This window comes from Rhineura floridana, chromosome 13 (assembly GCF_030035675.1).
Source record: "Rhineura floridana isolate rRhiFlo1 chromosome 13, rRhiFlo1.hap2, whole genome shotgun sequence".
Classification (NCBI taxonomy): Eukaryota; Metazoa; Chordata; class Lepidosauria; order Squamata; family Rhineuridae; genus Rhineura; species Rhineura floridana.
The window spans coordinates 39,997,139-40,116,570 of NC_084492.1; the positions used below are offsets into that span (position 1 = coordinate 39,997,139).

Here is a 119,432-nt window from a genome sequence, read left to right on the forward strand (position 1 = left end):
TGGCTGTGGTGGGTCTGCTGTGCTGGGGGGTTGTTGGAGGGCTGGAGAGGTCACTTTGCAAGACTTTTGCAGCAAAACTGGCAGAGGCTCTCTTGGCATCTTAAAGACTGATTTACGATGGCAGGAGCTCTTGCAGACTACCAGAGCCTGTTTTACCTAATGCACCAAATAATCCCCCTAAGGATTAGGACCTAACCCGATGCAGGAAGGGTCTTGCCATCATAACCCTGAATTGTCTTTAAGGCTCTCTTGGTTTTAAGGCTCCTTTTTCCTCCCTGGCCCTCTGGCCTGCTTGCTGTTTCTCCGTTGCCCTGGGCCACCAGCGAGGGCAGCTGAGCCACCTCAGTGGAAATCTCATCTTTTATTCAGGTCCCTGCATGGAAAATGGGTGTGCGAGCAAAGAACTCGAGCCTCCCCCAGAGTCCGCATGTGGAGGGAGAACCTGCCAGTCCTCCGCCCTGTTGCCTCTTGGCCCCTGGGCTGCCATTAGCCTCTGCACGAGCCCCCTGCACGGGGCTGGGAGCGTCTGCCTTCCAGTGAAGATGCCCAGGGTCGGCTGCCGGGAAGCAAGGTCTCTCCAGAGGTGTGACTGGCGAGGGCAACAAAAGCCTCCCGTCTGGGGGGGATTGGAGAGGGGGCTTTCTTGCAGAGCATTCAGGGGTGTCTCAGCTGAGCCACTGGATCCTCCCGCCTCCCCCCCCCGCTTTTTAAAGCCCTTGATATTGGACCAGGCCAGAGGGGGAGGGGGGTTTGCGTGCCTGCAGCCGCCTCTGCCCCTGGAAAGCTCCCCTCCCGGGTCTGGTTTCCCCCTTTCTGTTTGAAAACTTCCTTGTCCCGACCTTCTCCCTCTTTGCAGCCTCTGCTTGCCCCAGGCGGGACGGGCCGGGCCGCGGGCGTGGGCTCCGTCGGGGCTGCGAGGTGTAGGTGGCACCTCCGGGGGGGGGGCAGGTCTTGTTCTGCCCCAGGTCGCTCCTCCCCCTTTGGCGCGTGGGGACTCCCCCTCCCCGTCGGGGCTGGGCTCGGCGCCGGCTGCCTCCTCCGCCTTAAAAGCGCAGCACCAGGCTGAGCAGGCGGGAGGGCCGGGGTGGAAGCCGCGGCACGGTGAGTCGGCCTGCCGGGCAGGGGTGGGGTGCTGATTTTAGGGGGGGGGGCGCACCGTCCAGGTTGAGGCCCCTTGCCCTTGTGGGGGAGAAACGCTCTGCACGTGCTCCGCGGTAGGCTCGCTCCGCAGCCGAACCGAGTCGAGCCGGCGGGGGGGGGGGAGAGAAGTGTTATCCGAACGGAGGTCCCAGCGCTTCAGGCTGGGCCTGGATGGGCGGGGGGGGGATGCGCCAGTTACCGGCTCCAGGGAGCTTCTCCAGCGCTTCCAGCCGCCTCGTCGGGCGTGCCGTCTGCGGGGCCGAAGAGCAGGCACAGGTCTGAGAACGGCTCTCTCCCCGCTGCGCCCAGAGAGACGCCGTCCACCCGGCCGAACCCTGAAGCGTCCTCTGCGGGGGGGGGGGGGCTTTGCGCAGGTGTGTGTGTGTCTTCCTCCCCCGCTGGGCTGCAGGGAGCCGCCTGCCTGCCTGCCTACCTGCCTGGGCTCAGCTCCTGCCCCGGCGCAAAGAGGGCGGATTTGGAGGGCGCCCCGTCGACCGCTCCTAGCGCGGAAGGTGCTGCGAACGTGCCGCTTCTCGTTCTCTCTCTGCCCAGGATGCAGCAGCCAAGAGCGGGCTGAGGCGACGGGGACTAAGGAGGATGCCTCGGAGTTCAGGATGGGAGGAGGCAGGGAGCTCTGGGGGTGAGCCCCCGTGCCAGAGGCCGCCTGGGCATGTGCCCGCCCGGCGCCGGCTTTGGCGCCGACGGCCGTCCTGCCTCGTGGGAAGCCGCGCTCTGCAAGGACCTGCAGGAGGCTCTGGGACTCGATCCGCAAAGCCCTTCCTGGAGACGGAGCTCCGGAGCCGAGCTGGGAAAGAGCCTTTCCCGGGCTCCTCTGGGAAGCGCCTGGCGAGGCCACATTTGGAACACGGCGCTCAGTCCTGGTCGTCTCACCTCGAAGAGGATGTTGTGGAGCAGGACATGGCTCAGAAGGGCGAGCGACATGATCCAGGGAATGGAGCGACTCCCCCAAGAGGAGGAAAGGGGGCCCCATTCGGGGCTTTTTAGTGCAGAGAAAAGGAGCGCCAGAGGCGACCTGATAGTATAAAATGACGCCTGGCCTGGAGACAGTGGCTAGAGGAAAGTTTGTCTTCCTCTCCTAACAGTAGATCGAACTCGTGCACATCCGAAGGAGCGGAATGCGGAGAGTTGCAGAACAAAGGGCTTTTTACACAGCACAGAGTTAAACTCTGGCATTGGCTCCCACGTGGGGAGGCAGTGATGGCCACCAACTTGGATGGATTTAGAAGAGGGTTAGGCAAATTCATGGAGAAGAAGGCTCTCCATGGCTACTAGTCAGGATGGCTATGCTCTGCCTTTGCAGTGGGAGGCAGCCTGCTTCTGAGTACCGGTTGCTGGGAACCCGCCAGAGGGGAGAGCGCTCTTGCACGCAGGGCCTGCTTGCTTATGGCGTCTGCCTGTCCCTCTGAGAACAGGATGCTGGACTAGGTGGGCCTCTGGCCTGATCCAGGCGGCGCTCTAAGGCAGCCTTCCCCAACTGGGTGCCCTCCAAATGTGGCGGATCTCCATCTCCCATCAGCCCCAGCCAGCATGGCCAATGGTCGGGGGTGATGGGAGTCTGAGTCCAACAGCATCCAGAGGGCCACAAGTTACCCCCCTGCAGATGCATTAAGCTGTGCCCTTCCAGATGTTGGGCTACAGCTGCCATCACCCTGGCCTTTCCGTTTGGGGAAAACTGGAAATGCCTGAGTGAGACCATCTGAAAATAGTGCTGTTGGCTTCCTGCAATAATATTGTTTGATTAAATTATAAGGTTTGAAGTGTTGTTCCAGGATTGTTTGTTGCTATTTTTAGTGTGCCAGCTGTAAACTGCCCTGGGATCCCAATTAAACATCAGGTAAAAATACAGTCAATCAGATTACCCCTGACTGCTGGCCATAGCAGCTGAGGGAGAGGGCAGTAGCCCAGTGGTAGAGCATTGGCTTTGCATGGAGGGGGGGCCTGTTGGTGGTCCCACACACCCCTGACGTTTGGCTGGTCTTTACCAGGGTCTGAGCTTTTTGTGTGGCTGACCCTGCCCTGTGGAATTCCTTGCCAATAGAAGTGTGGCAGGAATAAACCCCGCTCGGTTTTCAATATCTTCCAAAAATCTTATTCAGACAGGCCTTTCAAACCTGAGATTCTTTGCCAGCCAGCTCTTAGTGATATGTTTGGCACTTTAATTTGCTTTTACTGCATGTTTTAGTTTGCATACTGACATTTTAGATGAAAGTGCAGTTTATAAGTTTGCAAGTAAGTAAATAATTAAGTATAGCCCAGTTTTTTCTTACATTCCTCTGAGTGGTACACCAGCAACTTCCCAGCATCCCAGCGCAGCTTTTAAATGCTCTGAAAAGCAGGTGTGGGGAAACCTCTAGACGTTGTTAAGACTCCTAACTCCCCTCATCTCTGACCACTGGCCATGCTAGCTGGGGCTGATGGGACTTGGAGTCCAACAACCTGAGAGCCAGAGTGGTATATTGGTTAGAGTGCTGGACTAGAATCGGTGAACAGGGTTCAAATCTCCACTCAGACATGAAGCTCGCTAAGTGACTTTAGGCCAGTCACTGTCTTCTCAGCCTAACCTACCTCACAGGGTTGTTGTGAAAATAAAATTGAGTGAGGGGAGCATGCATGCTACCTTGAGCTCCATGGAGGGAAGATGGGATATAAATGTAATAACATAATGATACAGCCTCTGGCAGGACACAAGTTTTCCACACACACACCGTAAAAGACCTAGTGAGAGTTCTTGCTGCTGCTGCCACCTGAGTCTGACCTGACTTCTCCTCCCTCTCCTCTGCAGATGCCAGTGAGCCTCTCCACAGCCCTGCGTGTTTTTGGGACCAGCCTCTTTGCTGTGGTGGTGCTGGGGGGCATACTTGCTGCCTACGTCACAGGCTACCAGTTCATCCACACCGAGAAGCACTACCTCTCCTTTGGGCTCTATGGTGCCATCCTGGGCCTCCACCTCTTCATCCAGAGCCTCTTTGCCTTCCTGGAGCACCGGCAGATGCGCCTGGAGGGCCGCCCCCTGAAGCTGAAGGCCTCGGTGGCCCTGTGCATCGCTGCCTACCAGGAGGACCCCGACTACCTGCGCAAATGCCTGCGCTCCGTCCAGCGCATCTCCTTCCCCAATCTCAAGGTCGTGATGGTGGTGGATGGCAATGGGGAGGACGATGCGTACATGCTGGACATCTTCAATGAGGTGATGGGCTCCGACCAGACAGGCTCCTTCGTCTGGAAGAGCAACTTCCATGCCCAGGCAAAGGGCGAGACGGATAGTGGTCAGCGCAACGCCATGCGGCACATCCAGAGCCTTGTCCAGCACAGCACCCACACCTGCATCATGCAGAAGTGGGGAGGGAAGCGCGAGGTGATGTACACGGCCTTCCGTGCCCTTGGAGACTCCGTTGACTACGTGCAGGTGGGTGCTTGGGGGCAGAGTCCTGCTCTGAGCCCCTGCCAGCCCCTTGAACCGCCTCCTCCTGTAGCGTCTTCCTGGTCACCTGCATCCTGCAGCACAGCCCTTCTCAAAAAGCATGAAGAGAAAAAAGGCATACAGCACCTTGCAAACAGCAGGGAAATACATGCAAAATGATTTGGGGAGAGAGGGTTGGGGGTCCTTGGCCCTCACAATACACACAGCCCTATGGGCAACTCTCCACACACCCTGGTACAGAGGTGCTCTGAACTTGAGAGGGAAGCAGGGGCACTAGGGGCTCTTTCTGGGCTTCATCTCAGAGCCAGGACAGGCAGAAGCAGGTTGCATCCCCTCCTCTTAGCTCAGCAGCAGAGCCTCTGCGTTGCATGCAGGAGGTTCCAGGCTCACTCCCTGGCAGCATCTCTGGTAGGGCTGGGAGGCAAGGACTCCCTGTCTGAAGCCCTGCAGACCTCCTGCCAGGCATACTCAGCTGGATGGACCATCTTGGTTTCAGGCAACTTCCTAAGTTCTTAAGCCCGTTAATGAGAATCATGAGGACTGGAATCTTGCTTTTTTTTTTTTTAAAGGAAGAGTCACAAGTCAGTGGCATTGTACCTGCTCTGCATGCAGAAGGTCCCGGGTTCAATCCCTGGCATCTCCATGTGGAGCTGGGAATGTCCCGTCTGAAACCCTGGGAAGCTGCTGTTAGTCAGAGTGGACAAATATTGAGCCAGATGTACCAAAGCAGCTTTCTGTGTTCCAAGTGCAGAGGCTTCTCCCCTGCTGGCAAACCACAGGTTGGGGTCCTGTTTTGAATGCTCCTCCCCATAAAAAAACATTCTTTACATTTGCATCCCACCTTCCTCCCATTATGGAACCCATGGTGGTTCTCAAACCATCTCTCATCCAGGCACTGACCAGACCCCAGACCACTTCAGTGACATGATCACCTCGTGTGCCGTCCAACCATCCTGGGGGACTTCCTAGCAAATAGAAGACTGGAGGATGATGGAGAGAGATTGCACCTCGTCCTTCACAGACGCTCTGCTTCTCCATTTGCAGGGGGCTTTTAACTTAGCGGAGCACTCGAAGCAGGACCTGCAGGTGGAAGTGTCTCAGTCCGTTCTTTCACCTCTTTCTGCAGTCTGCGCCGACCATCTCTCGGCTCCCTGTGCAAGGGACAAGGAAGATTCAGGATAGGCCCAGATCGCGGCTCTCATTTTGGGATTTGCTTCTGTGCTTTCCCTCAGTGCCTCCCAGCAGTGCAGGATTCTCCAGCTGGGGCCAGTCTCCTTCTCTTTTCTGCACTGCTGCCAAACAGGTAGCAGCTGCCATCTCAGCACAGGAAGCTGCCCTCAATATTGTCCACACTGACTGGCAGTGCCTCTACAGGTGTCCCAGCCCGACCCGGAGATCCCGGGGACTGAACTTGGGACCTTTTGCAAGACAAGGCAGATGCTCTGCCACTGAGCTAGGGACCTTCCCCATACACGCCCTGGGGTAGGAATGCCCTGTGATCCTTCTTTCTGCCTGCGTGTTGGTTAAAGAAGGGACCTGCCTGCGTACAGCACAGCCCTGTGGCCTTCAGAGTCTCTTATGGCAAGGGAGACATGCGTCCTCTTAATCTGTGCTCTTTGCGACATTCTCCTTTCTGCCACTTTAGGTCTGTGTTTACCTGAAGCCTGCACTTTTGAAGAGGCTACCCAGGAGGCTTTGTGTCACTTCTCTGTCGTGCACTCACACTTATATTTCATCATCATCATCACCATTATTTAAACTTAATGGACATCATCTCAAAGTGATGAATAATCTAAAGATAATGTACATTAAATATAAACCGACTTCCAATGTACAGAGATTAAACCACAATAAAAAATACTTGTGGGTGGTATGCAATGCTAGTCCTATTGTAAACCCATTGAAGTTAATGAACAGTACGACTTTAGGTTCCTTCATTTCAGTGGGTCTACTCTGAGTAGGACTTTGTTGAATACAATCAGTCAAATGCACCTGCACTTTTGAGTACATTCCTCATTCTCTTCTGCCCGACCCCCCCCCCCGGGAGGATCACATTCAGGAAAGCTACAGGCGTTCTCCTCCACTCTGCACGCCAGAGTACAAATGTTCCTTTTCTCTCTGGGAAAGTGTAGGGCAGTCTCCCCCCACAGCAGCAACATGCAAACTTGTTCAGGAGGAGGGCCATGCATTCCACTTGAAAAGGGAATCCATACATACTCTTGCTCTCTGCACGTGAGCAGTCCAATATTTGTCAGACAGAATCAACTGTTTGTGTGAATGTGCCTTCCTAAAGGGAGGAAGGAGGGTGTCGTGATGGGGCGTCTTTGTTTCCTGGCAGGTGTGCGACTCTGACACGGTTCTTGACCCAGCCTGTACGGTGGAGATGCTGCGCATCTTGGAGGAAGACCCTCGCGTCGGTGGAGTTGGCGGAGATGTCCAGGTGCGGACCTGATGGTGTGTGACAGCGCAGAGTGTCTGGGTTAGAGAATGCAGGGGGGAAGCCCCTTTGCGCAGCCTTCCAAGCTGGTGCCTTCCTCTCCCATCAGCACCAGTATCAGATAGCTTTGCTCGCTGGGGCTGATGGGAGTTGCGATCCAAAATAGCTGAGGAAAGGGGGACCCCACACCCCAAAATGGGGCAAGCCCTGGATCAGTTTGATGCTAGGACTGCTTGCTTAACTGCAGTAGAGAATATTAGGACAGGAGCCAGCATGCCTATAGGAAGGACAGGGGTGGAGAGCCCATGTGTTCAGCAGAGTTGCCCTCTTTTCCCCCAGATCCTGAACAAATACGACTCGTGGATTTCCTTCTTGAGCAGCGTGCGCTACTGGATGGCGTTCAACGTGGAGCGGGCCTGCCAGTCCTATTTCGGCTGCGTCCAGTGCATCAGCGGGCCCCTGGGCATGTACCGCAACTCCTTGTTGCAGCAGTTCTTGGAGGACTGGTACAATCAGACATTCCTGGGCAGCAAGTGCAGCTTTGGGGACGACCGGCACCTCACCAACCGCATCTTGAGCCTGGGCTACCGGACTAAGTACACGGCCCGCTCCAAGTGCCTGACCGAGACACCCACCAGATACCTCCGCTGGCTCAACCAGCAAACGCGCTGGAGCAAGTCCTACTTCCGGGAGTGGCTCTACAACGCCCTCTGGTTCCACAAGCACCACCTCTGGATGACCTACGAGTCGGTGGTGACCGGCTTCTTCCCCTTCTTCCTCATCGCCACCGTCATCCAGCTCTTCTACCGCGGCCGTGTCTGGAACATCCTCCTCTTCCTGCTGACGGTGCAGCTGGTGGGCGTCATCAAGGCCACCTACGCCTGCTTCCTGCGCGGCAATGCCGAGATGATCTTCATGTCGCTCTACTCCCTGCTGTACATGTCCAGCCTCCTGCCAGCCAAGCTGTTTGCCATTGCCACCATCACCAAGTCGGGCTGGGGAACCTCCGGGCGCAAGACCATTGTGGTCAACTTCATTGGCCTCGTCCCGGTCTCTGCCTGGGTGGCGGTGCTGTTGGGCGGGCTGGCCTACACAGCCTACTGCCAGGATCTCTTCACGGACACGGAGCTGGCCTTCCTCATCTCAGGAGCCATCCTGTATGCCTGCTACTGGGTGGCCCTGCTCGCCCTCTACCTGGCCATCGTGGCTCGGCGCTGCAACAAGCCACAGGAAGAGTACAGCCTGGCGTTCGCAGAGGTGTGATGATGGGGGGTGGGTGGAGGGAGGTGCAATAATAGCAAAGGACCGGCAGCATTCCCCTGCCTTGTTGTGGGGCTGAGAGAGGGCTGGCCCCGCCCTGCTCGGGACATGATCCTGCCGAGAACCATCCATGCAGGAAGCAAGCTGGCCGGCGCAGGAATCTGAAATGCTTAGCTGGGGAAGGAAGCCAGAGTTCCGTCCTGGAGCCTCAGAGTGGATCCTGCTGGGCTGGCTCCTGGATCTTGCCTCTGCAGAAACACCGCCAGCTTCTGGGACAGTTTCCACTGCTATGCAAACAACACTTCCCAACATGGCAAGGACGTCCTTCTTCGTAGCCAGTTCAGGATACAGATGTCCTTGTGGCTGATGGGGGGGGGGTTTACAGGGAGCAATAACCTTCTCCCAGAGACGTATTGGTGAAGGGGCCCTTCTGGGCCCAGCTGAGGCACCACCTTTAGGTTTCCCTCTTCCCTAGGGAGAATTCATAAGGGTCATTCTCTTTTCATGTGATAGGTAACTGGGACTCAAGCCACCAACATCAAGGGCTGCCCTCCAAGCAGAGGCCCTGCAGAGGCAGGGTGAGGGGGCAGAGCACCTGTCCCTTCCAAGAGCTGCCCCTTGCCTTCAGCCACTGTAGCTGGGGGGAGGCTTACCTAGGGGGAGAGGCTGGCAGTGTGAAAGGCCACCTTTGACCCATGGCAGGAACATCCTGGTGGCCCAAGACAGGGTTGTGCAAACTGCCTGTTTCTGCAAAAAGAAAATACTTGACAGTTCCTCAAGCTCAGATTGGCCCGATGCGGCAGCACCGATGCCTGACCCAAATTTGACAAAACCGATTGCAGATCTGGAGGGTCAAATGTCTTGTGCTCACTCTGGATTTTTGAGGCATGTCCATCTGTTGCTCCCTGCACCTGCCTAAACAGTCCGACCCTGGGTTGTAGACGTCTCCTCTCTAGACCAGGGGGAAGGAACCTGCTGTGGCCCTCAGACGTTCTTGGGCTCCCAATTCCTCATCAGCGCCAGCCAGCCTGGCCAACAGTCGAGGATGATGGCCTTTCCCTCTCTCTGCTGTAGACCAACCTTCCTACTGCTGGTGCCCTTCAGATGTTTTGGAACACCGCTCCTGTCATCCTGATCATTGACCTTGCTGGCTGGAGCTGATGGGCATCAGAGTCCCATCAATATCTGGAGGGCACCAGGTTGGGGAAGGATTCTCTAGACAGTGTTTTGTTATGCTTGGGTGGGCGCAGGGCTCTTTCCCTGCTGCCAGTGTGCCCTGATGAGGAAAGGGAGCTAAAAAGTGTTCAGGTTCTTTCCAAGCTAAAATAATATTAATGCTGTGAACAGAGATGTCAGATTGGGCCTTTGCCTCCCTGCCCATCTCTCTCTCTCTCTCTCTCTCTCTCTCTCTCTGGGCACCTGCTCAGCCTGGGCCTCCTAACCTCCTGGTGCTTCTCCTACAGACTTTTCCTTCTCTTCTGGTGCTATGCCAGCGTGGCCACTCTCCATTTCCAACTCAGAGAAATGGTTAGGGGCGAGAAAGAAACCGAGGACAGTGGTGCTGCTTTGGGAATCCACTGCCACCCAATCTAACAGCCATTTCTTGGTTCACAATCTGCATCTCTACTCAGCCCTTAAAACTCCTTCAAATCTCTCCCCTGGCAAGAAAGTGCCTGTATTGAACAAAAGCAGGGGTTGTCCCAGCTACAGTGGCAACAAACTCTCTGCTGCTTTTATGACAAAGCTGCCTTCACCCTTCCTGGCCTGTTGTTGAGCTAACCAGGCAGAGCAGGGATGAAGTGTTTGGACACTCGCTGTTGCAAATCCAGAGTTTTCTATCTGCTTCCAGCGTGGGCAAATGCACAGATTTTCTGTAATTGTAGTTGTGCAGAATGTGGAGGCCCAGAAATCTCTGGATTCCCTACTTTCTTTTGTTTTTTTGCTAAAAGAAAAAAAAACATGCTTGCAAAACTTACAGAAAATATGTGAGCAATATTTGCAAAACATCTCAGTGGTGTTCGAGTGGGGCTGCTTTCTGAGTTTGTCTTGTTCCTCTGCTGCTTTGGCTTCCACTTTGCTTCTTGAAAAAAATAGGATTCCAAATTCTGCCAAGAGTTTAAATAACAGAGGTACCAAGTAAGGCATGTACCTTTAGGTTTATGCAAACTAAGGATAGCTATATTTGCATGTTCAATTGACATAATTTGGTTTGCTTCCAAAAATTAATCTCAGGATTATCAGTGCTCCAAAGTTGGGTCCTTCCTGCTTCTCAGAAGCACTGGATATCCTGGAGCCTGTTATCTGCGTTCCATGTGAAACTAACTGGCATGCTCAACCCCAGCTCGTTGTAAGAGTCTTCCAGTTGCCTTCAGTTTGTGCTTGCAGTGAGGGCATGTATGGGCTGCACATGTATGACTTAAGAGTAGTCACATGATGCTGTCCCACCAATGACTTTGCCTCACAACATTCCCTGGACCCCACAGGACGGTGTAGGCAGGCAAGGATTGCATGTGAATCTGGTAGGTGAGCAAGGAGCAGAGTGAATTCTGATTAGAGCAGATGTACTTATTGCCACCTTTCACCTCCAAACAACAGAGGGTGGTTATACGCATGCAGCCATACTCTGGCCAGGTTCCCACTACTGCCTTTTCCTTTGCCAAGGAAGGGAGCTAAATAATCTGTATTAAGGAATCCATAATTCTGCAACCAGAAGAGTCCAGTGTTGTAACTGGAATATGTGTTACAAAACTGGAGGACTCGCATGTTTCACTAAAGGTATGCAATTTGGGTTTTGGGGGGATGCGGTGGGCACAGATGCTTTTATTGAGCTGGACTTTGGTTTTTCAAAATCCAAAATTGGCCCATCAACAATGAGGGCTAGACACTTGCTCTATACAAAACCAAACATCTTCTCAGGATTCCACAAGACTTCTGTGCAAAAGTCATAGTCTCTGCTGGGGCACCTGCTCAATTTGGGGGCCTTGGTGGTGTTTAGGAGCCTGTCCCAACGCCCATCTGCCTGTACCCATTTCTTTCCCAGGCTAGCAAGCAAGCCAAGATCAACCTTGACCTGTTACTGGGGCGCCCATTCCAACTTCCAAGCTCTCCCTCCAGTTCAGCGCTGCCCCTCCTTCCTTTCTGCCTGTTCCATGCAAGGCCTGAAGGCCGCCTGAGTTTGCACCTGAAATTCCTGCCTCTGCTGTCATGTTGCTTCACGGGAAGCAGCAGCCCATATCATGGGTCAGAGGGGTTGGGAAAAGGGCCTGTGTGTGTGGCTGGGAGATGGAGAAAAGTGGTACAGGCGCTGAGGAAGAACTAAGGGCTGGTCTCCACCTGCAGTATAATTCTGTGTGCCTGAGCTATGACCTAAGGGTTTATTGCCCGGCTGTTTCCCAGGGCCCCCACCAGCTGCAAAAAGGGAAAGGTTCTAAGCAATGTCTTTGGCCGCTGGGGAAAAGGGGTGCATGGTACTCCCTGGCAATAAGGAATTGGCTATTTTGCCAGCTAGGAGAACTTGCAGCTCACACTAGAGAAGCCATGAGAAACAACAAGTGCTTATTCTGTAATCTGCCCACTGGCCAATGCCTTGCCTGCAAAGGGCTGCCAAATCAGACTGCTGTGTGGCCAGGGCTGGTCAGGGTCAGAGTGCATGAGCATCTGAGAGCCCTTCAAGCCTGCGTCCAAGCAGACTCTAGCAAAAGACAGAAAGCTGCTCCTTGCCCCTCTTTTAGCTGTGCGTTCTTCCCAATTGTGAATGTCCAGAAATGCTGCTTCCTGCTACTGCTGTCTTCTGCAGCCTGTGCTGGTCCCAGGCACGAGAGCAGAAGGGGGGTGCGGTGTCAGGCTTTATTCCCCATCACGTCCCTGCTCTGAGGCTGCCTCGTTTTTCTACGTTGATCCCTTTCAAGTTTCTCTTATTTAAAATGAAATTTGTAGAATTTTTTTGTACTCTTTGGTAACAACACTAGTTGACTGCTTAAAGTTATTTGGAAACTTATTTATTTTTATCTGCATTTTCATATTTTTTAAAAAAAACATCCGAAGTTTGGGTTTTTTTTACTATGATGAGTTTGTTACAATAAAAATAATACCTTGTAAACAAGATGGTTAAAGGTTTATTTGGGGCCTCACTAGTGCCTCCCTTGCACTCTACAAAGGCAGACAGTACAATTTTGCATGACTGCAAAAGGGAGGGTATGGGGTGGTGGTGAGACTCCGCAGGAGCTTGGGGGCAAATAATTGGATTTACCTGGCTCAAATCTCTGCAGGAAATTTCAGCCCGTTTTCCCTCCCTGTCTGCCAACGAGGAGAAGGCAAGCACCAAGAAATGGGTTCCCCCCCCCTGCCCTCAAAGGAAGGAGCAAAAAGGCAGATCAGAAGGTAGTTGTGTGCCCAGTGGCTGGAGGAAAGGAGCCCAGTTCAGCTCTGCTTCCCATTACTTGCATGCTTAATAGCAAGCAAGCTAACCACAGTTCATTCTCCATAGGCTCTTTAGCATTCAGCAGGAGCTGGGCTCCTGCCTGGCACTCAGGAGGCAAAAGACAATGCGAGCAGCCCAAGAGTACTAAGCTCCCTGAAGGATGGAATCAGGAAGGACTGAGGGAGATGCAGGGCCCACAGCGAGTTTGTGGCTGGAGAATAAGGTTGGTGGGAGATGGCTGCCTGCCGGGGTTCCCCTTTAGTTGGCCTTTGCCAACCTGCCCTGGCTGGGGCTGACTAGAGTTGTAGGCCAGCCACCTCTGCAGAGCACCAGGTTGGAGAAGGCTGCATTAGGTCACCAGCTCCCGGGAATGGATCTAAGCAGAAACCTGGAGTGGAGCCTCCCTCCCTGGGATGAAATCTAGCATCATTATCCAGAGGTCCTTGCTTTTGCCGGTCTCTTCCAGAGATGCAGGAATTTAGGGCCTCATCCTGACAGGTCTTTGCATCTGAGTAAAGCTGTTGGGCTCCCCCTTGGGAGAAGGCGCTTATTTGGGCACTCCAGGCATGGGTGCTGGCCTTCTCCCCCCCAAGAGATCCTGGTGTTAGTCCCTGAAGCCCGGTCTCCGAGATAGCCTCCTCCCAGGGGCTGGGAGTGTCCTCGCCACAGGCTGCATAACTCTGGGCTGAAAAGGCCCCCGAAGTGGGCCGGATCTGTCCCTTCTGGCAGAGGAACCGGGCACAGTGCCCAGGGGATGAAGCGCCCTCACGCCTTCTTGGCCACGTTGGTGATGATGGGCTTCGGGCGGGTTTTGAAGAGCAGCTTCTTTCTGATGAGGGCAGTGACCCAGAAGTGGGCTCCGGAGCTCAACTCGCCGCCAGCCGCCGGCTTGGTCAGGACGGCGAAGGGCTTCTCCAGCCGCACCACCTTCCCGTAGAGGATGTGATGCCCAACGATAAGCACGGGGACTCCCTGGGGAGGAGAGAGTGGAGGAGGTTTCTGGCTCTGCAGAGAGAAAGGGACCGACCCTGGCATTCCCTCCTCTCCCCGCCCCCCTAGGCCACCTCCTCACCTCCTTGGTGTAATGCAAGTCCCCCAGGAGCCGCCCGGCCAGGCCAGCCCCAGAGCGCGATTCCAGCTCGCCTTGGAGCTCCACCAGCACCCATTCCGCCAGGCCGCCGCCAGCCCCGGCACTGCAAGCAAAAGACCGGCGACGGGAGGGGGTTATAACCTGTAAGAAACGCGCCCTTCGCACAAAAGAGGCGACCCAAGCACAGCCCAACCGAGGACCTGCGCCGCAGCCCCGGAGCAAAGGATCCCGCCCGCCTCGCTCTTTCCTGCGCAGCCAGGAGCCGAGGCAGACTCACCGGGCCACGACCAGCTGCACCATCGCCCCCGACGGCTCCCCTGCAGAAACAAGGAGCAAGGGGGCGTGTGTGAGAGGAGGCGGCCAGTCCGGGTCTCCTTCTTTCCCGCAAGCGGCTTCCCTCCTCGGCGGCGGCGCAGGGAAGGAGCTGCCCAGCGTTGCGCTGCGCGCCCCCCGACGGCCACCTGCGGGAGAGCGCGGCGGGCTGAATCGCCTTCCCTGGCTCCACTCGCAGGGGGACGCGCCCAGCCCACCGCCGCTTGCTCCTCGGAGGCCGGGAGGCGCGCGGGGGATTGGGCCTCGGCTGGCCCCTCCAGATGTCCCCAGGAACCCAGACTCGTTTGAGGGGCTAGAACTCTGCACTTGCTCAGAGGCACCCTTCTCCAGCCCGGCAGGCGGGGGCTCACGAAACTCCGCGCCCCAGCGCAGACGCGCTCTGCACGTGCTCAAGGGCCCGCTCGCCGCTTTTGCTGTGCGCTCTCGCTCTCTCTTTCTCACCCAGAATCGCCGAGGAATGTATTGGATCGGATCGGACCTCCCGCCTGCACGGAACCCCCGGAAGTCCAGCCCCTCGCTCCTCCCCGTCACCGCTTCCGCTTCCGGGCCGAGGGGGCGGCGCGCACGTGGCAGCGAACTATCTCGCTCCTCTCTTTCCAGGGTGCTACTGACTGCCTGTCTGCGTGGTGGCCATGGGCGAGTTCGAAGTGCACCGCGCGCGGCTATTCTCCTTCGTGCCGGCCGGGATCCGGAGCGTGGCCGCCGCCGCCCATCCTTTTTGCCACCGCCTGGCCGTGGGCCGCCTCGACGGCTCGCTCGAGATCTACGATCTGCAGGCCAACAGCTTCCAGGAGAAGGTGACAGAAGGCAGGGCGGTAGCTGGCCCTCAGGGGTAGACTGCTCCTGCACGGGGGGGGAGGTTCCATCTGACGCCTCCATGTGGTTACCTGGCCCTCCCTTAAAGGCACCTAAGCTAGTGGGTGTCTCTACATCCCGTGGCCGTGAGTTCCACAAGCTAATTCTGCACGCTGTGAAGTCCCCATAACTAATCCAGCCACAGCTGAGTTCCCAAGGAGAGGGGAGAGCCCTTAGGCCATTTGCTGAGGCTAGGAACTGGGGCTACATGTCCAGCCCCAAGATTTTTTTTCACACTGGGGAATGCAGCCATCTGCTGGGGATTCTGTAATGCTGCTTGCCAGGTCTTTCCAGGCTTTGCCTCTGGAACCACCCTGGGCTCCTGGAGGAAAGGCGAGATATAAATCAGATAATTAAATAAATAAACCATAGGGTGCTTCTGTTTATGGGGTCCTCAGCTGCAAGGCTGTCCTGCCTGAGTGCAGCACAAGCTCCTCCTGTTGGTCAGCCTTGTGCTATTTCCTCCCAGCAAGCATCTGTGTATGCATTATCTTTTGGCAGGGATGTGTGTGTCCCACAGTTCTTCCTTACCTGTTGGCTTTTCTCCAGATCGTTGCAGGCCATAAGACGAGGATTGCAGAGGCTCTCTGCTGGGCAGCGGGAGACCGTCTGTTTGGCGCAGGCCTCAATGGGGACATTGTGGAATATGACTTGGAGAAGCTGAATGTCAAATATTCGCTGGATGCCTTTGGGGGTCCCATCTGGAGCATGGTGGCTGATCCAACTGGTGCTCAGTTGGCGGTAGGTCCATAGCAGGGAGTGCAGCTTGAAAATGTGGCAATGAAGCCTACGTTAGCAAGAGAAGAACCCACGTGTGTGGGGGGGGGAGCACTCACTGAGTTAGGATGATAAGGCTGTGTGTGTATGAAATTAACAAATGTGTGGATTATACAAAACTGATAGTGATAGCCAACTTCTCAGAAGATGAGGATGCACTCTGAAATGATCTTGATAGAGTGGAATACTAGGGACACATGCAAAGGTCTGTATTTAGTTTTTGAAAAATGCTCACCGCAATAATACACGTAAAAAGGGTCTTGGAAGTGTAGTCTAGCACAGACTGAATGTGAGTCCCATGTGTGGCGTGGCTGTAGAAGACGTGAATGCAGTTTTAGGCTGTGTTACGAGGACCATAGTTTCAAATAGCTCCACTTTATTTTGTACTCATCTGACTTCATCTGGTAAACTGTGACCAGTTCTGGGCAACACAGTTTCTAAAGGATGCAGGCAAATCAGAATGGGTTGAGAAGGGAGTGGCAAAGATGGGTCAGAAGTATGGAAAACAGACCCTAGAGCTGCATCTCAGTAGTAAGCCATCTGTTTTGCATGCAGAACCTTCCAGGTTCAGTCCACACCATCTCCAGGTAGGGCTGGGAAGGAAGGAAGAACTCCCTGTCTGAAAGTATGGAGAGCTGCTGCCAGTCAGTGTAGACAGCACTGAAGTAAATAGATCAGTGATCTGATACGGATAAGGGAACTTTCAATGTCCTTTAAGCCCTTTATTCAAAATCATGAGGACTGGAATCTTGCTTTATTTTTAAAGGGCCACAAATCAGTGGCAGTGTATCTGCTCCTGTATGCAGAAGGTCCCAGGTTCAATCCCCACCGTCTCGAGGTAGGGTGAGGAATTTTCCCTGCCTGAAATCCTGGAGAGCAGCTGCCAGTCAGTGTAGACAATACTGAGCTCGATGGGCCAATGGTCTGACTCTATCTAAGGCAGCTTCTGCATTCATATGAGGAAAGGGCGAAGGGACATGGTGTGTTTAGAGAGGAGGAGATGGAATGGGGGCACGGCAGTGCTCTTCAGATCCCTGAGTGGCTGTCATTATGTCAAAGGGAGCAACAAAAAGTGGCTAGCATGTAAAACCAGGGGAATATGAGGAAGAAAAACTAAAATACTAGAAACAAGTGTTTATTTGTAATCCAAGCCCAACACTTTTCAGCCTAAATATACAGGGCTGAAACGCGTTGGGCTTGGATTACAAATACACACTTATTTTTCTAGCATTTTGGTTTTCCTTTCTCATATTCCCATTGTGTCAAAGAGGCCAACGCGTCATTCTCTGCTGCCCCAGAGGGCAGGACTAGCTCAACGTTGCCGGAGGGAAGATATCAGTGGAGTTCGAGGAGCAACTTCTGGACAGGAAAAGCTGTTTGACAATGGGACCAGTTTCCTAGAGGGGTGGCTGGACTCTCCGTATCCATTAGGGGTATTCTAGCTCTGGACATCCTACATCTAGCAGGGAGCTGGATTCGATGGGCCGCAAGTTCTGTGCATTTCATTCTCCGCTTGATGTCCTGCTTGCCGAGGCTCAAAATCTTTTCGCCGCCCATTGAGTGGTGAGGTGCCTCTTCGGCCTCAGACTAGCAGCTGTTTCTGCGCTTGTGTCAGTTTGGTTGGTCGGAGCTGGAATTACTGGGCAGAGCACCGGCCTCTGACTCTGGACAGGCTGATGCTGTGGCCCTCTCTCTCTCTCTCTCTCGTGCATGCAGGTTGGTTGCGATGATGGATCTGTTAAGCTCTTCCACATCTTGCCAGACAGAATCCAGTTTGAGAGGCAGTTGGACCGGCAGAAAGGTGGGTGGCGGTTGGGCGTGGCTGTGTGGAAGGCAGTGGGGGACTTTCTGTTGCTCGTGGAGGGGAGGCTCTTCAGGATGTAAGGAGCGAGGGCCGTGTCTCCGTGGCAGAACACCTGCTTTGCATGCAGAATGTCCCGGGTTCAATCCGCAGCATTTCCAGGCAGGTCTGTGAGAGATCCCCCTGCCTGAAACCCTGACGAGCCCCTGCCAGCCAGTGTACACAATACTCGGCTAGGTAGACTAATGGTCTGACTCAACATAGGCCAGCTTCCTGTGTTCCATTGAGTCTGACCCTGACCAACCATCTGGGCTACTTCCTGACTTTGTGGGGGGACCTTAAAAGGGGACAGTGAGGAGCTGGAGGTGTGGGGCAAAGCCACAACCATGGTGCTTATTCTGTGCGTCCTTTTCCTGTTCGTAGCAAGCTCAACTCAGGGCTGATATTTTTGGCTTGGATGTTCCACATTCTGACCTGATATTTAGAGGGCTTTGCTGGCGCAGTTGTGGTCATTGTGGGCTCTGGAGCCACTGAAGGGCTCCTGTTCCACAGTCAGGATTTCTATGCTGATCAAACTTAGTGCTGATTTGGAAGGGGCATCCAACACGTACTTGGGCTCATCCCTAAAGTTACATGCTGTAGTAAGGAGCTGGTGAAAGGGTTGTCCTGGCAGGTCTTGAATCTGAGACTCTGCTCGTCTGCCCCACCTTTCCCCACAGGCCGCATCATGTCCCTTTCTTGGCATCCGTCTGGGACCAAGATTGCAGCTGGTTCCATTGACCTCATCCGCATCTTTGATGTGAAATCAGGTGAGTTCTGGAGCTTGGCAGGCTTTCATGCCTTATGCCAGGCCCTTGCGAAGCTGTGGCCAAGAGTACAGGGCAGGTGGATCAGCTCGTCTGAACTCGAGTCTGGTGGCAGAGCAGTCGCTTTGCAACCAAAAGGTGCCAGGTTCAGTTTGTGGCATCTTCACTTAAAAGCGGACCAGGCCCTTCTCTGCCAATCAGAACAGACAATATTGGGCTAAGCAAATGAATTATTGTCAGCCTGTTGTGCATCCAGATTAACTGGCCGGGTATAAGGCAGGTTCCAGTGTACCCATAGCATAGGGATTGTTGACTCTCTTGGGCCTGTGGGTGCATTTACAAACTGGAGAAACTGTTATGGGCACTACGCGCACGCACACATGCGCTGTAACCTATTCTGTTGGCTTCCACAGAATGCTTCTTTCAAACCTACTTTCAGCAGGGGGAGGAGGACCTTGCAAGCACCAGGGAAGACCTCTGTAGACAAATGTGTGCCCACAGGTGCCATGTTGGTGACCCTTCATAGCAGCAAGCGGGTTTTCCTCAAGCCCTATAGAGGCCTGCTTGGTTGGGGTGACTTTTAGCAGCCCATGCTAAGCAGAACGCTGAGGGTGTCGGGTGCCTCCCTTGCAGGCCACGCTGTCCAACGGATTCTCGTGGATCGGCTCCAGCAAGGCTTCCACAAACGGAGGTGCGTGGTGGTGTGGGGCGTGGTCTTCCTGTCAGACGGCACAATTGTCAGTGTGGACTCTGCTGGGAAGGTGCAATTCTGGGACTCGGAGATGGGAACGCTGCTGCGGATGCACCTAGTCAGCAAGTCAGCCGTGCTTTGCATTGCTGCATCTGAGGTGAGTCCTTGTTGGACCCAGAGCTGCAGGATTTTTTTTGGGGGGGGGAGCAGACAGGAAGGAATGAGAAGTCACTGATGTGGCAGAACAGGAGAGATGAAATTAAACTGATTCCGCAAAATAATTTTTAAAAACTGTCATCAGGCACGCAGCGTAAATGAGATTCAGGAATTGCAACCCAAGCCAAACCTGCTTACTCCTATGTAAGGCCCCATCTGCACTGTAAACAGACTTCCCTCAAAGAATCCTGGGAACTGTAGTTTGTAAAGGATGCTGAGAGTTGTTAGGAGCGCCCTATTCCCCTCACACACCTACAGTTCTCAAATCCATCTCTCTTCCCAAGGAGCTCTGGGAATTATAGCTCTGCAAGAAAAATAGGGGTCTCCTAACAACTGTCAGCATCCTTGACAAACTACACTTCCCAGGATGCTTGGGAGAGGGAGGAGTCATGAAGGTTTAAAGTGGCATCACAGTGTTTAAAAAGTATAGTGTGCGTGGGGCCGAAGACTGTTATGTGGATCCAGCCAGACAGCAAGACTTAATCTGTCTCTAGCTGGGGTATTCATTGTGTCATCAGTCCTCATTTGAGGGCAGCTCACTCTTGAGCAGCCATCGCCAACCTGGCGCTGATGGGAGTTGTAGTCCAACAAATCTGAAGGGCACCAGGTTTGCAAAGGCTGCTCTTGAACCTTATGGCCATTTGATGCTGTGACATTAACTAGCAGAAATTACTTTAAAACAAGACAGTTGGTGGCTGTTGGGTGTGGCATGCACCAGCACTTTGCACACCCTTCAGCGCCTCTAGAAACTAGAGACTGGGGACTGGGGGGGTGCATGACAGGGGAGGGAAATGACATCTTTCTGTTGTTAGTTGGTGCTTAACCAGGATACCCAGTTGGCCAGTGTAGTTGGCCAGGAGGCGGAGCTAGGCAGATCTTTGGTCTGACCCAGGATGGCAGTCCTTGGTCTGTGTGTTGTGGCTTCAGCCTGTCATTAATTCACTGTTGTTTTATGAGTAATCGCAGGGGGCTCTGCACAGAGACTGCAGCTGGCATCTGCTAGACCTGCTCTGTGTCACTGATGCCGCCCTCCGGGCAAACCTTGGCTTACCTGGTTTTCTCCACAGGCAGAAGACAGTATCGTGGTCGGCACAGCGGAGGGGATGGTGCATCAGTTCCAGTTGCTGCCTGTTACGCTGGACAGTGCTGAGCACCATTGGGTGCGGACGAGGCCGTTTCAGTACCACACCCATGATGTGCGGACAATAGCTCATACTGCCACAACATTCATCTCTGGAGGTATAGTGTGCTGCAGAGCTTGTGTGTGAGATTGCTCAGTGGCGAAGTTCCTGCTTTGCATGCAGACGGCCCTGGGTGCATCCCTGGCATAAAAAAGGATCAGGTGGGTAGCAAGGGATGGGAAAGGCCTCCCTCTGGCAGTCTGGAGCCTTGGGCAGACACACTGGCACTGCCAGTCAGAGTCAACAACACTGGTCTAGTGGACACATTATTATTTCAGTTTATATCCCGTCCTTCTTTCCGAAGGAGTCCGGGGCAGCAAACGCATAAATAATTTTAAAAAAACCCAGTTAAAAAGCATTCTCTCAGCCACTGGTCTTGGGGTTGCCAGGAGCAGAGTCTTTCAGCCATCAAAGGCCTGGGCAAGCAGGAATGTTTCTCAATTCCTCCTGAAAGGGAGGCAGGCGTACCTCACCAGGGAGGGCATTCCACAAACGGAGCCACCACCGTAAAGGTCCCATCATGGTCAACGCCAACTGGGCAGTCTGATCTGGTGCATGTTCTTGCTGCCAGTAGAGGGCGATGTGGACCGTTGCGAATTGGCCTGGTTCAGCCTCCATTTGCCTTCCCGTTCAGGTCTGGATGGGCAACTCGTGATCCGGCCATTCATGGAGAAGGTGGATTCCAAAAGCTACATAGCTACCACCCAGAAAGTCACCTTTCCTCATGTGAGTAACAGGATCGGTGCCTGCAGTCAAGCATTGCTTGCTGTTTCTACACTTGCATCATCATCGCCTCTCCTTGCCTGCAGTGGTCCAGCTCCTTAGAAGGACACAGGAGCAGCTGATTCAGGCTCAGCGCACCCCTCACCTGTGGCTTCTCTCCCCCTTGCAGAGGCGCCTTGTCTCCTGTGCCAGGACAGCTCGCCTCCTCCTCTTCCAATACCCCCAACACCTAGAACTTTGGAGACTGGGAGCCACCAGTGCTACAGGTGAGAATGAGTGATGCTTTCAAAGCCCTGCTGGTCAGGTGTGTGGATGGAGCCCCTAGAGGAGATGTGTTCATGGGACACCTGGGCCCACCCTTGCACCATGTGGAGCAGCAAGCCACCTTCCACGGCAGGCGCAGCAAGCATCAAAGGCCCTGGGGAAGTCTGACTCCCCCCCCCCCTTACTGGGAAATCCCAGCGAGGCTTGATGTACAGAGATGTTGTTGGTTCTCTTTCTAGGAAAGGCTGGTCAAGTCCTGCCCGTCTCCTGCCCCCCAGAACACCTGCTCCAACTCAAGACCAAGGTGAGGGAGCTTTGATTTCTTTTCCCTCAAATGGACCCACAGTCTGGAGAGGGACTTTGTGTGTTTCAGGTTCCAAACATGCCTCCTTAGGGCTTGGGTTGGGCAAGAACGATTCAAAATATCTCCACTTTAAAAATGGGCAGTTTTATGTGGAGTTCTCCTGCACCTGCTTAACTGTGATTGTTTCAAAGCCAGCGGTCTCCCAGCACGTTGATTTTGCAGAGTCTCTAGAGATGGTGGGTTCCATGTTTTTTTTGGGGGGGTTAGGGGGGTGGCCACAGACACACACTCATTTCTTCTTAGTCCCCCTCCCCTTTCTGAGCAGCCCAGCTCAGCTCCTCACTTCATCCAGATTTCTTTCCAGGGCCCTGAGCATATTGCCAGCAGCTGTGTCTCTCCCTGTGGTGCCTGGATCGCCTACTCCACGGCCTCCAGGTTCTATCTGCACCGGGTCCAGCTCAGCAACAACCACATTGCCATCAAGAAGGTGGGTGAGAATTCTGCGCGGTGGGGAGTCTGGCCTGGGTGTCTTGGGCTGGGAGATACGAGGCCCAGGGGTCGTCCAGGGACGCTGAACGTCCAGAGATTCAGGCAGGCGAAAGAACGGACTACTTCACACAACACAGATTCAGTTGGTGGAGTCTGCTATCCCTGGATGTAGGGATGGGCACCAACTTGGATGGCATGAAAAGGGGACCAGACAAATTCATGTAGGATAACGGCTATCAGTGGCTACTAGCCATGATGAGTGTACACTGTCCCTAGTAATGGAGGCAGTATGGCAGTTTCTGGGGTGCACACGAGGGGAGCGTGCTGTTGCTTCCCGGAAGAGACCTCTGGCTGGCCATTGTGAGAACAGGAAGCTGGGCTAGACGGCTCCCTTTGGCCTGACCCAGCCGCTGCAAAAGGGCTCTTCTGATGTCCTTGTATGATCTTTAGTCAATGGAAGGAACAGGAAGCGCTTTTCTGGCCTCCCACTGAGCCTCCTTTGGGGAAAGGTTGTGGGGAGAGGGTGAAGCGAGACCCCAGGGCAACACTGGCTGCACTGACCCTACCTGCCTCCCCAAAGGTCCCTCAGATTCCAAAGCTGGTTCACTCAGCCCACCACCTCCTTTTCTCCACGGACTCCACCAGGCTCTTTGTGGCATCCGATCGAGGCTCTGTGCACGTCCTCAAACTCTTGCAGTCAGGGGGCTGCAAACACCTGCACACCCTCCGCCCTGACTCAGGTGAGATTGTCTGCTGGGGGCGGGGGCAAGGGTGTTGTGTTTAGTGCTTGCTATAGCTGCAAATGCATTGTTTTTAAAGGGACAGCAGTCTCTTTTGAAAAGCAGAAGTTATAAATGTCTGCATAGAGACAGAAATAGTTGTACCCTGGTGCCTACTGTCTCTTCATTTGCACCCCTTCCTGCAGAGACACCAGAAGCTGCATGCCTGCTGGCAGCCAGTGTCAATGGCAAGTGGTTGGCTGCAGCAAGCGGCGACCGGACAGTCAGCGTCTACAACTTAGAAGGTGCCAAGGTGAGCCCAGCAACGCCCGTAGTGGTGAGAGGCTGATCCTGCTGATGAATCTGGTTGTGCTCGGATTGAAAAGATTCCGGGTTCCTTGGGTGGTTGAGAGTCCTCGGAGCCTTCCGGGCTCCTACTTTGCAGAGATGCAGCCACAGCTGGTGGGAACTGGCCTGGGTTGCTTGGCTGAGAAGGCATGGCAAATCCTCTCCATCTCTCCCTTGGCCAGGCTCATTGTGTGGTGCCAGCGTATGACTGCCCGGTGACTGCTCTGGCCATTCATCCGACCACCAACAACATGGTCATCGCCCACTCAGACCAGCAGGTAAGATCCTCACCGCCGGCTCCTCCTCCTCACGGAGGCACCAAGAGCCCACCCCTCCGAGAGAGAGAGTGAGAGGATGAAGGGTTTGCTCCACCTGCCTGCACAGGAGTTTTGTTCCTGCCCTGTCAGTCAGTCCCAGTTGCCCATCGGGGAGAAGCTGGGAATTGCCCTCCTGGTGCAAGAGACGGTCCTTGAAGTGAGCTACTAATGTAGGCGCTGCCAGCTTGTGTGCTATGGGTCCCAGGCAGGTGGAACGTCTCGTTCCCATTGAAGGAGTTACTGTCTATTTATTGCTATGCTTATGGCCTACCCTTCACCAAATGCTCCCATGCCAGGTTATAAAAATATCACAGTTACTAGGGGGACTTTGCCCCTGCAGGCCTTGTGCACCCCCCAGGTCCTCCCAAACCACTCCCCTAGGCACTCTGCTTGCCATTGCTGCCAGGCATTGGCACCCACCAGCTGCCATGGGCCCACCCATGCTCTTCTCCCCTTCCTGCATCACTTCCCTGCCCCCCCTCTGACAAATGCCATCGCCATGCAGTGCACCGTGGCTGCCATTTCCACCCGCACACAATGCTCTGAGAATACTTACCAGTCTCCCTCCCACCCCCTCGGCCTGGAGGAAAGAGAGGCCTCACGGTAGTGATACCAAGGCCCCCCATGAAGCGGGTCCGCAGGTTGGCTGGGACACTGCTGCCCATGCACTCTCTCACTGCCCACTCGGTCTCACCCTTACCCTTGCGCCCAGCATGGCTCAATCATGCTGCAGTTGGCAGTTGCACCTGTCTGTGGCGAAGCGAACTGCAGCGTGACAGGGTAGAGGCTTATGGTATTATGTATACAGAAAAATACAGGTTACATTAAAGTCATAAAATAAAACCACAAAAAAGCAACGACAGAATAACAGACCTGCAGTTCACACGAATGCAGGAGGAGGGAAGTGCCGAAGGCCTCTTGGGTAAAAAGTTTTGACTTGACCAATCATTGAAATCACACAGTGATGTGGCAAGATGTGCCTCAGAGGGGAGGTCACTGCACACTCTGGGAGCCACCACAGGGAAGGCCCTCTCACACACTGCTACCCCTTAAACCCAACTCTTAACCCCCAGGGGCCATGAGAATACTGCAGTCACCTGTATATCAGCCTGTTGAGAGGTCAAGGAGACCAACAAGGTTGCAGACTCCCCTCTCAACCAGCCAGGGCAAGCAAGGGCATTTCGGTGCCATATCTGGGCCTAAAGCTGGACTAAGTGGGTCCAGACAACAATTATTTGCAGCTTTACAACAAACCTCAGGTCTTGACTGAAGATGAGCTACAGCCTGGGATGTGTCTATTCCATGCAAGTGCAGAGTTCTGCATCCCAAGGTGACGGGGGAGATCCACTTTCATTTTTCTATATGTTTCCACTCCATAAAGTTGGGATGTTTGGTCTCTAGGATAACCTTTGCCAACCTGGTGCCCTTCGGATGTTTCGGACTACAACTCCCATCAGCCCCATCCAGCACAAGCGTGTTCCCATCAGTCCCAGCATCCTATGGCCATGCTGCCTGGGGCTGGTGGGAATTGTAGTCCAAAACTTTTGGAGGGCACCTGGTTGGCAAAGGCTGATACCCTGCAGTGTGGGGCTGAGCCCCTGCTGAGCCAGAGCCACTTCAGCCCTCTCCAGCTCGTCTCCCTTTTCCCAGGTGTTCGAGTTCAGCATCGTAAACAAAGAATACACTCCCTGGAGCCGGAAGCTGCAACAGTTTGGGCTGCCCAAGGACTGGCTGGAGCGGGACACGCCCATCACCAACATCGCCTTCAACCCCAGGCAGGGCTCCCACATCCTGCTCCATGACACATACATGTTTTGCATCCTGGATACGTCCCTGGTGAGTCAGTGTCCAGAGGAAGGTGGCACCAGACCATGGCAATTTGCCATGCGAGATGCAAAGCACCGGTTTCTGTCTTGAGTCCCACCAGTGACAGACAGGCAGACATGTGCTTAAGTGCGTGCATACGCACATACTGTTCCTAGGCCTAGTTTGCAAGGCTACTGGGCTAGGCATGGCAGGCAGAAAGTCCCATTATCAAAGGATCTGGTGGCTGGTGAGCAGACGTTCTGCACCACAGTTTGACACTGACAGCTGGAAACATGTCCAGAGGAGGATGGCAGAGATGGGAAGAAAGTCCCATGAGGAAAGGGTAGATGATTTGGCTATGTTTTGTCTGGAGAAGAGAAGGTTCTCCATGCAAAGCAGGTGCTGTGCCACGGAGCTGTGGGGCCTCCCTGTTCCATATATAGTACGATAAGAACCATCTTCCGGTATTTGAAGGGCTGTCACGCAGATGATTGAGAAAAGTGGTTTTCCATTGCTGCGCTAGGCAAGACTCAAATCGATGGGTTCAGATTACAAGAAAGAGGATTTGGGTCACACCCACACCATGCATTTAAAGCACATGGCTTCTCCCAAAGAATCCTGGTAACCTCTCAGAGCTACAGTTCCCAGCAGCCATAACAGTTCCCAGGATTATTTGGGGGAAGCCATGTGCTTTAAATGCATGCTGTGGGTGTGATCTTTGACTATATAACAGGAAGAACTTCCTAGCAATAAGAGCTGTTTGAGACTGCATCCAGGCGGTGGGGGGGGGAAGCTCCTTCATTAGAAGTCTTCAGGCAGATGGCCACCTGTTGAGAATGCCAAAGTAGCAGCTTTCTTGCATCACCAGGGAGTTGGACTGGATGACCTTTTGAGTTCCCTTCCAACTCATGATTCTGTGTGCCTGAAAACCTGCATAGCTGCTGCCAGTCAGAGCAGACAGTACTGGGCCAAGTGGACCAGCAATCAAACTTAGAATAAGGGAAGCCTCACGTGTTTGCGTGTCATACGTTCATCTGAGTTCTGGGTCAGGGATGGCGCGTCTGTCCCGAGCTCGGCAATTTTCGTCCCGGCAGAGAACATAGCAACAGTTTGAAGGCAAATAGCTCCGGTGCTTGTTCTCCACCTTTTTGTGAAATGGAATATGATTGGAAACGTCTACGAGGCTGACGGCCACAGCTTCTCCATGCCCTTTGGAACTGTGCACTGAGGTTATTCTGTGTCTTTCCTCTCTGGGGACGGGCTGTAGCCCAGTGGCAGAGCACCTGCCTTGGTGCAGAGAGACCCTAGCCTGAAATACTGCAGTGTCACTGCCAGTCAGGGTCAGCTAGATGGAGCAGTGCTCTGAGTCAGTCTAAGGCAGCTCTTTAGGTTCCTACCTGTTTTCTTTCCAGCCCCTGGCTGAGAGCTCTGCCGTCTTGCACAACCAGCTCCCGCTCTCAAAGGCAGCTCGACGTGACCACAGTTCCGCCTTCAATATCTGCTGGAAGTATCAGGTGGGTGGGCATCTGCACCGTCCTCGAGACCAAGGGGAGGCGAGAGGAAGTGCTGCCCCGTGCAGCGCCCGACTCAGAGATGTAATTTGCTACCCTAAAGTCTGGGCCTGGCTGAGGTGGCTTTGAACGTGGGCTGGGCAAGCCCACAGAGAAAAGTTTGGGGGCTCACCACCAATGCCCTGATGTGCATGTAGTGCCCTGGCTGGCCAACCCCAGCCTGGCCAGGAGCATCGTGCGTGCAGTCAGGCAGCCATATTCGAACATCAGGAGACCCCTGCTGAATCAGGCCAAGGGCCCATCTAGGCCAGGGTGCCTGTGGGAAGCCTGAAGGCAAGGCCTGAGTGCAGCATGTTGGACTTTCCCCACTTGGGGGAGAAGTCTCACTGCCTGTTAGCCGTGATGGCTGAAAGGACTACCACGGCTGGTTGCTACTGAACGCCAGGGGCCAGGGAGTAACACGGACCAGAGCAGAGGGCTGCCTGCTTCATGCCCTCCTCTGCTTGTGGGCTTAGGCATTTGGCTGACCATTGTGGGGAAGAGCCTGCTGGTAGAGTGGCTGGCTCCACATGGCCTGATCCTGTGGCCAGGCTCTCCATTAGGTGGGTGAGACTGCCCTGGGATGTCTGAACCTCTTGAGACCTGGGTGTCGAGTGAGAAGTGCCTCTCAGGGCAACTGATGTTTTGACCCCTGAAGATGATTGCACGTCTCCAGCTCTCCACGCAGCGTGTGTTGGGATTGGTGGGCCCAAGATGGAGGTCCAACTCCGCCCAATGGTCGCTAGTTGCCAACCCCTGCCTATTCTGACCTTTCTTTTTTCTCCCCCATCCCCCGCAGCCTCTGCTGTTTGTGGACCTGTTGGATGAGAATTGCTTGGTGGTGGTTGAGCGGTCTCTGGCAGACATCAAGGCACAGCTGCCCCCACCTGTCTATCAGAAGAAGTTTGGCACGTAAAGGCGTCTCTCCCGCTGTGGCCTTTCTGTGCAAGGCCAGGAAAAGCACAAAAACCTGCAGAACTCCAGGGTTGCCCTCCCAAGTGCCATCGGCCCAGGAAGCAGGAGCTCAGATGGGCTGAAGGCCTCCCTCCTCCTCCTCCTTTCCAAAGCAGGTGAATGAGCGGAGAGAGGTCTTGGGAACGCGACACACTCCCTGGCCACCCCCTTCCTCCTCCTCCTCCTCCTCTGGGCCCTTGAATTTGCTCTCTCCCTCCGCAGTGTTGGTTTGTTATCAGGTTGCTGCTGCTATTGCAGAGGAGGACTCTGGCTTTGACCTTGGAATCTAGGCTGGAATGAATGCTGTCAATGATTAACCTCCAAGATACCGGCAAAGACTCAGCTGCCATCTCCTTTGAATCCAAATGGCTGGCAGTGAACAGGGCAGCACAGGCGGCTATGGAGGATGCCTTTGTTTGAATCTCTTCCTTTGAATAATAAGAGTAATTGGCATTATTTGTGCAGTGCTTTTGACTCTCCAGAGTGCTTCACCTGCATTACACAACAGGCCCTGGAAGGTGGGTCAGTATCATTGCAGATGGGTGGCCGAGGGTGAGAGAGAGTGTGTCAGCTCACCAGAGGCTGACCTAGCTACCCCTATGGCAGAAGCAAGGTTGGCACCGGGGGCTTGCTGACTTTTGTCACTCAGCCTCTTGACTGCTGCGCTGGCTAAGCAAGTATCAGTGGAGTGTCTCAGCAGGCATCCTCCTCAGCCTAGTACTGCCATGCACCCGGCTCTGCTTGCAGCAAATTCTAGATCTCTCCCGGACCAGGCAAAATGGTTTCAGCCCCATCAAGCAGGGGCTGTGAACTCAGCTGGCGAGGGAGAACAACAAGGCTTCTCCTGGCCTTGAGTTCTGTTCTGTGTTCCTCCAAAAGCGGGGGGGAAGGGGCCCTGACGTCTGAAGTTTCCAGAATTCCCAAGGGGGTGAGAAGGAAGCAGCGACAGAGCTACAGCAATGTGTTTTGCGTTCTAGGGTGGGAGTGAGAAGACAGCGTGCTTCTGAATGGCAGTTGCTAGAGTATTTCGTTTGCTGCCTTGGCTACCGGCCACCATGGCTACTGGGGGTGAGGAGGAAGGGGGGACATGCAGTTGAGCGAAGCAGCTTGACTGATAGCCTGCTGTGTCCTTTGCTGTAATTGATGTGATCAAAATAAATCTGACTGAAGATGGGCCTGAATCTCTTACATTGTCTCACTCTTCCCCCTCCTGTTTTCCTTCAGGTTCTTTCCCAGGTGCCAAATGATTGCCATGCAGTCATGGCACTGCAGTTGTTGCCTAGATTTCTGTGGGCATAGTTGCATCTGAGGCTGTGTTTTCTTTTAAAGGAAAAAAACCAATAATAATCCTGTGGCCGTTTTCAATAAAACACCTTCTTCATTACATATGGAGTTGTTTGATCTTGCAATCCAACAGCATTACAATTTAAAATGAAGTCTTTTAAATAAAGATGCTTTCATAAAGCTCTTTTTTCAAATTGAATAGTGATGAGGAAGAAAGCTTTTTAAGTTAATAGTCACAGGTACAATAAAAATGACCTATTGGAGCAACTCCTATAATTAAATTTCAAAAATTGTTTACAGACTGTTGTGCTTGACTCTCCCAAAAACAACCCTTTTGAGGCAGGTCAGTATTGTTCCCATTTTACAGATAGGTGACTTGAAATTAATAAAACTGAACTTGGTGGCAGCCCTTTAGTCAGTCTGGCATAGGGTGCCCCTTCAACCCAGACAGGCCTATGCAAAGGCCACATTTTTGCCTGAGATAAGCATTTTGCTTAAAGAGACATTGCTTAGTTTCTATACGCTTTGGAAGCCACACCTTGTTATCCCATCAGTGTCAGGGTGGACTTATTTTATGTGGCACCCTCAATGTGCTTGGGAGTTTTACAGGACAGGTCCCTTTCCCAAGGAGTTTACAATTTAAAACTCGAGTGGGAAAGCGGAGGAAAGTATAAAGGGGGGGGGAATATGTGGTCAGTACAGTTACATGTACAGGTGTACTTAGGGTTTGCTTACAGCAGCCTTCGCTCACCTGGTGCCTTCCAGATGCGTTGGACTCCAACTCCCATCAGCCAGCTGGAGGGTACCTGGTGGGCGAAGTCTGGCTTACAGGCTTAGTAGTAGTAGGCAGGAAATGGGGATCAGCAGGGTTGTGCCAAAGGCTTTGCGGAGAGGGGCTGTGTAAAGGAAGTGAGTTGAACACCATACAGGAGTTCTGGGAAGCAGCTCCAGGTTGGGGGGAGGAAGATGCAGCCATTTCTAGGAGCACGAGAACTGGGTGCTGGAGCAAGAAGCTGCGGAAAGAGGCAGCTGACAGTAGACATGCTGAAGGCTACTTTGTCCCATCGTATGGTCCAGGGGCAAGTGCCGATCCCAAACATGCCTGTGGGCTCCAAGGAAGCTCTGCTTCACGCCGTTGCCTTTCACAAATCTGCAGAGTCGCTTTCTGACTTAAGAATTGGCTCGGTTTGTCGCATCCAGACTTGAAAGAGGGTGTGTGAGGGCAGGCAGCTTGTCTTTAACTTGTAGGCAAGGCAGAAGATTTGGCTGTTCCTGCAATGGACATCCTATCAGTTCCCCCTCACAGCTGGAGTGGCAAGGAGTTTATTCCTTAACAGAGATGTCCTCAGGAGTCCAGGATCACTGCCGATTACGTCTGATCATGTCGGAAATAGTCTTCCACTGCCCAGCAGCATCAAGCAGGACTTTGGGCCTCGCAAGGCCTCCGCTCCCTTTGTGGGAACCTACTGTCAAATTAACATCAAGCACTTGGGGCTGCAGTTTGAACTAAATCAATCATTTATTATTACGGTCAAAGACCAGCACTATAAAATATTAAAACAATAAAATGATAAAACTTATCAATATTATACAGAGAAGGAATCAAACAGCAGCCGCGTGAGATAACATGGCACTAATATTGTTGAATAAATATTCTCAGCCGGCTGGAAATTTTCGCTCCAGGTCTGCCTTGTTGGGCCTGTGCGACAAGGCTTCCTAAACCCTCTTCTAATCCAGGCTGCCTTTTCCTCCAGCGTAAAGAAGTGGTGCCGAGAGTGAGAGCTGAAATAGTTCTGAAAGAAAAGCCTTCTGCCCTGCAAAGCGCAGTGGAGCAGGAGAGACTCCCCCTGTGCCTTTGATGAGCAGCTTGAAGGGAGGAACCCAGGCTGGCCTTCCCTACTTGGGTCCATTTTGGACTACAACTCCTGGACTTGCTGGGAGTTGTAGTCCAAAGCCGCTGCAGGGGACAAGGAGTCAGGAAGGCCTGCCATGGGCTTCATCCCTCTTCTGTGTTCTGTGGGCTCAGCCCAGGCCCTGTTTTAATCCACGCAGGCTCCTTGTGATCTCGGGATTCTGCTGTTCATGGTTAGGGCTAGTCCTTCTGTTGTTTTGTTGTTACTGGGGCCGTTGATGTGGAAGCGGGTTCCTGTGCCTTCCGTGTTCCATCATGTTGGGTGTACCTTTATGTGCCATACTGAAAGAAAGCAGAACAAATGCCCTAAAAGCAGCTTCAGTGATGCAAGTCTGACAGGTGAATTACACATCCGGGAATGGAAGTGCTGTTAGTGGCACGTGAGAAAACAGCCTTGGCAGGCACACAGCCTGATCCAGCTTGGCGCTGGGTGGCTGGAGGGAGCTGCACCTTTTGCCCTTGAGTGGAAGGAGGCTGCAAGCTTAACCCTGTCGGATCAGGTGAGGGGAAACTTTGGGCCCTCCAGATGTTGCTGAACTCTACGCCCATCATCCCTAGCCACTGGCCCTGCTTGCTGGGGCTGATGGGAACTGGAGTTCAGCCACAGTTGGAGGGCCAAAGGTTCCCCACCCCTACTGTAGATACCTCCTCATGGTACTGGTGTCAGAACCCTTTGAGTCCCTTTGCAGTTGCCCTTTGTTGTTGTTATGTGCCTTCAAGTCGATTACGACTTATGGCGACCCTATGAATCAGTGACCTCCAAGAGCATCTGTCATGAACCACCCTGTTCAGATCTTGTATGTTCAGGTCTGTGGCTTCCTTAATGGAATTAATCCATCTCTTGTTTGGCCTTCCTCTTTTTCTACTCCCTGCTGTTCTTCCCAGCATTATTGTCTTTTCTAGAGAATCAGGTCTTCTCATGATGTGTCCAAAGTATGATAATCTCAGTTTCATCATTTTAGCTTCTAGTGACAGTTCTGGTTTAATTTGTTCTAACACCCAATTATTGGTCTTTTTCGCAGTCCATGGTATTTGCAAAGCTCTCCTCCAACACCACATTTCAAATGAGTTGAAATTGCTCTCTCAAGTCCTTATGACTTGCTTTAAAAAAACAAAACAAAAAAACTTTTAACTTTTAAATATTTTTATTCCTAATTTTCATCAACCCTCCCCACAAAAATAATGGTTAGTTTCTGTGTACAGCATTGTCTGAATTCCAGGGGTAGCCATCGTGTAGCCCTCCACACTGGACTACACGGCAATCATTCCTGATTATTGGCCCCGCTGGCCTGGGGCTGATGGGATTTGTGCTCCAACAACATTTGGAGGGCATCGCGTTGGCTACCCCTGTACTACATGCTCACCAGTAGCAACTCCCTTCACTTTTGCAGCCCTGCAGGAGCCTCTGAGGACAGAACCTGGGATCCTCTGCACGCACAGCAAGGACTCTGCCACTGAGGTACAGCTTCCCACGCGGCAGGGTAACCACGGAGTGGGAAAAAACTCGCTGCACCTGCAGAGGGCGGGCATTGCAAACTGAAGGGGGGCGAGAGAGAAATCCCACCTGTTTGCACGGTCTTGCTCACGACGTCCCGGATTAGCTACTTCGCATGAATAAATCCGGAGTAACCAACCCAGCTGTGCGCTCCGCCGCCTGGCCCCACCTACTCCCCGCGCGAGCCACATGGGCGGAGACAAGCGAGGAGCGCGCCTATCCCGGCGACGTGGTTTGCGCCTGGTCCACGCCCCCGTTTCCCCGTGACTCGGAATCAGCATAGACTTCAAAGAGCAAGGAACAGAGGCCCCGACTTCCGGGTCTTTTACGCTAGGGTTTAACATAAGAACATAAGAAGAGCCTGCTGGATCAGGCCAGTGGCCCATTTAATCCAGCATCCTGTTCTCACAGTGGCCAACCAGGTGCCTGGGGGAAGCCCGCAAGCAGGACCCGAGTGCAAAAACACTCTCCCCTCCTAAGGCTTCCGGCAACTGGTTTTCAGAAGCAGGTTTTTTCTCCTTCTCGTCTTTCCAGGTCGGAAATGCCAGCCCTGGAGAAAGCCCGGACTTTGGCGCAGCTGCCAGGGCTGAACTCTCCCGGGTTTCCACTCGGGAGTCGATGGAAGCAGCAACGCAGGAGCCCTTTTGAACTCCTTTTTTTATTGTTTTTTTGTTTTTATTGCTTCTGCGTGCAATTCGGCGCTGGGTCTGGAGGGTGAAGGCCTTTGGCCGGAAACCCCAACCAGCCTTGGGACCGCCTCGAGCCTGCAAATATCAGCACTGGACTACACCGCAGGACTGTCGTCGGCCGCTGTCCCCAAACTGCAATCCGGGGCGATGAAGATATCGATATGGTGCTGCGGGTGAAAGAGGGCTGCGTTTGCATTCGTATGGCGGCGCCGGTAGGACTGTTTGTTTCCAAGACTAGAAAAAAAAGGAGAAACCCCACTAAGGAAGCAGCCTTTTGCGTTTTGGCGAGGACGGGACACGCGGCTTGTCCTAAGATGAGAACCCCCCGGATCGTTCCCATAGGTTTTTTAATGGATGTTTGCGTACGTGGAGGTTGTCACTCTAACTTTTCATTTGTCTCGGTTTCATGTGCTGGGGGGAGGGGCGTCCACCACCCCACCAATCCGCTCCAACGCAGCGGCTCTCGGCCCGCCTGGCCACGCCCTTTTGGGCTGGCAGGGCGTGGCCTCCCGGGGTTCCTCTCCTCCTTATAGGGGGCGGGCGGCAAGCGCGCGCGGCCCATTCTGTTCCCTGCTGCTTTTCCAGCGGCTGCTGCTCCGGAGTGACTCCGGTTCGGCCATGGCTGTGTGGACGCGCGCCTGCAAGGCGGGGCTGGTGGAGGTGCTGGTGCGCGAGCGCTGGGTGCGGGCGCTGGCCGAGCTGAGCGGGGAGGCGCTGGCGCTCAGCTCCGACGCGGAGCCCGTCAACGGGCTGCCCAACGGCACCGAGTGGGGAAGCCCTGTCGCCGCTGCCGCCTCCAGAGCGCGGAGCCCAGCGGGCAGCCCGGGCGGCCGGAGCGCGGCAGGCGGGACCGGCAGCCCGGAGATGCCCCACTTGGCAGCAGCCGGCCACCCGCCTTCTCCCGGGCGGCCCTTCTCCCCTCCGCCGGCGATGCCCGGCGGCGGTGGCGGCTCGTCGTGTTCCTCACCTCGCGACGCGGCCCCGGGCTCCCCTCCGAGCGGGGTGCGCCGCGTGCGGGTGGTGAAGGCGGAGGCGGGCGGGCTGGGCATCAGCATCAAGGGCGGCCGCGAGAACCGCATGCCCGTCCTCATCTCGCGCATCTTTCCGGGGCTGGCGGCCGAGCGCTGCGGCGCCCTCCGCCTGGGCGACGCCATACTCTCCGTCAACGGCATCGACCTCCGGGACGCCACCCACGACCAGGCCGTGCAGGCGCTCAAGCGGGCCGGCAGAGAGGTCCTCCTCGAAGGTAAGCGGAAGGGGGGAAGGGGCGAGCCGCCCGAGTGTGTGGATATGGTAAGGGCTCTGCACGTGCTCAGAGGCACCGCCGCCCTCTCCTTGCTGGCACCCGCGGGCTGATATCCCACACGTATAAAGGGAGCAGTGTGCGGTCAGCCTTCGAAGCGCGCTGGAGGAAGCGGCTCTAGCGCTTACTTAGCTGGGCTGTTGGAAGGCACAATCGCTCCTCCTACCGTGCGCTGAGCTCCGAAGTGGAAAGAAGGGGCTCTGAAAAAGTGGTGTGAACCCTCCTCCAGCCTGGGCTGAGTCCTGGTCTGGACGGGAAGGGCCACCTTTTCCTGGGGATCCCTCCCCGCCGACACCCTGGCGCTGGAGAGGGAGCAGGATGTTTTCTGCTCCTCCTCTCCCCCAAACTGGCATCGCTGCCTCATTTGGCACGGCGCTCCTTCGCCTATGGCTCGGGCCGGGCATGCATCCCTTTGCCTGGCAATGTGGCCTCCCTTCCCCTGCCCGCTGCCCCCGGCGCCTGCGGCGGAGCGAGCGCGCTTCGGTGGGGCTGACCTGCCAGCAGGTGTTTTCTCCGGACGGGCTGGGCTGGGCTGGACTTCTTCGGGGCTGCTCCTCCGCGGCCTCTCGCTTTCGTATTCCTGCGCGCAGCCTCTGGCCCGAGGCAGGGAAACCGTTTGCAGGGCTGGTTCTGCAGGAGACGGGAGGGTGGAGTCGCTTTGCCAGCGCTTGGGCTCGGCTGTGTGTGGTCCGCCGCTTTTCTGACTCTTTGGTTAGGAACAAAAACAAACACCCCACCCTTGTATTCTGGTCCCCAGTTTTTTCTTCTTTTCAGCCCTTGACGCGGGTACATTAATCCTGATTGGAGGAGGTTTGGATTAGGGTGGCCCAAAGGTCAGCCTCCCCTGGAAACTGGGAGGGCAGAGTGGTGGAAGCGCGCAGTGGAAAGCTCCAGGCTGACCGTTTAACTAGTGAAGTACTGGACACCTATTTCTAAAGCATGAACTTTAATATAGCAACAACAAAAAGTACATTGATACCTAAATTGCAAAAATAATTTGCCTAGCTGTAATTCTGAATGATTGAACTTTTAAAGAAATTCTAGTGAATTGTAACTATGATGTTTATGTAACAACTGTAAAAACTGGAAACAAAGCTATCTGTGGAGAGACTGAAAGAACTGGGCATGTTTAGCCCTGAGAAGAGAAGACGGAGGGGAGATATGATAGCACTCTTACAGTACTTGAAAGGTTGTCCCACAGAGGAGGGCCAGGATCTCTTGATCATCCCAGAGTGCAGGACATGGAATAATTCATGGAGGACAGGGCTATCAATGGCTACTAGCCGTAATGGCTGTGCTGTGCCACCCTAGTCAGAGGCAGCATACTTCTGAAAACCAGTTGCCGGAAGCCTCAGGAGGGGAGAGTGTTCTTGCCCTCGGGTCCTGCTTGCGGGCTTCCCCCAGGCACCTGGTTGGCCACTGTGAGGATGCTGGACTAGATGGGCCACTGGCCTGATCCAGCAGGCTCTTCTTATGTTCTTATGTTTAATAATGGGCTCAAGTTATGGGAAGCCAGATTTCGGCTGAACATCAGGAAACACTTCCTAACTGTTAGAGCGGTACGACAATGGAACCAATGACCGAGGCAGGTGGTGGGCTCTCCAACACTGGAGGCCTTCAAGAGGCACCTGGACAGCCACCTCTCAGGGATGCTTTAAGTTGAATTCCTGCAATGTGTACAGGGTTGGACTCAATGGCCTTGTAGACCCCTTCCAACTCTACTACTCTGTGATTCTGTGTAAGATTTCTATACATGTGAATTATTCACCCAAAAGATTTTATGCTAGCTCACCAGTGTCATGGTTATACAAAATTTTAAAGACAGCAATAATGCAAAATAATACTTAAAATTTTTTTTTTCAAGTCACTTGCACTTAATGGGCTAGCGGTCACTTCTTCAAGCATTGTCATTATTGTGGCTTTCATGGGATCCTTGGCAGTATCTGGCCATTCAACTGACCTGTGCTCTGAGCTCTGTAACGTTGGGTGGTGGAAGTAACAAATGGCTGAGGTTCCTGGGAGTGCAAGGCTGCTGGGGAAGAGAGGAGACTTTCAGGTGGACATTAGCTAGTCAAGCCCTGCAAGAGGCTGGCTTGGAATACAGTTGCAGTTGGAAGCGCCTGTCTTTAGTCATCTTAGCTGACTGCCTTGTCAGCAACGATAGGCTGCCATTTGTGTGCCTTTTTAATGTGATGCTTCAGTTAATTTTACCTCTGGTAAAGCTTTTTCCGGGGGTGGTAGCTCTTGAGGAAGTCAGTGGGCTGGACATAACCATGAAAACCTGGGGATATTTTTAAAGTGTGCCTTTAATCATCACACAGCTTTAGTGGGAAGAAGAAATGACAGCAGAGGCACCCTCTTTAAGCGAGGTGTGATTCTGCCACTTGGAATGTGTATTTTGGGAATGTGAAGGGGAGGGGGTTGGCTTGTGCCAGGCGGCATCAGCCATGGGAGGTCCTGGTGCCACTTTCTGTGCCAGGGTAAACAGGCGTGTTTTTGACTGCTCTGCTCTTTCATGGCTGGCCCTTCATCAAGGAGCAGCTGCTGGGAGAGTCGGTTGCTCACAAGCTTTAGGTCTTTGCAGAGGGGGTCAGAGTGTGGTGCTTTTTTCCTGTCACCATTCCTTGTACATCTGTGCCTTTCATTTCACCAGTGGCAGGGACCTCAGGCCCCACTGCGGAGGGCAGAGTGTACAGCGTGCTTGCTGGTAGCATGGGTTGCATTGCAAAGGTTACTGGAATTGGGTGCCTGCCTAGGGCTAGGCGAAGCCAGTTTCAAATCCCTCTCAGGCCTAAAGCTCTCTGGGTTACTCTGAGCCAGTCACTACCTTAGCCTAACTTACATTACTGGGTTGTCAAGGGGGCGGGCAGGCCATGTATGTCCCTTTGGAGAAGCAGGGCCTTCTGTGTTCTGGGACCACAGATGTGGAACACCCTTTCCACAGAGATCCAGCCACCCCCTATGCTAACTGTTTTTAAGTGTCAGATTAAGACACATGATTTCCCTCCCCACCCTCTTCCTAGGCTTATGTCTTTGGCTGATGTAAGAGAAAGAGCGCTGCTGGAATTGTCTGAATTTTTGATGTCTTGATGTTTTGTTTTGATACTTATTTTATATTGTTGGTTTAATGGTTCTTTTGTTGGTTTTCTGTATTTTAATACGAACGACCCTTTGGTTGAAGGACAAAATACATTAATAATTATGATAATAAAGAAATCTAGTGATCAAGCATTGAGATTTCAGATTCAAACAAGCAACCAAGGTTTTGGGTAGCCCAACTGGCGCAGCCAATCTCCAAAGCAGCTTGCATTTCTTGGCCCTGGTGGGCTTACCTCCAGCGGTCAGGGAAGCTCTGAGTGCTCTGTCCATCCCCATTAAGGTGCTTGTGCATGTGTGACCTGCAAAGGTTATGTTCAGACCTCTTTTCCTGGCTCCGTCTCCTACAGATATTCACACTCCATGTTGGTCCTTGGCACTTGTACAGCACCAAGGAGCCCCGTTCTAGAGCCCTGGGGTGGGGCAAGAGTGTTCCTTGCATTGTGGACAGGAAAGTGTATTGTCCCCTTGTGCACAACCGTTACAGCCAATTTTCAGAACTGTTGCTCTTGAGCTGTAGACCGCAAAGGCCAGTCAACCAGAAAACCTCAAACCAGATTCTAGGCAGCAAAATCTGTCACTGACTTGAAGCAAGCTTTCACATTGCATTGGCAGCTATTGCTCTTCAGGTACAAACGCACTGACTGTGAACTACACAGCCCTGTTTGTGTGCAACGCTAAGCCAGGCCATGGGTTAGCATGAATGAGCTGACAGAGGAGACTATTGGTGCTTTGGTTTTGCTGCTGTGCTGAGCTATGGTTTGGCTTAGTGTGCCATCAGAACCTGGGCTTGTAGTTTAGCTTTCTCCAGGCCAACCACAAACTGAAACCCAGGTGTTGGGTTTACACCTTGTGGTTTGTCTGAGGGAGCTGACACGCAAGCTCAGGTTTGGACACCACAGTATGGCTTAGTATTAAGTGCAAACCAAGCCTCCTTCATCCATCCTCACCCTCTGTAGCTGAGTCATGTTTTTATTTTCTTTTAACAGCTGCGGTAGTCATTTTAGATCATAAACCCCTTGAAGAACAACAGGTTCCTGCCTCTTGTACTTGGTTAAGACGCCATGTAGACTGACACTGCAATAACGTTGGTGGTGACGCTTCTCTGCAAGGAGCACGGCTTCTGATCAGGGTGAAAGGAGATCAGAGCTCTCGTCTCAGTCCACAGCTCCGCTGGGCTTCAGCGGCTTTCTGTGTTTCTGCTGTCCAGACTCTTGCTTAATTCCAAGAAATTCTTACTCTGCCATTTCCATTTTCTCAGCTTAAGGGTGTGTAGGCTTGGAACAAGCTGTGCTTCTTCCAGAGACACCCCATGCTGTAGGTTTCTTCCCCCCCCCCCCCGGAACATGCAAAAGCAGGAATTTGTGGGAAATGTTCCGAAGGCTTCTCTGCGCAGAGGCTCTTTTTTGTTGTTTGTCTTTAACCTCATTTGAATTAACACCCCTCAGGCTAAAACTAAATTGGGGGAAGAAGAGGAAGAGCTGTGGCAATCTTAAATCTTACCCAAAATGGTGACACACAAAAGCCGTCTGGTTGCAAACGGCTGAGAGAGACTAAGGCAGAGATCCTAAAGGCGGGGGGGGGGGGTGCAGCTACAACCAACCCAAGACCACAAACTTATTAACCCTTTCCTCCTGTCGCAACCCAGGGCCGGTGTCAGTGTCCATCCACATGAAAACAGATTTGTGCTGCTTTCCATCAGTGACACTTTCCAGCCAGCTTTGGAGAGGGTCTTGGGGCTGGGGACCCCTTTCCAGCCTGGAAGCCACATTTCCTGCAAACAGCACCCTGAAATCTGCCTTTTTCCTATTCTGAATTTTCTCCAGGGCCTTTTCTGTAGGGCTGCTCCGTTCTCATTAACTTTCTGCTTAATTAGGTTTCAGGAGTGCAACTCCATGCGCTCTGGTCTTGGAGGCTTTCCCTCCAGGGTGCCTCAGTAGTTGTCCTGCTATTCTTCCAAACCCTAAATTCAGCCACTCCCTTCAGGCTACTTTAAGTTCCTAGCTCTTAATCTCTGGTGATATTTACATATTTTGCCTTCTGGCAGTGAATAATCAAGTTTTACTTTTTACAGTATTCCCAAGTTTTTCCAGGGGTGGGGGCAATAAAACTCTTCTGCTATTTCAGCCCCAATATACTTCACAATGGACTTTTTTTGCTGGTGCTGGAGGAGTCGGTCAGCTGTTCTACAGCTATTTCCTGAAACTATTGGTCTTGAGTCTCTGGAGCCTTTGCTCTGGCGTGGAGCCTTACGCTTTGGTGAAGAAGGGAATGTTTAACTTTGTGACCTTCTTGGAGAGCAAGTGCGCTGGTGGGTCCACATCTGGTGACCATCTGTGTAGCTCATCTTAACCGCTGAGGCAGCATTGCTAGACCTGCTTTCTCTGCAGATTGGACTGTGCGCAGAGGACTCCTTCCCCTGCCCCCAGTCCAGGTTCTCTGGCTTGCATTCAGCCACCCATTCTCATCGAGGAGAGGAGCAGATTAAAGGCGGAGGGGAGATGTGTAATCCCAGGCTAAGCCTTCCGCCTGCCTCCAGGAGGCTAATATGAAACGCTTAGTCTCCCTGCCGTGGCCCTCTCCAGCCTTGCGCTGCCTGCTAAGAGAGCCAGGGGCGTTGCTGAAGCTCAGGTTCACCAGATCAGCCTCCCTGCCCTCCTTGACTCTTGCTTTTTGACATACTGCCTCCTGCAGTTGGCTTGCCTCTGTTGCCAGAGTCCAGCCTGCATCTTGCTGCCTGCCTGGATGGGCTGGGGAGGGGGCTGCCAAGAGAGATAGCAAGGGGAAGCCCGCAGCTGCAGGCACGAGCCGAGTGATTTAGCAGCATGCGCAGGACATGGTGCCCTCCTTAGCTAAGATCTTTCCACTGTCTTTGCCCGCTTTGCGCCCTGAGGCTTCACAGTATCACACTCTGGAGAGGCAGCAGGTATGTGACTGGAGCTTGGGTGCAGAGGTGCCTTCAGAAATTGTGGTGCTTGATGGAGGGGGCTGGATTAGGATGGCCCACAACTGAGGTCATTGGGCATCCTTTTCACACTGGTCCCCCTAACTGGGAGGCTGCCAAAAGCAAAGGTTAGGCACTGGGATGTAGGACGTTGGCATGCAAATCAGAGGTAAGCTAGGAGATAGAGATGGCTGGGATTCTTGATGCTCTGGATCTTCCGTTTTAAAAATTACTACTTTCCTGTGTCAGTGTTCCCCACCCCAGCTGTTTGGGGGTCTGCTGGGACAAAATGCAGGCCTGTTATAGGTACATATCATGTCTCCTCATTGCCAGAGGAGCTAAGAGCTGCTTATGGCCCGGGGCAGGGAGGTGCTATCCTGATCTCAGAAAAAAACATGGGTCAGGAGGAAGGTTCAACATCCCTTGCAGCCGCATTAAAGTGTAAAGCATCATAATTAAACATAGGAGAAGTCCGTGCTGGACTTTCCTGCAACACTCCTGTTTTGGCCCTGGGGGGCGGGCAGCCTCTGTGAATCATGCTGCTTGCCAGTATTTTATTTAAAAAATGTGGTGCATCGGCTTGGGGTGCAAGGGGGGTGCAAGAAGCTATTAGAGCCATACGACAATGGAACCGATTACCTTGAGAGGTAGTGGGCTGTCCAACACTGGAGACATTCAAGAGGCAGCTAGGCAGCCATCTGTCGGGAATGCTTTGATTTGGATTCCTGCATTGAGCAGGGGGTTGGACTCAATGGCCTTGTAGGCCCCTTCCAACTCTACAATTCTACGATTCTATGATAAGAGAAGCAGAAGGGGCTTGGAGGTTCCAAGTGTGGCCTGTGGCCTCCCCCTTAAAATAACTTGCCTCTGCCTTGCATTAGGAAGGCACTGAGGGGGCCCTCGGCAGGTCTGCAGGCCACGCTAAGCAAGCTGGCATCACCCAGCAGGTTGAGAGCAAGTGCCAGCACAAAGGGGAGGCAGCTGGGCAAACTCTTCGCCTCCCTGTTGCAAAGACAGTGGGAAAGTCTATGCCAGAGCCAAAGCCCTCAGCCTCAAAACAAAGGCAATGATTCTGCCTCACGGGCTCCGAATGTTGCCATGGCCTGTTTTCCGTTAGCAGCGTGCATTGTCTATTATGCCCAGACAGGCCTGGAAAAAGCGTGGCGTGCTCAGCGGCTGTTTAATGGGCCTTTCATGAGCTGTGCTGGAAAAAGAGTTGGGAGTGAATGAGACATTTATAGCTCCTTTCAATTGCTACTAACTGGACGTAAACAGTTGTGTTGTCTCTTGCTGTTTGTTTTCCCTCGTTTTAATTCGTTGCGAGGAGTTGGGTGTTCCTGGACTGAAAAACGTTTTATAACTTTCCGTACGTGTATTTGATGCTACGATTTGGCAATGGGCTTGTCTGCTATTCGACTTAAGAGCAAGCTTTCCAGAGCAGGCAAGTCTGCAGCTGGTTCAGTGGCTTTTTTGGCTTAAAATCTTCCAGCTGAATCTGCCGCTGCAAGGCGTTGCAGGATGAGAGCCGCTCCGTCACACACCCTTGCTGAAGCCAGAGCTCCTCAGGAGCCTGTGCCCTTAAACTTTTGCTCTGCATTCTTCCCTTTTAGGGCTAAAAACATCTTTGGTCTTGGCATCGGCATGACTGTTTAGAACTGAGAGCACTTAAACATCTGGGCTTTTTAGAGCCTCTCTGAAGGCAAGAAGAGAAGCCCTCTCCTCTCCACTGGGACACAGGTTGCCTTCCATGAAACCTTGCAAGCTCCAGTTGCTAAACAATATGTTGGGTGGGGGGGATGCATGAAGCACCCCACTTTTTGGCTACTTCATGGGTCTGTCATTTGAACAAACCAGTTCAGCATTTGTGCATGATGCCTTTTATAAGGCTTCTAGACTGGCCTGGTAGCATCAACCATAGACATTTGCCTCTACCCATAGCAGACTGACTGACAACTTTTGAAGGACTGGGCCTGGCACCTGTTATATCGACTATGGACGTTATAGAATCCTCCCACACTTCATTCTACAATGTGTTTAATTAACTTTCCAGAGCAGCCTTGCTCAACCTGGTGTGCTCGAGATGTTTTGGACTACAACTCCCATCATCCCAGCCAACACAACTGATGGGAGTTGTAGTCCAAAACATCTCGAGGGCACCAAGTTGGGGAAGGCTGCTCTGCAGAATTCCCTTCCCTCTTGGCCTGGGAAGGAATTCGGTTGGCGCTGGAAAGCATTTCACTAGTAGATTGTTCAGATGGTGCTTGCAGCTAGAGAAGAGAAGAGAGGATTGCAGCGATGGCAGTACCAGACATTTCGTCTCGGTACTTTGTGGCGTTCTGCTTGGCCTTGATCAAGGTATTATCCTACGGAGGTTTCAAGTGAGGACAAATGGGAGTCATCAACATGCTCAGTGCCCTCCATCTATATACCAGGTTGGGGCGTGATTGGCAGATAAGAGAAATCTATCTGCTGGGAGTGTTTGGTGTGAATTCACACATAGGCTGAAAGCCAAAGTGATTAGGAGTGCTTGTCTTTTGTGGGAAAGGAAGGACAGGCCAGAAAAAGGGTGATATTTCCTTTCTGCCAGGAATTTAACAGTCACAACCTGGTCCTTGTGTATTCCGGGGAAAATGCAGGGTCTGCCTTTGGGAGGAAAGAGCCTTTGGGCAGGCATGGGGGTTGTTCAAGACAAGATGTCTTTGACTACAGCTTCCATCAGTATGTTACAGCCATGCTGGCTGGGGCTAGGAGCTGCACTCTGAAACGTCTCCAGGTTGGGAGACCTGCCTAGAGGAGTGAACCTGGGGAGGGCTAGCTATTTCTCCACAGCACCTTTCTGGGGAGAGGCTGCAGTGGCATGGGGAAGCACATGCAGAGGGGCCAGGTTGCACCCCCACCACCTGCAGACGAAAGGGAGCAGGTGACGGGGCAGACGCCCTGGAGGCTGCTGCCAGTCAGAGTAGGCAAGACTGTGTGGGGTGATCAAATATCCTGACCCTGGCATAAGGCAGCTCTGTGCATTCTGCCTCAGCAGAGCCAGCAATAGTGTCAAGCTGTTTCCCTCCAGCATGTGTTGGGATTTTGGATGTTCGGAAGGGGAGAATTTGGGGCAGCAGCCCAACAGTCTTGCGCGGCGTTGCTGAGCGGAGAGACGGAGCCACTTGCTTCCGCCGTGGGGGTCAGCCAGACTTCTGGCGCTCATGCTTATTCAGGCTGCAAGCTGATCCCAGCTATGTGCAGCTTGTTCTCTCGTACTTTTAAGAGGGGTCATTTTACGTTTGCAAAGGAAAACGAAGGTGGCATTTCCTTTTGCCAGATTTGTACTGGAGGCCCATCAAAAAGTGCTGTGATGTGTGGGAAGGGGCAAGACGTGGCCTTCCGAGGTGTTGCCCCAGCCAATTTTGAGCAGCATCTCAGTGACTGGTTTCCTGCTTGTGTTACCTGTGTCCATAGAGACTCTGGAGGACACAAGTGGCTGAGTAAAGCAGATACCTTTCTTCACTGAAGGATTTTTTTTAAACAGACTTCTTGCCTGCCAGGAAATAATTTATTTTTATAGATAATTAAAGGGGGGGGCAGGGCATTGGCTCAGTGGCAGGAGGCCCCCTGTTCAGTCCCCTGCGTCTCCAGGTAGGGCTGCCTGAGTCCCTGGAGAGCACTGCCACTCAGGGTAGACAGAACTGAGCTAGACGGAGCAAAGGTCCGACTCAGTAGCGGGGACCTTCTTCTGCCCTCTGTTGCTTTTCTTTTCATGATATATTTCATTATATATTTTCCAACTCTGGCTTCCCATTTGTAGAACTTCGTTGTCTTACTCATCTTATCACTGTAAAAAATTAAGAATAGTCAGGTTTAGAGAGTTTTCTTCAACTCTTGTTTAATGCACAGAGCCTGTTTATTATGTCCCACAGGCACTCTTCTTCAAAAGATGTTAACGTTCTTAAATGAGATTTGTTTGCATTAAGATCCCAGAGGGAAGTCCTGTCTCCCATTATGCAGCTATTTTCAGATCAATTTCCACAGAATGTTTGTACTTTCTTTATTAGAGGACAAAAATGTGTACTGTATATCTCATACAGAGTGGCTCAGTTTGTTCTAGCAGCGAAGAGGTTGCATTCTTGTTACTTGGAAAATTTAGAACTTTTAATATGATTGTTTTAACAGTTGTAATGATGTTATTATGCTGATAATATGTTTTTACTTGTATATTGGATGTTTTTATGTTGTGCACCGCCCAGAGAGCTACGGCTATTGGGCGGTATAGAAATATAATTAATAAATAAAATAAATAATAAATATTAAGTGGGATATTTATCTTATATTTATTTCTTCTAGTATTTTAAATGAGTTTAATAATATTGTAAAGGTCTATGGCCAATCTACAGTAAAAGACTCGCACTGTTAGTTCTGTGCAGTGCCTTAAGAGCACACATTTTGATGCACATGTGAAAGTTGATGTTTAGATGCTTTCGGTGGCTTTAGTGGTTGCTAACACTCAGTGCTTCAAGATTCACAGTATCGCAATCTGGAATCCTTTTCAAAATATCTACTTTCTACAGGAGTACGTCATGAGCTTCTCTTTTTTTGGGGGGGGGAATCAGTGCTGTTGGTCCTTTTCTTCCTCCCCCCGCCAGGATCCCCTTTTTATAGTTTAATGCAACCTCCCGCAACCTGATGGGACTACAACTCCCATCAGCCCCAGCCAGTGCAGTCACACAGGATTAGGCAATGCAGCTGTGCTAACTGGGGCTGATGGGAGTTGTAGTCTGGAATATCTGGTTTCATGGCACTGTTCTTGCAAGGAGGGGGCAGCGTGTGGACCCCTTTTCCTGTGCAGGGTCCATTCCAGGGTGCCTCTATCCAGCATGGAGACAGGGCAGAGCAGCGGGAGGGGGCAGGAAGTTCTCGTTTATTAGCATGAAGGGACTGGTCTGAGTGCTGCAGGCAAATGGTTTCTGCTGTCCACTCTGTGGCCTTGAAAAGACGCGCTTGTTCTCCTCCCTTATTTGGGAGAAGCTTTGGGATCAGGGCCAGCTGGGCCAAGAAATCTCTGCTAAAGCAGCCTGCGGAGAGTGCCAGGAGAGCCCTAGTTGGAAAACGCCGGGTGCAGGAGCAGGTGCTGCCCTTTCGCTGGGCTCGGGGTGAGTGGTGTCAGGCTTGTGATGCGCCTGCCTTTGCCAACCTGTTGGCCAGGTCTGACGGGAGGGGTAGTTCCAAACACCCAGGGCACTAGGTTGGCAAAGGCTGCTCTAGAATGTGACCCAGGGGAGGGCTTTCTCTCCCCCCCCCCCCGAGTCTCCCTTGCTGCTTTCTCTGGAGAGGCCTCCTGCCAGCACTGTCTTTGAGCAGGGCAGTGTTGCACAGCAGCTGTCCCAAAGGCCGTGCATAGGACCCCCTGAGGGCCCCCCTCCGTGGCTCTTTCTACATGGAAGGGGCATGCTCTAGTTGTGATGCTGGACTGCAGAGACATGTGGAAGTATCTGTGAAATTGCTCTGCAGAGACCCCTGTTGGGATGATGCTGAGGTGGGGAGTAGGTGTCCTGTGCCCCCCCCTTTATTGTGCTGTGCTGGCTCGGGCTGGTGGGCACCAGGCTATGGGGAAGATTGGATTTTGGGGGCTCTTTCTGTCAGCATCATGTGCCCAACTACGTGGGCAAGCTGGGGAACCTGGCCTATGTACTTGGAATGGACATGGTAGATCTGTTACAGCGGGAGAAGGGGATCTGGCCAACTCTTGTAGCCCAAGCCAGGCCGTAGCTCAGTGGTAGGATGCCCCAGGTTCAGCTTCCAACACCTCCAGTTTAAAAGGGATTGGGTGGCAGGCACCAGAGATGACCCTTATCTGCCTGGACCCTTGCAGAGCTGCTTCCAAATGGAGCAGTCAGAACTGGCCTTGATGAGCAAACCTTGAAAATGAAATGGACTGCCTTCAAGTCGATCCCGACTTATGGCGACCCTATGAATAGGGATTTCATGGTAAGTGGTATTCAGAGTGGGTTTCCCATTGCCTCCGTCTGAGGCTAGTCCTCCCCAGCTGGCTAGGGCCTCTTCAGCTTGCCAGGGCCTGCTCAGCTTGCCACAGCTGCACAAGCCAGCCCCTTCCTTGTCCCAACTGCCAGCTGGGGGGCAACTGGGCTGCTTGGGACTCTGCAGCTTGCCCATGGCTGCACAGGTGGCAGGGCACACAACCCCTGAGCCACTTACGGTGGGGTGATCTTTGGCTGGCCCTTGACGCCCAGGAGACACGAGTGGGGATTTGAACTCACAGACTCTGGATTCCCAGCCAGGCTTTCCTCCCCACTGAGCTATACCAGCTGCTTAGAGCAAACCTTATCTAAGTGGCTTCCTTTGTTAAAAAGAGCAGAAATCCAAGCAAAGCTTGTCCAGAATTGGGTAATCACAGTGTACTATATAATGGAGAGTTAGTGGTTTCTGGGAAGCAGCTGCTGAAAGCTTTGTGGCTGTGGTGAGCAGCCCAGATTTTGACCTGGGGAGGGTGGCTAGAAGTTCCTCCACCAGCGCGGCTGCTTGCCTGATAAGATAGCCAGATGGCCTGCAAAGGGTTGGTCCATCCTGACCCCAAATCCCAGCAAGTCGGGGGGGGGGAGAATTGATGGTCTTGAACAGGAGGAGATGAGAGAGGGAGGCCAGGCACCACTCATTCTCATGGATGGTAGAAGACGTTCCCTTCTTTTTCAGCTTCTAACTAAAAACGTTGTTATGTGCCTTCAAGTCGATTATGATGTATGGCGACCTTATGAATCAGCGACCTCCAGTAGCATCTGTCATGAACCACCCTGTTCAGATCTTGTAAGTTCAGGTCTGTGGCTCCCTTTATGGAGTCAATCCATCTCTTGTTTGGCCTTCCTCTTTTTCTACTCCCTTTTGTATTTCCTAGCAACTACAAACATACATGGCCTGATTTTTCAAGCTGCCTTGGGTTTCTGATCCTGCTTCGGCTGGAGCAGGCCACTCAGCCGGCTGCTCTGGAGATGCACGCTGCCGGTTGAAGAGGCAGCCAGCAACGCCTGATCTTAAGAGCAGCCTTCTCCAACCTGGTGCCCTCCAGATGCTTTGGACTATTAGGTTCCATCAGCTCCAACACCATGCTGGCTGCAGCTGCTGGGAGTTGCAGTCCAAAACAAAGGGAGGGCAGCAGGTTGGTGGAGGCTGCTCTGGAATGGCGCACTGGATGCCTTTGGTTTGGGCTTGAGGTGTCCTCTCGAGGGCTCTGCTCTCCCCAGTAATGAACTACTGCCTCCTCCTCCCTTTGGCAAGCGAGCAGATAGTTTGAAAGAGCGCCATCGCTCAGCTGCGTTGTGTTTCTTTCTTAGCAGATGACACATGACCAGTGTTGAACTTCACTTTGGATTTCCAGAGGGGAAGCTGCAAACCCTCCCCCAAAAGCGGCTGCCTCAGCGAATTGTGTTGCTAAATCTCACTGGACAGAATTATGCACAGCAGGGGGGAGACCATTTTCAGCCCCTGTTTGTTGTGGGGCGGTCTGGGCCAGCCTTTGGTAAAGACCCCAGGACCTTGGCCCACAGCCTGAAAGCACCAGCTTGTCTCTGTGGCACGCTTATGCCCAGACGTTGAGGCTCCCTGTGGCTTTTAGTTTTGCTTCTCAGGGCTCGGCGCTCCCTGCCTTGTTCTTGAGGAAAGGGCACATCCTCACGAGCAGGGACTGGCAGCACGGAGCCTCCTTGCTGTAACCCTCTCCTGAAAGCAACAGGGCAAAGCATGTGCACCGTGCTGGGTTGGTGCTTGCCTTCCTCTGGCTAGAACATGACACGTGACCCTTGCAGAGCAGGTAGGAAGCCTCATCCGCAACTCAGCACAAATGCCTCTTAATTAACAAAGGCTGCACAAGTCTGTCTTTGGGGGGGGGGCAACAGAGATGCTCAGAAATGACCCACCACAAGGAGGGGATATCTCAGATGCATCAGGTATCCTGGAAAGCAACAGGCAGACCCAGTAAAGCCACCTGGTATTCAGAGAGATTTGTTTCCAGAACAGTTCAAGCATTGCATAGCTCTTCTGCGTCAGGCTGGTGCTGTTGTGGGTTTCAGAGGGGATCTAAAGTGCCTCCCCTGGCAACACTGCACAATCTCCCGTTGGCTTTTGCATTAAGCTTGAAGCACAGCAGCTGCTCCGTGGGGTGGTGGGTCGCCTAAGAACCCAGTGCGAGCAAGTGTCGTGCAAGTGGTTAGAGTATTGGACTTGATGCAGCAGGGGAGGACCTTGATTTGGATCTCTGTAGGGGCTGGAAGCCTAAGTGGGTGACCTTGGGCCAGTCGCATGCACTCCAGCCTAGCCTACCTCACATGATTGTTGGCATAAAGGAGGTGGACTAGCCCCATCCACGCATGTTGCCCTGAGCTCTTATAAATCTAAGGAAGACATAACTCTGGAATAGAGGGACCTTCCACCTGTTTGTCTTATTCCCCACATCCTCACCAACATGGGAGTTTCCCAAATGGGCCCTTGAGGGTTTGGAGAGCACTGGGCTTTGTCAGGCCAAAGACGAGCCTTTCTCATCCCTTCCGTGTTGCCAGTGAGAGTTTTCCTGTGACTCATCCTGTTCCATCTGTGCATCTTTTCCTGTGGAATAAATGTGTTTGCAACTTTTCCTAAGGAGCCTGTAGACAAAATAGCAAAAGGAAATGGACCTCTCAAAAAGCCAGCCAGCCAGCCTCAGCTGAGCACCCTCAATTGGCCGGGTGACAGTGTCCCAGTTGTGGGATGCTGCGCTGCTTCCCTGTCCTTTCCATTGGTGTATTTTGTGGATGATGATCAGAGTGAACCTCATCCCTGCTGCTGTGGGGAGCCCTCTGCGCCGCTCTCCATGTAGGCTAACGCATCTGCCCTCTGTTTTCTTTTTGCTCCTAGTGAAGCACATGCGGGAAGCCACTCCTTACATCAAGAAGCTGTCGCTTGTGTCAGACCTGCCTTGGGACGGGGTAGCTCCTCAGTCGCCCAGCCTTAGTGGCAGCGAAGATTCCGGCTCCCCAAAGCACCACAGCCCTGCCAAGGACCGTAAGGTGATCCCCTTGAAGATGTGTTACGTTGCGAGGAACCTGTGCATGCCAGATCTGGAGAACAGGTGAGCCAAAATGATGGAGGGAGGCATCTCAGGTTGCAACAGGGCGGTGTGTGTGTTTGATGTTTTCCTTTGCTTTTTTTGTTTTCATGGAGGACTAGCAGCATGAGTTGGAAGACACCCAGAAGCCCTTCACTCCCCAGGCCCTGTGCCTGCAGGACCACCTGTGTGGTTTGGCAGCTGTGGAAGAGGGGTGCTTGCGGTAGCAGGGGACAGCTCTGGCTTTCTTGCCATCCCACACTGCTGAGCACCACAGCCATACTCTGAGAACGGGGGGGGGGCTGAGGAGTGTGCTCCTGCCTCTCTTTTTGACAAGAAAAATGCGTGTGCTATGCTGCTCAGAATGGGTTGTGCAGATTTCCAGAAACGTTGCGTGTTCTGGTTTCTGTTTTACAAGCCAGGAGGGCTGCGTACTTGTGGGACGGGGAAGGGGGGAGCAGGTTGGGCTGCCAGATTTCCATGGAGGAGATGCCCCTGTGTGGCTTTGGTAGTGGGGGCCAGCAAGGAGATCTTGAGGTTGGCACAGCTTCTCTTCAGTGGCAGGAAAGGCTCCACTCCTGCGCCATCAGGCAATCCTGTCCCGGTCGGGGGGCTGCCTTGGATTCTTAGCCTGCCAGGGTAGAAAGCAAACCAGGCAGGAAGGTCTGTGGTAATTAGGAAAGCTTCGCCTCTCCACAGAGGAAGAGTGGCCCTGGGCCAGCGACTTCACTGGGGAGATGGCAGTGCCAGTGGCTGCCAGGCTGGAAAAGAGCCCTCCTGTTCCAGGGTGTGTGCCTCTGATTGGCAGATGCCGTCGTGCCCCCCTGATGGGTTCCCAGAGGCCTCTGGCTGGTTGCTGGGGGGGGGGGCAGAGTGGTGGCCTGGAGGAGCCTTGAGCCTGAGCTCACATTACTTACCTCAAGCTGTCCCAGCTTGTCGCTGCTGACGGTTCAGGCTGTGCTTGCTTTGGGCGTTGGCAGGATGCAGCCCTAATCTGCATGCTGGCTTCCTTCCAGGGAGGGGGGATGAAATTTGGGCCAGAGCCACACAGGGACAAACTGTGGAGGAAGTGTCAGCTCATCCTCTCCTTCCTTTGCTGCGTGTTGAGTTTCAGCTGGCTGGGACAGCTCTTGCAGCTGGAGAGCGGGCCGAGCGGAGGGGGGAAGGGAGATTGCAGGCTCCTGATTCATTTGCCCGTCGAGTTGCAGGAAACTCCTGGCCCTTGGCCTCCTTGCCAAAGACCTCCACGCTGTGCCACTTCCCTAACTCCCTCTGAGGCCGGCCGGCCTGCCTTCCAGGTCCCCTCTGCGCCCTTTTTGCAGTCCAGAAAAAGATCTGTGCCGACTGCAGGTTGTCTTCAGAGTGGTAAAGGAAACCCTGCTCAGGACAGACCCAGGAAGCCAGATGACATTTCTCCCTCTGCGGGGAAGGCTGCTATTACATTTCTGCAAACCTCTCCACCCCTGCACCACCACAAGTTGCTCACCTGGAGGTTCTTATTTTTGTTCCTTTATTGCCAGAGTCAGCTGAAAAGGCGGTCAAGGTCTTTGGGTGATTTAAAGTGGATGGAAAAATGTTTCTGATTCCCTTTTTTAACAGCAACAAAAAAGGATTTTTCTCTTGTGAAGTAGGCTGATAAACCAATGAGAGGTTGAAAAACTGGAGGGAGGGGAAGAGGGTTTTTGTGTGTGTGAAAGGGCTGTGAGCTCAGTTGTGTTCTGGAAAGCAAGAAGCAAATTGTGGGTTTGCTCCCAGTGCCCCCCCCCTTTGTTAAACCTCAGTGTGGGCCCCATCCTTCTGTTGCTGCCACTGTTCAGCGCCTGGTTGTTATAGGTGGGCCTCCAGATCCTTGTAAAATCCACAGTAGATGTCTTGTTTGTTTCCCCACTTTTCAGGCCAGGAGGACATTCACTTTAGCTCACAAAAGAACCTTAAGATGAGAAGAAAGCAATACATAAAAGAAGAAATTTGTTTTATTTTGTTTCTGTGAGCTGACTTGCTGGCGTGCATGTGTGTGTTTCAGCCCTAAAATACAAAATTTAAATGCAAAGCGTCAAATACATTTCACTGGGATGTGCAGAATTCACGGCCGATTAGCACTTGGAGTGATGGTGTTGCAGCTCAATCTTTAGGCTCCGCAGAATTGGCCCTAATTATTGTATATCAGCCTTTCCCAAACTGGTGTCCTCCAGAAGTTGCTGGACTATTCAGGCCCGGCAGGCCCACACATTCTTCTGTGCCATATTGTACTTCTGCACCCTCTGCTGGGGCGCGCCACACCTTCCTGCTCTTGATGCTGGTTAAAAGGCAGCATTAGTTGAAGCCTACAGCCCCTTGGCTCAGGAAGAGGGCAAAGGCGGCTCAGAACAGCAGCTCACCGACTGCTCAGAAAGAAGAGATTCAGCAGTGTTTGGGCCCAAGGGTGATGGGGGAAAGCAGGTTTCCAGGGCTTTGTTGTTATGTGCCTTCAAGTCGACTACGACTTATGGCTACCCTATGAATCAGTGACCTCCAAGAGCATCTGTCATGAACCACCGTTCAGATCTTCTAAGTTCAGGTCTGTGGCTTCGTTTATGGAATCAATCCATCTCTTGTTTGGCCTTCCTCTTTTTCTACTCCCTTCTGTTCTTCCCAGCATTATTGTCTTTTCTAGTGAATCATGTCTTCTCGTTATGTGTCCAAAGTAGGATAACCTCAGTTTCATCATTTTAGCTCCTAGTGACAGTTCTGGTTTAATTTGTTCTGACACCCAATTATTTGACTTTTTCTCGGTCCATGGTACCCGCAAAGCTTTCCTCCAAGACCACATTTCAAATGAGTTGATTTTTCTCTTATCCACTTTTTTCACTGTTCAATTTTCACATCCATACATGGAGATCGGGAATACCATGGTCTGAATGATCCTGACTTTAGTGTGCAGTGATACATCTTTGCATTTGAGGACCTTTCCTAGTGCTCTCATAGCTGCTAGGGCTGGGGTTCCAGAAATACTTCCTTGGGGACAATAGCCTTCCTGCTGCTGTTACCTGATGGCGGTGAAGTGCTGTAAAAGGAGGCAGGTGGCAGCTTGCAGCACCTACCTGTATGGAAACCTTCCTCAACAGTTTCTGCCTGACATGAGTCTCTGCCAGCTGGGCAGGTTGCTTCCTGTTGGTGCTTGAGCCTTGGCCAGATGTGGGCAGCACTTCACACTGAGCAGCCGGTCAAAACTCTCGGGTTCCACGAAGAGGCTCTTCTGCAAAGCAGCCAGCCACTCTGCAGACTCTGGGCCGCTTGGATGTTCCCTGGGGGTACAAAAAACCAACTTGATTCAGAGCCTCCAGCCTTGGAGCGAGGCTCGTCTCTGACACTCCTACAGCATGGTCCTGGCTTACCTCAGATCTGCCTGACAGATGACAACCGCGTTGTGCTGGCTGTGAGGAGAGGAGGGCACTGCAGGACGGGTGGCAGGCAGAACAGAAGAGCAGCTCCTTTTTAACTGGAGAGTTATGTGGCGCCTGTGGCCTTCCTTCAGATGGGCTACAACTCCCTGCCCATTGGGCATGCTGGCTGAGGCTGTTGGGAGCTGTATTCTCACTGCATCTAGAGAAAGGCCGTAGCTTCTCAATCCTGATATTTGTTCCTCTTGAGGTGTGCACAGTAAAGTAGTTTAAGCTGCAAGGCCTGCAGACCAAGGATGTGTTTTCTGCACCAAGAAAGGCTGGATTCTGTGGGCTGAATAATCAGTGATTCACTTTTGAATGGATTCACTTTTTCCTGGAGGGGGGGGTTGTGTGTGAACCACATTAAACTGTCATTGCGCACACCCCAATCTCTGAGGGGTTCAAGCGCTTACCCAGGTTCGGTTTCCTTGGAGTGAAGGTGACTGGAGACTGTGGTGTCTTTAGGATATATGATTTTATTTACATATGTAAACAATCTGAGCATAAGGCAGAAGGTGCTCACAGCGTCAACATGCCAACAGATCTTGCTTCTCAATTAGGTTTCTAGGGGAGTCCCCAAAACTATAGCTTGGGATGCAGCAAAGAGAGTAAGCCCCTCTCTCTCTCTTTCCAGCTCCTAGATCAGACTAACTCAAAAACACACAGGCCCTGGGATGAGGGGGGAGGGCTCACTATTGGGGTCCCCCTCTCATCTCCCTGCTTGGTCTGGGGAGATGTTTTCAGGGGCCAGGTCAGAGAGCAGAGAGATTCTTCTCCAGCCATGTCACAGGTTTAGCAGAACTGGCTCACCGGTTTGGTTTCTTTGCCTGTCAAGACACAGGTCAGCTGCAGGGTGGAGGCTGCCTCTAAAGGGTCTGCCAAGAGGAGGGCAGAGCAACTGTCAAGCGAAAGTAGCATAAAGCTTTTTTAAAAACATGTTTTTAAAGTTGTTTTGTTTTAATGTATTTTAAGGTCCTTTTTAATGCTTTAAAGTGTTTTAGTGCTCTTGTTTGCCGCCCTGGTCTCCTGGGAGGAAGGGCGGGATATTAATTAATTAATTAATTAAGGTCTCAGATGCTTTCTGGGAAAAGGTGCATGTGGGGGGATGGACCAAGAGTGATGCCAGGTGCCTGTGCTCTTCAGTATCTGTCAGTGCAGACGGGTGTGCACCTTGGGATGGGCCAGGGCAGGATGATTGCCCTCAAGAACAGCAGGCGGAGTGTGGAGGAAGCCCACACTCCACCTAATTCTGTTGTCAGGAGAAACCAGCCTGCTGCCTCCTCGCCAGGATGTGGCTTCTTCGCCGTGCTTCAGCAAGCATGAAGTAGCCCCTTTTATTTATTTATTTATTTATTTATTTATATCCCACCCTTCCTCCCAGTAGCAGCCCAGATTGGCAAATCACTAAAAACATTTTAAAATAATAGATTACAGACTCTAAAATACAAAATCTTTAAAAACATGTTTTTAAAAGCTTTGAAAAAAATTTTTTAAGTTTAAAAACATCTTAAAAAGCAATTCCAACACAGACGCAGACTGGGATAGGTCTCAACTTAAAAGGCTTGTTGAAAGAGGAAGGTTTTCAAAAGGCTCCGAAAAGATAACCAAGATGGTGCCTGTCTAATATTTCAAAGGGAGGGAATTCCACAGGGAGCCCAGCCCGTTTCTCCTGGTGCTCTTCCCACCTTCTTCCACCCTTCCTTCCTGCACAGGCTGATAGAGCTGCACTCGCCTGACAGCCGGAACACCCTCATCCTCCGCTGCAAGGACACAGCCACGGCACACTCCTGGTTCATGGCAATCCACACCAACATCACGGCGCTCCTCCCGCACGTCCTGGCTGAGCTCAATGCCATGCTGGCTGCCGGCAACACTCCAGGGAGCGGCAGGGAAGTCAAGCACGTTGCGTGGCTGGCGGAGCAGGTGAGCGGGAGGGGAGGGGCCAAGGCAGGGCATGGCGTGCCTGCGATCGGTGGCTGCTTGGCTCAGTGCAGTAGAGGGTAGAAAGCTCTTTGGGAGGGATATTGATGGCTCGGCTTGCCAGCTGGTGAGGGAAAGTGCACTCTCCGACGCAGCTTACTGTCAGTGCTTCTTGTGACTGGAAAGAGTCTTCTCCCTGCCCAGCACGAGGCCAGAGTCCTGGGCTGAGCCGATTCGCTCTTCGTCCTGCAATGAGCTTTAGAAAATGCTTTGCCCTGGGGGTGGGAAGACTCTTTGCCTCTGGTGGGAAAATTCCCATCCTGTATTCAGGCAGCGCTGGATGTTTCTCTTTCTGCTGACAAGGGCCTGGAAGCTGCTGTGCTCTGGCCCGCTTGTCTTGGCGTGGCTGCATTTGTTCAGCTACAATATTGTGTGTGTGCTGTTTCCCCTGATAGGCTTGCTAACCCATGCGAGACCATCTGTGTCAGCTCTTTGCATAGTAGGTGGGCCCAGTGCTGCCCTGGTCCCTCGGAGGCTCTAGGGTTGCCTTTGCCAACTTGGTGTCCTCCCAATGCTTTGGATTCCCATCTCCCATCAGCCCCAGCCAGCATCGCCATTCTCTAGTGAGCCCCGTGATTATACAGCTCTGCTGGCCGGTGGGAGTTTGTCATCGGGAGATTTGGAGTGAGGTGTCACCAATATGTGGGTGACACCCAGCTCTGTCTCTCTGTTCCATCTGAATCAGGAGAAGCAGGAGAGGTGTTAAGGGAGGTGGTGATGGGCTGGATATGGGTCATAAACTGAGGCTGGATCCTGAAAAGACAGAATATGTCCAGAGTTCTCATGTCCAGGAGGTGGGGAGACGGCCTGTCCTGGATGGGATTGTGCTCCCCTGGAAGGATCAGGTCCACAGCTTGGGGATACTCCTGGATTCAAACTTGTTGCTGGAGGCTCAGGTGGCCTCGGTGGCCAGGAATGGCTTTTTCCATCTCCAGCTGGTTCACCAGCTCTGGCCCCTTTTGGACGGAGTCAACTTGGCCCACTGTACTCCATGACTTGGTAACTTCCAGGCTGGATTATTGCAATGCGCTCTATGTGGGACTGCCCTTGAAGACAACGTGGAAACGTCAACTGGTCCAAAATGCAGCAAAATGTCTGCTTCCCACAGGGCTGCAAAGCTGGTCTGCAAAGCTTCCCCTCATCCTGCTCACAGCGTGCCTTGGCAGCTTCTTGCAGGAGGACTCCCCCGTATACGCGTCCCGTGCCCCGAATTGCTTGCTGTGGCTGTGGAGGCTGCCTCCTGACAGGCTTCTTTCTCTTGGCTCCCTGCAGGCCCGGCTGGACGGAGGCCGACAGCAGTGGTGCCCAGCCCTCTTGGCCATGACGGAGAAGGACTTGCTGCTCTATGACAGCATGCCATGGACAAGAGATGCCTGGGCATCCCCCTGCCACAGCTACCCGCTTGTGGCCACCAGGTACTGTGTGTGTGTCGGGGGGCAGAATCATGTGAAACGGTAAGGGGGAGGTTGTGGGGCAGCTAGTCCGTAAACTGGGGTTCCCTTGAGGGAGGAAGCTTAGATGCCCATGGGGGGGGGACTCCAAACAGCCTTGGAAACAAATGCACAAAACTTACTGGCTGACCAAAGTTTGCTTCTCTGCCTTCTCCTGCTTTTGTTTTGATTGTGGCTCATTGACAACCTAGAAATGGGGGGGTGAGAGAAGGAGCAGTGTGGGGGGGGCGTGGTATTTTCTGCCTTAGAGATTCCCATTGGTTGCCTGGGGACATCTTGGGTTTTGTGACTGGGCAAGTGGCTGTTCGTAATCCTAGACTTGAGGGCAGAATCTCCCTGGGGTGCGTCCAATATTAGGCTCAGAGTAGACCCAGTGAAATTAATGGCATGAACCAGAAATGCTTAGAGCCTCTAGGCTGGTTTTGGATGGCTTAAATTAAGTTGATGTTACACAGACTTAACTGGGTGTTTTTGAATGGGCTGTGAGTAGCTGTGGCAACTTCTGCAACTCTCAATAAGTTTACGGGACTGAAGCAAACTGGCATATATTTGTTCCCTTCCGAAGTTTCATTTGGCAATGCTTATGTGTCGTCACAATCATGAGGTCTAGGAACTTGCTAAAAAACAAAACAAAAACACAGTGTCCGATACAACTGTGAAGTTGCTGCATTTGTATGCTGACCAGAGACATGCCAGGGTTTTAGCTGACCCAGTAAAACTCGGGCAAGACAGATGCAAGGGTTGGGAACTAGAGCTTGGGCATGATTAGGAAAAAGCTGCAGCAACCAGAGCACCTGCTGGTAGTGGCCCAGGTGCAAGGCTGGTTTAGATTCCAGCCTGCCCCATCCAGAGGGCTTGGAGAGTACTTAGTCACAAGCTCACACCACGACAGTGGCTAAATGCCCACCAAGCAAAGACTTCACGCGTTGGCACGTGGCCCAAATAATGTGACTTTACAGGTCTCCCAAAAAGTTCTGAGGGTCAGAACCTGGAGCTCTTGGCAGTCCTGGCATTATTGAGACCGGCAGGTTTTTGCCTGAGACCAACTCCGTTCTGTGCCGTGCTGCCAAGCTGTTGAAAGGCCCAAATTGTGTGTGCACACCAAAAATGTTGGTGGGGGTAGATTTGGAGAGACTGATTGCTTTCCCCTTTTGCTGTTAGGATGGGCTAGCTGAGACCAAAGCCCGGCAGCTCTGGGTCTTGCTGGAGGGTTGGGGTCGATGGGGGCAGGGAAAGCTGCTAGCTTGCAGACGGCTCTCCCTGTTCCTGTCATTGCAGCAGCAGGAGCACTGGTCATGTTCCCACTTCCCGTTGGAAGCCTCCCCTCCGAGCCCCAAAGGGGTGTGGCTGCTGGCGGCAGAAGTTCCTGCAGGCTTGCAGCAGCTGGATTCGCTTAGGGTCCCTCCCAAACATCTCTGTAGCCAAAATCTGCTGGAAAAGACATTCTCTAGCCTGAGCCATGGGAGCGTAGTGCCTGCCCTGTCCACCAGTGCCCACATGCCAGGTTTCCCTGCTGTGCCCGGTTTGCAGCTACCTGATGCAAGCGGCAGGTGGGTTTCCAGATTACTTTCCAGATCATTTGAGAGGGGGGCCCTTGGGGAGCCTTTTAGGTGAAATAGGGGCCTCCATGAGACAATGGAACGTTTCTGCAGTGCCAAATGAGGGAATCCATCACCTCCTGGGCATATTCAGACCCTCAAGAGCTGCAGGTGCCTCAGCTAGCGGTTTCTGCAGCCCCTCCTTGCTCAGAGGAACCCACCGTCCTCCCTGCCGGTGGGGTTGCTGCTTCCTCTTGTTGACCCTTCCTCCCCCTCCTCCTCCTTCCACAGGCTGGTGCACTCTGGCTCAGGCCATAGATCGCCCTGCATGGGATCAGACCTCACGTTTGCCACGCGGACGGGCTGCCGCCAGGGCATTGCAATGCACATCTTCCGCGTCGAGACCCACCGGGACCTCTCTTCCTGGACCAGAATCCTGGTGCAAGGCTGCCATGCCGCTGCAGAGCTGGTCAAGGAGGTCTCTTTAGGTAGGCCACCAGACGTCCTGTCTCTCTGAAGCGTAGCTGGGGGTCCCTGCCTGAACTGCTGGGGGAAAGGCCTGGCCCATTCATGGCCTTGGGCAGGAAGTGAATGCGTTCCTCTTAGAGGGCAGGCCTTAAAGCAGGTGGAGCACCCACACTTGCTTGGCTGTTGCTTAAGCTGAACAGGAGAGGAGCGGGGGAAGAACGATCTGCCTCTGCCAAGCTCTGCTTTTGCCCTTGAAGGGTGCATTTTCTCAGGCAAAACTCACATCCAGGCTGAAATGCGCTCATTCAGGTTTTGTTATGTGCCTTCAAGTCTATTACGACTTATGGCGACCCTATGAATCGGGGACCTCCAATAGCATCTGTTGTGAACCACCCTGTTCAGATCTTGCAAGTTCGGGTCAATGGCTTCCTTTATGGAATCAATCCATCTCTTGTTTGGCCTTCCTCTTTTTCTACTCCCTTCTGTTTTTCCCAGCATTATGGTCTTTTCTAGTGAATCATGTCTTTTCATGATGTGTCCAAAGTAGGATAACCTCAGTTTCATCATTTTAGCTTCTAGTGACACATTCAGGTGTTGGTGCCAGTAAAAATGTCAGAAGAGTCCTGCAGAAGGATCAGGCCGAAGGGGGCCCAACTAGGCCAGTATCCTGTTCTCGCAGTGGCCAACCAGATGCCCTAACAGGAAGCAGGACCCAAGCGCAATAAAACACTCTCCCCACTTAGGATTCCCAGCAACTGGTGTTTACAGATATACTGCCTCCAAGAGTGGAGGTAGAACAGGGCCATCATGGCTAGCAACAGGGATAGCGTAGCCTTGGTAAAGGCTAGTGGTTGGAATGGCTGGTTGGTAGAAGTCCGACTGATGGCAGAATGATTGAATCATAGAATCATAGAATAGTAGGGTTGGAAGGGGCCTATAAGGCCATCGAGTCCAATCCCTGCTCAATGCAGGAATCCAAATGAAAGCATTCCTGACAGATTGGTGTGTGTGTGTGTTGTCACTTGGGGGGTGGGAGCAAGGTGTGCATTGTGATGCTGGTAAGTTAATCTGATCCCTCCGGGCTGGTTGGCTCAACCCCACTTATGCAAGATGCAGACACCTGTAACTTGATCTGCCGGCAGGAAGCTGAGCACCTGGGGAAGAGGAGCTTTTGTTCCTGGTGCTTTGAAAAGGTCCCAGCCTGTGGTCTGAAGGCACATGAGGCCAGCTCCCTGCTGAAGCTAAGCAGGGTCAGGTGTGGCCAGTACCTGGATGGGAGACTGTTTGGAACCATATGGAAGCCCCCTTGTCTTTCTATCATGAAAAGAAAGGCAGGGTGGAAATGAAATAAAGAAATAATAAATAAAAACCAGGCTTTGGCCTGCAAGCAGCTGAAGGAGAAAGATATCCCAGAGTCAACGCATGGCTCTTCAGGAAAAAAAGCTCCCAGAGCCGATTCCTGTGTTTCGGGCTCCCTCTAGAGTCCAGAAGAGAATGGCACCAACTTTGCCCAGGCAGCGTTCTTGTTGCAGCTGTCCTGGCTGCAACGTGCGGAGTCCTCCGTGAGCCTTTCACCAGCTCTGTGTCCTCCAGGTGGGCTGACTGGGGCAGATGGGAGTTTATGTCGAAAACATTTGGAGGGCACCAGCTCGGGTTGAAAGGCTGTCCTACATTATTTGGTTTTGTATCAGGGAAGCGCCTGGAACTTTGCCTTCCATTCAAAGGTAGCTGTTTTTAGGATCATGCAGCAAGCTTTACTGCCAGATGCAGTTTGTCCAGTTTAGAGACTTGTTCACAAGGCATTTTTAAGTAATAGTTGTGTGTCCAAATGGACACCCAGTCCTAACATTTGGACACCCAGTAGGCAAAAATTGACACACTAGATTTAATCAGTGAACCAATAACACAAATTCAGATTGGAAGCCACTGAAACACTGACTACTAGAGGTATGAAATTTTAGTGAAACTGAATAGAAACAGTAGAACATAGGGGAGCAATACACAATCATTCATAGGGTTATTACAAACCACCAGTCTTTCTGGAAAACTTCGTAACAAAATCTCTCTCCCTTGCATGCTGTGCTGTCGGGTTCTCTGTATCTTTTCCCTTAAGAATTCTGCTACGGCAGATCACAAGCAGCAGTTTTTAATTCTGCTTTGCTTTTGTTGTTCATGTATTTACTGGTGAGTGGGCAGACTAGTAAGAATGTTGCTAGGCTAGGAACTTGTGTAAATGCATTTGCCAGGCTGCATTCACTCTGTTTTTATTTTTTGTTAATTTTGACCTACATTTGCCTCAGTCCAAATGTTAGGGTTTGTACATGGTAGAGAGGCTTCGACATGTGCAACAAGCCATTTGAATGGGAAAAAAAAATGGACGCCCAGTAACAGTTCCTTTAAAAATCCCCTGCTTGTTGGCTTGCTGCAATTGCAAATGGTCCGTGACCCTTGGCCCCTCCTGGGGTGCCAGTGAAATGACACAGCTTTTTTGACATGTACCAAGCTGACCTTCATTTTTGCAAGGAATGCAAGGAAAGACTGGTGGACATCTGTGGCCCTCCAGATGTTGCTGAACTCCGTCCAATCTGCCTCAGCTACCAGCATGGCCAGGGACGATCAGAGTGGCAGTCCAGCACATCTGGAGGGCCACAGATGTTTCCCACCCTGGCATACATGATTAGGAGAGAGGCCTGAATCATCTTTGGGTTGGTTTTCCTGAACTAGTTTAACATTTATTTTCTTTCTATTTTAAGCATGTATAAACTGCTTAATATTTTAAACATCTCTAAGTGGTCTACAATATAAATCATAACCCGTATAATAAAACAAAAATGCAGCCTAAAACCAATAAAACAGCAGTAAAAAACATGTAAAAGCATAAAATATTCAGGGGATTCATTGTGAATGGCATTTGTGAGCTTGATGGGTGAGAAGGAATTCTTATTCAGTCAATTCAATTTTTCTTGATGCATGAAGTCTCCAGGCGACTTGCAGCATTTAAAAACATATAAACCATGACATAAAATCAGAGCCTGGGTGACGCAAACCAAGACAAGCCTGCTGTCGTCTTCTGCCTTCTATCTGAATGACAGCCTTGAGTAAAATCCAAAGCTGTTCTCTTTTCTTTTTCTGGGGACAAGGGCATCCCAAGGGTGTAAAACCCTCACAGCAAGAACTGGGCTGGCCAGCCAGCGTGCCATGTCCCTGACATTCTTCTGTGCTTTGTCACCATGAAGCTGGTGTTCCTTTTTCTTCCTGTGCACAGATAATGTTCCATGGAGTCCCTGGTGCTTCCTGGCAAAAGAAGGAAGATTCCAGCAGCCCTAGCTTGAAAAAAAGCACTTCACAAATTATCCAAAATTCCCGTGGCGGGGGGAGCCGTGTTGTGCCAGGGGATGGATGGAACTGCACATGTTCAGACTCGCCTTTAGTTAAAGCAGAGTTTCCCGAGGGGCTGAGTTCACAGAGCAATTGTGATACTTGGGAAAGCGCTTTATCCTAAGCAGCTCCATAGGCCTCCCTACCCAGTGCTGTCTACACTCAGGGCCAGGGCCCTTCTGTACTCAGACCAAGTGCTCAAGTGCTAATCTGTGGCTGGAGACTCATGGAACACCCAGGCACAGGCCTGAGTAGGGCCCAGATCGTCTTGCCTCGCCTTGGCATGACTAGCAGATCCTCCTCCCACACCTCCCTGCAGCCATCAGATGAGCATCAGCACCAATCAAGTCTTACCTTGCGCATCAGTGTGAAAACAGGTTGTGCAGCTGCGTGAAGCAGAGGCTGTTTCATCTAGGTCTAGCACAGCAAACCTTTTGACCCTGATGGTGGCTTTGATAGAAGGACTTAAGGAAGAAACTCAGCTTATGTGTGTTTATTTTTCAAGGATGGGGAGGGATGCAGCAGCAGCTTGCCATAGAAGGATGTGGGCCTATCTGCTCCCAGTGGCCATTTGTCTGACATTCGTCTGCTTGTGGCCTAGGATGTGTCTTGAACGGCCAAGAGGTCCGCCTCATGATCCACTATGAAAATGGCTTCGCTGTTTCCAGGGAAGAGGCAGGCTCTCCCAGCGTCCTTTATCGATACCCTTTTGAGAGGCTGAAAATGTCTGCGGATGACGGCATCAGGAACCTCTACTTGGATTTTGGGGGTCCGGAGGGGGAGTTGGTGAGTAGGGGGATCGGGCCTGGGCTGGTTTAAGGGCAAGGAATTTGAATGGGCTGCACTGATACATTTCCGGGTTCATATTTGGGAGACTGACAGAGCTACTTCTGTTGGTAGAAGAGCTATATTTACAGTTGTAGCCTGCAGTGTACCATGAAATCAAAGCTGGTTTCACCAAAAACAGATCACACGAGGCCCTCAGTTTAGCATCAAATGTATAATGAAGGGCTTCAAGAAGCAAAAAGAGTTAAAAAGAATTAATTGCCCCAATGCACTAAGGGTGATCAGTTCATGTATTGGATGTGGATTGATTTTATGTTGTTGTTGAACAGCATGTGCTGCTGTTGTTAAATTGTGCAATATATAATATTCTTTTAGCTATTTTTGTATATGTTTATATGTTTTCATTCTATTGTCAGTTGCTTCAGTATGCCTCACGGGAAGTGATTCATACATGAAAAAGTAGTAGTAGTAATAATAATAGAATTAAAAATAACAACAATGGACAGTGTTCACCTACGTTTCTTCTCCCACAGTCACTGGAGCTGCACTCCTGCCCCAAGCCCATCGTTTTTGTGCTGCACACATTCTTGTCCGCCAAAGTGACTCGCCTGGGGCTGCTGGTGTAGGAGCCGAGGGCCGCCAGAGGTCACCAGGCAGTGGTGATGGCGCGGCAGCAGCCGGAGCACAGAAGGAGCGGCACAAAAGACCCGCCTCAGAGATCTCCTCTGGCATCGGTGCCTTGACCAGGACTTGTGATTGGCAGCTGCGTTGCGGACACAAGGCCGTGGAAGAGCTTTGGCTGAACACTGCGGCTCTTGCAGGGACTGCCTTCCCGGGGTGAAGCAGCTGAAGGAGGGAGAGGTGGCCGTGGGGGTAGGATGAAGGGGAATACAGCAGCCAGGGAGGCTGCATGAGCATTCCCCCTGCCTGCCTGCCTGGAGTTCAGCACTGCTCTGAAAACCCCACAGTCATCTTGGCAGCTGGCAGTTGTGGATCATGCCCCACAGGGAGGTGGGAGGTGACCCTGCCTGGCCAATAGAGCAGCTCTTCACCTGGGGTATCATGAAGCCATTTCTCTCATATCACTTATACCAAGTGTGCCTTTTGGTGGAGGAAGGAAGAAGGGGGCAGGCACCAACAGTCATGGCGGCAGGGAGACCAGCTAAACGCTGGGCTGTGTGCCTGGCTCTGCTGTGCTGGAAGTGCTGTATGTCAGGCCGCGGGGGGGCTGCACCCTCTGCAGGCAGGTCTCGGGAGAGGGGCTGGCCTGGCAGTTGTGCAAGGAGGAGTGCAGGGCCACAAGACTCTCCCTTTTTATTATAATTCTCAAGGAGGGGCTTAACTTAGTTCTGGGTTCCTGGCTCAGGTCAAACAGTGACATTTTGGGGTGAACTGAGAGCACTGTGTTCCTTCAGCGGGGGCGGGGGGCATGAGAACCCTTCTTGCCCGCAATGCATGCAAATTGCAACCAAGGCTTGGGTGCTGTGATCTCTGGAAAACTCTGTGCTTTGGCGCGGGAAAGAGCTGACCTCCAGAGGGGAAGGTGCAGCACAGGTGTTGAAACCAAAGCTGAGCAAAGAGGCCTGTCGGGAGGGCTCCCGTCTCAGCCTTTTTAGGGTCCTGAGTTCACTTGATGTTTCAGGGGTGGAATGTCTTAAACAAGCAGCCGTGGTGCTCAGGCCTGACTGCAAAACCTCTGGCAGGGCTGCCTTATCACTTACTTTCTCAGGAATACTTCCTGGGGAACTGAGATGCCATCTACGGAGCAGCCTTTTAACCAATAGGATTGTGAGGGCCTGCTCTCTAGAGGTAAGCTGTACTGGCATCCTTTCCCACTCCGCTGAGAGGGCAGCGTCTGCACAGCATACCTAAGTGGGTTTAAACCCCACGGCTGCCTCTTGGAACCACAAGAATTCTAGGACTGTGATGGGGTGGGGGTCCCCTAAGCGTTCTGCATTCCCCAGAGGGAATGTTCATACATCAAGGGTGGGGGAGTCCGTGACTTTCTAGAGCAGCCTTTCCAACCTTTGGGTGCCCAGATGATGTTGGACTACAACTCCCATCAGCCCCAGCCAGCGTGGCTAATGGTCAGAAATAATGGTAATTGTAGTCCAGTAACATCTGAAGACCCAAACGTTGGGAAAGGCTGTTCTAGAGCACAGCAGTACAGGTTGGAGGCAGAAGGTGCAAATGTGTGTGTGTGGGATATTGGGGGCAGTCAGAGCTGCTCCTTCCAGCTCAGGGCTAGGGCCATGCTGGCAGGGGCTAGTGTGGGGCACAGGTTCCCCACCTCTGGTCTATACCATGCAAGGCTGGGTCTGGAGGCCCTCCTTGGCACCCTCCCCACCCTCCCCTCAGTGTGTTTGCCTCAGAGCTGAAGACCTTTTTAGCTAAGTTCTGGTAGCGTGCTGTCTTCCGGGTGTTGATGGACTCCATCTCCCATCAATCCCAGCCACCATAGCCAATGGCAAGGCATGATGGGAGCTGCAGTCTACCAACCCTGGCTTAAAGTGAGAGTCCCTTTTCCCCTCCTGCCTCTCCACCCCACGTTTTTCTCTCGGGGTAGAGGGTTTTGGAGAAGGGCACTTCATGACGTTTTGAAACGGAGCATCATAGCCTTTAAAAAGGAAGCCCTGTTCAGACCCCATTTGTGGTTTGCCAGATTCCACCAGGCAGTGGTCACACACAAGCTGTGCTTTGCTATCACAAGGGCCAGCAACTTCATTTTTTAAATTGGTGGAATCACAAAACACGCCTGCTTGTGGGAGTGAGGAAGAGGAGAAGTGTTAGGACAGAGGTGTAGGGGAGGGCAAAGGAGTGTTCTTTGGATCCTTCACCAAGTGGGACTGAGCTGAAACCTTGCTGTGACTGCCTAGGAGTTCAGAGTGGTCATTTGCTCTATTTGATAACACAGCAGCCTTTTACCAAAGTCCTGGACAGTGGGGGGTGGGGGAGAGTGGAAAGGAAAGTCCTCTTTCCCTGTTCCTGAGGATTCCTGGGGCTTTTGGAGACAGGAGGGGGCAGAGACTTCCTGTGCTCCAAAAAGAGCTCTCTTAGCCATGGGGGGAGGCAGCAGAGGGATGTCCCAAAGGCACAAGGCATGCTTGGTGCATCGTATGACCACGGACCAAATTTTGCAAAGAGGAGGGGCCAGCTGTGTTTGACCAGCTGGTTCTTTTGAGAAGGTGAGGCAGCTGGGGGATGGAGGTAGCATCCTCAGGTTTGGGAGTAGCCGAGGGGGGAGTAATTGGGGAAGAGTAAATGATAACAGTAAGGGTGTGTGTTGGGGGGGGGTCTCTTGTATAAAGAGTGCTTAGTCACAGCAGGGCAGCTTCTGCAACCAAACGTCCTGAGTCCCAACTGAATATATAGCATAGAGTGGTGAACTTGGCTTTTTAGTAGAATGTGGCAAGATGCGCTGTGGCCCGGTGGTAAAAGGAAAGAGGCAAAGGAAAGTGGTCTAGCATTACAAGGGGGGTTTGGAGACTGCAGGGGCTATAAGCAAGGACTAGAATCCCTGTCTAAGGCCTCTGCCCCTTTCTTCTACACACCTTCAGGTGTCTCAAGGCTTGAAACTTCTTAATGGAGCTTTATAATTAAGCAGGCATCTGTTCTAATGTGGTCCCACAGAACGGTGGAAATAGTGCATATATTTATGTATGCATGCTTTATCAGTGGAGGACGTGGTCCGTGCCAGCTTCAGCATTGCACAAGTGTTGCGTTTGAAAACCCAGAAGAGTTCAGCTCTGCTCTGTCACCCTTTCTGTTCGCTGAAGGATAATTGCAAGCGAGAGCTGGGTCACTTGTAAGGCTCCTTCTCTGTGGTGGTGTAAGCAGCAAAACAGTTGAGAGACAGTTATTGCCCATGCATGTAAAAGGTGTACTTTGACCTTCCAAAACACACTTGAGCTTTTCAGGCTTCCCATTCAGTGTGATTCTGGTGGTTGCCAATGGCTAGCACTTGTGCATTGTACAAACACCAGCAGAGCAACTGTTGTGACACACAGGACCAGGCACTGCTTTGTGTGTTTTGACTTCTCAGACAAGAGTTGCATATTCTGGCTGGCCTTAGTAGAACTCTTTTAAATAGTGCTTGGGGATCACAGTGATGGGGGACCACCTTACTGCAAAACAAGATGGGCTTTCAAAAATAAAATGATTAAAAGCCCAGATAACTATGGCTTGCAGTTTGGTAGTCAGGTTCCCACTCTGAACACTTTAATAGAACTTTCCCTCAAAGTTGTGTAACATTCAGATTTTTCCACAGGTATGTGGGGGGGGGGACATGCTAGCTTGTTCAATGGTTTTGACCCTGAACAGTGAGCAATAGAGATGCCTGGCCCATCTAGCCTTTGCCTTTGTTGCCTGGCCTGTCTTCGCTGTGCAGCCCATTAGCCTTGGAGCAGGGAACACACTGTCCCATTCTCCGTGGAGTTGCATCCCGGTGATTCTTGCAAGATTAATGTTTTCAGTTAACAATTTATTTCCCCAACCATCAACAATCCCATGTACTGTCTGGTTTCCTTAGTTCTCTAGCTGGGATTTCCCAGTTGCTATTAGACATGAGTCAGGAGTTTACAACTTGGGTAAATGCAACTTAAAGGCCCAAAGTGCCAAAGATGAGACTTTTTGAAGAAATATGCACAGAAACCACTACAAAATAAATGTGTTTATCTTGTGTAAGCTCTGTGTGTGTGTGTGTGTGTGCGTGTGTGTGTGTGTGTGCGTGCGCCCACACACGCTCTAACCTTGAATATTCAAGCACAGTCAGTAATACTGCCACAATCAACCTAAAATGTACAACCAACTTTATTTTTGTATTCTTTGTAAATGGTATTTGTACAAGAACAATGTCTTTTTTCTGAGGTTTTTAATCTTAAATGTTGGAGTCCCCAGGTTACCAAATCCACATAAATCAGGCTGTGATATTTGGACAGTTTATGGTCTTCACAAGCAAAGGAATAGTGCATGTGCTCTCTAGCAAATACATGGACACTCTCCAGCCTTTGAGCTGCAGGTTAACTGTGTAGTATAGTACATTACAATGGAAAGGTGACTAAGGGTGAGTGTCACCTTTGTGTTGTGTATAATAAAGGTGTAAATGCTTTTAGTCTTAATTCACTGGCTTGTGTTTTTTGGGGGAAATGCTTTTCAAAATCGGGGCAAGGGAGTCGCTCTAGGTTCGTTGCTGTGGAATATACGTTGCTGCTCACCAAATCCATGTTAGTGAGTTGGATTTGGGATTAATGAAGGGGGGGGAAGCGTAATGGGTAAGGTCACAGACACAGATAAAGAGACAGGCTGTGAAGGGGGCGGAACATTATAGAATCACCTCTTCTAATTAAAAAAAATACAACTTACACTTAATCTATCCCTCCAGAGCCTTGCAGTATTAAGAATATAAGAGTCCTGCTGGATCAGACTGAAAGAATCATCTAGTTCAGCATCCTGTTCCCACAGTGGCCAAGATGCCTCTGGGAAGCCCGTGAGAAGGACCTGAGTGCCACAGCACTCTCCCCACTTGTGAATCCCAGTAAATGGTATTCAGATGGCAGAACATAGCCATCAGGGTTCGTAGCCATGGATAGCGTTATCATCCATGAATTTGAAATGAAATGAATTTGTTTAACCACCTTTTAATACAGCCATTCAGCTGTCACTTGGGGATCCAATTCCACAGTTTTACTGTGCGCTGTGAGAAGTACATTCTTTTGTTTGTCCTCAGTCTCCCAACAGTCAGCTTCATTGGACTGACGCCATTGGATTTTAGTATTATGAGAGATGTAGAAAAGCTTCTCTCTATTCACTTTCTCCACACTATGCATAATTTTATTACACTTCTATCAAACACTGGCAAGGGGGTTGTCAACGTCTGCCTTCTACTAAGCATCTGCTTGCCTGAAAAAGCAACAGAAGAGGTCACATAGTTCAGTGGTAAGTATTTGTCCTTCCCAGGTGTGATCCTTGGCATCTTCAGGTACTGCTGGGGACATTCTGTGTCTGAATCCCTGGAGAGCTGATGCCTGCCTGTGCAGACAGCATTGATCTGGGTGGCCATTGGTCTGACCTGGTATAAGGCAGCTTCCTAAAGGCCTCAGAACAGGTCTGGGGAACCTGCGGTTGTCCAGATGTTGTTAGCCTCCAGTGGCTGCCATCTTGAATTGCAATTCTAAAAACGTCATTAGGGCAAATACCTTTTGCGAAGCCAAAAAAAAAAATTACCAAAGTGCAACTGTAACATTTTAAAGTGTCACACACTTTGTTGTTTTTACTGCAATGGGCTAACAGAGCCCTGCTACTCTGCAAAGTATGGCTTGTATCCAACAGTTTTGGTCACTGAAATTAATGGACCTAGATTAGTCATGTCTGAGTACAACTAGCACTGGATACAGGCCTTTTTACTGGTGTGTCCTATGAAAGAGTGGTGATTTTTAAACAAGAGTATTTTTACCTAATTTTAAACAAGAGTATTTTTTATCTAAATCTTGTTTCCTGTTGACCTAACACAAATTAACAAGAGGTCCCCAAGAGAATACAATAATAACCAGGTAGTTCCCCCCCCCCGAATTCCACCCTTGAGGGGAGATGTTTTGCTCGCCAAGACCTTTGCTCCAATCTTGACATTCAGAACTCAGGAAAAGCTCCACATGGTGGCCTGTCTTGTCGGCCTTGAAAGTGGGGTGTAGTGATCAGAGTGCTGGACCGGGGCCTGGGAGACCAGGGTCCAAACCCTCTCGGCCATGACGCTCACTTGGGTGACCTTGGGGGCCAGTCACTATCACTCAGCCTAGCCTACCTCACAGGGTTGTTGTGAGGGTGAGACCCATGTTTGTATGCTTCCTTGGAGGAAAGGTGGAATATAAATGTAATAATAAATAACCCTGATGCCTCAGAATGAATGGGTGGGAGATGAAACGCGGAGTTCAGGCGGAGTTTCTAGGAGAGAAAAATAAAATTTTCTTCCATTTGTTCTTTTGCTTTATTAACACGTTTGCTTGACTTTGGAACTTACTGCGATGTTAAAAGGGGTTTTCGTTTGTATTTATTGTTTGTTGTTGGGAGCTCGGCAAAATCGTTTTTAAAAAGAGCTTTAATAGTGCGGAGGACGATGGCGGCGGCGGCGGCGGCGGCAGCGGAGGGGATCAGCCTCCCTCTTTATTTCCCGCCCCCCGAATGGCGTCGTCGTCGTCCTCCTCGCCAAGCGAGCCGCGGTCTTTCTCCTCGCAGCCGCCGTTGCTGTTCCCGGCGCGGCCTGCAGGCGGCAGAACCGAAGCCGGCCCGGCTCTCCTCAGCGGAGTTCCCGGGGGCAGCCGCCGCCTCAGACCAGCGCGGAGGAAGCCCCGCTGACGACGAGAACGCAGCAGCAGCAGCAGCAGCAGCAGCAGCCCCGCCGGCGGGAGGAGATGCGATGACAACGTCCGCCCTGCAGGTACCGGCCGCGCCGCATCCCGTTCAGCCCCGGGCAGCCGGCCTACGCCAGGCCCGTGCTTTGCGGCCTACTGGGGCGGGGAGGCGCTCGCGGCCGCCCGAGGGGTTCCCGCGGCAGAGCCCTCGAGGAAGGCGGCCCTCCCTCCCTCGGTCAGAGCCCCGGCCGCCTTCCCCGCCCCGCTTCCAAAATGGCCCCTGTTCTGGTAACGAGGTGGGGACCCTCCCCAAAGCCGTCTTCCATTCGGAGCGGGGAGGAAATAGAAAGGGGGTCCTTTGCTGATTAAATGTAACTATTTGGGGGTTTGTTTTGCGAGCCGACGTTGAGAAGGGAGAGTGGGGGGCCCGCCCGGCATCTTAATGGAGGGGAGGGGGCTCCGGGGTCGCTCATCTCCAGCCCGGAGCCTCGAACCGGGGCGGGCTGGGCGCTTCCCTCCGCCAGTCGAGTCGCTCCGGGGCCAGAGACATGCCCGCAAAGGGTTGTAGGCAGCATAGGCTTACTCAGAGTAGACCCGTGGAAGTGGCTGGAGACCTATAGCTTTCAACGGGTCTGCTCTTGCGTATAGCTTGGATATACGTGCATATAGGCATTGTGCTCTCACAAACCATCAAGTCGTGGGCACGCTTTGATGCCTGGTTCTTTAAATGTTTTCAATTCAATTTATTGTGTGGACACAGACCCAATAAGGCAAATCATCAGATAAAATAAAACAGTCTATAAAACAGTTAAAATATACAATAAAGTATAAATATGACTTTAAAATGGAACAGTACAGTTTGAAAAAGAGGACCATCTTACGTATTCTTTGAACTGAAAAAAGGAGTTTATCTACTAGCTCTGTGGTCAACTTGTTGGTATCAGCCGAAAGATGTTTCAAATACCAGTCCAAAGACCTACCAGGAAAATTTTCCATAATAGGACCAAGGAATCTAGTACGATCTTACCTATAAAAATTACAAGCATTAATCTACATTAATTGCTATTTGCCTCATCTGTAACGCTGCGGTCCAGGGTGTTTCCAGGATGCTTCCCATCAACAGACCTCGCGCTGCCTAGAGGTGTAGGGGAGGTGCTGTTGCAGAGAGATCAGCGCCCTCTTTGGTTAGCTCATTCTGGGGTTACCTGGAGGAGGCTGCACTTTTCTGTCATCTTACAGCATCTGTGGTGGACCTGTAGAGTCCTCAGGCACAGCCTGTCCAAAGCAGCTCACAAGACTAGCTTGGGCTCTTTTGTGGTCTGGGTGGTTTTGCTTCCTACATGACATATTTGGGGGCAGGGGTGACAGTCCATAAGGTGAGTCCAGTGTATGAGAGATCCATGCCCTACACCCAACCTCCCCATGCCCCCCCATAACGCTGGGAGTGCACCCACCCTGCTTCCTCAGGCAGCCTGCTTTTGGCCCGGGCACAGCCAATTCCTGCCCAAACTCATTTGGGGTAGAGCAGCCTGTAAACTAAAAGCAGCAGAAGAGACTGGCCTGCTCCTTCTGAATTGTGTCCTGCCCAACAGCATCCAGCTGGCAGATGGTTCCTGCTGCCTGTCTCTTTTGTATGAGAATCTGTTGCTTTGTGGTGGAACTTGGACTTGGAACTTGGGTCCAGGGTCCAGGCAGCCAATTTTGTTAGCTTGGTTTCTTAAGGTCTCTCCCCTTTAATCAAAGCCCTTAAAAGCCCAGATCTTCCATCTCCATCCCTCTCAGTAGCTTGCTTTCTAATCCTCATGGTGGTTAAATCACAGACAACAGTTTGTGCAGCTGAAGGCAAGGGCCTGCTCACCAGAATAGAAAGCATGCATGGACAAAGGTGCATGCTTCTCAATTCCAGGATCTCTTCCACCCATTTAAAGAGATGCTTAGTCTCATCTGCACCATTTTCACCTGTGGCCTGGTCAAACCACAAAAAAAATTCCAGTTTCTTAGGGCTAATACCAGACTTGTAGCTTCTTGGGAGACTCAGTGCTGTGGATTTTTCTAGCTGTTCTTCTGGTATCTCTCCCCGAAACCTGAGCCAAGTGTTTTCTTTCCAGAAAGCCATTGATTTGGTCACAAAAGCCACTGAGGAGGATAAAGCAAAGAACTATGAAGAGGCCCTGCGGCTCTACCAGCATGCGGTGGAGTACTTCTTGCATGCCATCAAGTGTGAGTCTGACTGGGGAGGGGAAGGGGTGCTTAGTGGCACCTTTTCATGTGGCACTGGGCAGGCAGCCGTGTCAATGAAACGGAGGCCCTCCTCAGAGCAGCAACCTCCTTTGCTCTGCCTGCTGAGAAGTTGGCAGGGAGTGGAGGGAATCAGGCTGGCAGCCTCCCTGCTCAGGGCTCTTTGGCTGTCGCCCAGACATGGGGTGGTGACAGTAGGAACACAGGTGAAGTGATGTGGAGAACGTAGGTAGAGTTAAGGTTTCCTCCCTCTCTGATAATACTAGAGAGAGCTCAGGGGTCACTCCAAAGACGCTGACAGGCAGGAGATTCAGGAGAGGCAAGAGGACTGACTTCTTCATACAGTGTATAAGCAAGATTTAGAATTCTCTGCCACAATGTTTGGTGATGCCCACTGGTGTAGATGGCTTTAAATGAAGGTTAGACAATCCCATGGAAGAGGAAGAGAGGTGGGCAAATGGCTGTCATGTATTGGCTATTTGTCAAAAGCTTGCACTGGCTGTCCATACACTGCCAGACTAGGTTTAAGGTTCTTGTGTTAATGAACAAGGCCCTTAAGAACGTGGATCCAGGATAGCTCAGGGATCGCCTGGATCCCTTATTATCTCTGCTTGATCGCTGAGGTCTTTGGGAGAGTCGCTGCTAGTGGTCCCCTATAGCTCATATCCACCAAGAACTGTGCATTCAGTATTGTGGTCCTAATTTTATGAACTCCCAGTTGAGGTCAGGCAGGCCCTGTGGAACTTCCAGCTCCTACTGGAAACTTTTTTTTATTCCAGCAGGCATTTTAACTGAATTCTGGTTTTATAGTTTTAACTCATTTTTAGTTTTTATTGTATCGAGTCTCTCGTAGACCACTTAGAGATGATTGTAATTAAGTGGCATATAAATTATCAAAATTATATAAAATAAAATTTTGATCAAACTGTTGAACCTCCATGGACAGAAGCAGTATGGTACTACCTAATACGAGTCCCTGTGGGCAGCAGTAGGGGAGGACTGTTACCTTCAAGACCTGCTTGTGGGCTTCTTCCCAGAGGCGTCTGGCTGGCTATGGTGGGAAAGCAGGATGTTGGACTAGATGGGCCTTTCCTGGGTGTGACCCAGCAGGACTCCTTCAGTCTCTCAGCTGGCTGCCCCACAGCTGAGCCTGGAAAATGTTGCCGCAGGGAGCCTTAGGTAGGGTGGGACTGGGCAGCCCAGGGTCTCTTCCTCTGCTTGGCTTGAGAGCAGCCACTCTTCCATGTACCCCACCTGTTGCCCTTCTAGATGATGCTCACAGTGACAAGGCCAAGGAAAGCATCCGGGCAAAGTGCGCACAATATCTGGACCGGGCGGAGAAGCTGAAGGACTATTTGCGGAACAAGGAGAAGCAGAGCAAGAAGCCTGTCAAAGAAGCCCAGAATGACAGCAAAGGGTACGGGGCCAGGGGTGGGGGATGTCATGGAGGCAGGGCTCACCCAGCCTTGCTCTCTTGTCTCTGCTTCCTCATTGCTTTAAACCCAAGCGGTGTGTGTCTCTCTATGCAAGCGCAGAGGAATCAGGTGCGACAGGAGGTCGATAAATGTGTGAACGAGGCCTGCCGACGTGCTCAGGGGTTCAGTGTCCTGCCTTGCTTTGCCCCCAGAAGCAGCATAAATTATTCCAATCAGGCAAATATACTGGAACCTGCAATGTTCCTGTAATTGTAGGGTAAAGCATCTGAGTCTTATTTTTTGCATTTAAAAAGGGGCAAAATTTAAACTACATCCAGGAGAAGCAATCTGTTTTAGTCAACAGAAGTGGGGGGTGGGGGTGGCAATGGGATCAGTTCATCAACCCCAAAGGAAAATCAGCTCCAGCTTTGAAATCCACCAAACCATCCGTTCCTTAATCTCAACAACCTCCCTGGAGTGGCGTGGAGCAGCTCTGCTCTGTGGACATCCTGCTTCATTCCAGTCCCTCCATGGATTGGGCTGGAGGCAGCACTGATGGGTGAGAAGGAGAGGATGTGGGGGTTCTTTGACTTCATGCGTAGCTGAGGCCAGACCCGTAGATTGCAGCCACTGGGAGAGACCTGGGCGCCCCTCTGTCTCTTTGTCACTGAGCTTCTGTGTTGCCCACCCTCTCCTCCGCATGCAAACCTGTAAACGAGAGCCAGTTGGAGCAGAACTGCTGTCCCTCCTGCTGGTGGGGCTGCTCCTTGCTCCAGTGGCACTCTCTGCCCCGTGTCATCGAGTGTCTCCCTCTGCAGGAGCGACAGCGACAGCGAGGGCGACAATCCTGAGAAGAAGAAGCTGCAAGAACAGCTGATGGGTAAGCCGGCCTTGAGCGGCCCCGATCCCTGTGTCTGCTGCTGGCCCCCTCAAGCCACGTGCCGCTTGCTGAAGGCAGACTTGTGGCGCTGGGGGCCCTTGTGCTCTGCTCCTGAGCAGGCAGCTCGATGGACTCTGTTGGGCAAACTGCTTTCCCCTTCCAGGTGCCATCGTGATGGAGAAGCCCAACGTGCGATGGAATGACGTGGCTGGGCTGGAGGGGGCCAAGGAGGCCCTCAAGGAAGCAGTCATCCTGCCCATCAAATTCCCTCACTTATTCACAGGTGAGGGTCCGGGTGTCCCCTTTGCTGTCCCTGAGCGTGCTAGATGTTGGGCAGGGTGGGTGAGGCCATCTCCTCTTTCTTTGCCCCAGGTAAGCGCACTCCGTGGCGAGGGATCCTCCTCTTTGGTCCTCCTGGCACTGGGAAATCTTACCTGGCCAAGGCTGTAGCCACCGAGGCAAGCAACTCCACCTTCTTCTCCATCTCCTCTTCAGACTTGATGTCCAAGTGGCTAGGAGAGAGCGAAAAGTGAGTGGCAAAGAGCCCCGGGCACGGGGAGGCAGCAGCAGACAGAAGCAGCTCTCTTGCTTGAGGAGGGGCCTGGTGTGTTGTGGAGGGGGGAGGGATGTTCCTGTTGGTGTAGGACAGGGGTCCCCCCCCCGATGTTCATGGACAGGCTGGGCTGATGGGAGCTGGAGTCCAAAAACATGGGAGGGGGGCACCGCTGTTTCCCTGCCCCTGAAGCAAGAAGAGAGAGGTGGGGGTTAGAACTGTGCAGAAGGGGTCCCCATGGAAGGCTGCAACCTGCCCCTTTTACCACAGCGGCTTGGATGCTGGTCTGCTGTTATGTATGTGTGAGTGGCTGTTGGTAGCCCTCCCCTGAGCTTCCTGCTCTGCCTTGCTTCCCCCTTAGGCTGGTGAAGAACCTCTTTGAGCTGGCCAGGCAGCATAAGCCTTCCATCATCTTCATTGACGAGGTGGACTCCTTGTGCGGCTCCCGCAATGAGAATGAAAGCGAGGCGGCCCGCAGGATCAAGACAGAGTTCCTGGTGCAGATGCAGGGTGGGTTCTTTGGGCTGCCAGCGGGGCAGGGGAGGCGCTGTCATGGGGAGCCCCTTGCACGTTGCTCCCTCTGAGCCAGCAGTCAGGGCAGGGAAGCCTGTGAAATGCATTACTGCCTTCTCCAGGATGAAGTGACTGTGGTTTTCTTCCTGGACAGGTGTTGGGAATAACAACGACGGCACGTTGGTCTTGGGTGCCACAAACATTCCCTGGGTGCTGGATGCTGCCATTCGGCGGAGGTGGGTGATAGAGGTGCTCTTGCTGGTTTCAGTCTACCAACTGGGTGCTCCTGCTGCCCAAGTGGACAGTCCTGTGGCCTCCAAAACAGCAAGACGTTCCTATTAGACCGGAACAGAGGCATTTGTTTGCATTTTTTTTCGTTTAAAAACTCTTCTGTCCTGCTTTGTTAATTGTAATTTTTGCAGGGCTTACAACGTAACTAAACCAGTAATTAGCCAGTGTGATGTAGTAGTATCAGACTGGGACCTGGGAGACCAGGATTCAAATCAGCCATGAAGCTCACTGGGTGACCTTGGCCTCTCAGCCTAACCTACCTCACAGGGTTGTTGCAAGGATAAAATCGGGGGGGGGGGAGAGAACTGTGTTTGTATGCCACCTTGTGTTTGAAGGAAAGGTGGGATATACATATTAAAATAAATAAAGCTATATTACATTTCTGTCCTGTCTTTCCCATTTTATCCCCACGATGATCCTGCGAGGTAGGTTAGACTGCAAGGGAGTGACTGGCCCAGGGGTACGCAAGGAGCGTCATGACTGAACAGGAATGTGACTCTAGGTCAAACCTCATCATCACACTTTCAGCAAAACAAGACACAAAGAAACCACCCAGATTTCAGACAGCAGTGTTAAAATAAAAAAAGAAAGGATCAAAGGGTCCTAACCATTTTAAATCATGTGCAAATAATTATGTTTTCAGCTGGCACCTGACAGCCATCCATTAGGGGCCAGCAGGGAGGAGTTGTCCCTTGCAGATGTGGGGAAGAGAAGGGGATCAGTGGCCCCCACACACACTTTGGAGGCTGGCTGTCGCATGTGTGCCTGTATTTGTACACAGGTTTGAGAAACGGATTTACATCCCGCTTCCTGAGGAGCCAGCCAGGGCCCAGATGTTTAAGCTGCACCTTGGCAACACGCCGCACAGCCTGATGGAAGCCAACATCCATGAGTTGGCCCAGAAAACAGACGGCTATTCAGGGGCCGACATCAGCATCATTGTGCGCGACGCTCTCATGCAGCCTGTCCGCAAAGTGCAGTCGGCCACACACTTCAAGAAGGTAAAGGTGGCATTTCCTATGGGGGCTGTGCCAGGGCAGGCCCCTCCCACTCTTGCTTGAAGGAAAGGGGGCAGCGGCAGCTGCCATTTCCTCTGGGCTCCCAGCTGCTCCCACCCTCTTTCCCTGTCAGTACCAGGAGGGGCTGCTTTTAGCAGAGGAGGAGGGTGGCCCTGTCCGGCCTGGCTCACTCTGTGCGTGTCCATTGGGAAGGAGGCATCCAGACATGACTTGTCTCTGCCTGCCACCCAAAACGGAGGGTTGTGTGATACTCTTTCCTAGCCCTGGGCAGGCAGGCAGAGGATGCTCCTCCCCAGTTCCTTCCCTGCCTCAGAGCAGCTTGACCTGCCTCTCCGTGTTTGTCCTCCTTGACCCGTACTGGCACTTACTATATTTTGTGGAGATCCTGCTGCTCCTTTCGAGAGTACCCAAAGGGCTTACGAGAGGCTGCCCGGCATCTGCTCAGCCTTAATCATGTCACAACTGAATGGCTTTTTGAGAGGATTAAAGAAAACCTCCTTGGCCAGGCAAGAGACTTTTGATTTTCCAAATGCTGGGGATTCAGGAATGCTGTCTTGAGTCTCCTGCCTGTTCCTTTCAAGCAGAGTGACCAACCTATTTGCAGGGCGACTGGAGGCCTCTCTCCTTTTCCTATACCTGCTTTAGCTTTGTGTTGCTTCTGTGCCTCCCGGGACCTAAGAATTGAGAGTCCACCTTGCCTCCCCCCCTCCAAAACTACCCATCGACACACTGTCTGTGTCCTTGTTGCAGGTCCGTGGACCATCCCGCACCAGTCCTGGCATGGTGGTAGATGATCTGCTGACCCCTTGTTCCCCGGGAGATCCTGGTGCTATTGAAATGACGTGGATGGAGGTACCTGGGGACAAGCTTCTGGAGCCTGTTGTCTGCATGGTGAGTGACTCAGATGCCCTGGCTCCTTCCTGCGCTCATCCCCTCCTCTCCCAGGGCTTGCTTGACTGCATATTGATACAAACGCCAATGTGCCCCTTGCTGGTGGCATCCAAGGAGGGCATATGATAGGTGAGGGCTTACATTTATTTAGTTCCAGCTTACGGTGCAGCAAAACTTTACGCTTTAAGCCCATAATTCTTAGTTGTCTTTGTTTGGAGCCACTGACCACCTTAGTTCTTCTTCTCTCCCTTGGCTTGCTCTACTGCGCTCATGTCTTGCGCAGCTGCATACCCAAATTTCTCACATGAATGAATGTGCAGTTGCTGGACTCTTCCAAATGAGTGGCACTGGCAGAGAAGGCAGGAGGCAAGGCAGAGCAGGACACCCACAATGCCCCTGCCCAGCTCTGTGTGGCAGCTGCAGGTGTGGAGGAAGCACGATGCCCACTTCTGGCCCAGCTGCTTGTGAGGCGTTTCCACTCCCAAGACTTTTGAGGGTTTTCTGGCTGAGACACATGATCAGCCCTTCCTGAACGTTCTCTTCTGTTTCTGCAGTCGGACATGCTGCGCTCGCTGGCCACCACCCGCCCCACTGTGAATGCAGAGGATCTCCTGAAGGTGAAGAAGTTCACGGAAGACTTTGGCCAAGAGGGTTAATGTTGTGCCCTGGGGGAACAGCGGTGATGGGCATTTTACCACAGAAGCGTGTGTACGCCCTTTGTGCTGAGAGTGGATTGTGCCAAGCAGAGATTAGCATCCAGCTTTGCCCTGCCTCTGTCTGCGCGTGGGGCACCTGTTTGGCCGGGGAAGGGAGAGGAAGAGGTGACATGACCTCCGTTGCTACTGTGGGAGATGGACGCAAAGGGGACAAGGCTGAGCCCAGCCCGCTGGCCTTTCCCAGCAAGACATCCCTCCCTTCGTGGCTGCTCTTTTGTTTTTTTTCTTTGGCTTGGCTTGTTTATATACAAATAAAAGCAATCCGAAACCACCACCATCCTGCCCCCCTTTTTCCCGAGATGCCATCCAGCTCATGTGGTGACAACACCTGGTGCCACCCCAAAGAGAACTGAACTGGCTTTGCTGAAGCTGAAATCCTGCACTTCCAGGCTTGAGCTGGACTTTGAAGAAAGTGGCCTTCCTCTTGCGCCATGGAACTGGCAAGGAGCTATTCCAGGGAGAAGCTCTCTCTGGCCTCCGTGCAGCCTGGCCAAGCGCTGGCCTGCGGCGTGGCCTAAGGTGCGGCCTCTGAAAACATGCCCGGCCCCCCAGGATATGCCCTGCTGCAAAACTCAGTGCTCTTCAGCCCTGTAACGTGCCTGTATAGCACAGAAAAAGCAGAAAGGTCGCCCATCAGGAGAGGGCTGCAGCTGTGCTCTTAGCTGCTCCAAGCCCCACGGCCTCTTCCAGGCACTGTGGCTCCATCCTGGTGGTCCTTAGAAGGGATGATGTCTGTCCTCTGCCAGCTGCAGCAGAAGACGTGGAGTGGCTGGGCAGCTGTTGATCCATGGATGTGGGGGGTCCTGCAAAGGAGATGGACAAGTGTCCCCTCTTTGGAGCTGTGGAAAATCTGCCCACCCTCCCCCTGGTGTGTCTCGGCTGCAAGCGGGTGCTATAACCTGTTTAAATCCATGCCATGGAGAGGCAAGGAAGGACTCACCATTTAGACCTCACTAGGGGGGGTGGTCTTCACGGCACAGAGGGAGAGGGCTGGGCAAGGCTTTCCTGTAGGCACCTATTTACAGCCAGGGTTTTAGCTTCCCTGGGGGTAACTGCTGATTCTTAGTTGCGCAACAAATCCGCCTCTCTCCCTGCCACTAAAGCTCCTGTCCCACACTTGAGTTTTCTTTTGCCTTAGTACTACTGAGGAAGGCCTGGGAGTGTGTGTGTGGGGGGGTGCTGTTTTAATCCTCTGGAAACTTGGTGAGTAGCAGGGAGAATCTCTTCACTGTCAAGGGGTTGAACAGTCTGTTTGCTGCCTGACCCCTTTGCTTGTCACATGTACATAATTTTGGGTTGATTCTAGTGTGGGGAGAGGGGACAGTTTATGGAAGAATAAAGTCTTGAAAATGAGGGTTTGGAACTATTAGCCTTTTTTAAATTCTGTTGACTTCTGACAGACACCATAAAATTGTACAGTTTGCTTATCTCTGTTGTCTGAAGACCTTCCTCTTTCAACAAGGCTTTTAAGTAGAGACCTTTTCCCAGTTTGTGTCTGTGTTGGAATTATTTTTAGGGTTTTTTAAAAAGATGTTTTAAAGATTTTTTTTTAAGATTTTTTTGAAGATGTTTTTAGTTTTTGTTTGCTGTCTTGGGCTCCTTCTAGGAGGAGGGGAAGGATATAAATTAAAGAAATGTCAGCAAGGGAAGCACCTGGGCACACATTTGCAGGTGGAAGATTCCTCTGGAAGAAAAAAATAAAGTGACAAGTTTCTTCACAGGCTAAGAAAGAAAAGGCTGCCGCTTTCTTCTGCTTTTCTTTCATCCGCATCCCTATACCCCGGAAGTGCTGAGGGGCAAAGGCCAAGAGACCTGGGGAAGTGCAGTGCCAAGATAAGCAAAGGCTGCTACCTCAGACTTGGGTGTGCAGCAGAGAACTGTTTAATCTGGCGGATGGAGAATCATTCTGCCAACCCCCATTCAACAACATGAGCAGACAGTATAGGTGAGAAGGTTGTTAATGCCTTTATTGTAATAAAGTTTTAATCAATGTCTTTGGTGCCTTCAAGACGAGCCTTTAACTAGACTGTACCCCACCACTGTGGTCTCTCTCCATGATAGCGCAGGAGCTGGGTTAGGCTATTTAGCATGGCTCAACTTTGCTTTTCCTTTTTGAGCTTCACCCTCAAAATGAACTGCTGGGGGAAGAGGCACTATTAGCAGATTGCCAAGCTGATTAGCACCCTGAGCGAGGCAGCGGCGGCGGCAGCAGCAACGTCCAGTATCTGTGACTGGACATGGGCATTTTCCCGTTTAGAGTGACCGTCGTATGCACGGGTCGAGAGGCGCCCTGCAGCATCCCTTGCAATGGGCTGCTCTCTTAGTATCCCCAAATCTCCCCTCCCCCCCCAGTATGAAAAATGAGAACACTACAAAGAGCACAAACATAAATGAAGCTCACCCCCACAGGAAAAATCAATCCTTTCTACAACTGTTGCTTTCGCAGGTCTGGACATTCTTAGAAGCTGCAGGCAGAGAAAAAGGCGTCTCCTTCCCCCTGAGGGGTTTACTCATTAAGCTCAGCCCAGTGCAGATTTGCAAAAGTCCTGCTATCCATCTTGTCAACATACAACACTCCCTGCAGATGGTCCATCTCATGCTGGATGATGCGAGCTGCCCAGCCGCTTGCTGCCCACCTCATCTGCTCTCCGGCTTCGTTCAGGCCTGCGGGGGGAAAGAGGAGTCCTAGTGAGAAATGCGGCTCTTGACTTATGCTCCCATCGAAGGAAGGTGTGTCTGACTGAACCTGTCCTACTCTGCAGGGCCAACAGCAGTTCAGAACCCTGACCGGCAGCCAGAGAATATCTACCCTGCCCTTTGCTGGCACTTACTGGAATCAGCTGTGCCTCTTCAGTCTCGAAAATATTACAAGAGTGAGGAATGATTCCACAGCAGGAAAAGAGATGAGCAAGAGAAACTGTCCCCCCCACACACTACAAAGCAAAAGCTCACCCCATCCTCCCCGTGCAGATATTGCCACTTGCTCTCGTCCCCGCTCATAACAAAGAAGCAACGTGTGAGAGTGTCTGTGCCTGAATGCTGGAAAAGCTTTGACATGAGAAAATAATGTGCATTTGGACAGGCACAGTGGGACATACCATGAGTCTGCTCTTGGCTGCTTTGCCAGCTACACTCACACAACCGCGATGCACAATAAAGAGTTCCCCTTGTGATAGCAACACTTCCTTAGACCAGAGTTCTAGACAGAGAGCCAAGCTCCCTACAGACCAGCACGTGCCCCAGCTCCAGATCAGTCACTCCGCATCCAAGCTAGGAACCTTTAGTTAAAGAGCCAAGGAACAAACAATACTAGCTCACCGGAAACTTGCACAGCCTGGTATCTGGCGACGCAAGCAGAGAACCCGCTGATGCTCCGACAGCCCTCAGGAAAGGAGATCAGCTGGGAGTCAAGCACCCTCATGGTTGGGTTCACAACCACATGCAGAGGGAAGGGGGCCATTTGGCAGGCCTGGCGCATGTTGGGGACATGTTCCTGGAACAGCTTCTCTGGGAACTCAGCCACAAAGATCTGGAGTGGCACTCCTACTTGGGGTGCACTGAGGGCCACACATTGTTCTTTCCTCATCACACGGACCAGAGTCTGGATGAGGGTTTGCACCTCCCTGCTGGCAATCTGCGACGGCTCCACGGGGGCAGCAAGGGAGCGCAGGACTGGGTCCCCCACTTGGCACACATGACTGTAGGGTGGTGTGGGCGGCTTCAGGACTTTGCGCCGCAGATACTGCCAGTAGCTACGCTGCTTCTCTGCCTGAAAGGAGGAAGTACGGCCACAACTTCTGCAGGGCAAGGGAGCCAGAAAGGCCCTGCGCCAGTGGAGGCTGTTCAGTATCCAGGCCAGGCCCGGCCTCAGCCTACAAACTGACATGACTGTGCTTCAGCCACAAGGCCATCTGCCCAAACAATAAATAAAATAATGAAAAGCACAGATATCTGTAAAACAAGATGCAAGCAGTCCCAAGGGTTACTGCCGGCAAGAGTCAAGCGTCTTAAGGGTGCATTAACCAAGGACACCGGGAGGGGAATAGTAAAGCAGCTATTTCGCATACCGAAAGTCCCAGGTTCGATCTTTGGTGTCTCCAGGTAGGGCTGGGACTGCTGCCCCATCTGAAACGCCGGACAGCGGCTGCCAGTCAGTGTAGACACTGCTAAGCTAGATGGACCAAGGGTCTGAAGGGAGTTTCCTATGTCCCCGTGACTCTCCGCAGATGGATGTAAAGCGCCGGGGTTCTCTTTGCAAAAGTAGCACAGACAGTTCCCAAGATTCTGCCAAAACTCCCAGCGCGCACCTGCAGCGGCAAAACGAGGGGCCAGAATGGAAAACACCCCTTCCGACCAACCTTTTGGGCTGCTTTCGTTGATAGGATGCACGGCTCCCTCCCCCTCCAAGAGCCCCTGAGGGGTGGCGCTGTGCTGAGGGAGAAGGACAACTAGTCCAAGGGCACCCAGGAAGCGTCATGGGGCTGAGCGAAGACTTTCGGACTCGGCTCTCCCCGACCCTTCGCTGTTGCTTTTCTGCTTGCAGGGAGGCCCGTGCGCACTCGTTTCGACGTACAGAGGAGGGTTTCAAAGTGCGCCTCGCCCTCCCCCACTCCCGCTCGGCTTGCGGCCCCGAGCCCTACCTGCCTCCCGATGCGACCGCTCTCCTTCCCGGCCGGACCCGGCACGTGGAGCGCGGAAACGGAAGCGCCCTGGGATGCTGGGAAACGCAGTCCTTTGCCAGATCGGCGCGCCCCCTAGCGGCAGGAGGCGGCCTCGCAGAAGAGGGCTTTTGGCCCTAAGTGGGGCTTGCTGCGCTTCTAGCTCCCCTCCAACGCCCTCCCAATCCAGGTACCTGCTGGCTTTTTCTTATTTCCCCAGCAAGTTCCTTCAGCCGACCAAAACTGTTGTAGGCCCAGCTGAGACTTAACCTAATGAAGGCTGCCTGACAGCTGCTGGCTGCCTCAAGGCTCTTTGGGCACCTGCACTCTCTTGGACTCCTAGCCCCTGCCCGCTATCTACCCTTCTCTCTCTCCCTACGCTATTGCCCATTTTCCTCAACGTCCACCCTCCCCCCCAGGAAAATTATGGAGAACTCAACAGCTTGCTCAATATTTTGTGACATTTTAGTTTTCCCAAATAAAGGTACTGGTGTGTTTTTTAACTCCTTACGCTCAAGACAAACCAGGAAACATTTCCTTCAAAATTTCCATCATCAGGCTTCCACAGCGGGCCAGCCTAGTCTTTGCCCATGGGAAGCCTTGGCCCATGAGTGTCCCAATTGGAGGTCGGCCATTATCAAAGGTGCTATGGACTTTGAAGAAGCACGAGTACAGGGCGAAAGGGACAAATGAGCTAATCGGAGGACACGTCAAGCGAATCCTCATCGTGACCATCTTCCATCTGGAAACCTATGTCCTCGCTGTGGGAGGCTGTGTGGATCCAGAATTGGCCACCACAGTCACTTACGGACCCACCGCTAAAGACCTTACCCTGGATGACAATCTTACTCTGCCACGAGTGATTGCCAATGAAATGAATGAATGAATGAATGCCCCATCAGGTGACATCTTCCTGTAGCACCAGCCAAAGTATTCACCCTCTTCCAAAGGGCCAGCTGCAACTCTTAAGCAGCAGGTAAGGTGCACTGCAATTCCTGGATGCAGCCAGCAAGTTGACCAGACCAAAGTAGAAAGTCAATCGGAGCCTGAGAGCTTGAGGAAAAAATCTTGTTAGAGAGAACAGACACATTTCATTCTGCAGTTTAAGTCTCCAGGCAATTTCAGAGGAGGAGGAGGATCATGACAGTGATGACAACACAGGTGCATTTTTACTTATCAGGGAGACACCGAATAAGCCAGCATGGATTGACATCTAAAGCAACAAGCCTGTGAAGCTACAAGGGCCCCCTCATTTCACATTACTGCACAATGAGGTACAATGCCACACAGAATCAAACAAGCAATCAAGTTTATTCAGACCCTGATTTGCCTTCGCCAATGTTCCCTCTTCCCAGTGTCCACACCCAACTTCCGTCCTTCCCATCAGAGCAATGACTGCCCAGCCCAACCTCGTCCTTGCAATGGGCAAAGGAAGTGCGGAGGAGCACAGCCAGAAGTCAAGAAGTGCCACCTGCTCACGGCAGGAGTGAGTCTCTCTCTCCACACAGCAGGCAAAAACCAGGGAGGACTATTCTGCAGCTGGAGGAGCGCTTGGCTGCTGTGCATCCCCAGATGCCATGCTGCTCTCTTCTGCTTCTGGCACGGGGACTGGGGTGCTGGGGTCTGCTTCCTGCGTGGAGGCAGGCAGCTCCAAGTCCAGTGAAGGAGGCGCTGGGCTGTTTGGGGCTAGCCCTTTCTCCTCAGCAGTCTCTTTCTCAGGCAGGACTGAGGCCAAGAGCTCCTGGATTGCCTGCTCATCCACTCTGCCAAGGCGGCCGTATTTGTGCAGCTGAGTTGGGGGAACACCTAGCAGAAAAATAAATAGGGAGATGTGAAAACTAGAAGCCAAACTCTTGCAGCAACCCTAAGCTGTCAGAGAACATTCCTACCCCAGTTCTGACCTCTGTCCCCCTTCCCGAGGGGGCCTTAGGCCACTGAGCACAGATTTCAACAGCTTTCAAGCTAACAGGGCCACCAATATGCTATTCACAAAGCCATAATTAGGAACCACATCCAGGCACAAGAGGCATCAGGCTCAGCCCCTAGGCACCTCCTTCCAGGGCTTCCAAAGGAGCACAAGCAGCCGTACCCAGAGTCTGTGCAATTTGGGCTGGGGGGAAGAGGAGCTGGAGGCAGCGGTTGAGGTAGGGCACCAAGTCTTCTTGAAAGGTTGTGCAGAAGTGAATGAAAAGCTCTTGCTCTCGGCTGCTGAAAGCCACTGCCTCAGCCCGGTGGAAGACTAGAATTGTCTTTGTCACCTACAACGAAGAAAAAAAAGGAATCAGGAATCCTTTGGCTTGCACACCAAGTAGAGGGCAGGAACTGCACCTTCACTTAAGAGTGCCACCCTCATCAGCTGGACAAGAAGTACCCATGAAATCAAAGCCCAGCTAATCAGTCTAGGACACATACATAGCAGCTGTGTGATAGATATCATGCACAGCTCCACAGACCAGGGGTTGTTAACCTTTGTTCTGTCGAGGGCCACATTCCTTTGGGAGTAATCTGTCAGGAGCCACATGCTGACTATGGGTGAGGCCAGAGCTAGCGACCAGCTGCCCCTTTTCTCTCTCTCTCCCTGCCCATCTAAACAGGCTGCTGGGGGAGGGAGGGACAGATTTCTCCTGCCAGAGGTCTGAACTGATTGTCTGCAGAGCAGCAGAGGCCCACCCCAGCGGACAGACGAAGGCAGCAGCAGGAAAGGGAAGAGGCATAAACAAACCAACATGTTCTGACATGTTGCTGAATAAGGCTAGGAAAATGCAAGGTGAGAAATGTGGCTGCAGACACTCAGAGCTCTGCTGCTGGCCTCTGTTTTCTTTATTCTGCCACCTAGACATTTGGAGCATTTTTATCCAGCCCCGTTTCCAGCCTCTTGCTGCCCAAGAGCCCCACCTGGCCCAGTGCCTCCTCCAGGGTAGCCGCCACATCTGGGGCAAGAGCCACAGGACAGCAGAGGCGCAGGTCATTGAAAGCTACCAGGATGTTATTGAGGAAGCAGGCGAGAGGCGGGAAGTCCAGGAGCACCATGGGGGGCTGCAGGGTGCCTGGCTGGGCAGAAGCCACTGCCGCAGAGACGGCGCTGCCCAGGGCGGCAGGCACAGAGATCAGTGTGTAGGAGTTCATCTCCTCCTGGAATTTGTTCACAGCTTCCTGTATGGCTTTCCTGAAGGTGAGCAGCGCCACCCGCTGGAAGACAGGGACGAGCTGGCCCCGGAAGTCCGCTCCGACGCGGCTGAAGGATAGGCCAAAGTACATGCACTGGCCCAGCAGAGAGTCCAAGCGGCTGCCCACACCACGCTGCAAGTCATGCTCAAGGGCCAGCAGGAACTGCGAGACCTTCTGCAGAACCCACCCATGGAAGATGGCGCCTTCATTGAGGGCATCCTGTCCAGGGGGAGGCACCAGCGCCTCCTCGTCTGCGAAAATGGCACGATACTGTGTGACAATGTCAAAGAGGTGGACGCGGCAGGCCTCAATGGTCTTGGTGATATGCACATAGGGGTCCTCTTCAGGAATGGCGGTAAGGACAGAGCGCAGCCAGAGGTCCCGTGCCTGCAGGAAGGTAATGCGCAGCTCGGCCTCAGTGAAGATGTCCATGCAGCGCAGGTAGCCAATGATGCGCAAACAGGCCGGCAGCTGGATGTTGGTGCGAAGCTGCTGGATCAGTTGGGTAAGCATGAGTTGGCTGGACTGGCGCACCTCTGCCACTATGCCCTGGGAAGGAGAGGAGAGACCAGATAAGCTTCTCTTACCCAAACCTCCCCTGTGGCACAGCAGGACCCCAAGACCAGGAGGGCTGGATGAGCTGACTCCAGGCCTGCAAGGCTATTTGATTGTCACCAGGATCCCCACAGCCTGCTTATAGGATTGGCTACAGGTCAGAAGCAGAACATCTGCGTTGCCTCCAAGAGGTTCCAGATCTCTGCCACCACCTCCAGTTAAACAGGCCAAGAGGTAGCTGGTGGGAAGACTCTCCAGGCTGTGCGGAGTATACTTGGAGAGCCTTTGCCAGCCAAAAGAAGCACTCTGTCGGGCTTAGTGAACAAGCAGGTCTGATCTGGTGTAAAAGAGCTACATTTTACATGAACAGTGCGGACTCCGAAGTTTTTGCAAGGCATAACTGATCTGTGTTAAGTGGCCTCAATAATGCACTCTTGCTTACAGATGCAAAAAGGGCTTTGCTAGATCAGAATGGGGACTGCCTGCCTTGTCTCAGAAATCTGTGTTTACAAAGAATCCCACCAACGGGCAGGTTAGGCCTTAGCCAAGAGTCCGTTGGTGGAATGTGCTCTACTTTCTCCCCATCCCTGCTTTGGAGGATGCACTTAAAAGAGATTGGCGGCCTGTATTCTGCTTTGTTGAAATAAAAGAAACAGACCCTCCAACAAATGCAGAAATCCTCAATGCAACAAGCTCACAGCAGCACTTAGGCAAGAACAGAAGAAGCCTCAAATCTACAGCGATTCTAGTTTTTACAGCACCTCCTTACAGCTCACAATGGGCCAGGACAGTGAGCCTTGCTGCCTTTTTCAACAGACCTTTTACTCCAGTCCCAAAACTCTGGGAGCGGATGGCTGGGAATGCCCACCACCACCACCACTTCCCAACTGGCTTCAGGCAGTTCTGCAGCCTGCAGGGGACAGAGTGGCACCTGGATGACTGGGATAGAGGCGTGCTTCTTCTCCAGGCGGCGGACGTAGGACACCAGCTCCAGGGCCTCCTCGTAGTAGCTGTTGCGGACGCAGGTGTCCATCAGCTGGGGAATCTCCAGCACTTCCAGGATCTCCGTGTGGCGGTTCAGGGTCAGGTTGTTCATGCGGCGGTTCTGGGCGATCTGCTCAGCCTCGCGCATGAAGTTCCTGGAGGCGGAAGGGGAAAAGGAAGCAGGTCAGGCCAGGCAAAGCCAAAGGGAAGCCAGGCAGCCCCCACCCACAGCCAGTGGCAGGGAGTTCCGCAAGTCAACAGTGGAGGGACACTGATCTGCGGTCCCAGGAGGATTCCTGCCCCGAAGGCGGCAGCCAAAATCCCCTCCTGCTCCTCACCGGCAGGCCTCGGCGAAGGGCGGGAGGCGGCCCAAGAGGCGGTCGAGCCCCTGCTCGATGCCTCCGAAGCCGCGGCGGGTCTCGGCGGTGCACTCGGCGGAGCGGATGAAGGTCTTGTAGTGGGCGAAGGCCAAGGCCCGCGTCTGTGCCCCGAGCTGCGCCCGCTCTTCCGCCAGCCGGCCGGGCTCCCTCCGCAGCGCCTCCAGGCCCAGCCCCGACAGCGCCGCCAGGTAGGCCGGCAGCTCCGCGTCCCCCGCCGCCAGGGGCGGAGGTGGCGGGGTGGACGCTCCCCGGAAAAGCCAGGCCAGCAGGCTCGCCTCCTCCAGGGCCGCCGAAGTCTCCGGGGCCGCCATCGGGCCTTCCTCGACGTGGACCAGGAAGTGATCGCTATGGCAACCGGGAGGCCGCGCTAGCCAGGAAGCGGCGGCGGCGAGTCCCTCCGTGGCACATCCGGGTGGCGCTCTGGATAAGAACTCTGTGGTTCCAGGACGTGTCATGACCCCTCGGGCCGGAAGGCCAGGCGGCGACGCTCTGGCCTAGAGATCCTCGTATTCTATCGTGACCATAGACATCTGCCTAGGGGAATCCTAGGAGCGTCAGAGACCCGAACTTAGTTCGACGTAGCAACTTCCGCTCCGCAGACTCAGAGCACGCGGGGCACCGGCATCTATCCCGGAGCGTGTCGGGCAGGGCGATGCGGCCGCTCACGGAGGAGGAGACGCGCGCGCTCTTTGAGAAGCTCGCCAGATAGTAAGCCCGGGGAGAGGAGGCTTGGGCTGGGCGGGGTTCGCTGGCCCTTATGATGAACTTACGGAACTCCCTGCCACAGGATAGCCTGATGGGCCTCCAGAAGGGACTGGAGAACTCCGTGGAGGAGGCCCACCAGAGGCTGTCGCCCGAGACAGCCAGACGAGGCTCCTCAGAATCCTAAGTGTTGGAAGGGACCTCAGAAGTCATCTAGGCCAACCCAACGCCGATGCAGGAAACCTCGACAGACAGAGAAGCGGCCATCCAGGCTCTGCTTAAAGGTCTCTGAAGGAAAGAGAGGCCGCCACCTTCCGAGGCAGAGTGTTCCACCCTCGGGAAGTTCATTCCACTGTGTCACTGAATACTGCAGGGGAGCTTGTGCGTTTTGCCTATGGCCGGGTGGATCTTTGGTCTAATCCAGGAAGATAATTCTTAGGTTATTATAGGGAAGTATATTTGAAGCAGAAGTCTGTTAGGTGTGGAGATCAGCAGAGTGGGCTTTCTTGGTAGTTCCACCACACTCAGAGGTTTGTGGGATGGTGGCCCAGGAGAGAACTTTCTCTGTGGCAGCCCCTCAATTGTGGCATTCCCTCCCCACAGAGGTGTGCCCGGCCCCTTCACTCTTAGGTTCTCGGGGGACTGACTGACAGTGCATCTCTTTGTTTCTCCCCTTTGAAGTGTTGGTGAGAACATCCAGCTCCTACTCGACCGGCCTGATGGTGCCTACTGCTTCCGCCTGCACAAGGAGCGTGTCTATTACCTCAGGTGAGTAGGCTCTGCTGTGCCACAAGAACCTCAAAGTCAATGGCATTTCACCTACATTCACTCTACGGCCTGTTACTGATCCTGGCACCTTCATTCATAGCACACCTGAAGTAAAAATAAAGGAATGGATCTTTGAGCATGTGCAAAGTCCCCTTCCTTCTTCAGAGTCAACCAGATCTCTGGGGGGGGGGTGAGGAGAAGAGGCATCCACTGGGGTGAAGTGCCTCTTCTCCTTTGTAAGGTGCTGCTAGTGCTCACCGCAGGGCTGTACACGGCTGGGAAGGAGATCTTGCTTCCACAGGGCTCATAGCTTTAAGGAAGAGTGCAGGTTTCAGTACAGAAAGAGTGCAGCAAGATGGGGAGGGGGGAACCAGGAACCTGGATAGTCTTTAATATGTAAATATTGGTCAAGCACAGGGACGAAGGTCTTGGTACAGAATTTGGCTCTGAGCCCCCATCTTGCCTAGGCCAGCTTTTCACACCATTTATCAATTCCAGTTAGAGACTTTTCATTGTGTTTGGGCACCAGGAGTAGCTAGAATTCAGGGCTTGGTTGTTCTGGGGTTGCGGGGAAAGCTGTGCACACTCGGAGCATTCACTCCCCAGAACTGCCTCTTCCCCTTAATGTTCTTGTCCATCAGTGTCTGGACAAGTTCAGTTCAGGACTGTTATCTCAGTACCCCTTAATTTGATTTGGGCCCCTTAAAGCAATCTATCTCCCCTGTGAGTGCGTATGACCAAAAAGCTAGTGGATGCCACAGCCTTTGTCTCCTCAGTCGTGTGCTGCTTCTCAGAGTGCACCGCAGGCACAACATGGTTCAGGGTTGCTCTTGGCAATTGCTTGAGAGCTTTTGAGGCTAGAGTCCCAGTCAACCGTCTCTGCTTTGTCTTTCTCAGCGAGAGGATCCTGAAGCTTGCTACAAGCATCCCCCGGGAGAACCTGGTATCTCTGGGCACCTGCTTTGGAAAGTTTACCAAGACCCAGAAGTTCCGACTCCACATCACTGCCCTGGATTACCTTGCTCCCTATGCCAAGGTAAAGATAGTGCAGGGCAATGTGGATTTGAGGGATATTGTTTCTTTCCCTGACGTTTTATTTGTGTGAGGGCAGGCGTTTTGTCCAGATCTTTTTGGATCTTTGAGGCTTATGGTTGAAGAATGAGGGAAAAACCTACCCAAAATGTCAAAACAGCTGCAGTGCTCTGGGGGGGGCAGTTGTGGCTGCTGGATGCTTCTTGGGAAGGAGAGTATTATTTTAGCTGTACTAATGTAAGGCATGTATGGAAAATGAGCCCAAATTGGTGGTGGCACAATTGATTGAACTCGAAGGATTGACATAGGGATCACTCTCGCCTCTCTCAGCAGTCACAGTCAAGTGAATTACTTTGTTTGTTTTTTCTCATGCAGTATAAAGTGTGGGTGAAGCCTGGGGCAGAGCAGTCCTTCCTTTATGGGAACCACATCCTGAAGTCCGGCCTGGGGCGCATTACCGAGAGCACTGCCCAGTACCAGGGTGTTGTGGTATATTCCATGGCTGATGTCCCCCTGGTGAGTGACAGCGAGGCAGGATGGTTGACCCTGAGTGGATTCTAAGTTACTATAGCACAAAAAAAAGGAAAAAAGATCTTAACACCCAACTTGTTCCATTTGACTTTCTTAGGGCTTTGGAGTGGCAGCCAAATCCACCCAGGAGTGCCGGAAAGTGGACCCCATAGCAATCGTGGTGTTTCACCAAGCAGATATTGGGGAGTACATACGGCATGAGGAGACACTGACTTAAATGGCAGGGCAGAAGCCCCAAAGACTGACTTCCCACCCTCCTCAGATAAAAGATGCCTTGGACTTTCAACCAATCTGTGCACCTTTTCACTCAGACTATGGAAGGTGTGCTTATGTAGGTTGTTAAACTGCCAGCCAAACAGCCCTGTCCATCCGTCTCCTGATGGCTCAGCAACAACAAGACTGTACTTGCCTGCGGATGAGCCATAAAACGTTGGCAGTTCTGGGGACAGAACTATAATTTCTGACACAGTGAAACTATTTCATTTTATTCCTCTAATTGTCTTGTTCATCTGGTGTTCAGGGAACTGATTAGGGTGCAGCCTCTTCTATTTTCCCCTGTATTTGGGGGGTTGGTAACCAGGGTGGCGTTTTCCTGGGATACAGAAAAGAGGCAGTCAGAAGTTCCCTTTTCCTATCACATTCACTGCTGCAGATGCCTTTGCTTTCTGGCTGGCTGTCTCTCTTGGGAAATGAACAGGGGGAGAAGAAAGAGATAAACACAATTCTATTTGCCGCCATGTGTTAACAGTGCCCTTATTATGCTTCTGGATCAGTGTAAAATCTTCTATATTTATGCTGTGGTTGCAGAAAAACAACTCTCATGTTTTGAGTCATGTTTATTTTAACCTGGGTCATTTTCATTCCGAGTCAGCCACCCCGTGACTAGCCAGTGATGCCAGTCCCCCTTCTCTTGAAGAAGTAGCAATGCTGGGATTTGTCAGCCAAGATCCGTGAAAGAGGCAACAGCACCCGGTGGACATGCTACCCGCAAGCTCTGTCTCCTTGCTTTCCTTTGCCACTTGCAGCTGTTAAGTCAGATGGCTGGCAAGGGGAAGGCATGCAGGTGGCATCTTATATGGGTGGCAAGGACAGGGCATCTGTCGGGGGGGAGGGTTAGGTCTGGCATAAGTAGCCTTATGAAGCAGCCTTAGCACCGTGGCTTGTTGGTGGCTGTGGTGGGCTGCATGATGAAGAGGCGCTTGAGGAAGTAGAGCTGCAGGATGCCAGAGAGGATGATGGCCAGGCTTTGGGCCGCTGACCACCAATTCACATAGTTGTAATTGGACTGGAGAAGGAAGTAGTCCGACGTGCTCTTCATCCGACTAAAAGTGTAATAGCGCCATATTTGGAAGATGCCCTGCAGCAGTTTTTTGGTACTCTCCTGTTAACAGAAGGAGGGGAGTTGTGAGATGGTGGGTGGGGGAGCTCTTCAGTCCCAGATTTCAACACTTGGCCCCAGTGTGGTTTTTGACAGAGATATCCCTTAGGCTCCAGATTGTTGCTCCTGCCACGAGGCTGCCTGGCCAGCAATAGGGAGCTTTCTCCTTCACAGTCTGAAAGGAAGGCTGCCTGCCTTCTTTCCTAACTGCCGTCGCAACAGATGGGCCAAAAAGATATTCCAGGCTGCACTGAGCAGATGGAAATAACCTCCCTGCCACTTTTTTCTAGCCTCTGATTGGCAACTAGCTTACTTATTTTTAGTTATTTCACAAGTTACCTCGATTACATCCAGTGTGTCATTGAGTCTTTTCCTCTCCACTTCATGTGTATTTTGTAAATCAAAGCCCTCATAGAAGACCCCAAAGTTGAGATAGACCTGCACGGAGCCAAAGTGGTTGTACCGATTGCTCAGGCAGAGCTGATAGAACCCTGCAAGAAAAAGTTAGACTCATTCATGTCAGACTGAGTAGCAGCCTGTGCTGAAACCTCTTAAGTCCTTTTGGTGTATCAGGATGTCAGCAAAGATTTATGAATTGTGCATCAAGGCTCTTGACTGTGCCAGTCTCTCAGGAAGACACCTACATCTTAATAGAATCATAGGAGTTGGAAGGGGCCTGTAAGACCATCAAGTCCAACCTCCTCAGTGAAGGAACCCAAATGAAAGCATCTCCAACAGGAGGCTGTGCAGCTGTCTCTTGAATGCCTCCAGGGTTAGAGAGCCCACCTCACAAGGTAATGGGTTCCCTTGTACTGCTCTGATAGGGGAAGCTGTACAATTTAAACCTTGCTTGGTCTCTCATACAATTAGCGTAAAGCCAAGCCTTTTCTGAGATTCCCTGACTCTTCATCCCACTAGAAAAAAAAACAAGATCAATGTAGGAATAAGATTAGGGAAAGGAGGTGGCAGCAGGGGAGATGACAATTTAGATAGGCATGACCTTAATCTCTGCTTTCAAGTTTCCTTTGGAGAAATAAAATGTTACACATTAAGTAGTTCAGAGAGAACACATCATTCCTAGAATGCTTTTTTTAAAAGCATAATTATAATATCTTTGGGGGAATATGAGAATGTGCCTTCTCTAAACCTCTCAGACAAACCTACGAACGTAAGAATCTGCTTTATAAGGAGTCAGACCACGTTGGGTCAGTCTAGCTCAGGACTGCCTGCACTGACTGGCAGCACCTCCAGGGTGCATTCCCAGCCCTACCTGGAGATGCCAGGAACTGAGTGGGGGACCTTTGCAAGTTCTACCACTGAGGTACGGCCTAGAGAGTCTCCCTCCTGTGGGATGCAATCTGAACAGGGGTTTTCCCATTTTGGAATCCAGCACTTGAGCACCCTGCAGAGAGGAGATTGGGGTGCCTTTATGGGAGGAGAGTCAGCAATGGGGGGCTTGCAGGCTGCATGTTCAAGATCAACTATTTTCCCTGCAGGCTGTGCCTGAACCAGACCTGGGAGTCTAGAAAGCACTGTTGATAGAGTTGGGGAGGGGGGGCAGTGGAGCAGAGCCAGTGGGGAAGGCACCTGTCTCCTTGGTTTGGAAGGTGATCTGTCCCCGCACATCCTGGGAGGTGCCAAGGTGGAGGCCGTTGGGATCATTTGCAGTCGCCAGGATGTGTTTGTCGTGACTAATCCCTGAAGTCCACTGCACCTGAAACCAAAACAGGACAGGACAGGAGAAGAAATGTGAGGTGGTGCCCATTTGGATTGCTGTTGTTCTAACTGTGTTAGTTGCTGCTTTCTTATTTTTCTTAGAAGCCAGAAGTTGATCCATGCCCAAGCTTCAGCTCCAGAAGCCAAATGTAGCCACCGTTTCCAGACTGCAAGGCTGTCTTCTCAGTTGTGCTGCTGGCACAAATTTTCCTTGGGCTATAATGACTGAGACAGAAGAATTCTTGCAAAAGGAGCAATTTCACAGGAGAGAGCACTAACTTTAAACAAAACAGTTCAATGATTTGGCTTTCAAAGCAAGAGGTCACATGCTGAACATGTAGCTTTGCAACAAACCCCTGCAGGCAACTACTGAGAGAGGAATTGCAGTTTTCTGTGAAGTCCCACTTCTGCCTAGTGTAGGAATGGGGAATTTATGGCCTACTGTCATGTGTGGGTGGCACAAAGAGAAAGGGGTGACCCCACCTAACTTGGGCTCTGGAATTGCCACCACCAGTATACAGCCCAGCCTTCAACCCCTGATTGAGTGGATGGCAAGTATATAAAAGGGCCTTGACTTCCACTTTCAGGGCTGGACATTTCTCTAAAAATGATGGAGAGAGGAACCTGAGCCAAGATTGCTGATTTCTTTGGAACTGGCCTGTGCACTAATCCCACATTTCTGCTCTCTCCTAGACACTTTTTAACAAAATAGATTGTTTCTGATCTAGATTAGAATAAACCAGCCATGGTGCAAGCCTGTTGCCTGCCTACCTGCCTATAACTTCTGTGCCACAATGATTGGCTTTGAATCATTGCCACGGCATTGTTCACCTGCAGAGTAGTCGTGTGCTGATGGGGAAATGGAACGGGAAGAGTAGCTTGCGTGTGCATGGCTGCTGGGATTGTGTTCTGCGTGCAGTTAGAAAGAAGCGATGGCGGTCAAGTTGCGTTAGCACAACCTTCACCCAGGCGAGTTGTAAAGGCAGGAGGCTGGCATTAGTTTAAGAGTAAAGAGAGCTGGAACGCTCCAGTTTTACACGTGGCACCTAAGATAAGAGGCCCTGGGCAGGGACCTCAGAATTCCTTGCATTGGCAAACCTAAGAGAGATGGAAGGTTACTTCTTTGGTGCTTCTAAATCATCATCACAGCTAAATGGCAGTTCTGGGAAATGAAGAAACCTGCCAAAACACACCACACAACTGGCCAGCCTTCCTCACCCAGGTAACCTCAGAGTGCCATTAACCATTCACAATAAATACTGTAAAGCACTTTTCAGAATTAAGTGATTACAGATAGAAAGTTAAGTGAAATGATATTTTCAATTTAGGGATGATGTGGCACAGCCTTCCCTTCCAGCTGTCTTGGACAAATCCCATCAGCCCCTTCCATCATGCTGGCTGGGATCTGGGTGAGGTAGTTTTGACTGGGCACAGTGTTAAAAAAAATCTGGCAATATTCTTTTAACATGCAATAAAATAATCTCTCCTGACTATTGAGATTTAGGATTGTATCGAATGTTAGTCCTACCCAAAGTAGGTCCACTGAAATTAATGGACATGACTAACATAGATTAATCAATTTGATTGGGACTACTCCCAGTAGAACGTAGCTGGATACAAGCCTTTGGGTCCCCAACAGCAAGGAGTATGATCAAGCAGGATTCCTACAGTTTGGGTTAGAAGCAGATGAGGAGACAGTAGCTACGAGTGTAGGAAGACGCCTTCATGCCAGGTCAGAGCCTGGGCCATCTGGCTCAATATTCCCACCCCCGGCTGGCAGTGGCTCTCCAGGATTCCAGGCAGGGACTCTTTTCCAGTCCTATCATAGAATCCTAGAACAGTAGAGTTGGAAGGGGCCTATGACGCCATCCAGTCCAACCCCCTGCTCAATGCAGGAATCCAAATTAAAGTATACCCGACAGGTGGTTTTTCCATCTGCCTCTTGAAGGCCTCCCGATGCAGGGGATGGGACCTGAGACCTCCTATGTGCAAAGCAGGTGCCCTTCTGCTTCTTCTACTAGAGGCTGGGTGCAACCTGCTACCATCACGGTCCTCCTCTAGACCACCACATAACCCTCGTCTATTCTACCCCCAGGCACCCACCTGATAGCTAAAGTAGAAAAAGCCACTCTGATGTGCAAATTGCCAGAAGCACTCTACGCTGGCTGCAGGGACGACAATGCCAAAGTTGTACTGGTCTGCCCCGCGGAAGAGAGGCTGGTCACTAGACCCACTCAGAGGCTCAGTCTTGCGGGCTTGGGCGAGTCCCAGGCTCCTCACCAGCAGGACCACAACCGCAGCTGTAGGCAGCGTTGCAAGCATCTTGCCACAGGGAGGGCAGCTGGCAGCTGGGCTGGCTGGAGGAGCCGAGCAGCCGGAGCCCAGCATGCTGGCGGGCAGGGTAATCATTAACCGAAAAATTCACGCCAAGTGTTTGTCCTGCTTGCTGCTGAATCAACTTTCATGCCTCAAGGGAACCATTTATGCCTGGCTTAAGGACACTGCAAGAGGGTGAGCTCACTGGAAAGCAGCAGTCCCCAATGCAGGGCGCTCCAGCCGTTTTGGACTACACCTCCCATCAGCCTCTGGCCTCATTGGCTGTGCTTGCTTCAGAGGCTGCGAGTGGTGATCCAACACAGCAGGAGGTTGGGGGAAACTGCTGTAAAGTGCTCCTTCCAGCACCATCATTTCTGCGGCAGGGTGTTAGGCCCTGGGCAAGTGGGACTCCTGAAGAGCTCTAGCAGCAGCAGCACCCTTGTCTCATTTAGATCTCTTTTTATCCCTGAGAATCTGAGAGGACACACATGGTTCCTCCCCCACTATTTTATCACAACCACCACCCTGTAGAGAGAGTAGACTGGCCCAGACTCACCCAGGGAGTTTTGCTGCTCAGTGGTCTGGACTGCAGCCCCTCCGAGTCTGATGCTCTAACTGTTCCAGCCACACTGGCGCTCTCTGCGACAGACTTCCAATTGGGATATCTGGTTGGCCACTGTGAGAACAGGATGCTGGGCCCCCACTGATGCTAAAGGCAACAGGCGGCCAGGTTTACACCAGAATACACTCATGCAATAGCAGAAAGCACAAAAATAACCCCCAAAGCAGCTGTGCTGGAGGGTCAGCAGACACCCCCCTTTCCTCACTGGAACTCATCCATAACCCATTTTAAGTCCAAAGACTGCAGTCTGATCTGAACATTATTTCTTCCACGCTCAAATGCTTCATTCTGGACCGAGCCCACCAGTGACAAAAACTGCCATGACCAGTTTGACCTTTCCTTTGCGCTGCTTCTGCAGCAGCTCAAATCCTTCCGGCCTCCTTGTTCTTAAAAAGGTTTCCCCAGAACGTGAACGCTGCCTGCTTGTAGCAGTTGGTGCTTGAAGGACATGCCCTCTACTCCAGGAGGGAGTTTTCCCAGCCGTTGAGATAAGAGAGGGGAGCCCCTGGGGTCAAGTCTGCTCACACACACAAAGTGGCTTGAAAGTGGCTGTTTGGTGACTGGGGGTAGAGGGAAAGCGGAGAAGCCACTCAGTTTGTGAGTGAAACTAGATTCAATGGCTGTGCCTGCCTCCATCTATATCCCAGACAATCAGCCTGCCCTTGACCCAGCCAGCCGGCATGTCCTTCAACACATACTTGAAGTCCAACCCTGGATGGGCCAGGGAGGAGGTTTCCATGTAGAACTATGAAGGCCAAGGCTACATTTTACAAAGATACTGAATTGGCATGCTTTATTCCAAATACAGAAGGAACTGAAGCAGGGTGGCAGAGACTATGAGAGAAGAGAGTAATCTGAAAGGCACATAAACCCTAGAATCATTTCTGGCACTCCAGCACATTAATAGGTAGGAACTTGTTGGGGTCTATAGAAGCTTCTGTACACGCAGAACCACAGAAGAGGAAGGCTGAATTGTTAACAATACTTTTGCTGTGATAAAGTCACCAGGTAGTTTTTGTCTGAATATTCATATGGAGAATATTTATGCCGAATAGAGCAGGGGCCTATTGTAGTTACCTATTCACCACATACAACTAAGTGAAGAAAACTCCGTTTATCGCGTTGACAAGGAGCCCAGCACTGAGATCTCATGAAGCTGAAAGCAGCAGCCCATACAACAGAGACCACATTGGCCACATTCCATCCCACTGTCTCTCGATGGCTGGAGCCACGTGTGACATCTGACAGCAGCTGCAAAGAGGGCACAGCCACTTTTGATCTTGGTAACTGAAGGCTTTGCGTTTCTGCATCGACCCTTGTCCCCTTCGTATTTGCGCTTGAGAAGAGGAAGTGTACGGAGCTCAAGGAGAGAAAACTTTTGCAACACACAAAACTGCTGGCCTAGATCTAAGCAAAGACCCACCAGCTAGGTTTTCCCATCTCATGGACCTCTAGATTAGATAGAACATTTTTTAATGTTTCAGAAAATCTTGCAATCAAACCAAAGTGCTAGGTCCACCAACCCCCTGCCCCCAAGCACGAGGAAGAGTCTATTTGTTGCATTCTTTAGAAAACAAGGATCGTGGAATGCATTTCAGCCTTTTTTCAGAAGACCTTCACTCCACTACCACATTTTGGGCAGCGGCTAAAAACACCAACAGGAAAAACAACAACAACAGGAACAGTCTGTCCCAACTGGAGAACAACTAGCAACACTTTTGTCCTGCCCTGGAGCACATTGAGTGCTATTGCCAAACCAAACGGCATGGAGTTTCTTCTTAATGACCCTGAGAAGCAGAAGAGAGGCCTCCTGCAATGCTATCTGAGGGACTGCCAGGTCTTCAGCACGCTGCCCCACAGCAAAAGTATATCTGGCCCACTCTTTCCCACATAGCTTCGGAGCGCAAGCGCTCGCCTCAACAACCTTCTTCCCGGTCACAGGAGTCCCAGCTTCTTCATGGTCCGCCAACGGTCCTTGATCATCACTGGAGTCCGCTCTTCAAAGGGGTATGCACGAAAAATGGCTTTCCAGTTCCCTTCCCCAAATTTCTTCACGCCAGCCTTAATCCACCTTGACTCCTCTGAAGTCCAAATCTAGACGAAAGAGATTCTTATGAGCAGCAATCAAGTCCCACAAGGGCACCCCACCCACAGAGAGAGACCTCTTCTACAGACAGAACAGTAGCTTCCCCCCAACCTCCCTGGATTGTTCTGAGACTGCTGCACAACAAGTCTCACCGACAGAAAATCACCACTGATGAGAGACACAGTGACTGACAGCTGGGATTTTCAGCTGGGAAATATCTGGCCCAAATGGCAAGACGTCAAGCTCAACTGGGCCCCAGGTTGTCCCTCCTTTTGTTTGCCATCTGCAATATGCAGGGTGGGGGTGGGGGGAATAAAATTCAACCACCTTAGAGTGGTTGAGGAGGTCATAAGAGATAGTTGAGATATCAGGCTGAGATTGCCCAGGCTCCTCAGAAACGTCTAGGCTGATGCAAGACCCTTGATTAGTTCATTAGGGGAGAGCCCCCAAGTGCAGCAGCAGAGCACATGCTGGCATGCAGAAGGTGCCAGCTTCAGCATCACCAGGCAGGGCTGGGAAACAGCCTCCTTGCCTGAACCCCGGGAGCTACTGCCAGCGCACATGGACAGGACTGGGCCAGACGGACCAAGACTCTGTATACGGCAAATCTGAACAATGCCATTAATAGAAAAACTAACCAAACAATTAAGGAATTATTCATTTTACGAGAAAGCAGTTCCGTTTATAAAATTTGTGGCTAACAAAGAAGGCAACTGGAATCCTCTTTCCAAAAAGAGGCATGAGTTAAAGGAGGCGTTAGGATAATTTGTAATTCCTGATTATATTATAAACCCTTGAATGGAAATGGGATGCCTTCAAGTCGATCCTGACTTATGGTGACCCTCTGAATAGGGTTTTCATGGTAAGCGGTATTCAGAGGGGGTTTACCATTGCCTTCCTCTGAGGCTGAGAGGCAGCGACTGGCCCAAGGTCACCCAGTGCGCTTCATGGCTGTGTGGGGATTTGAACCCTGGTCTCCCAGGTCGTAGTCCAGCACCTTAACCGCTACGCCACACTGGCTCTCTATAAACCCTTACGACACCTTAAATTTGGGCATGACTATGCAACGTGTACAAATGTAGAAACCTTATTTTCAATATGCCTTTTCTTTTTTAAAATACTCGTATTACCAAGCTCCATTTATTTTTGTTGTTGTTTATTCTCGTTACATTTATTTATTTATAAATTCCTTACTATGTACATGTTGATGTATGTAATTCCTTTCCTATATCATGTATTACAAAATTTCTGATAAAAATATTATTTAAAAACAGACTGGACTCAGTATAAGCTAGCTTCCTGTCTTTCCATTGGTGGGAATGACATCACAGTTATTTCACGTGGGTGTGAGTGCGAGTGCTCCCTTTCAGAGAAGGAGGACCGCTATCCGCAGCGGTGCTCAGGCGCAGACTAGGCGTGTCCTACATTACCTTCTTCTTTGTGCTGCAGATGGAAGTGTTGGTGCTGCTGCCACCGCCACTGTTCCTCTTTGATTCTGAAAGATAAATCGAGTTACAAACTTTGTCCTCTGCAGACGCTCAGCAGCACAACCGCAGCTGCGGGACTTCTCCTTTCAGAAGGCAAATGAAGGCAACCACCTATCACATGGTAACTTGCCACGGGATGCAGGTAACCACTTGGTAAGCTAAGCCGGCTATTGCTACCAGCTCAGTGTTTGGGAAGGTTTATCTCTACCGCACCTCATCAGAAATCCAGGATGGTGGTCAAATTTCATGCAACCTTTGATCATGCATTACATAGGCAGCCAGCTACTGATGACCTATTTCACAACGTGGGACTACGTAGCAAATGAAAATGAAACGGACTGCCTTCAAGTCAATCCCGACTTATGGGCAGCCCTATGAACAGAGTTTTCATGGTAAGCGGTATTCAGAGGCGGTTTTACCACTGCCTTCCTCTGAGGCTGAGAGACAGTGACTGGCCCAAGGTCACCCAGTGAGCTTCATGGCTGTGTGGGGATTCGAACCCTGGTCTCCCAGGTCCTAGTCCAACACTCTAACCGTTACACAAGTAGGCACCTGTTTTTACTCACAGTTGTCACCTAATTCTAGCAGCATTTAGGAAAGTTGATCTCTCTTTATATTTCAAAAGATGTTTATCAGGTTTTGAGAATTTTGCCTTCAGCCAGTGTATTCATGCCCTAAGCAAGCCTCCTGTCCTACCACACTGGCCACAGTCCCACCACTTTGGACAGCAAACCCCACCCCGTCCTGGTGTGAAGTCATTAGGTAATGCCCTGGGCTCCTGCTGGGAGGAAGGGTGGGATATCAATCAATCAATCAACCAACCAACCAATTAATTAATTAATGCGATTTGGGAAGGGCTGTGGAAGCACCACCTCAGGCTAATTTATCCAGCCTGGGCATGAAAACAGCCCAGATAGTTGAAACAGAAAAGTGAGCCGTGAGACAGCTGAGCACTCGACAGCTTCCTGGTCTGGCCACCTGCCTAACAAAACAATAAGCTGGTCACTTGCAACTCAAGGGGCAAGGCATTGATTTCTCAAGCAGACAACCGAAACCTTTTACTTTTCTGTGGGATCCAAGAGCTGTACCCCAAAATCCCCCTCTGGACCCTGTAGATGCTGCTGGCTGCTTCACAGGACCCCAAATAACTGCATGGGCTGCTTGTGTGGTCAGGTAGCCTGGACTCTCCACGCTCCAGCTGCCATCGGTTCCAGAGAGCGGGCAGCCAGAACTCACAGTTCTCAGCATGTGACATTCAGGCACCCACAAAGAAGACTCGGCCATTTGGCAGCTTTGCTGCTTGGGCCTGTCCAGAGAGGAGGTGCTACGCAATGGCGGCCTGGGGACAAAGAACGCCAAAAACAAGGCAGGCAAAATCAAACAGCGCCACTTACTCTGGTTGAAGATCTCATCCTCGTCACTCCAGACCTCCTTCTCTCCGTGCTGCACTGAAGACATCAGCCTCTTCTTGGCTAATCTGAATGCAGCAAAGAAACACAAGTGAGCCAGGTCCTGCCCCACAGAGGAGGGAAAAAGGTGGTGTTGCATCCATTAATGTCAGATACAGGCAGAACTATGGATATATATCAGGCAGGTTGCCAGGAGAATTTATTGCAGCAGACACACCATCACAAAGAACCTGCATACACATGTGTTATTATTATTATTATTATTATTATTATTATTATTAAATTTTCTGTCTTGCCCTTCCTCCAAAAAGGCACCCAGAGCAGCAAACAATAAAAGCACCTTAAAAGCAGGCAGTACGAACAGGATGGAGATGGGAGAGAGAAACCGCATCCTCTACATTTTATCTCTCTCTCTCTGTCTGGCAGCCAACGCTGACACTTCAGGCATCAACAGAGTCTGGCCCACAAATGTCAGCCTTGAATGGACACGGAGCCCTTGTTGTGAATTCTGCCACCTTTGCAATCGGAATAATGAAAGACCAGTGTGGCAACGTGGTCAGAGTGCTAGACTATGAAATGTGAGACCAGGGTTCAAATCCCCACTAGCCATGAAGCTCACTGGGTGACCTCATGCCAATCACTGCCTCTCAGCCTAACCTACCTTACAGGGTTGTTGTGAAGATAAAATAGAGAAGAGAACCATGTACACCGCCTTAACCTTCTTGGAGGAAAGACATCGGGATATAAACGCAATAATATAAATACATAAATAAATCCAGTTCAGCAAAGGTGCCTGCCTCTACTAGCTGGACCCAGAGCAACGCCCCACCACCACCACAAGCCCCAATCCACCTTTCCTGCAGCTTCTGGGATTCCACCAGGCACTGCCCACATATGTCCACAGCAATTGGTGGCGGGGGGGGGAGGCAAAAAGGAGAAGGAATCTTCAGGCACTGCGTCCTGGGCCGCTTACCAAATTCTGCGCATATGCTGTGACATCAGAAGCAGAGGCCTCATCACAGCCAAGACAAGAAAAGCATCACAAGAAGCTGGGCACTAGCAGGGCAGGAGCCTGCCCAAGCGACCCACGCGCAAGGCCACACTTGCTTATAAACCGCTTCCCAACAAAGGGTTCCGAATCCCAGCCTCTCAGTCCGGGGTCGGGAGCCTCAGGCCCAGGGGCCAAATGCAGCCCTCCAAGCCCTTCTATCAGGCCCTCGGGACTCCCCCAGGCCACGCCCCTGACCAGCCCTGTTTGGAAGAAATACGTCCTTCTGATCATGCTTCTTCTTTCCCTCAATGGAGGATCGGGAGGGGTGCCTAAGTGCATGTCCTCCTACATGCATCGCACTTTTGCCTCTGGCCCCGCCCACTGCTGGCATGTTGCCCCCCCCCCGGAAGGGAATGCGGCCCTCCTCAGGCTGAAAAGGATTCCACCCCCGGCCCCACGTGCCACCGGGACTTCTGCCCTCCAAGATTTCCCCTAATTCGTTGCACCCCTCCAGGCTCGGCTGCCACAGGCACTGCCGCCTCTCCCTCCTCCAAGAGGCACCACGTGGAGGTTTGCACATGGCGCAGGAAGTAGCTGCTGCCAGCAGACTGGGTAGCAACAATGCTCCGGGGAGCCCCCTCTGCACTACTGAAGCGCTCAAAGCGTTTCACGCCGAGTCACCCAGCAATCTTGTCCGCCACCCTGAAGAGCAGGCCAGGACTGGCATCCTCGCTGGACAGAGCTGATGGAGGAACGGCTACGGCAGCCTTCCCCAACCGGATGGTCTCTGCTGTTTTTGATTACAACTCCCATCCGCCCAAACCAGCACAGCCACATGACGCTGGAGATGATGGGAGCAGCAGTCCAAAACGACTGGACAGCTCCAGGCTGAGGAAAGCTGGGCTAAGGCCTAAGACCATCCCAGGAAGCCCTTGCAAAGTGCCTGCTCTTAACCACTCCCCTCTGCCAGCTCCCCAGCGCAACCCCCAAAGCAGTCACCACCCCATACCTGGGATGCTTGCAGCCAGCAGGCTGGGTGGATGTTTGGGGCTGGGCCGGCTGGACAGTCAAAGTCACCACAGGCCTCCTGGATGATGCTGGGGAGGCACTGGGGGGGTTCCAGCAGTATTTGCCCCCAGACCCCATAACCAGCCTGCTTATGGAGCATTCAGTGCTCTGCACCAGGGAGAGGGTCCCAGAGGCCTCCTCCTCCTGCTCCCCCCCTCCCCTCTGGCACTTGGCTGCCTGGAAAGCAGAAGCTGAGTGAGGCTTGGGGCAGGTCCAATCTGCCTCATCCAGTTTTGAAAATTCTTCATCAGCGTCTGGGAAACTGGACAGAATCTTGAAAGCTTCTCTCAGAGCTGAAAATCCGTGGGAGGTTGGCCTCTTAGGTGGGCATCTACAAAACAAAGAAACCATACCTGGTAGCTCCACAAGATTAACCATCTTACATTCCATGGCAACAGCAGCTAAGCTAAGTGCCACCTCTTGCAGGAAACTATCCCAGAACAATTGTCTTCTGATGAAGAAAGAGCCATTTAAAAGCACTCAAGCGACAGAACTAAAGCAGCCAGGGCACTCTCTCTGGAGGAACACCTTCTCCTCATGTTAAGAGGATGGATGGAAGTCTTTTAATTACACCGAGTCCCTCCACAGGCAGAATAGTAAGAAAGTGAGTGGTCTGTGATCCAGAACAAGACTTCAAGTGAGTCCACTTGCATTTAGCCACTTCGCCTGAAATCACAACAATCTTTAGCACTCTGAAGGCATCTCAGTGACTCAAACCATAGCCATAATCACAGAAATATTATTATTTTAGTCCTTTTACCTGTTCATTTAGCTCCTGCTATCAAGGAACTAGTCTTTAAAGTGCCAAAGAACCCAATCCTCTTTTTCTGAAGCTTTGGCAGACTCTTTTCAATCAAGGCAATTTAAATAATGGCTTAAGTCATGTACAAACACAGATTAAAATTGATGTCCATGTTATAGAATTCATATATTTTCTGAACAAGCATGCATGGGTTTGCAATTAAAATAACCTATATTCAGCCAAGGAGCTTATACTCCATGCAACCCACATGCCATCTGCACTGCACAGAATGTTCTACTTAGAACAGAGGAGGGCACTTGTGAAGTTAATGGGTTTCTCCTTGGATTTCTCTCTCTACACAGGGCAAGGACACAAAGCAGGACCTCTTATTCAAAGGCAAAAGGGCCAGAGCTTTCCAGAAGCAGGGGTGGGTACAACCAGGCAGCATCATGTTAGGACACAAGTTAAGCATGTGCGAGATGACCCAGTTTCATTTCTGCAGGTGAGAAAAGTTCAGGCATAACCTTCTGCTTCTGAAGGCAACAGGACACTTAAGCAACATTAAAGTTCACTTGGATTGTGCCATAGATATTCACACTGATTGGCTGTGTGTCAGCCAGCCAAATATTCATAATATGCCACTGCACATGACCTCCGCTGTGTCCTGTTTATCATGCTCAGCCTCAGATGCTGGGTATTTCCCCCACGGTTCTCTTTTACACAAAAAAGCCAGATTTAATTCAGTGTGTGTGACAGAGGGTCACAGATTTCAGTTGGGACAAGTGTGTTAAGTGCGAGTGAGACATTCCAGAGAAAGAAGCAGGCAGTGACAGGAAATGTAGTGCACTGTGCCAACTGAGAGAGCAGCTCATTAAGCCATGCTGGCCCCAAGTGGGAGGGAGGGAGGGAGGAGCAGTCCAGGAAGGCCATGAAGGAGACAGAGAAGCAAGGCATAGTGTTGGCAAGTGGAATGATGGTAGCAAGAACCAGTGGGACACAGGAAAAGCTTGGTGGCAAGGAGGGCTCTGGATGGAGTTGCTGGGGAGGAAAGAGAAGAGGCCGCAGGAGTTCTATGCTTTGCGACTCTCGGCTACGTTGAACCTTGTAACACACAGAGAGAGCTTTGACTTCAACCCTTGCCCATCCCAGTCCAGACCACAGCAAACCATCCTGTCCGCTGCTCCCTTTCTCTTGCTCCGGCCTCTGCCAGAGATTTGCCCTACCTTTGCTGCCAAAGAGAAGCCTTATAGATCCCACAGAGATCTGCTTGTGCCGTTGCTTAGTTTAATCTTGGAGGAGCTGTTAAGCCTCTATCTTAGGGCTGGCTCTTCAGAATCAGAAGTCAGTCAGGTAGGCTTCTTTTGACATTTTATCACTGCTTTCTTGGCAATTCTAGCACGACTGCAACCCACCCTGAATCTTAGGCAGGGACGGGCCAGGAAACAGGGTTCTAAGGGAACAGTCGAAAAATCTCCTTGGCCTGCTGCAGGTAGCAAAGATGGCACTGAGCTTGCCCCCATGGCAGCAGGGGCTATTTGAGCATGAGCGCTCCAGGAAAGGCCCAGGTCCTCGCTGCTGCTTCTCAGCGCGGGGCCTCCTGCCCACCAACAGCCTGGCGCAGGGCCTCTGGCGCGGGGCCTCCTGCTCAACACCAGCCGCCGCCACCACGTCCTTCTCCTCCTCCTGCTCCGGCAAGGCCCAGGTCCCCGAGCCCGAGCTCCCGCAGCAGCCCCCCAACATCAACCATCACCGGCAGCAGCAGCAGCAGCCCGGGAGCAGCAGCTTCGCGGTACCCAATGCCCGTCGCCCTTCCACCTCTCGGGAGCTGCCACCCCTGCTAACACCACCTCCTCTTTCTTGGCGGGGCTGATCATGGTGACGTTAGTTGCTATTTCATTTACTTTTTGTAAATTGTATTGCTTCTATTCTATTTTTATACCTGTGTTTATTTTTCTTTGTAAGCCGCCTTGAGGGCTTTTGGCCAAAAGGCGGGGTATAAATCACAATGATAATGATAACAATAATAATAATAATAACAATAATAATGCTGACAGCCAGAAATAGAATGGCAAAACAGTTGCCTCTTCACACCTGCCCAGCACGGAGAAGAGACAGGAGGAGAGCAGCAGGTCACAACCCAACACTTGCAACCTCACTCCCTCACTCCCCGCAGTCAATAAGGGCAAGAAGTCAGAGGCTGCTCACCTGTCCAAGTCCCTGGAAGCTGCTGACACGGAGGCAACAACAACCATCGCAGGCTCTGCAGTCCCCCTGGCTTCTCCCGCAGGCTCTGAAGATGCTGTACTCTCATCAGCCACTGTGGCAAGTTCCAAAGCAGCTCCCCTTTTGCTTGCTCCTGCCTCCAGCAAAGGCCCTGCAGCTGCTCTGCGGCCTCCCTCCAAAGGCTTTGGCCGTTCCTCCACCACATCACTGGGCCCTCCCTCGGGCCTGGGCTCTGCTGAAGCCTCCTCAGAGCTCCCCACAGGCTCATGGTCTGCTGCCGCCACCTCAGGAGCTTCTTCCACAGGCTCCGATACCACCATCTCCTCACGGGCTGCTGCCACAGGATTGAGCCTGGTCTCCATCTTGTCACCCAAATTCTTTTTTGCCATCTTAAATAGACAGCGTGAACACAGTCAGCAGAGAAAGCTTCCCTGCTTTATTCTCTTTTTCTAATTATGTACACCTGGTGCCCTGAAGACGGCTTGGACTACCACCAGCCAGCACAGCTACCTGACAACGGAACTGCTGGGAGTTTTATTTATTTATTTTATTTATATACCGCCCTAAGCCCAAGGGCTCTCTGGGCGGTGTAGATAAAATAAAGCAATCAGGAATATATAAATACAATAAAACAATAGAATCAAACCAACAAAGGTAAACAAAAATAATCAAACAGCAGCAAAATACAACAATACATATAATAATACGCATTAAAATGCCTGGGAATATAAAAAGGTTTTCACCTGGCGCCGAAAAGATAGCAGCGTCGGCGCCAGGCGCACCTCATGGGGGAGACCATTCCATAGTTCGGGAGCCACAACCGAAAAGGCCCTATTTCTAGTCACCACCCTCCGAGCTTCTCGATGGGATGGTACTCGGAGGAGGGCCTTAGATGTTCAAAACATCTTCTGGGCACCAGATTGGGGAAGGCTGGTGCACGCCAAATGCAACCTTGTGTTAGGGTGCATTGCTCCCCACAAAAATATAACCCCAAACCCACCACAGCCTTTCTAGGGGAAAGCTCCTGTTTTAAGCCTCAGATGCTGAATGTGCTTGTTTGATACAGGGGCCAGACAGCAACAGTTCTGCTGAGGCAGTTTGGGTGATATTGAAGTGCTCCGTCAGCACACAGGAATATATGAAGATAGGAAGCTCCCTTATACTGAGTCAGACCATTTGTCTAGCTTGATTATCACACACGGACTGGCAGCAGGGGCTCTCCAGATGTCCTGCCCAGAGCCCGTCAACGGAAACGGAGGCAAGACTGGTAATAATTCCTGTTTTATTAGAGTCACTGTTACATCAAAGGCAGTACATTTCATGGAGCTAACTAGTCTGTCTCACTACTGATGCTAACTAAGCATGCTCTGCAGCGTATGGAGAAAGTTGACTCAGCACTCGAGTCAGGGGGGCGCCGCCTTAAGTAGGGAAGGTCTTCGCTCGTAATCTCTGACTCCTTCAAAGTCCCACCTTCTGACCGACCCGCTTCTCGGGGTGCCTCGCACGGGGCAAGCCTCCGCCGGCTCATCCGACAGTACAGGCTCGATAGGTGCCGCCTCGGCTTCAGGGGGTGGGAAGCATTTGAAGTGCCAGGCAGGGAGTCCTGGGGGGGGTGGAGTTGGCACACGCACCAAGTCATCCCCCAAAGGCTCTGTTGGGGCGTCTGTAGGTGGAGCGAGGTCTGCCTCAGTGGGAGAACCGTCCGTGGGAACTGGCAGACTGCCAACTACACCCCCTCCCTCATTGTCCTCGAAAGCCTCATCTATTATTTATTTATTATTCGATTTCTATCCCACCCTTCCTCCCAGCAGGAGCCCAGGGTGGCACACAGAAACGCTAAAAACACTTTACCATCTACCTCTGATTCCTCTCCCCGCTCCATCTGGGGAAGCTGAGGCTCGACCGGCTATCCTCCCTGACCCTCCTGGGAGGGCTGGGTCTCAACACCAGGGCTTCAGGCATGGGGTCTCCCCCAGCCCGACCTGAAGATGCTGCTGGGGACTGAACCCGGACCTTCTGCAGGCTAAGCACACACTCTGGCACTGAGCCACAGACCTCCCGCTGCAACACCCTGCGGCTCACTCAACCAGGACTCAGCAGCAACACTTACCTCTAAGAGAAAGGGGTCAGAAACATCTAAGTAGCTTTCAAAAAACAGAAGTATTCTCTGCTGGAAAGCTTTATAGGAGAAGTTCCAGACGGTCGGATGAGCACAATTCCTTTCTCTGATGATGTTCTGCAACAGCAGCCTCATTTTCTAGGCAAGGAAAAAAGGGTTTTGAGAGTACTTGCAGTCAAAAGGTGGGGAGGGGAGAGAGAAAAGAGAAGGAACTTTCACAGCCTTGAGAAGTTTAAGCAAACCAAGCCCAACCATGTAAGCAGCCTAGGCCTCGTCCTAAGTGCCTGGAAGTCATGACGAATGGGAGAGTTGGGGAGCACCATCTGTAACATCTCTCATGGTGTCAGGAGGTCAGCAAATCCACCAAGTATCCAAGGCACCCACTGCAACAGAGGGTGAAGGAAGGATAACCCATGACTTTTTTTTGCCTCCAGCCCAGTGAAGGGACTCTACGACAGGCACGTTCCACCGCCCACCCCAACATGAGTGTTGCAAGCTCACCTGGGAACTGGGGTCCTTTGACATGTGCGTCTTCAAGATTTTGTTGGCTTGTTTGTATTCTTTGTTCTTAAGGCAGGCAATAACAGCCTGGAACAGGGAAACAAAATAATGGTTTGCAAGGAAGAGTTACTGGGGATGTTCCTAATCTAAGGCCCTCTGCTTCTAGCTCTGCTTCACATGACTCTCTGCCCAAGACCGTTCTCCACAGGCCTACTGAGAAATCTCAAGAGAGTCCACAGCTCAGTGATGTTACGAATACTGTTTATACATTTGTGTATGTCTTTCTCTCCCTGTGCCCTCAGGAAGCTACTGCCAATCAGTGCAGACAGCACTAGCTGCGAGGGGAGGGTGCGCAGTGGTCTGAGCCAACATAGGGCAGGTTCTTAAAGGTTCATTTTGTTGCAAGCTCCCTAAAAAAGTGTTAGAAAGGAGGAAATTGAAAACATTCCTGTTTACCCAAGCATTTGATGGCTGAAGGAGACTGTTCCTAGCAACCCACTGATCTTTAAAACAGTTTTTAATGGTGTTTTAGAATATTTGTAACTGTTATTTTAGAATATTTTTAATTGTAATTGCATTTTAAAGTGTTTTTCCACTGTTTTTAGTATGTTTTTCTTTTTCCTGTTTTTGCCTTGGGCTCCTTCAGAAGCAAGGGCGAGATAGAAATTCAACAAATACATTAATTTTCCCACTAGTAAGCATCTAGGCTTGCACCGCTGTTTTAGAAGCTGATGGAACACTGCTGCAATGTGGGCCTAGTGCCACAATCTGCACGGTAGTGTCGGCATTCCCTTTCCTAAGTCTTCAGGCACACAGAATCTCAGGATTGGACTTGGTTCAATAAAAATACTGCCGTTCTCCAAATTAGGACAGTTTTAACCTAAAAAATGCACAGTCAAAATTTGTGTTCAAGAATTTAACCTAGAGTTATCCTTAACAGGAAGCCTGATCTCCGCTGGCAGATAAACATTGGCCCCAAGGCAACAAAGGGGGAGTGTGATTCAGAAGCCCCCAATTTCCACAGTAGCACCAAGTCTTGCGTTTTAAAACCTCCACTGAACACAACTAATGAGGTACAGTCTGAACTCTTCTTTAAAGAGCTCAGCCAGAAGGTGCCTCACCTTGTACAAAGAGAGCTCTGTTGCTTGGGGTTTTTTCACATCTAAACAAGACGCAGTGAATTAAGGTAAGGACTTTGAAACTTTGTGTGCTATGCCGCTATTTTCTTGACCGTCACAGAGAAAGGTGGGAAATTAACTCTAATTGGGTCTTTGTGCAAACATGGAGCTGCTTCAAGGAGGAAACTGCTTTTGTAAGAGCTTATTTGAGGCTGACGCAAGACTACCTCCCGTGGCTACTTACCGAGAGTCAAAAAGGCACTTTGCTAATGGACAGAAATGATCTGTTTCGTTATAAATCCCTTGGGCAGTGAAAACAAATATTGGCCTAAGTTCTAGAAAACCATGGCTCAAAGTGAGAGCAGAGATGATGAGAGGAGACCACAGTAGAGATGGTTCACCTACAAAGCCAAACACAGTTTTGTTGCAGACAGTTGCCAGTTTGGCCAAGTAATTTTGGTTTTTCTTTCATTACAGAACCTTTGAAGGAGAACCTGCAATCAAAGGCTCACAACTGCAACAACTGTGGCCAAGATTTTCTTATATATTCCTTCGTACTTTGGAAACTACATCAAGATAAACATTTTTTTAAGTCCTAAAATATTTTTCCTCTTTGATTACTTTAGTGAGTCCCAACTCCACTCACAAACATTTTGTTGTGGTAAAACAGGTGGGTTTTCAAACCTTTGTTTCCAACCTCTTAGATCAGATCATGTTTTCAAGAAAGTGATTTTTAAATACAAATTTAAGGCAAGATATTAAAATGTCTGTAGGCTTGTAACTTTGGATTGAGGGATACCTCCCTACAGTCAAGAAGTCAACTTTTCCCAGATTGCTCCTGAAGAAGGAAACTGTATTTCTGAAACGTGCTCAACTTCAATCAACTCAGGCACGTTTGAGAATCCATTTCTCTCTCGTTTCATCAGTGCATAAAAGGCAAATCCCATGCTAGGGATCGTTAGGAAAGGAAAATAGAACTGCAGATATCATAATGCTGTTATATAAATCTATGGTGCAACCACATTTGGAATACTGTGCACAGTTCTGGTCACCTCACCTCAAAAAGTATATTGTAGAGTTGGAAAGGTTCAAGAAAGCGCAACCAAGATGATCATGGGGATGGAGTGACTCCCCTGTGAGGCAAATTTGCAGCATTTGAGGCTAAAGTTTCAGTTTAGAGAACAGGAGAGTAAGAGGTGACATGATAAAAGTGTATAAAATTAAGCATGGCATAGAGAGTGACTAGAGAAGTTTTTCTCTCTCACACACAACACTAGAACTCATGGACATCCAATGACGCTGAATGTTGAAAAATTCAGGACAAAAAAAAAAGCACTTCTTCACACAGTGCATATGGAATTCACTTCCACAGGAGGCAGTGATGACCACAATCTTGGATGGCTTTAAAAGAGTATTAGACAAATAACGTGGAAGATGAAGCTATCAAGAGCTGTTAGCCATGATGGCTATGCTCTGCCTCCACAGACAGAGGCAGTATGCTTCCAAACAGGGGTTGCTAGAAACTGCAGGAGGGGAGAGGGCTCTTGCGCTCAGGTCCAGCTCGCAGGCTTCCCATGGGCAACTGGTTGCCCACTCTGAGAACAGGATGCTGGACTAGATGAGCCATTGGCCTGATCCAGCAGGCTCTTCTTATATTCTTATGTCCCCTCCTTGTTTCTAGTAACTTTTGTCAACTTATTTAGAAGTCTGATTTAAGGAAAGGGAAAATTAATCCTGGCTGTGAATTAGAGCCTAAATTAAACCCTTCCCCCAATATATAGTTTTTTGAAACAAAAGCAACATGAAATCTAAAAAACTGCTCTCACATTTTCTATTTAGTCTGAGAAACAATATAGACAATATTTAGTGCCTAAATGGAAAAGGAAATGTTAACCCTTACAGCTTCCTTTATTTTTTGTCTTATTTCTTCTATTACACTGATGTCTATGTCCAATTCATTCTGCATCTTCTCCAGAAGAGCTAAGGCACATTCAAGAGGTGTTAACTTGGTCTCGGTATCAATGGTCCAATCTTCTTCAATCCTAGACAGAAACTGGATAATCCGCAGTTGAAGGAGAATATATTGCTCTAGTGCTAAGGGCCGCGCAAGCACAGCTGGAGAAACACAAGGCAGACAAACAGCCACAAAGAAGAAACAGATGTTTAGATAAACCAGCTGTACAAAGGTCTGGCCAGAGCACAGCAGTCCTAACCCTTGCCGTGGGCTCCTGCCAGATTACAGGAACAAAGGCATGAGCAGACAGGCCACCATCTCAACATGCCCTCTCAACATGCCTCCAGGAGCTGCTCTGCATTTGCATAATGTACACATGAACATTCATTTGTATATATATGCATACACACATGTACATTCACACACAGTACTTTTTAGTATATTTTTAACTATTGTAGTGAGACATCTTAGTGGGGCAGAAATGCAGAGGGTAAAAATTGTAATTAGCTAACACATCTGAATGAACATTTGAGAAAATGAATGTAAAGTAGTTGAACTTTTTATAATTACACACCAAAGGTGCTATGTCTGTTTTCTGATGACTGGCTTTTGGAAAACATCACAGATACCCGAGCCCAAAGTTCATCAAGCCCAGTGCCATAACACACTGCCACATCTCCCACTGAAAAATTTGTTTCCAAGAGGGTAGCTCTGAAGTATCCGGGCAACTAGAAGGTTGAAGAGAGGGGCTTCCCCCCTAAATTGTGTTCCCCATTTTAGCCCCTCCCCCCGTGGGTCCACGTCTCCCCCTCCCCCCGCACGCTTTCATTTGGGGTGGGGGTGGGAGCCAGGGTCCCAGCCCTGTCTAAGAGAAGCACTGCTAGGCTGTTTACAGCTGCTCCTTTCCAGCGGCTCTGCGGTTTGTTGATTGTGTTTTGTGCGTTTTGTTTTTAAATAGCTCTCCTTAATTCATAAAGCCAGGAGAGAAATGTGTCAGATACGTAAGTGAAATAAAGGCTATTAAGGGACCTACCAAACCTGTTATTTGTACTGGCATTCATTCATGACAACAGCCATAGCTGTTTATCAAGCGCAAATGTTTACAAAATGCCCCTTTATTCATAAATATCTATAAGTCACTCAAGCAAGCAAGCCACTTTCGAATCTTAAACAGGCACATCCGGGCCCTTCCCCACCATTTATGACGTCACGCAGCTGGCGGAAGTCCCGGCTGCGCCCGGCCCGAAAGGCCTGCATGGCCTGGTGGGCGTAGAAGAGCAGGGCCCAGCGGTTCACCGCCTCCTCTAGCGCCTTTCCGCGGACCTCCGCGGCTCCCTCGGCCGCCGCAGCCGCCACCGGCATGACAGAGGATGCTCCGCGGTCGCCGCCCGCCAGCTTCCCTCGCCCGCGCGCCATCCCGCCCGGAAGGGGTGCGGCGGAAGTGACGTAGTGCAAATGGCGGGCTAGAACGGGGGTCGCTGTGCAGGCGGAACTACATTTCCCAGGATGCACCGAGGCGCCGCCCTCAAACCTGGGGACTCAGCGGCAGTCTGGAAACCCCGCCTCGCTATCTTGGAAAGCAGCACATGCTGGCTTGGGCTGGTGGGAGTTGTAGTCCAAACAATCAGGAGGGCTCCAGGTTGAACAGCGGAGGCTGTTGAGGTTACAGAGTGCAGGGTCCTAGTCGTGGCCGGCGCAGAGGAGGGCGGGATGGAGGCGGGATGGAGGGCAGAATCCCTGGGGCCCGGACCTCTGGAGGGCCTGGGCTCCTTGGGGCCCGGAGCATGAAAAAAAACTAAAACAATAGTTTCTAAATAAGTTTTGGTATCTCAACAGACCAGGGAGTGGCAATAAGGTCTGTTGCTAAATCTCAGCACATTCAAGTATTTTACAAGCACCAACGTTTATTAATATGATTTAGACTGGGGGGGGGCTCTGCCCCCTGCCTTGCTTTCATAGCTCACCAACAGCCAAGCACACACACATGTGCACCCACTATGCACACATACACAGTCTAGTTACCAGGTCAGAAGCACCCCAAACCCTGAGATTTCAGGGGTGGATCACAGGGGTGTGCCCTAGTGATGTCATTAAGCATGATATATTAAGCATCAGCCACAATCGCTTGGAGCATACCACTCAAAAAAATTTCTCAGATTCAAAATTAAGATAGAAATCTTAGCTAAATGAAGGTGTTCCCAGATCCAGCTGAAGCGATGAGATCACTTCTTCTTAACTGCTTAGAGATTCTGGGTAAGGAACATTTAATCTAGCCTATTTGCTTCTGGCAAGAAGGATTTAAGTGCCCTCAGGCCAGGACAGTCAACAGAAGACTGTTGGAAGAAAGCCTAGTGTTGTGGAGATGTTAGATGGGAGCGTAGGAGTAAAGATGGATGCCCCTGAAGGCTGCGATTCTAAGCACACTTACTAAGGGACCAAGCCCCATAGAATTCAACAGGACTTACTTCTGTGTAGATATTGTTAGGATTGTGCTGTTGATAAGATGGATGTCCCTGAAGGCTGCAATTCTAAGCACACTTACTAAGGGACCAAGCCCCATACAATTCAACAGGACTTACTTCTGTGTAGATATTGTTAGGATTGTGCTGTTGATAAGGCTTGACTAGGGATCCTCTGCAACAATATCCAAACAGAATTGGTAACCCCTTGCCTGGAATGCCCTGTCTGCCTTTTAGCATGGCTGCTCTAAACCACTTTACAGACTTGACCCTTCACTGCAGATAGAGGTTTGAGAAATGAGTAAGAGATAAGATTCTCTACTCTTTCCTGCCTACTTTGTGGGCTGCTATAAACTCATTTTGATAGCCAACGCAATTCCAGTGAGTAATAATTGACAGAGAGAAAACACACATGGTTTGCTCTACTTTCACAAACAGTAGGTTGGGAACAATAGCAATTGAAGCCACATTTCTAAGTATGTGAGTTTTTTCTCTTACCACTATTGGGCAAGAAACAAACCATCATGCAAATAACAAGGTGCATCATTAGTGGGTTTAAGGGGGTTGAGCTGACCACATGGAACCACTGTTGTTGCTTCTATGGATATAAGGGAGTAAGGTCAGAGGTAAATGAAATGCAAACAGAAAAACAAAAACAAAAGACTGGTAATTTCCTAAATGCCATACCAACCACAACAAGATTCCTATGAGTAAGACAGAAAACTCAGCATCCCACAACCATAGTGCTAGATTAGTCTCATATCTCATAATTGAATATTTCATTGTGAATTAATTTGTTTGTACACTTAACACACTGGAAGAAATTTGTATATTTTACTTTTCTTTTTGTGAGTAAAACCAAATATGCAGCACTTGTTCTTCAAACATCAAGTTAATATTAGTGTTCGGTACTAGCGTACAGTACTTGCAGGAAATTTAGGACCATGATAAATTTTCTGGACATTCTTTGTAGGTCCTGCACTAAGTAAAAAATGTAAAACTGTTTACACCATTGGAAGCAACATAAAAATTAGCCTGAACTGATATAAAGTACGTCTCAGAATAATGTTGAATATATATGTCTTTAAAAGTGCAACACAAAAAAAATGCATTTTCAAGGATTATTTTGAAGTGTTGTTTTTAATAAACATATTAACTATCACATTCTGATAAATGTTTTTCATTTATTTCCAATCTTTCTCACCCTAAGTTAAACCTAAACCATTTAAAAATTGTTTAAAGAAAGTATTAACATTTGGTTTGCAGGAAGATTTAGGGAGAGTAGTCCAATCATGCATCTTGTCCCAGGCCCAGTGCCATGTTCTCAGCAGCCCTGTTCATGGTGTCCTGTCTCCCAATCAGAGAAGCAGACTGGGGACTCAGTTACTGAATTTTTTCTGAAGTTTTATTCCAGAAGCCACTTCAGGAACACAGCATTAGGCCTTCTAGGCATGATTCAATATACAGATATGGAACAGACTAGACATATCTCAGAAGCAGGCTAGATACAGATACAAACTAGGCATGTGGAGGCAACAGCAGACTGTTCTCGCAACTACCTAATCACGCCCAGCCTAATCTTGCTAGATATAAGAGAGGTGGGTGGGCACATTACTTGTCCAAGCATTCTCTAGTACTTTCCAGTTTTTGCTGCAAGTTGAAGGCTTCTTCTAGTAGCAAAGAGGTTTTCCTTTAGCTGACACTGTCTCTTTTCTAATCTACATGACCTTAATGAACGTGTAAACTCTGACTCTGACATAATACTTTCACTTTGCTCTCTCTGGAAGACTCCAGACCGTTTATTAAGTTTTATCTGTTCAACAGCCAGGTCTGAGCTGGGTGCCAATGGGAATTCCTTTCTCTCTGTCATAGATGCAGCAGAGTTATGGGCACCATTTGACTTACCAGACTCAGAGATGCCAGAGATTTCTGGAAACATTTATCCCGTGTTTTTCCCAGCCCCCCTCCCAATCTTGCCAAAGGTTCTCCTTGGGGCCTATGACACATGGCTACTCAGACGGGGAATCCTCCTCATGAGTCTAGTGAGAGTGAGATTTCACTTCATGCATCTGACCTTCTGCCATAATAATAAATGTGTTAGTTACTCAGGTGCCACAAGGCTCTTTGGTTGTTTTTGCTTCCGAGGACTGTTCTCAGTGAAGTTGATCACAAGGGCAGGTCTCAGCAGAGATTTACTGCTGCATAACCAGCCACGTGTATTGGGTGTGCAGCCCAATCACCGGCATCTTTACTCAGAAGGAAGTGAGCTGAGCTTGCATACTTTTTGCACTTTGCCCCTCACAATAACAGCTGTGGAACTGAGGCTGCCCTGCCTGCCTGTGCATTCTTATTTGGGAGTAAGAGCGATGGAACACAGTGGGACTTAATTCCATGTAAATTGTATCAGTTCATATTTATTGTGGCAAAAGCTTTCAGAGGGCCAAAGGTGAGGATGCTCAAGTCCCCACCTCCACAACAAATCTTCAAGATGCCACAACTGTGACATCCACACCTTCTCCATTTCTTGCAGGTCTTTTTGTTTTATTGTAACTCAAAGAAACAAATTGTATATGGTCACTCGTATGACAATCTTTTTCTGATTTTTCTCAAGGTCTTTTTGGGGGGTTACTGGTAAGGAAGAGATGAAGTAAATTTCTTAGTTGGCCCACAACGTCCCTGGTTAGCCTAAGATTTACCACACAGTTGCCCAAAGCTGATCCCTAGGGCTTAGCATGGGCAATGATTAATTTTGCATAAATTGTGTACATTTTCCTATTGGCAAATAATCTCAGTGGGGAAGCAATGTAGCTCAATGGCAGAGCATCTGCCTTGCAGGCAGAAGGTCCAGGTTCAATCCCCAGCAGCATCTCCAGGTAAGGCTGGGACAGACCCTTGCCTGAAACCCTGGAGAGCTGCTGCCGGTCAGTGCAGACAATGATGAGCTAGATGGACCAGTGGTCTGACTCAGTATAAAGCAGTTTCCTGAATTGCTATGTCCAATGGCATGGCAAGCACCCTCAGGGCTGTGCAGATACCGAAGGCAGCAAAAGCAGTGAATCTTTGGCCCTTTGCTACACCTCAAGACTTCAAAAATCACAAGCCCAAACTCAGAAAATGAATGAGAGGGACATGCAGTGCCTTCAGGCATTATAGAGAGCAATAAGAGCTAGCCTGTGAGAGTGGCAAGACTGTTGGACTAGGAGAGCTGGGTTCAATTTTTTGCTCACTTAACTTTCTGGGTTGTTGTGAGCATAAAAGGGAGAGCAGGCAGATCAATGTACCTGCCTTGAGCTCCTTGGAGGAGAGGTGGGCTAGATAAATGCGTTGGACCATTAGAGAAAACACCCAGCAGTAGTAGGATATCTTCTTAGGACCTGCTAAAACATACACAACAGCGACCTACCTTTCAAGCATCACTGAACTGAACTCTTCCTCGTGCTGGAGGTTAAACAAAACAAAAAAAGAAGAGGAGGAAAGCTGGCGGAGACAAAGAGGATGATGGTGGACGCCCATCTCCAACATATGTCAGTGTTTCAGGATGCTCTGCTGAATTGTGCCAAGGGCAAAAGATCTCCAGTTGCAACCCAGATGCTGCCAAAGCACGGTTTCCTATAGATTGCCCTACAGCTATGTCCCCCAAAGTGTTAGTCCATATGATGGAAATTGCCCCACTTCTCCTTACCTGTCCTTTTCACTCCCAAGTGCAGGGTACCTTGCTTTTTCTCTCCAGTCTCAAATTTCCAGGAAGGGAAAGTGAGGAATGCACCTGAAGAAGTGTAGTTTGCAAAACAATAGGCTGTGACAACAGGCTGGAGCTGGAGGCAGGCAATGTTTTTTGGCCTCCCTCTCTAGTAAATAGGT

The 119,432-nt window shown here is 51.4% G+C and overlaps 9 protein-coding genes and 1 long non-coding RNA gene across 16 annotated transcripts; 5 read left to right on the top strand and 5 right to left on the bottom strand.

The window, feature by feature from the left end:
• Positions 1–1,012: 1,012 nt before the first annotated feature.
• On the top strand, positions 1,013–13,059 carry HAS3 (hyaluronan synthase 3). Of its 2 annotated transcripts, none has more exons than XM_061594715.1 (4): positions 1,013–1,101; positions 3,944–4,564; positions 6,918–7,019; positions 7,356–13,059. In XM_061594715.1, the coding sequence occupies exons 2-4, from the start codon at positions 3,944–3,946 to the stop codon at positions 8,277–8,279; spliced, it is 1,647 nt and encodes a 548-aa protein (XP_061450699.1). In that variant the 5' UTR covers positions 1,013–1,101; the 3' UTR covers positions 8,280–13,059. The 2 variants fall into 2 exon arrangements, with proteins under 2 accessions (XP_061450699.1, XP_061450700.1); XM_061594716.1 differs by having other exon boundaries at positions 6,918–7,033; positions 7,356–7,432.
• On the bottom strand, positions 12,259–14,672 carry CHTF8 (chromosome transmission fidelity factor 8). 2 transcript variants are annotated; one of them, XM_061594718.1, is made up of 4 exons: positions 14,561–14,631; positions 14,064–14,103; positions 13,769–13,889; positions 12,259–13,668 (listed from the first exon to the last, which is right to left on the bottom strand). In XM_061594718.1, exons 2-4 carry the CDS (start codon positions 14,084–14,086, stop codon positions 13,462–13,464), a joined length of 351 nt encoding a protein of 116 aa, XP_061450702.1. In that variant the 5' UTR covers positions 14,087–14,103; positions 14,561–14,631; the 3' UTR covers positions 12,259–13,461. The 2 variants fall into 2 exon arrangements, with proteins under 2 accessions (XP_061450702.1, XP_061450701.1); XM_061594717.1 differs by having other exon boundaries at positions 14,064–14,672.
• UTP4 (UTP4 small subunit processome component) lies at positions 14,110–29,094 on the top strand. Its single transcript, XM_061594713.1, has 16 exons — positions 14,110–14,916; positions 15,524–15,715; positions 17,468–17,552; positions 18,272–18,361; positions 18,992–19,206; positions 20,333–20,504; positions 21,081–21,172; positions 21,339–21,435; positions 21,673–21,737; positions 22,102–22,224; positions 22,807–22,966; positions 23,152–23,258; positions 23,476–23,571; positions 25,261–25,446; positions 26,829–26,930; positions 27,766–29,094. Exons 1-16 carry the CDS (start codon positions 14,752–14,754, stop codon positions 27,880–27,882), a joined length of 2,064 nt encoding a protein of 687 aa, XP_061450697.1. The 5' UTR covers positions 14,110–14,751; the 3' UTR covers positions 27,883–29,094.
• A 1,645-nt stretch (positions 29,095–30,739) lies between these two features.
• Positions 30,740–35,443, bottom strand: LOC133369424 (uncharacterized). 2 transcript variants are annotated; one of them, XR_009758884.1, is made up of 3 exons: positions 35,098–35,443; positions 32,681–33,534; positions 30,740–31,398 (listed from the first exon to the last, which is right to left on the bottom strand). It is a non-coding gene; the product is annotated as an uncharacterized LOC133369424 (long non-coding RNA). The 2 variants fall into 2 exon arrangements; XR_009758885.1 differs by having other exon boundaries at positions 32,481–33,534.
• Positions 33,830–67,862, top strand: SNTB2 (syntrophin beta 2). Its single transcript, XM_061594719.1, has 7 exons — positions 33,830–34,546; positions 49,533–49,746; positions 54,857–55,067; positions 56,397–56,539; positions 58,405–58,601; positions 62,561–62,745; positions 63,279–67,862. Exons 1-7 carry the CDS (start codon positions 33,919–33,921, stop codon positions 63,369–63,371), a joined length of 1,671 nt encoding a protein of 556 aa, XP_061450703.1. The 5' UTR covers positions 33,830–33,918; the 3' UTR covers positions 63,372–67,862.
• Positions 67,863–69,913: 2,051 nt separating this feature from the next.
• On the top strand, positions 69,914–79,957 carry VPS4A (vacuolar protein sorting 4 homolog A). Its single transcript, XM_061594589.1, has 11 exons — positions 69,914–70,174; positions 72,197–72,308; positions 73,596–73,743; positions 74,560–74,621; positions 74,785–74,904; positions 74,994–75,150; positions 75,536–75,684; positions 75,842–75,923; positions 76,760–76,979; positions 77,748–77,888; positions 78,443–79,957. The coding sequence occupies exons 1-11, from the start codon at positions 70,154–70,156 to the stop codon at positions 78,542–78,544; spliced, it is 1,314 nt and encodes a 437-aa protein (XP_061450573.1). The 5' UTR covers positions 69,914–70,153; the 3' UTR covers positions 78,545–79,957.
• Positions 79,958–80,553: 596 nt separating this feature from the next.
• COG8 (component of oligomeric golgi complex 8) lies at positions 80,554–88,819 on the bottom strand. Of its 2 annotated transcripts, XM_061594592.1 has the most exons (6): positions 88,308–88,819; positions 87,917–88,124; positions 86,158–86,979; positions 85,352–85,520; positions 84,880–85,068; positions 80,554–81,256 (listed from the first exon to the last, which is right to left on the bottom strand). In XM_061594592.1, exons 1-6 carry the CDS (start codon positions 88,802–88,804, stop codon positions 81,111–81,113), a joined length of 2,031 nt encoding a protein of 676 aa, XP_061450576.1. In that variant the 5' UTR covers positions 88,805–88,819; the 3' UTR covers positions 80,554–81,110. The 2 variants fall into 2 exon arrangements, with proteins under 2 accessions (XP_061450576.1, XP_061450574.1); XM_061594590.1 differs by lacking the exon at positions 80,554–81,256 and having other exon boundaries at positions 84,555–85,068.
• On the top strand, positions 86,592–92,227 carry NIP7 (nucleolar pre-rRNA processing protein NIP7). Its single transcript, XM_061594594.1, has 5 exons — positions 86,592–89,057; positions 89,733–89,819; positions 90,717–90,855; positions 91,227–91,367; positions 91,480–92,227. Exons 1-5 carry the CDS (start codon positions 89,002–89,004, stop codon positions 91,597–91,599), a joined length of 543 nt encoding a protein of 180 aa, XP_061450578.1. The 5' UTR covers positions 86,592–89,001; the 3' UTR covers positions 91,600–92,227.
• TMED6 (transmembrane p24 trafficking protein 6) lies at positions 92,204–96,897 on the bottom strand. The gene is made up of 4 exons (XM_061594593.1): positions 96,580–96,897; positions 94,348–94,474; positions 93,100–93,251; positions 92,204–92,763 (listed from the first exon to the last, which is right to left on the bottom strand). Exons 1-4 carry the CDS (start codon positions 96,883–96,885, stop codon positions 92,530–92,532), a joined length of 819 nt encoding a protein of 272 aa, XP_061450577.1. The 5' UTR covers positions 96,886–96,897; the 3' UTR covers positions 92,204–92,529.
• Positions 96,898–98,189: 1,292 nt separating this feature from the next.
• On the bottom strand, positions 98,190–114,579 carry TERF2 (telomeric repeat binding factor 2). 3 transcript variants are annotated; one of them, XM_061594107.1, is made up of 9 exons: positions 114,309–114,579; positions 113,059–113,273; positions 110,041–110,127; positions 109,531–109,677; positions 107,403–107,809; positions 104,397–104,786; positions 102,382–102,464; positions 100,931–100,995; positions 98,190–99,508 (listed from the first exon to the last, which is right to left on the bottom strand). In XM_061594107.1, exons 1-9 carry the CDS (start codon positions 114,526–114,528, stop codon positions 99,350–99,352), a joined length of 1,773 nt encoding a protein of 590 aa, XP_061450091.1. In that variant the 5' UTR covers positions 114,529–114,579; the 3' UTR covers positions 98,190–99,349. The 3 variants fall into 3 exon arrangements, with proteins under 3 accessions (XP_061450091.1, XP_061450092.1, XP_061450094.1); XM_061594108.1 differs by lacking the exon at positions 114,309–114,579 and adding an exon at positions 114,146–114,285; XM_061594110.1 differs by lacking the exon at positions 104,397–104,786 and having other exon boundaries at positions 114,309–114,570.
• Between the last annotated feature and the right edge of the window lie 4,853 nt (positions 114,580–119,432).

What these genes read in the sequence shown, in the direction of transcription:
- UTP4 (XM_061594713.1), top strand. Translation starts at nt 14,752, where the DNA reads ATGGGCGAGTTCGAAGTGCACCGCGCGCGGCTATTCTCCTTCGTGCCG. An exon ending in TTTGCATTGCTGCATCTGAG is followed by an intron (nt 19,207 to 20,332) that starts GTGAGTCCTTGT and finishes TTTTCTCCACAG; the next exon opens with GCAGAAGACAGTATCGTGGT. An exon ending in ATATCTGCTGGAAGTATCAG is followed by an intron (nt 26,931 to 27,765) that starts GTGGGTGGGCAT and finishes CATCCCCCGCAG; the next exon opens with CCTCTGCTGTTTGTGGACCT.
- TMED6 (XM_061594593.1), bottom strand. Translation starts at nt 96,885, where the DNA reads ATGATTACCCTGCCCGCCAGCATGCTGGGCTCCGGCTGCTCGGCTCCT. An exon ending in TTTTCTACTTTAGCTATCAG is followed by an intron (nt 94,475 to 96,579) that starts GTGGGTGCCTGG and finishes TTTTGGTTTCAG; the next exon opens with GTGCAGTGGACTTCAGGGAT. An exon ending in CTTCCAAACCAAGGAGACAG is followed by an intron (nt 93,252 to 94,347) that starts GTGCCTTCCCCA and finishes TTTTTCTTGCAG; the next exon opens with GGTTCTATCAGCTCTGCCTG.
- HAS3 (XM_061594715.1), top strand. Translation starts at nt 3,944, where the DNA reads ATGCCAGTGAGCCTCTCCACAGCCCTGCGTGTTTTTGGGACCAGCCTC. An exon ending in ACTCCGTTGACTACGTGCAG is followed by an intron (nt 4,565 to 6,917) that starts GTGGGTGCTTGG and finishes GTTTCCTGGCAG; the next exon opens with GTGTGCGACTCTGACACGGT. An exon ending in GAGTTGGCGGAGATGTCCAG is followed by an intron (nt 7,020 to 7,355) that starts GTGCGGACCTGA and finishes CTTTTCCCCCAG; the next exon opens with ATCCTGAACAAATACGACTC.
- VPS4A (XM_061594589.1), top strand. Translation starts at nt 70,154, where the DNA reads ATGACAACGTCCGCCCTGCAG. An exon ending in ATTCCCTCACTTATTCACAG is followed by an intron (nt 74,905 to 74,993) that starts GTGAGGGTCCGG and finishes TCTTTGCCCCAG; the next exon opens with GTAAGCGCACTCCGTGGCGA. An exon ending in GATGCTGCCATTCGGCGGAG is followed by an intron (nt 75,924 to 76,759) that starts GTGGGTGATAGA and finishes ATTTGTACACAG; the next exon opens with GTTTGAGAAACGGATTTACA.
- CHTF8 (XM_061594717.1), bottom strand. Translation starts at nt 14,086, where the DNA reads ATGGTGCAGCTGGTCGTGGCCCG. An exon ending in GTGCAGCTGGTCGTGGCCCG is followed by an intron (nt 13,890 to 14,063) that starts GTGAGTCTGCCT and finishes TTTTGCTTGCAG; the next exon opens with TGCCGGGGCTGGCGGCGGCC. An exon ending in ACTTGCATTACACCAAGGAG is followed by an intron (nt 13,669 to 13,768) that starts GTGAGGAGGTGG and finishes TCTCCTCCCCAG; the next exon opens with GGAGTCCCCGTGCTTATCGT.
- NIP7 (XM_061594594.1), top strand. Translation starts at nt 89,002, where the DNA reads ATGCGGCCGCTCACGGAGGAGGAGACGCGCGCGCTCTTTGAGAAGCTC. An exon ending in GAGCGTGTCTATTACCTCAG is followed by an intron (nt 89,820 to 90,716) that starts GTGAGTAGGCTC and finishes TGTCTTTCTCAG; the next exon opens with CGAGAGGATCCTGAAGCTTG. An exon ending in CCATGGCTGATGTCCCCCTG is followed by an intron (nt 91,368 to 91,479) that starts GTGAGTGACAGC and finishes TGACTTTCTTAG; the next exon opens with GGCTTTGGAGTGGCAGCCAA.
- SNTB2 (XM_061594719.1), top strand. Translation starts at nt 33,919, where the DNA reads ATGGCTGTGTGGACGCGCGCCTGCAAGGCGGGGCTGGTGGAGGTGCTG. An exon ending in CAGAGAGGTCCTCCTCGAAG is followed by an intron (nt 34,547 to 49,532) that starts GTAAGCGGAAGG and finishes TTTTGCTCCTAG; the next exon opens with TGAAGCACATGCGGGAAGCC. An exon ending in ATGCCAGATCTGGAGAACAG is followed by an intron (nt 49,747 to 54,856) that starts GTGAGCCAAAAT and finishes CTTCCTGCACAG; the next exon opens with GCTGATAGAGCTGCACTCGC.
- TERF2 (XM_061594107.1), bottom strand. Translation starts at nt 114,528, where the DNA reads ATGGCGCGCGGGCGAGGGAAGCTGGCGGGCGGCGACCGCGGAGCATCC. An exon ending in CTGACCCCTTTCTCTTAGAG is followed by an intron (nt 107,810 to 109,530) that starts GTAAGTGTTGCT and finishes TGTCTATTTAAG; the next exon opens with ATGGCAAAAAAGAATTTGGG. An exon ending in GGATGAGATCTTCAACCAGA is followed by an intron (nt 100,996 to 102,381) that starts GTAAGTGGCGCT and finishes TTTATCTTTCAG; the next exon opens with AATCAAAGAGGAACAGTGGC.
- COG8 (XM_061594592.1), bottom strand. Translation starts at nt 88,804, where the DNA reads ATGACACGTCCTGGAACCACAGAGTTCTTATCCAGAGCGCCACCCGGA. An exon ending in CCTCTATCCCAGTCATCCAG is followed by an intron (nt 86,980 to 87,916) that starts GTGCCACTCTGT and finishes TCTCCTTCCCAG; the next exon opens with GGCATAGTGGCAGAGGTGCG. An exon ending in CCAAATTGCACAGACTCTGG is followed by an intron (nt 85,069 to 85,351) that starts GTACGGCTGCTT and finishes TTTTTCTGCTAG; the next exon opens with GTGTTCCCCCAACTCAGCTG.